Genomic DNA, 144,179 nt, shown 5'->3' with positions numbered 1-144,179 from the left:
TCTTTTTTTCAGGCAAGGCTTAATTGGGACTCATGGAGGGAGGGAAAACAAGTAACAGGTGCCCTTGCTTGCTCCCGGGTTGGGGGGTGGTAAGTTGGTTCCTTATATGGGGTGAGTGAGGTTTGGGGGGAGGGTAGAGGAGGATGAAAAGATGAAGCACAGGAAATCGTGGGGGTGATGAAGCTACTCTGTATGATACCATAATGGTGGCCGCATGTCTTTTATTTGTCATTATTGTTTCGTGACTGCTCCTCCTTTGTTTCTGCGTTCCCTCCCTTCCCTGATTAGCAACTGTTTGCACCTGCCCTTTGAAGCGCAGGGAAGGTCTAGGGGGCTGAAGCCCTTTTCCTGCAAATAAGAAATGGGGAACACAGAAAAGCTTTTTGTACCCAGGAGGGTCCCACAGGATCCTTCTCAGTTTCAACAGCAGGAAACATCTCCCATCAGCCACCTCGAGTCTCATCTCCACAACTTCTCACCTCAGTCTCTCTACCCCTCCCTTCCTTCAGTTCTGGTCACTCCAGCCACTGAGGCTTTTTGTGTGCTGTGGCTTTTGCCCTGGATTCTTCTTCTCTTGTTCCCCCACTGGCTCTTCCCAGACCTCTAATCTCAGCTCAGGCATCACTTAGGAAAGCCTTCTGTGGCTCCCTAGTGCAGGCTTTTCTTTTCCTTTATTGTGCTTTTCTCATGTCATTTTGTGATTGAATATACTGACGTTTGTGTGATTTTTCAGATCAATGTCTGTATTCCCAAGTCCACTGTAAACTACAGAAAGTAAAGAGTGCTGAGCTTTGCTCACCCTTGGAGCTCTGTCTAGCATAGTGCCTGGCACGTAACTGACAGTACATATTTGTTGATTGAATGTGTGAGTTTGATATGCAGTTATAATTGCGTTTGGCATATAAAATATACTCAGTAGATATGTGCTGAATGAATAAGCCTGGGATAGGGAGGGGATAGCAAATGGGAAAACCATATCTTACATGGCACTGTGTTCCTTGCACATAATAAGCTAAGTAACTATTTTTGGAATGAATGAATAATTAGAGCACTTTGAAGAGATAAAAATATTGACCAAAAGAACAAGAATTTGTTTCTTTTATACTTGAAGTAATTGATTAAGTGGTCTCCTTAATGTAGAGAACTAACTTGTAAACCAAAAAATAAATTTAAATGGGTACTTCTCTGGTTGTAGATCTAGAAACAGCGTGAGGTTCTAGGGGATCATACATTGTGATCATGATTACTTTATAGAAATATTAAGTCTACAGGATGAATTCTCTTGGTTTGTAAAACACTGAACTCTTCCCAGTGGAAAAATTAGCATACATTGAAGTCAATTTAAACATAAATAGAAATCAAAACAGAACATACATACTTTCCTGTCCCCTGATTACCCTTCTCATGAGCCTTGTTTAAAGCCTCATCATCTCTCACATTAAAAAAAAAAAAAATCACTAGGGCCATAGAAAATGCATCCACAAGTTTTGAAGGAACTCACAGATGAAATAATGAACCCCTCTGCAGTAGATGGCTGCAGCGACGGTCCCCAGTTTGTATCCACACCTTTAACTGGTCCCTACGTGCACGGGCTCAGGGTTTGGCCATGTGCTTTGCTTTGCCCACAGAATCATGAGCAATGAAGTGATTGTTTCTTTAAGCCTCTGTGCGGTTCATGGTTTTACACAGCAAAAACTAATTGTCCCAATCCTGCTGCTCTAACGGTTTTCTAAACATGAACCTGAGATGTCATGCCACTGCTTAAGAGCCTTCGGGATTCAGTAGTGGTCCTCAGGAAGGAACCGTCAATTCTGGGGGGTCAGGGGCTGGATGAGGAGGCCTCTTAGAAGTCAGGGTTCATTCAGGAGTTGGGTCAGATCTGTGTGAGTGTGTGTGTATGTGTGTGTTTGAGTGGGTCAGGAAAAGGCTCAGCGTCCATGAAATTACCTATGTTTCTGAAGAATCTAATCTAGGGGCAACTTTTCACCTTATTTTGAAAATTCGAAAAGACTCTAAAACACAGAAACATGGATTGGGGATTTTTTGCCACCCATGACACTGACAGAGTTCTAAGTCTTGGAGAAGGAGAGATGCTGACAGTCATTTCTCTCCTTGTTGAATTTCTTTTCCATGCATCCTCAGCATCTAATGCAGTCCTCTGGTTAAGACGCAACCCCCTTCAAGTTGTTAAACAGTGATAAATAGGTCCAGGTGCTTTACTTTAAAAGGACATTTTGGTTAATGTTCCTTGAGAAGCAGTAGTAACCGATAACTGCCCATTTGTCTGGTCATTCTGGGCTCCAGATGGCCTCATCACTGCTTGAGGAAATAGGAATGTTTTATTGAGCTGGAAGATTAATATGTGCTGAGCCACTTCTACCACTTTGGGAGGGGTTTCAAATTTACGCCTCCAGCATTTCTGGTAAAACATACACCAAGTGTGACAAAGTAATCAAAACTGCTCTCTTTTGCAGCAGGATGTGTGAGCTGTTGTCTTCACAAACAGCAGTTTCTAGAACTGTCCCTCTTTGCCTACTAGCAGAAAAGCACTTGGGAGTATTACTGACTAAATTTACAAAGGAAGTAGTTTCAGCACACAAAATGTGTATCTATATATACAATGTGAGTTTCCAAGATCATTAAATATCCTACGTAAAGTCCAAAATGGGATTACCCTGTTAAAATGCTGGTAGGAGATTGGTTTGAAGCCACTGTTGGTTTATCAATTTCAAATGTGTTTCTTGTAAAGTTTGCCTGATTAGTTATGTGATCGTTGTGCCGAGACATGATTATAAAAACATTCCACATTAACACTTTAAAAATTAAAAATAGGGACTTCCCTGGCGGTCTAGTGGTTAGGACTCTGTGCTCTCACTGCCGAGGGCCCGGGTCAGGGAACTAAGATCCCATGAGCCGTGTGGCGTGGCCAAAAAAATTAATTAATTAAAATTAAAAACAGTTTTTATCAGTAGTTGATCACAAACTATAGGGAACCAGTTTAAACTAGCTGTGGTGGATTGCAAACATGGCCATAATTATTTTCCTCCCTTCACAAGGGGTAGTCTTATCTGCCCCTTGAATCTGGGTTGACCATGTGACTTGCTTTGGCCAAGGGGACCTGAAAACATCTGAGGCAATCAAAGGTTTGAAGAGTGCTTGCACATTGGGGCTTGCCCCCTCTGGTACCTCATAGAACCCTATGATTGCCCTGTGGAGAAGCCTGAGCTGGCCTGCTGAGGACAATAAATCACATTGTAATTTACTGTTAAATAAATAAATTGATTGTTAAATCAATAAGTCACATTAGAGCCCAGTCACTTCCATAGCACCCCAGCCAACCCCCATCCACCTGCCAGATGTAAAAGTGAGGTCATCTTCTAGATCATCCATCTGCCAGCATGAGTGGTGCATGGGTGAACTCAGGCAAGGTGGACCAAGGCAGCCCAGCCCAGAATCATTCAGCCGACTCACCCTATCCTGAGCTAAATAAATGTGGGCTCTAAGCCAGAGTTTTGCAATAGTATGTTACATAGTAAAAGCTAACTACTATATAGCTTCAGCCAAAAGAGTCATTGGAAGACCCCTGTGTGTTCTGAGGCTGAACCAAGTGGAGTAAAAGATGGGATAAACTTGAGCCTCAGAACAACCAGTACCAGGTACTTGAACATCAGCGCAAAGTAAGACTCACCATTTTCTGGGGTGACGGTATTTTTAAAGGCACATATAGCTGGTGAACAATAAAAACTCCAACATTGACCCCAGTAGAACTCCATACCCACTTTGAAAATATTCCCTGCATGACTAGAGCAGAAGAAACAATCTGCTTTGATGATGGGCCCTTCAAATTTTCCCTGCCCGTATTCACCGATGCAAGTACTGCCTGAGAATACTAAGCAAGCAATTCCAACCTTCGTCAGGGGTCCTGACGCTGGTTTGGTTTTTCATGAAAGGCAAATACATACTAGCTGCAGAAGCTATCGCCCATCAGAATGTTTCCTTTGGATCTTCTCCATTAGTAACACAAGTCACTGCATGGGCCACATAGACTTTTTTTTTTTTAATATTTATTTATCTATTTGGCTGCACCGGGTCTTAGTTGCAGCACGTGGGATTTTCGTTTCCGCGTGTATAATCTTGCTTGCGGCATGCATGTGGGATCTAGTTCCCTGACCAGGGATCAAACCTGGGCCCCCTGCATTGGGAGCTCGGAGTCTTAACCACTGGACCACCAGGGAAGTCCCTGGGCCACATAGACTTTTAAAAAAATGTATTATGCTTTCAAGGACTGCCTCAGGATGCAAAAATAAAATTTGCATTAGTAATGTATACTAATGAATAAACACGAATATTTCAAAGAGTAGGCTTCTATAATTTCTTAATTTTAAAAAGTTTATTATTGAGATATAATTGATATAACATTATATAAATTTAAGATGTATGTGTTGATTTAATACATTTACATATAGTATTATGATTAACACCATAGTGTTAGCGAACACCTCTATTACATCACATGATAATTCTTTTTTGTGGTGGGAACAGTTAACAACTTACCTCTTAGCAACTTTGAAGTTTATAATACAATACTGTTGACTGTAATCACTATGCTGTGCATTAGATCTCCAAGACTTATTTATCTACTCTTCGGAAGTTTGTACCGTTAACATCTCCCTAATTCTCCTGCTCCCCAGCCCTTGGTAACCACCGTTTTACTCTCTGATTTTACAAGTTTGGCTTTTTTAGATTTTCAACATAAATGATATACAGTATTTTTATTTGATTTTTCTGCACATGGTTATCCAGTTTTCCCAAACCCATTGTTAAATAAACTATCCTTTCCCCATTGAGTGTTTTTGGCTCCTTTGTCAAATATTAGTTGACTGTAAATGCGGGACTTTATTTCTGGGCTTTATTTTGTTACATTGCTCAAAGTGTGTATTTTTATGCCAGGACCATTTGTTTAAATTACTGTAGCTTTATAGTATAGTTTGAAACCAGGATGTGTGGGGCTTCCACTATTGACCTCCTGGCTATTCGGGGTCTTTGGTAGTTCATGCAAATTTTAGAATTTTTTTCTATTTCTTTGAAAAATGCCATTGGAATTTTGATGGGGAATGTATTGAATCTATAGATGACTTTGAGTAGTATAGACATTTTAACAATATTAATTCTTCTGATCTATGAACACAGGATGTTTTCCTTTTGTCTTTTTCAATATCTTCAAAGTCTCATAGTTTTCAATGTACAGATCTTTTATTTCCTTGATTAAATCTTTTCCTAAGTACTGTTTTTGATGCTATTATGAGTGGGATACTTTTGTTTCTCTTTCAGATGTTACACTGTTAGTGTATAAAAACTGATTTCTATGTGTTGATTTTATATCCTGCAACTTTATTGAATTTATTGGTTAATTCCAACCATTATTTTGGTTGAGTGTGTAGGCCTTTCTGTCATATCATCTGTAAATAACAGCAATTGACTTCTTCCTTTCTGATTTAGATGCCTCTTATTTCTTTGTCTTGCCTAGTTGCTCTAGCTAGGACTTCCAGTACTATGTTCAATAAGAGTGGTGAGAATGGGCTCCCTTGTTTTTTTCCTGATCTTAAAGGAAAAGTTTTTAGCTTTGCACCCTTGAGTTATGATGTCAGCTACAGTCTTGTCTCATATGATTTTTATTATGTTGAGATATGTTCTTTTTTTTGAAGTAAAAAGAAATCATTTTAATATTCACATTTTCACTTCAGTTAATTCAACATCATTTCTACTAGGCATGCATACCCATTTAGTTTGATTTGCTTCATATTTATTTATTTTTCAACATGCAGCAACCCTATGATATAGTTGAGTTGAACTGTTTATTCTTGTCCTCAAAGAGTTTTATGAACTTTAACATTTTCAAAGAGCCCTATGAGGCTGCTCAGTATAGTGGTTTTTCACTGAAACTTCTTATTTGGAAGATGGCAAAACAGACTAGGATCTTCCCAAGTCTACTGGTTGCTTGTATTCATATCACAGCTCAGTTGGGTAAGAGGTAGAGACTGAATAATAAGTAGATCACCTCCAAACCCAGCTGGGTGAGAAAACTGCATTTTTAGAAAGGAAACCAAGTCATGAAAACCTTTGTAATGGTGTGATTTGTTTCAGGGTTCTTTTTGATACTTAAGAAGGGAATTAATCCTGGTGCACAGTACTCTTCTTTATAGCCTTCTAGAGTTTTCTTCCCCAGCCATTGTTCTTTAGCCAGGTGATTTATTGTACTTGCTGCAATAAGTGATAGCCTTTTCATTTCCTGCCAAATGGATCCGATCACACTTTTAACCCTGGTGGCTGCATGTCTTGGACAATACCAGCTCGATTTATGGCTTGTTCCTTCTTAGCTGTGTGTCCTTGGGCATGTTGAACAACCTTGCTGAGCCTCAGTTTCCCCATGGTATTCCTCCAGCCGCATTAGGGGCTGGAAGTAGATGGGGTAGAAGGCGGCACCGATCAGGGAGATGAAGCCGCTGAAAACGAGCGCGGTGCGCAGGTTCGGGGTCATGGCTCCAGCTGGTGGCCTCCCTGACCTGTGGAGCAGCCCTCTGAGATATGTTCTTTATATACCCAATTTCTTGAGTTTTTTTTTTTAATCATGAAAGGATGTTACATTTTGTCAAATACTTTTTCTGCATCTAACAAAATGATCATACGATTTTTACCTTTCATTCTATTAAAGTGGTATATGACATTTATTGATTTACATATGTTGAACTAGCCTTGCATCCCAGGGGTAAATTCCACTTGGTTGTGGTATATAATCCTATTTAGGTGTTACAGAGTTGGTTTGCTATTATTTTGTCACGAATTTTTGCATCTATATTTATTGGGATATGGATCTATAGTTTTATTGTAGTGTCTTTACTTGACTTTGATATCAGGATAATGCTGGTCTGACAAAATAATTTTGGAAGTATTCCCTCTTTATTTGTTAATTTTGGGGGGATTTTTGTTTTTGTTTTTGGAAGAGTTTGAGAAAGATTGGTATTAATTCTACTTTAAAATTTTGATAGAATTCGCCAGTAAAGCCATTTGATCCTGAGGTTTTCTGTATTGGGAAAATATTTTTTTATGTAAATTTATTTTATTTATTATTTTTGGCTGCATTGGGTCTTTGTTGTTGTGTGTGGGCTTTCTCTAGTAGCAGTGAGCAGGGGCTACTCTTTGTTGTGGTGCATGGGCTTCTCATTGCAGTGGCTTCTCCTGTTGTGGAGGACGGGCTCTAGGTGCGTGGACTTCAGTAGTTGCAGCACACGGGCTCAGTAGTTGCAGCACACGGGCTCAGTAGTTGTGGCTCACGGGCTTTAGAGTGCAGGCTCAGTAGTTGTGGTGCACGGGCTTAGTTGCTCTGCAGCATGTGGAATCTTCCCGGATCAGGGCTCGAACCCGTGTCCCCTGCATTGGCAGGCAGGTTCTTAACCACTGCGCCACCAGGGAAGTCCCTGTGTTGGGAAATTTTTCATTAGTTATTCAATCTCCTTACTTGGTCTGTTCAAATTACCTATTTCTTCATGATTCAGTCTTGGTGCAAGGTTGTATATTTGTAGGAATTCATCCATTTCTTCTTCTAGGTTAGCTAATTATCCAGCATATAATTATTCGTAGTAGTCTCTTATAATTCTTTGTATTTCTGTAGTATCGGTTGGGATGTCTTCTCTTTGATTTCTGATGTTGAGTCTTCTTTTCTTGGTCTACTTAAAGGTTTGTCAGTTTTGTTTATCTTTTCAAACAATCAGTTCTTAGTTTCATTTTTTTTCTTTTGTTTTTCTGGTCTCTATTTCCACTCTGATGTTTGTAATTTCCTTCCTTCTGCTAATTTTGGGCTTAGTTTGTTCTTTTTCTAGTTCCTTGAAGTGTAAAGTTGTTTATTTGAGATCTGTTTTCTTAATATATGCATTTATCACTTTAAACTTTGCTCTCAGGACTGCTTTTTTAGCATCCCATAGGTTTTGGTATGTTGTATTTCTATTTCCATTTATTTTGAGAGATTTTTTTAAATTGCTTTTTTGACCCAAGGCTGTTCAGGAGTCGTCGTTTAATTTCCACATATTCGTAGATTTTCCAGCTTTCTTCTTGTGACGTCTAGTTTCATACCAGTGTGGTTGGAAAACATACCTGGTATGATTTCGATCTTCTTAAATTTGCTAGACTTGTTTTGAGTACTATCAGTTGATCTCTTCTGGAAAATGTTACATGTGCACTTGAAAAAAAATGTGTGTTTTGCTGCTGTTGGATGGAATATTTTACAAATGCCTGTTAAGTCCATTTGGTCTAATGTGTGTTTCAAGTCCAATGTGTCCTTCTTGGTTTCCTTTCTGGATGACCTATCCATTGCTGAAAGTGGGATATTGAAGTCCCTTACTATTATTGTATTGTTGTCTATTTCTCCATTCAGATCTGTTAGTATTTGCTTAATACATTTATGTGCTGTGATGTTGTGTACATAGATATTTATGACTTACATTTTCTTGATGATTGACCCCTTTATCATTATATAATGACTTTCTTTGTCTCTTGTTACCACTTTGGGCTTCAAGTGTACATTGTTTGATAGGAGTGTAACTACCTCTGCTTTCTTTTGTTTTCCACTTATGAAATATATTTTTCTATCCCTTCACTTTGAGTCTATGTGTGTCCTTAAAGTTGAAGTGAGTTTCTTGTAGGCAGCATTTGGTTGGGTCTTGATTTAAAAAAAAAAAATTCCATCCAGTCACTCTGTGCCTTTTGATTGGTGAATTCAATCCACATATTTAGAGTCGTTGTTTGTAGGTAAGAATTTATTAATGCCATCTTACTGTTTTCTGGTTGTTTTGTATTTCCATTGATTCTTTTTCCTATCTTTGTAAATAGGTTATTTTTCTGTAGTGGTAAGCTCCATTTCTTTTTTTCTTTTTCTTTTTTTTTTTTTTTTTGCGGTACGCGGGCCTCTCACTGTTGTGCCGTCTCCCGTTGCGGAGCACAGGCTCCTGACGCGCAGGCTCAGCAGCCATGGCTCACGGGCCCAGCCGCTCCGCGGCATGTGGGATCTTTCTGGACCGGGGCACGAACCCGCGTCCCCCGCATCGGCAGGCGGACTCTCAACCACTGCGCCACCAGGGAAGCCCGGTAAGCTCTATTTCTGATTATCTTTTGTGCATCTGTTCTACGTTTTTTCTTTGTGGTTACCATGAGGCTTATGTAAGACATCTCAAAAATAAAACAGTCCATTTTAAGCTGATAGCAACTTCAATTGTCTACAAAAACTTCATCCTTTTACTTCCCCCTTTTCTATTTTTGATGGCTTTACTGCTTTTTTTATTGTATATTCATTAACAAATGATAGCTATAATTATTTTTAAGCTTTCCTTTGATCTTTATACTGTAGTTAAGTGGTTAACACACCACTGCATTACATAATTAGAGTTTTTAAATCTGACTGCTTATTTTTCTTCACCAGTGTGCTGTATACTTTCATATGTTTTCATGTCACTGATTAGTGTCTTTTTGTTTCCACTTAAAGAACTACTTTCAGTTTTTCTTACAAGATAGAGCTAGTGGTGATGAACTCCCTCCGCATTTGTCTGTCTTGGAAAGTCTTTTATTTCTCCTTCTTATGTGCAGGATGGAGTATTCTTGGCGGGTGATTTTTTTCTTTCAACTCTTTGGATGTGTCATTTCACTCAGTCCTGGCCTGTGGAGTATCTGCTGAGAAACCCATTGATAACCTACAAAAGGAATCCCTATTAGGCTATCATTTCTTTTCTATGGCTGCTTTTAGGATTCTCTTCATTTTTGAGTTTTGACAGTTCTATTATAATGTCTTGGAGAAGATCTTTTTGCATTGAGATAAGTTGATCTATTAGCTTCATGAATTTGGATGTCTAGTTCTCTTCCCAGGTTTGAGAAGTTCTCAGCTATTATTTTTTTAAATAAGCTTATCTGACCCCTTCTCCCTCTCTTCTCTTTCTAGAACCCTGAATATTCTAATATTTACTCCTTTAACGGAATCCTACAAGTCACATAGGCTTTCTTATCTCTTTTTCATTCTTTGTTCTTTTTTAACTGGATTATTTCAAAATTCCTATCCTCTCACTCATTTATTCTGTCTTGCATTTGTTCTACTTTATTGCAGATGCTCTCTATTGCATTTTCACTTCATTCATTGAGTTCTTTACCTGCAGAATTTTTGCTTGGTTCTTTTAAATGATTTTTCTCTTTGGCAAATACCTCATTTTGAACATTTATTTTTTTAATTTATTTTTTGGCTGCGTTGGGTCTTCGTTGCTGTGCGCAGGCTTTCTCTAGTTGCAGTGAGTGGTGGCTACTCTTCATTGTAGTGCAGGGGCTTCTCATTGTGGTGGCTTCTCTTGTTGCAGAGCACAGGCTCTAGGCATGCAGGCTTCAGTAGTTGTAGCTCGCGGGCTCTAGAGCGCAGGCTCAGTGGTTGTGGCTCACGGGCTTAGTTGCTCTGCAGCATGTGGAATCTTCCCAGACCAGAGATCGAACCCGTGTCCCCCGCATTGGGAGGCAGATTCTCACCCACTGTGCCACCAGGGAAGTCCTGAACGTTTATTTTTTAATTGACCTAAAGTTAGTACATAACATTAATTTCAGGTCTATAACATAATTCAATATTTGTATACACTGCAAAGGGATCACCACCAAAAGTCTGGTTACCATCCATCACCATACAGTTGACCCCCTTCACCCATTTTGCCCACCCCCAACCCTCTTCTCCTCTGGTAACCACCAATCTGTTCTCAGTACCTGTGAGTTTTTTCTTCTGATTTTCAGATTCCACATAAAATGAAATCATACAGTATTTGTTTTTCTCTGTCTGACTTATTTCACTTAGTATAATACCATCAAGGTCCATCTGTACTGTCACAACAGGCACAATTTCATCTTTTTATGAATGAGTAGTATTCCACTGTACACACACACACGCACACCACATCTTCTTTATCTGTTCATCCAATGATGAACACTTAGGTTTTTCCATATCCTGGCTATTGTAAATAATACTGCAATGAATATAGGGGTACATATATCTTTTTGAGTAAGTGTTTTCATATTCTTCAGATAAATAGCCAGAAATGGAATAGCTGGGTTTTATGGTAGTTCTATTTTTAATTTGTTGAGGAACCTCCATACTGTTCTCTGTAGTGGCTGTACCAATTTACATTCCCACCATTCCCTTTTCTCCACATCCTTGCCAACACTTATTTCTTGTCTTTTATATAATAGCTATTCAAACAAGTTGTGAGGTGATACCTCATTGTGGTTTTGATTTGCATTTACCTGATAGTGATGTTGAACATCTTTCTGTAGATATATGTATGTCGTCTTTGGAAAAATACCTACAGTTGACTCTTGAACAAAGCAGGGGTTTGGGGCGCCAACCCTCTAACACAGTCAAATTTGCAAATAGCCGTATAGTCGGCTCTCTGTATCCCTGGTTCTGCATCTGTGGATTCAACCAATCGTGGATCGTGTAATGATACTATAGTACATATTTACTGAAAGCAACTCACATACTGGTGGACCTGCACAGTTCAAACTTGTGTTATTCAAGGGTCAACTGCAGTTAGGTCCTCTGCCCATGTTTTAAATCCGATTGTTTGCATTTTTGCTCTTGAGTTCTTTATATATTTTGGTTATTGACCCCTTTTTGGATATATTATTTGTAAATGTTTTCTCCCATTCAATAGATTGCCTTTTCGTTTTGTTGATGGTTTCCTTTGCTATGATAATCACGATTTTTTTTGTGTTTGTGTGATTTCATTGAATTGTCTTTCTGGTTTTTTGGTACCTTGTTGAGTTTCTTCAAAACAGCTCTTTTGAATTCTTTACCACTAGATCACAAAACTTTGTGCCTTACATCTTGGTTATTGAAGAAGTATCTTTTTTTTTGGTGGTATGTGGGCCTCTCACTGTTGTGGCCTCTCCCGTTGCGGAGCACAGGCTCCGGACGCGCAGGCTCAGCAGCCATGGCTCACGGGCCCAGCTACTCCGCTGCATGTGGGATCTTCCCGGACCAGAGCACGAACCCGCGTCCCCTGCATTGGCAGGCGGACTCTCAACCACTGCGCCACCAGGGAAGCCCTGAAGAAGTATCTTTTGTTGATGACATGATTCCTTGATTTTTCTTTTTTTCATATTGCTTGTAGTTTTGCGTTACTATTTCAAATGTGAAAGCAAGCAGATACTTCTTTAAATCTTTGCTAGTTGCCGTCAGGTAGATAGAGTATTCCGTTTGTTAGTGCTGTTACTATGTAGGGTTTTCTCCACTTCCGTATGGGTGCACCTGCTCCGCTCTTCCTGCTTCCTCTTGTGGCACAAGTCTTGAGCTTTTATGTCTTCTCTTCTTACAAGTCGTCAGGGTAGCTATTGGAAACCTTTCTTGCTTTCCAGAAGGTGGCACTATAGCTCACGTTATGGTTTTTCCCTTTCCCGTAAACCCTGGCCTGTTTTCTGAGCTCACTCACTATCTACATACAGAGCTAGCTCTCGCCGCTGTACTTGGGAGTGTGCACAAGCAACCAGCTGCAGCATGGCGGGAGGTGTGTATTTAGCATTCAGGGAATTGAAGGTGCCCACGGACCTGGTAGGTAGGTCCCCAGGTGTCCTACTCCCAGAGGCTTGACTTCCTGCTGAGTGTATTCAGCAGGAACCATGTCCCTTTAATGCCCTTTGATATGATATTCTTTTCTGCCTTTTTCTTGTTCTCTTCCCTCCTCCCAGTCATGGAGGTCCTGTCCCTGTACCCTGGGTGCTGGTAGAGAAAAATGGGTTTCTTCACCTGCATGCTATGCAACTAGAGTGGTCAGCATTCATTTCCTGCTCTTCTTCACTACTAGAGAGGTTGGGAGAGGTTGACAACCCCTGATAGTTCAGCCCCGTGCAGCTTAGGCTGAAAAATGATTGGTGTCCTCTATACGAAAGCTTGCTTTCTTAGTGATCTCAATGTTATGAATAGCAAACCACAAGTAGCGTTAGCTAGAAACTGCTAACTGATCTCTCCTAGGAAATTAGCTTGCTTGTTAGTTACAGAATATTCCTTTTAGGGCATATTCTTACCCACTAGTATAAAACACAGTATTTTGAAAGCTGTACACACACACACAAATCACTGTCAAAAGTTTGATTCAGGGCTTCCCTGGTGGCACAGTGGTTGGGAGTCTGCCTGCCGATGCAGGGGACACGGGTTCGTGCCCCGGTCTGGGAGGATCCCACATGCCGTGGAGCGGCTGGGCCCATGAGCCATGGCCGCTGAGCCTGCGCGTCCGGAGCCTGTGCTCCACAACGGGAGAGGCCACAACAGTGAGAGGCCCGCGTAACACACACACACACACACACACACACACAAAAAGTTTGATTCATTTCACACAACCAAGATTTGAATGATATATTTCGGGTATTGCTTTAAATAGATCATAAATAGCAAATTATAGATATGTATCAGCTGTTTCTGTTTACCTAACATTACTCGTACAGAAAAAACTGAATGGATGGAAGTGACCACATTTTGAAGCACTCCAGGTCATGCATTTGACTAAGTTCAGAGCAATACTGCAGTATAGCTGTAGTCTAGCAACTTGCTTCTCTTTATCTCATTTCTCTTTCTTTGAGATAAAATAGAAGGCCAAAAATAAAGGGCACGGAAAATGTGATTATAAGCAAGAATCATTAAGTTATCAAAACTGAGTTCATAAATATTTGGTCATGCATCATGACCACAGACAAGAACGAGAGAATAGAATGATGTCTTTTTTATCACATATTTACCTAGAATTCTTCTTTGTTTATTTCCTTTAGTAAATTATTCTTGAATTAAATTTTGTATACTAAAAAGATAAATATAATTACTAAAAAGCATAACATACTACAGAGTTTAATGTGCTGAATAGGTGTTACATAAAGTAGTATTTGATTATTCATCATTGATCACGTGAAAAGTATCTATCTGCTACTATTGAATATAGTTTAAAATTAATGATTCTGATTTCACTCAGTAGATTTGGCCTTTTTGAAACAGGCAACTTGGCTTCAAAGAGCATTTTCATGATTATTGTTTGCATATGCTAAAAATAATTCATGCTACCAGTAAATTAAACTTTGGCCTTTTTTTTGATTAGTGTTTACTTATGCAAAAACCTGTTTCATATCATCTAGACTTTATTGCTTCCAGACTGCGGTTTTCTATTATTTGTGTGGCTTTTGTGTTTACAAATGACATCATTGCTTTACCACCTACATAAAGTCGTAATTATTATTTTTAAAATTAGCTTATGTCTTCTCGATTAAATCAGTGTTTTTCTTCAAGTCATTGCCTGGTATATCCCAAAAGTACAAATCATGTGTACTCACACATTCAGGTATATTAAATATTTTAAAGATTTTTATCACTGCATTCCTGTAAGCATGAACACTTTCATTATTAAACAGAAAAGCACTCCTTTCTTTCCAGTAAAGTTTTAGAACAAAATTATAATGGTGAGGATGGCTGTTGGTTGGTACACTGTCTTCTTTGGCCAGAATTCCATAACACCCTTTAAAGTACTTCATGATGTGTTAACTTATTGCAACAGACAGATCACACGACCTTATGGGAAAAGGGTGGAGCAGAAATTTATCATCTCATGTAACCCACCAGCAGTGGAGCTAGATAGGCATCAGTGATATCTGCTCCCACTCCCACCCTTGCCAACACACACAGGCACACACACACACGCACACACGCACGCACACACACTACATTATATCTGCTGCTGTCTCCCTACTGGTCTCATTCTCTTCCACAGCAGAGGAAATTCTCCACAGAGAGAGTACCTCACATGGGAACCCTGGGCACCCATCTCGACAGTTTTCTGACCAATGAGGAAGGAAAACTTCTTCTCTAGCTACAATCCAGAAAAGTCTGGGGAAGAACTTTGGCCCAGCTGGGGCCATTGGACTTCTTCTCAGACTACTTGCTGTGGACAAGGGGATAGAGACTATGGTTGGCAATTCCAGAAACGCCTGGATGAAGTGAGAGAGGAGCATCTCCTTAAAGATTATTGTTCTGACGAGATAGATGATAGAAGTTCTCCAAGACAAGTCTATAATCCAGTTGTGAGCCAAGAGATCTAAAGAGAAAACAGAATACCATGTAAAAAGCCTTTCCAAAGATTTTTCTTAATGATTATTATGATAAAAGTTTCAGTATGCCAAGAAGTCAGAACAACTAAAAATTTTATATGTTTAGTACAAGACTGCAAATATATAGAGTCAAAATTGATAGAAATGCAAGGATAAATAGACAAATCCACAATCATAGTGGGAAATATTAACTCTTCTGGTTTAATATATCAAAAAGATAAAAATCATTAAGGCTATGGACAATTTGAACTACACAATCACATTTGACCTGAAAGAAATACTGCACCCAACAGAGGCAAAATTACATACTCTTTTCAAACACACAGTTTATAAAAATTGGTCCATAAAAAAAAATTGGTCCATAAAACAAGTATCAACATAGCTCAAAGAATCAGTACCATAAAGGTCATGTTCTCTGAGCTAAATGTGATTCAGCAGGAATGCCACTTCCTGTGTGGCCAAGTAGGCTCCTAATAAAGTGACTCTGCAACAGAGAACTAAAAGCTCTGAACAAAATAGAAAAAACTGTCTAAAGGCTCCAGAGAGTGAACCAAAGCAGGCACATTTTGGATGGGAGTAAAATTTGGAGAAAAGGATTAGCCTAGAGTGATTTCACCATTTTTATGAAACTACTTTTTAAAAAGTACACGATGCACAACGACTTTCGGCCGTGCCTCCCACTTATTCACAGATTCCTTGACGGGGGAGACTGATGAACTTGACGTAGAGATTTGGTAACTACTAAGCAGATGTCTTTTGATTGTGAAAGTATATCCCTAACCTCATCCCAGCCAAATAATCTAATGGTTGGCCAAAAAAATTTTTTTCCATTTCCCCCTAAAATCAATTCTTTGACTTTACCCCTTAGGCTATCTGGACTCCCTCAGCCCATTCCATCATGACTGTGATTCTGAAACTGAGTAGTCCTAGCTCGCTTGGTTACCTTTGAAAATTCATTCCCAAAGGATGCATATTTACACAGACATAGAAAGATGACTTAATCCTTCATGATAGGGAAATTAGAAGTCACTCACTAGTCCTTCTTCCTCTTCTCCTCCCTTCCTCCCTTCTTTCCTTCTAGTAAGTTAGAAATAAATGTAATACCTCTGAAATCATCTTTGTTAGATTAGAAGCATGTCACTAAGTCAATGATGGGTTTGTGGGACTTCCCTGGTGGCGCAGGGGTTAAGAATCCGCCTGCCAATGCAGGGGACACAGGTTCGATCCCTGGTCCGGGAAGATCCCACATGCCACGGAGCAACTAAGCCCGTGCTCCACAGCTACTGAGCCGGTGTGCCACAACTACTGAAGCCCGTGCACCTAGAGCCCGTGCACCTAGAGCCCGTGCCCCACAGCAAGAGAAGCCACTGCAATGAGAAGCCCATGCACCACAACGAAGAGCAGCCCTCGCTCACCGCAACTAGAGAAAGCCCCTGTGCGGCAACGAAGACCCAATGTAGCCAAAAATAAATAGATTAATTAAAAAAAAAAAAGATGGGTGGTTGAGAGTCAGCCTGCCGATGCAGGGGACACGGGTTCGTGCCCCGGTCCAGGAAGGTCCTGCATGCCGCTGAGCGGCTGGTCCCGTGAGCCATGGCCGCTGAGCCTGTGCTCCACAACGGGAGAGGCCACAGCAGTGAGAGGCCTGCGTACCGCAAAAAAAAAAAAAAAGGGTTTGTAATTAAAGTTCTTTCTCTTTGCCCATATTACTTTTTTAACCATGTGTAAAGTCTCACTAATGAAGGAGAAATCTGGTAAATTGAGACAATTTAAACTACATTCATGTGGCTCATGTGTATTTGCAACAATTTTGAATGGTAAAGACCCCAAGGATACACCAGTACACTTGCTAAAAGTTCAATGAGAAAGTCAACTGGAAATTGATCAGGGCAACCAAGAGCTGAATAAGGAGCACATGAAAAAGCAGAAACTGCTGAAAGATTAGAATACAGTCTACATAAAAGACAAAAACACAGGAAAAAAACCTTTAAAAAGGTGGAGCTGCTTTTTCCACTCTTGCATGGAGGAGATACTCCTAGCACAAGGCACCTGTAATGAGTCAAGTAAAGGAAATGTTTTTGATTATATGAGGAATTTTTTAAGAAAGAAAATAGGGTATATTTATGACTTGTCAGTTATTTTGAGTTTTATGGCTGTGACTTCTTGTTAGCTGCCAAACAAGCAAATTGAATGTTTTTCTGTCTCCTGGCAATCTCTCAGTCACCATTCCTGATGCCCTATTAACAAAAATTATATGGTATGTCAGTACGTTTGGTTTTATTTCAACACGCAAATGTTTTCAGTAAGTTTTCAAAGTGGGAATCATCCATTTTCTCTTTTCAGAAGCTGTTTTAATTTTACTTGTAAGCTATTAACAAGAGTGAAATCTCTAGGAAAAAAAATCCATAGAGAACAAGGTTGAAGAGGAATCTGCTGGGATGTTAAGAGTGGTTCTCTCTTAAGAATGGGATTTTAGTTAATTTTACTTTCCTTTGTACTTTCCTATCTCTTTCTACCCTGAAGATATATTTCTAAATCAAGAGAAAAAAGTCATTAAAATGGAAAACATCTCTGACAAAGGCCATATTACAACCGGTCCATTTCTCAGGGCAGTCATTTTATTTCTATAAACAGATATTTACTGACACGGTTGTTTGTTGTTTATCTTTATGGTCCTTCTTAGTTCCTAGCCAAGTAATATAACAATAGGTTTATGTGTAAGGCGCAATACTGAGCATTGCAAGAGATATACAGAATTGACATGTAAAGAATTAAAAATTATTCATCTTTATAGGGACCATACAATTTAAATGGTATCTGCATTTTACAGATTAAAGAAACAGTGTCAGTGAGGTAAGTGACTTGCCCATTGTCACATAAGCAGGAAGTGGCTGCGCTAGACTGTGGCAGTAATGACCCCCAAAGAAGGACATCTCCTTATATACATACCCTTTTATCCACACTGACTCTAGGCCATGTGACTTGTTATGTCCTAGCGGACACTAACAAAGAAGACACAAGTAGATACAATGTTATGTGTTAATTATACCTCAGTAAGAAAAAGACACAAACAGAGCCTTGAAAAGTACTTGCTCACTGGGGCTTGTCGTCTCCTACTGCTCTTTGGGACCCTGAGTCTGCCATACGAAGAAGCTTGGGCTAGCTTATTGGAAGATGAGACACCATGTGGAGCAGAGATGGGCTTGGAGAGGAATGCAGAGCCTTGCAGATCATGACTGAATAATAGCCTTGATCAACAAGTGTAACAAACTAAGAATGGAATTTTATTTTAAGTGTAGATTGCTAAGCAAAATTGTAGTAAGATAGCTCAAAAAAACATGCAGTCAGAGCAAGGAAGAAGAGATGGGCGATAATCGCAGCCATTTAGGGAAGAAGCAAGGTGATGGCCACATTTTTGGAAACGATGCACCAGATTCAAAGCCTGCTACAGAAGCTGAGTTCTCGCGACTTAATGCCTAACATTTTGAGAAGTGTGTGGAAGGAGAAGTATTTTTTATATCTGCTCTGTGCCAAGCACTTTACACTCAATGTCTCCTTTAATTTTTATACCAATCCTAAATAAGGTGAATGTTATTCTTCCTGTTGTACGAAAGAGAAAACTGAAGCTTTAGACAGTTGTAAAAATGTGCCCAAGTTCAAGGGTGGCGAAGTCAGAATTTGAAACCAAGCCTGTGTAACATATCATAAACAAACATGGGACAAGGTGGAGGGAAGAGTTGAGTTGAACTTGAAACCTGCATCTGAGACACTGACGCGCATTTAGGTGTGGATATTCAGCCACCAGAGGAAGGGAAACTTCCAAGGGTCTTGGGAGACGCCGGGAAGCAAATGGGGTCAGCTGAATTTGACTTCCCTCACACAATATACTTATATATACGCTGACAAATTCAAGTTATCCAAAAATGTCATCTAAGCCAACCAAGTCAAATCTTTGTCATCTTGAACAGAGTGAATAAATGCTCTCTGAAACAAAAATAACTCATCTGGTAATTGAAGCATTCTTTTAATGTTTTCAAGTCAACAGTGGCACAAGTAATCTAGGTCTTATATTGCTGATGTTGATGTACTGTCTGAATTTGCAGGAAGCCAAAAACCAGATAGTCAGTAAAGCATTTGGAGGACATGATGAGATAAATAACAACCATCTATATTTTATATAAACATTCTTCCTTTACCCCTTAAATACGAGGTTGGCAAACTTTTTCTGTAAAGGGCCAGATAGTAAATATTTTAGACCTTGCAAGCTACAGATTCCATCACAACTATTCAATTCTGTTGCAACTACTCAGCTCTGCCATTGTAGTAGGAAAGCAGTCATAGAATATATGTATACAAATGGGTATGGCTGTGTTCCAATAAAACTTTATTTGTATCCAAACAGTGGGCTAGATTTGATTCCAGTAAAACTATATCCAAACACTGGGTAGATTTGGTCCACAGGGTACAGTTTGCTAACCTTTGCCTTAGATAATTATGTAAGCTAGTAGTGTTATTTTCTGATTTACATGTACCTTCTAAACCTTTTCTTGGAGTGGATACTTGATTCATTTTATTGTTTTAAAAATTACAATTATGTTATCTATGAAACTAGAATACTAAGATCATTCAGATTTTGAGGGAAGAAATTATTTCTTTTGATCTCCTGCACTTCACTCAGGGTATGGAATATATTAAGTGGTCAGTTAATGCCCATTTATACATTGCTGAATTAATTGCATCTAGTCAACCCCCTTGTCTCAGAGGTGAGGATATGGTACATTTGAAGAAGCACTGTGGCTACTAGGGGATGCTCAGAACTGCACAATGAGAAGGTGTAAGTTCTAGTTCTGATTCTGGCCATAACAGTAAATTGCTACAAGTCACCTCTTTTCTCTGGACTAAGAAACCAGGGAGCTGGCTTGTGGCAGACTCTGTTGACTGCCTAGTTGACCGCCATTCCCAGTCTTCTTCCTTGCCTGTCTCTGTACAGAGGCTGAAAATGCCAAATCTTCACTATCCAGCCAATTTTGCAGTCAGAATTGGCCATATGTCACAGTTGTGGCCAGTGAGATAGAAGGGAAATTATAGGAGACTTCTGGGAAAGATTCCCTCCCACCCACCCCCACCATGAAAGGTGCAGGGCATGTAAGGAGAACTTTTCCTTTCCCACTTGTACACCCTGTCATGCATGAGCTGTGGCATCCATATGACAACCGTAAGGCCATAAGCCTTGATGAAGCCATAGACACCTCTAGCTTGGTGCTCTTATTTTGCAGCCAGATTCATTTCAACCAATATGATGAACTTTACGGTATGTTTTCGATCTGTGACTAAAGTCACATAGGCAGTTAATCAAGGAACAAAGCCTTGAACTCAGTCACCTAATTCATGTGCTTTCACTCGTATATGAATCTGCTTTATTTAATGTTCCATTTTATATTTCATCCATTCATTTATTTAACTAAATTTGTTGGGACTACTTCTACAATGTAGTCATTCCCTTAAGTAGACATTGATACCCATAGTTCATAGATGGTATTTTGCATGAATAAACTCAAAAACGACGTGCAATCAACTGAGATATGCTTTGATTAAAGCTGAGGGTTTGGTTTTTTTCCCCCAGATATGTGATCCAATACAAAATCGTAAATGATTTTTAAAAACAAAGCCAGAAAATACTGAGCAGTGTCGTTTGATTTTTGATGAAAACCAAGCAGTTCAGTTCTAATTAGGCCAAGCAGAACAATTCTAGTTGGGCTGGGGGAAAAAAACAAGTTGCTGTGACAACTTCAAAACAAAAAAATACTCTCAGATTACATTAGAAACATTTAGAAGCTATATGTTAATGAGTTTATTCAATTGCCCCCGATTCAGAATAACTGTTGTGCATTGGGTGTTTTATTTGTTTTCTTTTCATGTTGAAGTCAAGACTACTCTTGTAATAGTGAAGTATTTGAGACCAAATATTTAGGGAAGATTCATTTTATGCAGCCAATGGACCAGAGAGGATTTTAGAAAACTAGAGATAAACATAAGAGCAGGGGGTGGTGGTGGTGGAAATTAATCAAAATCTGATAATCTAGGTCGTTAATGGGGTAGATGGGGAATGGCAGGAAATCAGAATATAAAAATAGTACTACGCTGCTTCTTACTATTGAATTAATGACAATATGGCATCTTGGAATAATTTTTATAATATTTAATTATAAAAAGTTTACAAAATAGAGACCCAAAAAAATGAGGAAAAAGGAAAGTAACAAATTCATGATATAAGTAGGAGTAACAAGTTAAATAATGTATGTTCTTTGTAAAGAATAAATATTTAGACTTTTTCAGTAGAGAATGTTTTTTTTGGTAGAGAAAATATCCTACCCAGTCTCTTTCATGGGTGACTCAATTTTATGATTACAGTAATAAATTGTTACCTGTTTTTAATGTCTTAATTTTATATTATATACCAAAATATTAGTTTGGACATTCATCTCCCATGTCATTTGTATTATAGAATGTCTCACTTTCAAACCATGTAACTAACCAAAAGTTACATGATGGACTAACATTTTCATTGACTCTGATATTCAGTCTTATACTTGTTGGTCCCTGGATTTACATAGGAGGTTTCTATTTCAAAATGACTTCTATAATTTAAAAATTTTCACTTCACATTGTTTACCACAATGTAAGGGTAACTTTTCATTCTTGGCTTATAAACTTTAACAGTACTAAGCAAATACTGTTTAGTCTAGCTAAGTTTTAGTCCAGATAATTTTATATTACACAAGTAAAGTTCGATATTTCTGCAAATTTGCTTTTATTCTATTGTGCATATGTGGTAGATTACAAATATGGCTACAATCTTTTGCAGTTCTTCCCACCAAGAAGTGAAATCTGTTTTCTCCTCCCTTGAATCTGGGCTGGCCAAGTGGCCTGCTTTGATGAATAGAATGCAGTGTAAGAAATGTCCAAAATTCTGAGCCTAGGACTAAAGAGTCCTTCCAGATTTTGCTTTCTTGTGGCTCTTGGGACCTTTTCACCACCATGTGAGCTAGCCAGAGCTAGCTTGCTAAAGAATAAGAGACAAAATGGAGTAGAGATAAGTTATCCTAGCTGAGGCCCCCCAAAACCAAGTAGCCCCCAGCCAACCACAGAAACAAGAGTGAACCCAGCCAAGACCAGCAGGAGAAATTCCCTGTTGAGCCCAGCCTAAATGGCTGATCCATAGACTACTGAGCTAAATGAATGATTGTTCTTTAAAGGTAATCAATTTTGGGGTAGTTTGTTACACAGAAATAGCTAACTGGTATAACCTGCCTGTAAGGGACATTAGTGCATTTTTCCACTTTCATATTTCCATTTCCACAAGTTTATCCTTTTGTAATTTGGTGAGGCTTAAAGATCATGTAACTGATTTTTTAAGTCATTTAAATTATAGTCTTGGGTATGACAAAAATAGATGTATGCTGGACTTTGTGGGGGATCAATAATAAACACCTTCCCTTCAAACTCCCCCTCAAGTTTAGAACCAATTAAGTGACAGGCCCAGGAGTAAGGCAGAAGGAGAATAAACTGTCTCTGAAATCACTGGTTAGTCCTGGCCTGGAGGAGGTGGCCTAGATTATGAGCTTGATGCTACTGAGTTTACAGACTGAGAATTACAAACCCACTCATGGCCCCTGCTTGAATTGAATGACTTTCAGCCACTCTCTGGTGGGGAGCCAGCCCTTGTGAAACTTAAAGCAGGGGGGAACAAATTAGATTATATGCCCTCTGTAGGCAGGAAGTGCCTGAGGACATTGAGGAAAAATTGTGTCAAGATCGGCAAGATTATTTTCCCAGATTCACCAAGAGATGAGTCACCATCCTCAGCAAAGGAGCACAGAAAGGCCAGGGATACCACTTTAATGAATTGTTTCTCCCAACGTACAGCTATATCAGGAGTAAAAAATAGGTGCTGGGGCTTCCCTGGTGGCGCAGTGGTTGAGAGTCCGCCTGCCGATGCAGGGGACGTGGGTTCGTGCCCCGGTCCGGGAAGATCCCACATACCGCGGAGCGACTGGGCCCGTGAGCCATGGCCACTGAGCCTGCGTGTCCGCAGCCTGTGCTCCGCAACGGGAGAGGCCACAACAGTGAGAGGCCCACGTACGGCAAAAAAAAAAAAAAAAAAAAAGGTGCTAACACTGTCACAAACTGAAAATGATATGGGTAACCTGAACATTACTTACAAAATTTAAAATAAGAAGTAGGGACTTCCCTGGTGGTGCAGTGGTGAAGAATACGCCTGCCAGTGCAGGGGACACGGGTTCGAGCCCTGGTCCGGGAAGATCCCACATGCTGCGGAGCAGCTAGGCCTGTGCACCACAACTACTGACCCTGCCCTCTAGAGCCCACGAGCCACAAGTACTGAGCCTGCGAGCCACAAGTACTGAAGCCTGCGTGCCTGGAGCCTGTGCTCCGCAACAAGAGAAGCCACCGCAATGAGAAGCCCGTGCACCGCAACAAAGAGTAGCCCCCGCTCACAACTAGAGAAAGGTCTGCATGCAGCAATGAAGACCCAATGCAGCCGAAAATAAATAAATAAATAAATAAATTTAAAAAATAAGTATATTGAGAAAAGGCAAAAAACCATTTTGTCATAGATGATGATGATAATAGTAATGATAACAGCAAATGGTTTTTGGGCATTTGCTATAGCAAGCAGTGTTCTTATGAAAGTATTTCATTCTCATAACTCTATGATATAGGTATTCTTGTTATCCCCTTTTTACAGATGGGTATAATGAGGCACAGATAACCTAAAAATGGCCCCACAATAGACAAGATGGAATAGGATTGGAATCTCTTTTGGACTGTTTACATCCAAGAGTAAGAAGTATATATGTGTGTGTATATATATATATATTTTTTTATTATTATTTTTTTTGCGGTATGCGGGCCTCTCACTGTTGTGGCCTCTCCCGTTGCGGAGCACAGGCTCTGGACACGCAGGCTCAGCGGCCATGGCTCACGGGCCCAGCCGCTCCGGGGCATGTGGGATCTTCCCAGACTGGGGCACGAACCCGCGGCCTCTGCATCGGCAGGAGGACTCTCAAGCACTGTGCTACCAGGGAAGCCCTAAGAAGTATATTTTGAAAGACAGATAACAAGTGTTGGCAAGGAAGAGGAGAAATTGGAAACCTCATATGTTTCTGATGGGAATATAAAATGTGATTTTATTTATTTCGGATGTATACTTGGAAGTGGGATTGCTGGATCACATGGCAGTACTATTTTTAATTTTTTTGAGAAACCTCCATACGATTTTCCATAGTGGTTATACCCACTTACATTCCTGTCAACAGTGTACAAGGGTTCCCTTTTCTCTACATCCTTACCAGTATTTGTTATATCTTGTTTTTTTGATAACAGACATCCTAACAGGTATGAGGTGACATGCCATTGTGGTTTTGTTTTTGTTTTAATATTTATTTATTCTGGCTGTGCTGGGTCTTAGTTGCAGCATGTGGACTCTTAGTTGCGGCATGCAGACTTCTTAGTTGTGGCATGCACGCAGGATCTAGTCCCCGACTAGGGATTGAACCTGGGCCCGCTGCATTGGGAGCACAGTCTTACCCACTGGACCACCAGGGAAGTCCCTCATTGTGGTTTTGATTTGCATTTCCCTGATAACTAATGAGACCCTTTTCATGTACTTGTTGGCCATTTGTATGTCTTTGATTTTTGTAGTTTGATGTAGTCCTGCTTATTAATGTTTCTTTTGTTGCCTTTGCTTTTGGTGTCAAATCCAAAAAATCAGCACCAAGACCAATGTCAAGGAGTTTACTCCTGTGTTTTCTTTTATGAGTTTTATGGTTAAAGATCTTATGTGCAAGTCTTTAATCCATTTTGAGTTGATACTGTATATGGTGTAAGACAGGGATGCAGTTTTATTCTTTTGCATGTGGATATCCAGTTTTGCTAACACCATTTATTGAAGAGACTATCCTTTCCCCATTGTATATTCTTGGCTCCTTTGTCCTAAATTAACTGACCATCTATGCATGGATTTATTTCTGGGCTTTCTCTTATGTTCCATTGATCTATGTGTCTGTTTTTTCTGCTAATACAATACTGTCTTGATTACTATAGCTTTATAAAATAGTCTAAAATCAAAAGTGTCATGCCTCCTGCTTTGTTCTCAAGATTGCTTCAAATTTTCTGTATCTTTTGTGGTTCCATACAGACTTTAGGATTGTTTTTTCTATTTCTGTGAAAAATGCCATTGGAATTATAATAGGGATTGTATTGAATCTGTAGATTGCTTTGTATATTGTGGACTTTTTTCAAAATTAATTAATTAATTTATTTTTGGCTGTGTTGGGTCTTCGTTTCTGTCTTTTTTTTTTTTTTTTTTTTTTTTTTGTGGTACGCGGGCCTCTCACTGTTGTGGCCTCTCCCGTTGCGGAGCACAGGCTCCGGACGCGCAGCCTCAGTGGCCATGGCTCACGTGCCCAGCCGCTCCGCGGCATGTGGAATCTTCCCAGACCGGGGCACGAACCCGTGTCCCCTGCATCGGCAGGCGGACTCTCAACCACTGCGCCACCAGGGAAGCCCTAGGGTCTTCATTTCTGTGTGAGGGCTTTCTCTAGTTGTGGCGAGTGGTGGCCACTCTTCATCGTGGTGCGCGGGCCTCTCACCGTCGCGGCCTCTCTTGTTGCGGAGCGCAGGCTCTGTAGTTGTGGTTCACAGGCCCAGTTGCTCCGCGGCATGTGGGATCCTCCCAGACCAGGGCTCAAACCTGTGTCCCCTGTGTGGGCAGGCAGACTCTCAACCACTGTGCCACCAGGGAAGCCCCTAGTGTGGACGTTTTAACCATATTCTTCCAAAGAATGAACACAGACATCCTTCCATTTATTTGTGTTTGTTTTAATTACATTAATGTTTTATGGTTTTCTGTGTATAGATCTTTTAGCACCTTGGTTAAATTTATTCGTAAATATTTTCTGTGTGATGCTATGTAAATGGGATTGTTTTCAAATTTTCTCTTTCCAGTAGTTCATTGTTAATGTATAGAAACACAACTGATTTTTGTATATTGATTTTAGTGTCTTGCAACTTACTGAATTCATTGATAGTTCAGTTTTTGGTGGAGCCTTTAGGGTTTTCCATATATAAGATCATGTCATCTGCAAGTAGAGAATTTTACTGCTTTCTTTCTGACTTGGATGTCTTTTATTTCCCTTTCTTGCCTAATTGCTCTAAGATTTTCAGGACTATGTTGAATAAAGTGGTGAAAGTGGGTATCATTGTCTTATTCCTGATCTTAGAGGAAAAGTTTTCAGCTTTTCATCCTTGAGTATGGTGTTAGCTGTGGACTTGTCATATATGGCCTTTATTATGTTGAGATACATTCCCTCTATACTGAATTTGTTGTGAGTTTTTATCATGAAAGGACGTTGAATTTTGCCAAATGCTTTTTCTAAATCTCTTGAGATGATCATATGATTTTATCCTTCATTTTGTTAGTGTGGTGTATCACATGTATTGTTTTGCATATGTTGAACCATCCTTGCGTCACAAGGATAAATTCCTCTTGATCATGGTGTATGATCCTTTTAATGTACTGTTCAATTCAGTTTGCTGTTACTCTGTTGAGAATTTTTGCATCTATGTTCATCAGGGAAATTGGCCTATAATTTTATTTTCTTGTGTCCTTGTCTGGCTTTAGTATCAGGGTAATGCTGGCTTCATAAAACGAATATGAAAGTGTTCTTTCCTTTTCTATTTTTGGAAGTTTGAAAAGGATTGGTATTCTTGAATGTTTGGTAGAATTCACCAGTGAAGCTGTCTAGTCCTGGACCATTGTTTGTTAGGAGGTTTTTGATTATTGATTCAATCTCCTTACTAGTAATTGGTCTGTTCAGATTGTCTACTTCTTCATTATTTAATCTTGCTAGGTTGTATGTTTTTAGGAATTTATCCATTTCTTCTAGGTTATGTAATTTGTTGGCATATAATTGTTCATAGTAGTTTCTTTATTTTAAACACTTTTTAAAAAAATTTATTTATTTATTTTTGGCTGCGTTGCTGCGCACGGGCTTTCTCTAGTTGTGGCGAGCTGGGAGCTACTCTTTGTTGAGGCGTGCAGGCTTCAGTAGCTGTGGCTCGCCAGTTCTAGAGTGCAGGCTCAGTAGTTGTGGCGCACGGGCTTAGCTGCTCCGTGGCATGTGGGATCTTCCCGGACCAGGGCTCGGACCCGTGTCCCCTGCACTGGCAGGCAGATTCTTAACTACTGTGCCACCGCGTGTGCTCCTTTGGTAAAAGAAGCATAAGGGATCCTTTTCTTCCCCCTCCCTTAATATTAGTATATTGGCTGGTAAGTCTAATTCTGCCTAACAAAGTCAAGTAAATAGCAAACATTCATGATCTTCTGCAGCACAGGCTATTGGGACTTACTGCTTTATTTTTTTAATAAACTTTTAATTTTGGAATAATTTAGATTTATAGAAAAGTTGTAAAGATAGTACAGAGTTCTCATATACCCTTCACCTGGTTTCTCTTAATGTTAACATCTTACATAACCATGATACCTTTGTCAAACCTAAGAGGTGAATACTGGTACATTACTACTTACTAAAACTGTAGAATTTACTTGGATTCCACCAGTTTTTTCACTAATGTCCTTTTTCTGTTCCAGAATCCAATCCATGATACCACAGTGTATTTAATTATGACATTATTTAAATTACAGGAATTCATCATGTTAGACAATTAAAAAATTGTAGAACAATTCTCTTTTTGATGTTAAAATACTTACATGTTAAGATGATATCCAAATCCATACATTTAATAAATAATACTGGTTTAACATTTTTCTAGGAAGATCTGCCTTAGTACCCAGAGAAAAAATTTCAGCGAGTAAACTGATGGGCTCTTAGATATTTCAAAGTACTTAAGGAATTGTGTTCGTATTTGTAATGAGGTGGATGGACCTAGAGTCTGTCATACAGAGTGAAGTAAGTCAGAAAGAGAAAGACAAATACCGTATGCTAACACACATATACGGAATTTAAGAAAAAAAATGTCATGAAGAACCTGGGGGTAAGACAGGAATAAAGACACAGACCTACTAGAGAATGGACTTGAGGATATGGGGAGGGGGAAGGGTAAGCTGTGACAAAGCGAGAGAGTGGCATGGACATATATACACTAACAAACATAAGGTAGATAGCTAGTGGGAAGCAGCCGCATAGCACAGGGAGATCAGCTCGGTGCTTTGTGACCACCTGGAGGGGTGGGATAGGGAGGGTGGGAGGGAGGGAGGCGCAAGAGGGAAGAGATATGGGAACATATGTATATGTATAACTGATTCACTTTGTTATAAAGCAGAAAGTAGCACACCATTGTAAAGCAATTATACTCCAATAAAGATGTAAAAAATAATATTTCGTAGTTATCTGCTTGAGAGAGAATTAGAACGAATATTTTTAAACAGAAAGTTTGAAGGTTCACAGAAACAAGTACCATTTCTGTAGGCTTATTCCCACTTTCTGGGTGATGGGTATATAATATAATTATTTTAGAAGTCTTCCTTCAACCTTATTCATGATTCATTTAGTTCAACACTCTTTCAATCAGATATTTGTTGAATGCCCATGTCAACTTAGAAAATATTCACAACCTAAAAGTTGAAAGCTATGTTTTATTCGGTGGGAATTTTTAGGACTTCAGGCCCCGGAGGCAGCATCTCAAGTAACCCTGGGAGAACTGCTCCGAGGTGGGGGCGGGCAGGTTATACAGACGTTTTGCAACAAGGGGCAGGTAGTTGGGAACATTAAAATATTGTTAATTAAAGAAAAGCAGATATCCCAAGTTAAGGAATTTAGTGCTTTTCTATGTATGGGAAGATGCAAGAGTCTGGGCTCACCGAAATCATTCCTTTGATCTGCACCTCAGCTATCTGCGGCCAGTATCCTGTGTTTTCACAGCCTGAGTTTCCTCAGGGCTCACCGGCTCACATTGGAGGGCTGCAATCGCTGATGAGTGTGAAGTCCTTTGTTTACTGATAATGGCAGGAAATATTCCATTTTTCACCTGCAATATGCCCAGTACCATTTTAAACCCTTGGGACTCATCGGTACAGAGTGGACATCCTGATTATAAAGGGTTCTCGGTCTCCACTCACACATCATAGCAACTCTCTTAATCTTTCTAGCTTTTATTGATCCCACTTGCCTCTGCAGATAGATCTATGTTGGACTGAAATATTAAATAGTCACTCTCCTCCAATGGGACTATACTCATGACTGAATCCCTCTTGTCATAGAAACAGTGTTTCCCTTTGCAACTGCTGTGAGAAGGGTTTTATAGCTCACCCTGGCTTTTTTGGTAGGTGGAGAACACTCCCAGAGTTAGACTTGGAAAGGGACTCCTTATACTGTACATTTATTTGTTTTTGTGTTCGTTTTCGCTTCTGAATCCCACCATTAAATGTCATCTGGGCTATAGCAACCTTTGTTAAAAACTGTCGTCTCCGCAAAAAACAAACAACCATTCCACAAATTGTATGATTCCTTTATATAAAGTTTAAAATTGGCAAAACTAGTCTGTGATGATAAATTAAAATAATGGTTACCCTTTGGGGACAACCAACATGCAGAGGACACAAAGAAGTCTTCTAATATTCCATACCATGATGTGGTTGATGGTTACATGAGAGTCTTCATATATAAAGTTTTTCAGGCTGTACACTTAAAATTTATGTACTTTTATGTACCATTAATAAGTTAAGGAAACAGTCCCTTATTATCCTCTCTCATTAAAATAGTTCTTTTCTTTTTTTAAAAAATGTATATGTATTATTTATTTTGGCTGTGCCAGGTCTTAGTTGTAGCATGCGGGCTCTTTTAGTTGCGACATGAGGACTCTTAGTTGTGGCATGCATGCGGGATTTAGTTCCCAGACCAGGGATGGAACCCAGGCCCCCTGCATTGGGAGCGTGACATCTTACCCACTGGACCCACCAGGGAAGTCCCAATAATTCTTTTCTTGCTATCTGTGATATTGTGATTTACAATGAGAAATATATATTTAGTGTTTGTCCCTTTGCTGGCAAAGAGCTCCTAAAACCTTTGGAACTTCCTAATGAGAGTGATAAAGGTGTCTTTGTTATGTTAATGGTAACTTGTTTTGTTTTGTTTTTTGCGGTACTCGGGCCTCTCACTGTTGCGACCTCTCCCGTTGCGGAGCACAGGCTCCCGACGTGCAGGCTCAGCGGCCATGGCTCACGGGCCCAGCCGCTCCGCGGCATGTGGGATCCTCCCAGACCAGGGCACGAACCCGTGTCCGCTGCATTGGCAGGCGGACTCTCAACCACTGCGCCACCAGGGAAGCCCAATGGTAACTTTTGGAAAGCCCCTTTTTCTCCCAAAATGGGAGCTGGTTGCCAGGGGAACCAACCCAGTGCTGAGAGGGTTGGAACTTTCAGTCCCACCCCCAGATCCCCTGGAGGGGAGAGGGGCTGGAGATTGCGTTCAATCACCAATGGCCAGTGATTTAATCAGTCTTGCCTATGTAATGAAGTCTCCATAAGCACTCAAAAGGACAGAGTTCATAGAGCTTCGCTGTTGGTGAACATGTGGAGATGTGGTGAGAGTGCTGTGCCTGGAGTGGGCATGGAAGCTCTGCACCCTTTCCCCAAGCCTTGCCCTATGCACCTCATCCATCTGGCTGTTGCCGATTATATCCTTCTATCATATACCCGTGATCTAGTAAGTAAAATGTTTCTCTGAGTTCTCTGGGCTGCTCTAGCAAATGAATCGAACCTGAGGAGAGGGGGTTGTGGGAACCTCTGATCTGTGACTGGTGGGTCAGAAGAACAAGTAACAACCCGGACTGGTGATTGGCATCTAAAATGTGTGTGTGTGTGTGTGTGTGTGTGTGTGTGTGTTGAGGGTGGGGACAGTCTTGTGGGACTGAGCCCTTACCCTGTGGCATCTGATGCTATCTTCAGGTAGATAGTGTCAAAATTGAGTTGAATTGTAGGACACTGAAAATTGGAATGGTGGTATGAAAAAAAGGACAGACAGACATTGGTGTCTCTCTTTTCCACTTAACCTCCTCATGTTTATTTACACATGTATGTGTATTTTCAAATCTCCTGTATATTCAACTCTTTCTTTAGCTTTGCATCATAGAACATGAGTAAAATCCCTCGTATGGTAGTGTGGTAGGGATTCTGGAGTAGACTGGAATAATGTGGAGAATTAAAATTTTTCATTGAATAACAGAAACCCTCATATATACCACAAACAGAAGCCATATACTTACATGTCATAAACTAGAACTCAGGGTGTTCTAGAACTAAGAGGAAGATGTGGAAAGTGAATCCTGTAGGACAGTTAGGAGGCTGTAGAGACCAAGTGTTTCTGGGGATCCCAAACCCTTTACGTGTGTCCACAGTTCTGGTGGAGAAGGCCGTTTTGGCTAGAGCAGCTGGGGCTTCAGTGCTGAACCTCCACGCCACTGGAGCTGAAGTTCTGAGCTGTGCCTTCTTGTTCATTCCTGATAATGTAAAAACTTTTCCACCAGTTATGCTCCTAGAAAGAAAAGGCACAGGACCCTCGTTCCCTCTGTGTTTTTCTCAGTAAGAGAATGATCCCAGGGAAGGGTGCCGGGGCCTGGGAACATTGCGGTTAGTTCAGCTCGTGCCTGCATAGCGCACCTCCTTGGAGGTCAAAATTATCACTTCCTTTCAACCCTCAGCTGAGAAGCTGTGCCAAGCTTCTCTTTCCCTTATGACAAAATCTCTCTCCAGTGGTCCCATTGTTCATTCATAAAATATGACTCTTGTCAGTTGCTCATCCCCACTCCTGGCAGTGCCCCCTGCTCATTGACCCAAGTATCCCAAACGTTCCTTCAACTAAGTCTTTATTAAGTGTTTATTACTTACCAGGCAGTGTCCACACTTCATATGTATATGTAAAACATCACTAGGGACATGGGTTGACTTGCTTTTGTCCTAAGTTGCTCCTCAGCAGTGCATAAATCGGGATAGAATTAGGTGGTAGGAAGGTGTTGCTTAAATCTACCTGCCAGAGAAGAAGATTCAAGGCCCAGCCCCAAGTCAGCCAAAATGCTCAGTTACATTTTCGTATAAGTGAGAGAGTGAATTAAGAATATTACACGTGGAAAGCCTGTCCATTACTCAAAGTTAATGTGTTTATAGTAGTCCCAATAACTGGATAGCAGAAAACAAGCCAGAATTCTGAATCTGATATTGCAAAGTAAGCCTATGTGTGTGTGTGTGTGTGTGTGAGTGTGTGTGTGAGTGTGTGAGAGAGAATGTGTGAATGAGAGCGTTGTTTCGATTTGACTTTTTTTCATGCCAAAAACAGCAGCATAAAATTTGTCAGGGTTGAAAAAGAGTTAATGATGTAAGGGTACTTCAGGCCAAATATATTTTGATGAGCATCTGATTCAACCAAATCTATGAGTCACTTCCAATGAGGATACACTTGGAAGTCTCACAGGGAAAGAACCCCACTCCCTCAGGATTGGCAAAGTCAAATTGTTGAGACACTTGCTTCAAGCACATAGGATCTCAGGTATTTCACTTAAGTAGGTGGTATGTCAGGAGGACAAATCCTAGTGCTTGGACATTTTAAAGTAAAGAGGCTAGTCTAGTTCACTGGTTCTAATCCTTGGCTAGAGATTAGAATTACCTAGGGAACTTTGTTAAAATATTGATCCCTGGGTCCCACAATCCATACGTTCTGATTCAGGTGGACCGGGATGAGGTCTGAGTGAGATCTAATCCTGTGGAGAAACACTGTGCCTTAGCAGGTTGGGAAATAAGTTTCTGTTATCCACATTGGTTTAAAAAGATAGTAAAGAGAATAAAACAGCAATCCATCCATCAACTGAAATTCCATAACTCCAGCAATCTTAAGGGAACCAGTCATCAGGTGTCATGCTCCAGGCAGATGTCCTTAAAGACGAAAACGAGGACAAAGGTCATCTGCTCAAAGCTGGGGTATAAAACTTAATCTCATCAAGTTTCTAAAATAGAGATGGGCTAGTTCCATCCTGTTGTTGGAAATGAGACATGGGGCTCCCTCGGAGGAGACCTAGAGATCAGAAATGAGATCAGCAGGTGCTTTTGTCAAAATACTCATTTGTGAGTTACATCAAACTCAGGAACATAAAAAAAGCAGTCCATTGGAGAGTCCTAACTTCAAAAGTTGTGAACTCATCTGCTGCCAAAGTTTACCTAATCCCCCTTCTGTGAAAAATTGTTATCATTTTTAGCTTGGTTTTAAAACTGTGTACTTCAGTTACAGTTTTGTAAAGCTATTTTTTTGGTGTGTGAAATAATTCAAAAGCCTTAAAAATTAGACACTTTTTAAGTGATGATAGCACTTGGAGACACACACACTTTTACACCTACAATACACATTGCTTCATTTATTTCATTTCAGCTCCCTGGGGGGGAGAGTATGTGGAATTAATTTCCAGTTGGGGAAGTAAGTCATGATCTGTAAGAAATTCTTTTTAGGACACACACAGTGATCCTGGGGAAAAGTAGAAATCTAATCAGACAGGGTCCGTCTTCTTGGTGTCCTGTATTTCTCTATGAATGGACAAAGTTGCACATTCCCAGCAGCACAAGTTCACGTAATTTTTTAAATTGAGGTAAAATTGGCATACATTATATTAGTTTCAGAGGTACAACACATAATGATTCGATATATTGCAAAATGATCACTATAAGACTAGTTAACATCCGTCACCATACATAGTTACAGAATTTCTTTTCTTGTGATTAGCAGTTTTTAGATCTACCTGCTTAGCAACTTCCAAATTTGCACTACAGTATTATTAACTATAGTCACCATGCATTACATCCCCATGACTTATTTCATAACGGGAAGTTTGTACCTTTTGACTTCCTTCACCCATTTCGCCCGCCCCTATTGCCTCCACCCCCGTCTGTGGCAACCACCAATATGTTCTCTGTAACTTTGAGCTTGGTTTGCTTGTTTTTTTAAATTCTGCATAAATGTGAGATCATACAATATTTGTCTTTCTCTGACTTATTTCATTTAGCATAATACCCTCAAGGTCCAACCATGTTGTTGCCAATGGCAAAATTTCCTTCTTTTTTATGGCTGAGTCGTATTGTTATGTGTGTGTGTGTGTGTGTGTGTGTGTGTGTGTATATGTATGCATGCCACATCTTCTTAATTCATTCATCTATCAAAGGACACATAGGTGTTTTCATATCTTGCTATTGTAAATATTACTACAATGAATATAGGGGTGCATATATCTTTTCAAATTAGCATTTTCATATACTTCACATAAATACCCAGAAGTGGAATATCTGTGTCAGAAGGTAGTTCCATTTGTAGTTTTTTAAGGAACCTCCATACTGTTCTCCATAGTGGCTGTACCAATTCACATTCCCACACCAGCAGTGCAAGAGTGTTCCCTTTTCTCCACACCCTCTCCAGCATTTATTGTTTCTAGATTTTTTGATGATGGCCATTCTAACAGGTATGAGATGATAGCTCATTGTTTTGATTTGCATTTCCCTGATGATTAATGATATTGAGCATCTTTTCACGTACCTGTTGGCCATCTGTAGGTTGTCAGTGGAAAAATGTCTACTGAGATCTTCCGCCAATTTTTTTTTTTTTTTTTGCGGTACGCGGGCCTCTCACTGCTGTGGCCTCTCCCATTGCGGAGCACAGGCTCCGGACGCGCAGGCTCAGCGGCCATGGCTCACGGGCCCAGCCGCTCCGCGGCATGTGGGATTTTCCCGGACCGGGGCACGAACCCGTGTCCCCTGCATTGGCAGGCGGACTCTCAACCACTGCGCCACACAGGACGCCCTCTTCCGCGAATTTTTAAATTGGATTGTGTGGGTTTTTTGCTAGTTATATGTATGAGTTCTTTATGTATTTTGGATATTACCCCCTTATCAGATATATGAGTTGCAAATATTTTCTCCCATTCAGTAGATTGCCTTTTCACTTTGTTGTTGGTTTCCTCTACTGTGCAGAAGCTTTTGAGTTTGATGTAGTCCTATTTATTTATTTTTGCTTTTGGTGTCAAATCCCCCAAAATTATCACCAAGACCAATGTCAAGAAGCTTACAAGCTTTGCCTTCTTTTAGGAGTTTTATGGTTTCAGGTCTTAACATTCAAATGTTTAATCCATTTTGAGTGAATTTCTGTGTATGGGGTAAGATAGTGCTCCAGTTTCATTCTTTCGCTTATGGCTGTCCAGTTTTCTCAACACCATTTATTGAAGAGATTGTCCTTTTCCCATTGTATATTCTTGGGTCCTTCGTCATAAGTTAGTTGATCATGTATGCATGGGTTAACTTCTGAGCTTTGTCTTCTGTTCCACTGATCTATGTGTTTTGTTTTTCTTCCAGTACCATACTGTTTTGATTGCTATAGATTTGTAATATAGTTTGAAATCAGGATGTGACAAAGAGTTACATCCCCAACAGCAAAAGTACATGCAAATTTTAATGCCATAGTTTTTTTTAATGAGTGAAACAGTGTTTTCCTTACTTTTTCAAAATATTTTTCTTTTACTTATTTTTATTGAAATATATTCGATATGTGATGTGTAAATTTAAGGGGTAAAACATGTAAATTTGATACATTTATATATAGTAATATGATAGCCATTATAGCAGTAATTATCATGTCTATCATGTTACATAATTATTCGTTCCTTTTGTGGTTGGAGTAATGCTACAGTTTTTCTGTTTTTGCTTTTTTAAAATTTTCAGGTCAACTTTAAAAAAATTTTCTGGTCAATTTTTAAAAAAAATTTTGTTAATATTCAAGTATAGTTGATTTACAATATCATGTTTCAGTTGTACAGCACAGTGATTCAGTCATACATACACACATTCTTTTTCAGATTTTTTTCTCTTATAGGTTATTACAGAATATTAAGTATAGTTTCCTGTGCTATGCAGTAGGTCCTTGTTCATTATCGGTTTTATATATAGTAGTGTGTATCTGTTAATCCCAAACTCCTAATTTATCCCTCCCCAACCCCTCTTTCCACTTTGGTAACCGTAAGCTTGTTTTCTATGTCTGTGAGTCTCTTTCTATTTCATAAATAAGTTCCTTTGGGGCTTCCCTGGTGGCACAGTGGTTGAGAGTCCGCCTGCCGATGCAGGGGATGCGGGTTCGTGCCCCAGTCCGGGAAGATCCCACATGCCGCGGAGCGGCTGGGCCCGTGAGCCATGGCCGCTGAGCCTGCGCATCCGGAGCCTGTGCTCCGCAATGGGAGAGGCCACAACAGTGAGAGGCCCGCGTACCGCTAAAAAAAATAATAAAATAAAAAAAGTTCCTTTGTATCATTTTTTAACTTCCACATATAAGTGATATCATATGATATCTGTCTTACTCTGTTTGGCTTACTTTGCTTAGTATAATAATCTCTAGGTCCATTCATGTTCCTGCAAATGGCATTATTCCATTCTTTTTATGGCTGAGTAATATTCCATTGTATATATACCACACATTCTTTATCCATTCATCTGTCGATGGACATTTAGGTTGCTTCCATGTCTTGGCTATTAAAATAATGCTGCAGGGACTTCCCTGGTGGTGCAGTGGTTAAGAATCCGCCTGCCAATGCAAGAGACACAAGTTTGAGCCATGGTCTGGGAAGATCCAATGTGCCACAGAGCAACTAAGCCTGTGCGCCACAACTGCTGAGCCTGTACTCTAGAGCCGGTGAGCCACAACTACTGAGCCTGTGTACCACAACTACTGAAGCCCGCATGCCTAGAGCCTGTGCTCCAGAACAAGAGAAGGCACTGCAATGAGAAGCCTGCACACTGCAACGAAGAGTAGCCCCCGCTCATTGCAACTAGAGAAAGCCTGTGTGCAGCAATGAAGACCCAATGCAGCCAAAAATAAATATAAAAAAATAAAGTTATTTTTTATAATGCTGCAATGAACATTGATTGGGGTGCATACATTTTATTGAATTATGATTATCTCTGGATATATGCCCTGTAGTGGGATTGCAGGATCATATGGTACCTCTACTTTTAGTTTTTTAAGGAACCTCCATACTGTTCTCCATAGTGGCTGTACGAATTTACATTCTCACCAATAGTGTAGGAGGGTTCCTTTTTCTCCCCACATTTTTCCAGCATATATTATTTGTAGACTTTTTGGTGATGGCCATTCTGAGGGATGTGAATTGATACATCACTGTAGTTTTGATTTGCATTTCTCTAATAATTAGCGATGTTGAGCATCTTTTCATGTGCTATTGGCCACCTGTATGTCTTCATTGTGTTTTTGTTTGAGTCTTTTTCCTCTTTTGTCACAGTTCTTCTTTTTAAAAAAATTTTTATTTTATATTGGAGTATCGTTGATTTACCATGTTGTGTTAGTTTCAGGTGTATGGCAAAGTGATTCAGTTATATGTGTGTGTGTGTGTGTGTGTGTGTGTGTATGTGTATATATATACTTCAGATTATTTTCCCACTTAACATTATTACAGAATACTGAGTACTGTTCCTGTGTGATAAAGTAGGTCCTTGTTGATTAAAAATTTTACATATAGTAGTTTGTATTTGTTAATCCCAAATGCCTAATTTATCACTCCCCGTTGGTATCATAAGTTTGTTTTCAAAATCTGTGAGTCTCTTTCTATTGTGTAAATAAGTTCATTTGTATCACTTTTTAGATTCCACATATAAGTGATATCATATGGTGTTTGTCTTTGTTTGACTTACTTCACATAGGATGATAATCTCTCTGTCCATCCATGTTGCTTCAAATGGCATTATTTCATGCTTTTTATGGCTGTGTAATATTCCAGTGTGTGTGTGTGTGTGTGTATACACACACATCTTTTTTATGTATTGCTCTGTTGGTGGACACTTAAGTTGCTTCCATGTCTTGGCTGTTGTACATAGAGCTGCTATGAACATTGGGGTGCATGTATCTTTTTGAATTAGAGTTCTTGTCTTTTCTGGATCTCTGCCTAGGAGTAGGATTGTGGATTGTATGGTAACTCTATTTGTAGTTTTTTTTTCTTTGTATTTTTATTTTATTTTATTCTATTTTTTTTAGCATCTTTATTGGGGTATAATTGCTTTACAGTGGTGTGTTAACTTTCTGCTTTATAACAAAGTGAATCAGTTATACATATACATATGTTCCCATATCTCTTCCCTCTTGCGTCTCCCTCCCTCCCACCCTCCCTATCCCACCCCTCCAGGTGGTCACAAAGCACCGAGCTGATCTCCCTGTGCTATGTGGCTGCTTCCCACTAGCTATCTATTTTACGTTTGGTAGCGTATATATGTCAATGCCACTCTCTCACTTTGTCACAGCTTACACTTCCCCTCCCCATATCCTCAAGTCCATTCTCTAGTAGGTCTGTGTCTTTATTCCTGTCTTACCCCTAGGTTCTTCATGACATTTTTTTTCCTTAAATTCCTTATATATGTGTTAACATATGGTATTTGTCTTTCTCTTTCTGACTTACTTCACTTTGTATGACAGACTCTATGTCTATCCACCTCATTACAAATAGCTCAATTTCGTTTCTTTTTATGGCTGAGTAATACTCCATTGTATATATGTGCCACATCTTCTTTATCCATTCATCCGATGGTGGACACTTAGGTTGTTTCCATCTCCGGGCTATTGTAAATAGAGCTGCAATGAACATTTTGGTACATGACTCTTTTTGAATTATGGTTTTCTCAGGGTATATGCCCAGTAGTGGGATTGCTGGGTCATATGGTAGTTCTATTTTTAGTTTTTTAAGGAACCTCCATACTGTTCTCCATAGTGGCTGTACCAATTCACATTCCCACCAGCAGTGCAAGAGGGTTCCCTTTTATCCACACCCTCTCCAGCATTTACTGTTTCTAGATTTTTTTGATGATGGCCATTCTGACTGGTGTGAGATGATATCTCATTGTAGTTTTGAGTTGCATTTCTCTAATGATTAATGATGTTGAGCATTCTTTCATGTGTTTGTTGGCAGTCTGTATATCTTCTTTGGAGAAACGTCTATTTAGGTCCTCTGCCCATTTTGGGATTGGGTTGTTTGTTTTTTTGTTATTGAGCTGCATGAGCTGCTTGTAAATTTTGGAAATTAATCCTTTGTCAGTTGCTTCATTTGCAAATATTTTCTCCCATTCTGAGGGTTGTCTTTTGGTCGTGTTTATGGTTTCCTTTGCTGTGCAAAAGCTTTGAAGTTTCATTAGGTCCCATTTGTTTATTTTTGTTTTTATTTCCATTTCTCTAGGAGGTGGGTCAAAAAGGATCTTGCTGTGATTTATGTCATTGAGTGTTCTGCCTGTGTTTCCCTCTAAGAGTTTGATCGTTTCTGGCCTTACATTTAGGTATTTAATCCATTTTGAGCTTATTTTTGTGTATGGTGTTAGGGAGTGATCTAATCTCATACTTTTACATGCACCTGTCCAGTTTTCCCAGCACCACTTATTAAAGAGGCTGTCCTTTCTCCACTGTATATTCCTGCCTCCTTTACCAAAGATAAGGTGGCCATATGTGTGTGGGTTTATCTCTGGGCTTTCTGTCCTGTTCCATTGATCTATATTTCTGTTTTTGTGCCAGTACCATACTGTCTTGATTACTGTAGCTTTGTAGTATAGTCTGAAGTCAGGGAGCCTGATTCCTCCAGCTCTGTTTTTCGTTCTCAAGATTGCTTTGGCTATTCGGGGTCTTTTGTGTTTCCATACAGATTGTGAAATTTTTTGTTGTACTTCTGAAAAATGCCAGTGGTAGTTTGATAGGGATTGCATTGAATCGGTACATTGCTTTGGGTAGTAGAGTCATTTTCACAATGTTGATTCTTCCAATCCAAGAACATGGAATATCTCTCCATCTATTTGTATCATCTTTAATTTCTTTCATCAGTGTCTTATAATTTTCTGCATACAGGTCTTTTGTCTTCGTAGGTAGGTTTATTCCTAGATATTTTATTCTTTTTGTTGCAGTGGTAAATGGGAGTGTTTTCTTGATTTCACTTTCAGATTTTTCATCATTAGTGTATAGGAATTCCAGAGATTTCTGTGCATTAATTTTGTATCTTGCTCCTTTACCAAATTCATTGATTAGCTCTAGTAGTTTTCTGGTAGCATCTTTAGGATTCTCTATGTATAGTATCATGTCATCTGCAAACAGTGACAGCTTTACTTCTTCGTTTCCAATTTGGATTCCTTTTATTTCCTTTTCTTCTCTGATTGCTGTGGCTAAAACTTCCAAAACTATGTTGAATAAGAGTGCTAAGAGTGGGCAACCTTGTCTTGTTCCTGATCTTAATGGAAATGCTTTTAGTTTTTCACCATTGAGGATGATGTTGGCTGTGGGCTTGTCATATATGGCCTTTATTATGTTGAAGAAAGTTCCTTCTATGCCTACTTTCTGCAGGGTTTTTATCATAAATGGGTGTTGAATTTTGTCGAAAGCTTTCTCTGCGTCTATTGAGATGATCATATGGTTTTTCTCCTTCAATTTGTTAATATGGTGTATCACGTTGATTGATTTGCGTATATTGAAGAATCCCTGCATTCCTGGAATAAACCCCACTTGATCATGGTGTATGATCCTTTTAATGTGCTGTTGGATTCTGTTTGCTAGTATTTTGTTGAGGATTTTTGCATCGATGTTCATCAGTGATATTGGTCTGTAGTTTTCTTTCTTTGTGACATCCTTGTCTGGTTTTGGTATCAGGGTGATGGTGGCCTTGTAGAATGAGTTTGGGAGTGTTCCTCCCTCTGCTATATTTTGGAAGAGTTTGAGAAGGACAGGTGTTAGCTTTTCTCTAAAAGTTTGATAGAAGTTGCCTGTGAATCCCTCTGGTCCTGGGCTTTTGTTTGTTGGAAGATTTTTAATCACAGTTTCAATTTCAGTGCTTGTGATTGGTCTGTTCATATTTTCTATTTCTTCCTGATTCAGTCTTGGCAGGTTGTGCATTTCTTAGAATTTGTCCATTTCTTCCAGGTTGTCTATTTTATTGGCATAGAGTTGCTTATAGTAATCTCTCATGATCCTTTGTATTTCTGCAGTGTCAGTTGTTACCTCTCCTTTTTCATTTCTAATTCTATTGATTTGAGTCTTCTCCCTCTTTTTCTTGATGAGTCTGGCTAATGGTTTATCAATTTTGTTTATCTTCTCAAAGAACCAGCTTTTAGTTTTATTGATCTTTGGTATCGTTTCCTTCATTTCTTTTTCATTTATTTCTGATCTGATTTTTATGATTTCTTTCCTTCTGGTAACTTTGGGGTTTTTTTGTTCTTCTTTCTCTAATTGCTTTAGGTGCAAGGTTAGATTGTTTGTTCGAGATCTTTCCTGTTTCTTAAGGTAGGATTGTATTGCTATAAACTTCCCTCTTAGAACTGCTTTTGCTGCATCCCATAGGTTTTGGATCGTCATGTCTCCATTGTAATTTGTTTCTTTTCTAGGTATTTTTTGATTTCCTCTTTGGTTTTTTCCATGATCACTTCATTATTAAGTAGTGTATTGTTTCGCCTCCATGTGTTTGTATTTTTTACAGACCTCTTCCTGTAATTGATATCTAGTCTCATAGCATTGTGGTCGGAAAAGATACTTGATACAATTTCAGTTCTCTTAAATTTACCAAGGCTTGATTTGTGACCCAAGATATGATCTATTCTGGAGAATGTTCCGTGAGCACTTGAGAAAAATGTGTATTCTGTTGTTTTTGGATGGAATGTCCTATAAATATCAGTTAAGTTCATCTTGTTTAATGTATCATTTAAAGCTTGTGATTCCTTATTTATTTTCATTTTGGATGATCTGTCCATTGGTGAAAGTGGGGTGTTAAAGTCCCCTACCATGAATATGTTACTGTCGATTTCCCCTTTTATGGCTGTTAGTATTTGCCTTATGTATTGAGGTGCTCCTATGTTGCGTGCATAAATATTTACAATGGTTGTATCTTCTTCTTGAATTGATCCCTTTATCATTATGTAGTTTCCTTCTTTGTCTCTTCTAATAGTCTTTATTTTAATGTCTATTTTGTCTGATATGAGAATTGCTACTCCAGCTTTCTTTTGGTTACCATTTGCATGGAATAACTTTTTCCGTCCCCTCATTTTCAGTCTGTACGTGTCTCTAGGTTTGAAGTGGGTCTCTTGTAGACAGCATACACATGGGTCTTGTTTTTGTATCCATTCAGCTAGTCTGTGTCTTTTGGTGGGAGCATTTAATCCATTTAAATTTAATGTAATTATTGATATGTATGTTCCCATTCCCATTTTCTTAATTGTTTTGGGTTTGTTATTGTAGGTATTTTCCTTCTTTTGTGTTTCTTGCCTAGAGAAGATCCTTTAGCGTTTGCTGTAAAGCTGGTTTGGTGGTGCTGAAATCTCTCAGCTTTTGCTTGTCTGTAAAGGTTTTAATTTTTCCATCAAATCTGAATGAGATCCTTGCTGGGTAGAGTAATTTTGGCTGTAGGTTTTTCTCCTTCATCACTTTTGTTTGTTGGTTTGTTTGTTTGTTTGCGGGCCTCTCACTGTTGTGTCCTCTCCCGTTGCGGAGCACAGGCTCCGGACGTGCAGGCTCAGCGGCCATGGCTCACGGGCCCAGTCGCTCCACGACATGTGGGATCTTCCTGGACTGGGGCACGAACCTGTGTCCCCTGCATCAGCAGGTGGACTCTCAACCACTGTGCCACCAGGGAAGCCCTCCTTCATCACTTTAAATATGTCCTGCCAGTCCCTTCTGGCTTGCAGAGTTTTTGCTGAAAGATCAGGTGTTAACCTTATGGGGATTTGTTGTTGTTCCTTTGCTGCTTTTAATATGTTTTCTTTGTATTTAATTTTTGACAGTTTGATTAATATGTGTCTTGGCATGTTTCTCCTTGGATTTATCCTGTATGGGACTCTCTGTGCTTTCTGGACTTGATTAACCATTTCCTTTCCCATATTAGGGAAATTTTCAACTATAATCTTTTCAAATATTTTCTCAGTCCCTTTCTTTTTCTCTTCTTCTTCTGGAACCCCTATAATTCGAACGTTGGTGTGTTTAATGTTGTCCCAGAGGTCTCTGAGACTGTCTTCAGTTCTTTTCATTCTTTTTTCTTTCTTCTGCTTTGCAGTAGTTATTTCCACTATTTTATCTTCCAGGTCACTTATCTGTCCTTCTGCCTCAGTTATTCTGCTATTGATCCCATCTAGAGTATTTTTAATTTCATTTATTGTGTTGTTCATCATTGCTTGTTTCATCTTTAGTTCTTCTAGGTCCTTGTTAAATGTTTCTTGCTTTTTTTCTATTCTCTTTCCAAGATTTTGAATCATCTTTACTATCATTATTCTGAATTCTTTTTCAGGTAGACTGCCTATTTCCTCTTCATTTGTTAGGTCTGGTGGGTTTTTATCTTGCTCCTTCATCTGCTGTGTGTTTTTCTGTCTTCTCATTTTGCTTATCTTACTGTGTTTGGGGTCTCCTTTTTGCAGGCTGCAGGTTCGTAGTTCCCGTTGTTTTTGGTGTCTGTCCGCAGTGGCTAAAGTTGGTTCAGTGGGTTGTGTAAGCTTCCTGGTGAAGAGGACTAGTACTTGTGTTCTGGTGGATGAGGCTGGATCTTGTCTTTCTGGTGGGCAGGTCCACGTCTGGTGGTGTGTTTTGGGGTGCCTGTGGCCTTATTATGATTTCAGGCAGCCTGTCTGCTTATGGATGGGTTTATGTTCCTGTCTTGCTAGTTGTTTGGCATAGGGTGTCCAGCACTGTAGCTTCTGGTCGTTGAGTGAAGCTGGGTGTTGGTGTTGAGATGGAGATCTCTGAGAGATTTTCACCGTTTGATATTACATGGAGCTGGGAGGTCTCTTGTGGACCAGTGTCCTGAAGTTGGCTCTCCCACCTCAGAGGCACAGCACTGACTCCTGGTTGCAGCAACAAGAGCGTTTCATCCGCACGGCCAGCCCACTGTCCCCACGACTGTCGTGGCTTCGGCCGCCGGGGCCACTCCAGAGCCGGCATCCTCAGTGAGGCTGCCCTTCCCTCGGGCTCCAGGGCAGTTCCGTGATGGTGGAGGGAAGAGACCCCGAGCCGGTATTTGTAGACTTTTTGAGGATGGCCATTCTGACCGGTGCGAGTTGATACCTCAATGCATGTTTTTTGTTTGTTTTGTTTTTTTATTTTGGCTGAGTTGGGTCTTTGTTACTGCGTGCAGGCTTTCTGTAGTTGCGGCACGTGGGGACTACTCTTTGTTGCTGTGTGCGGGCTTATCATTGCAGTGGCTTCTCCTGTTGCGGAGCACAGGCTCTAGGCATGCAGGCTTTCGTGGTTCCAGCGCGCAGGCTCGGTAGTTGCGGCACGTGGGCCCTAGAGTGCACGGGCTTCTGTAGTTGTGGCATACAGGCTCTGTAGTTGTGTGCACAGCCTTAGTTGCTCCGTGGCATGTGGGATCTTCCCAGACCAGGAATCAAACCCATGTCCCCTGCATTCGCGGGTGGATTCTTAAGCAGTGTGCTACCACGGAAGTCCCTCAATGTAGTTTTGGTTTGCATTTTTCTAATAATTAGTGATGTTGGACATCTTTGCATGTGCCTTTTGCCTATGTGTATGTCTTTTTTTCCCCCGGTACGTGGGCCTCTCATTGTTGTGGCCTCTCCTGTTGCGGAGCACAGGCTCCGGACATGCAGGCTCAGTGGCCATGGCTCACGGGTCCAGCCGCTCTGCGGCTTGTGGGATCTTCCCGGACCGGGGTATGAACCCATGTCCCCTGCATCGGCAAGCGCACTGTCAACCACTGCACCACCAGGGAAGCCCTGTCTTTTTTTTTTTTTTTTTGAGGTTTTTTTGTCTTTCCTCACAGTCTTTATTTATTACAAAATATTTATTTTGTATTGGAGTATAATTGATTTACAGTGTTGTGCTAATTTCAGGTGTACAGCAACACGATTCTGTTATATATATACATATACCTATTCTTTTTCAATATCTTTTCCCATATAGGTTATTACAAAATATTAAGTAGAATTTCCTCTGCTCTATAGTAGGTCCTTGTTGATTAACTGTTGTACATATAGTAGTGTGTATAAGTTTTCCCAAGCTCCTAATTTATCCCTCCCCTTACCTTTCCCCTTTGGTATCTTAAGTTTATTTTCTAAATCTGTGAGTCTGTTTCTATTTTGTGAATCAGTTCATTTGTATCATTTTTAAGATTCCAGATATACATGATATATATAGTATTACTCTTTCTCTGTCTGACTTACTTCACTTAGGGTGATCATCTCTAGGTCCATCCATGTTACTGTAAATGGCATTGTTTTGTTCTTTTTATGGCTGAGTAGTATTCCACTGTATATATATAGCACACTGTCTTTATACATTCATCTGTTGATGGACATTTAGGTTGCTTCCATAGCTTGGCTATTGTAAATAGTGCTGCAGTGAACATTGGGGTGCATGTATCTTTTCGAATTATGGTTTTCTCTGGATATATGCTCTGTAGTGGAATTGCTGGATCATATGGTACTTCTGTTTTTAGTTTTTTAAGGAACCTTCATACTATTCTCCATGGTGGCTGTGCAGATTTACATTCCCTCCAGTAGTGTAGGAGGGTTCCTTTTTCTCCATACCTGCTCTAGCATTTATTATTTGTAGACTTTTTGATGATGGCCATCCTGACTGTGAGGTGATAGTTCATTGTAGCGGTGATTTGCATTTCTGTAATTTGCATATCTCTAATAATTAGCGATGTTGAGCATCTTTCATGTGCATTTTGGCCACCTGTATGTCTTCATTGTGTTGTTGTTTTTTTTTTTTTTTGCGGTATGCGAGCCTCTCACTGTTGTGGCCTCTCCCGTTGTGGAGCACAGGCTCCGGACGCGCAGGCTCAGCGGCCATGGCTCACGGGCTTAGCCGCTCTGTGGCATGTGGCATCTCCGGACCGGGATACAAACCCATGTCTCCTGCATTGGCAGGCAGACTCTCAACCACTGTGCCACCAGGGAAGCCCCATTGTGTTTTTTTTAATTTGAGCTTTTTTTCTCCTTTGTCACAGTTTTTTTTTCCTTGTAAAAAAATTTTATTTTATATTGGAGTACAATTGATTTATTACCATGTTGTGTTAGTTTCAGGTGTACAGCAAAGTGATTCAGTTATACATATACATATATCTGTTCTTTCTCAGATTATTTTCCCATTTAGGTCATTACAGAATATTCAGTAAAGTTCCCTGTGCTATACAGTATGTCCTTCTTGTTTACCTGTTTTATACATAGCAGTGTGTATATGTTAATTCCAAATTCCCAATGTGTCCCTCCCTCATCTATCCCCTTTGGTATCATAAATTTTGTTCTACATCTGTGATTCTGTTTCTGTTGTGTAAGTCACTTCATTTGTATCATTTTTTAGATTCCACATATAAGTGATATCATATTTGTTTTTCTCTGTCTTACTTCATTTAGGATTATAATCTCTAGGTCTTTACATGTTGCTGCAAATGACATTATTTCACTCTTTTATGGCTGAGTAATATTCCATTTGTGTGTGTGTGTGCGCGCACGTGTATACACACACACACACACCACATCTTTATTCATTCATCCGTTGATGGACAGTTAGGTTTCTTCCATCTCTTGGGTATTGTAAATAGAGCTGCAGTGAACATTATGGTGCATGTATGTATCTTTTTAAATTAGAGTTTTTGCCTTTTGTAGATATCCGCCCAGGAGTGGGATTGCTGGGTCGTGTGGTAGCTCTATTTTTAGTTTCTTAAGGGACCTCCATACTGTTCTCCATAGTGGTGGTACAAATTTACATTCCCACCAATAGTGTAGGAGGGTTCCTTTTTCTCCATACCCACTAGCATTTGTTATTTGTAGACTTTTTGATGGTGGCCATTCTGACTGGTGTGAGGTGATACCTCATTGTACTTTTGATTTGCATTTCCCTAATAATTAGTCATGTTGAGCCTCTTTTCATGTGCCTTTTGGCCATCCTTATGTCTTTTTTTTTTTTGAGGTTTTTGTGTCTTTTGTCACCGTTTTTTGTTTCCTTTATTTAAAATTTTTACTTTGTACTGGAGTATAGTTGATTTACAATGTTGTGTTGGTTTCAGGTGTACAGCAGAGTGATTGTTATACATGTATCTATTCTTTTTCAGATTATTTTCCCGTTTAGGTTATTACAGATTATTGGGTAGAGTTCCCTGTGCTGTACACTGGGTCCTTGTTGATTATCTGGTTTATATATAATAATGTGTATGTGTTAATCCCAACCTCCTAATTTATTTCTCCCCCCACCTTTCCCCTTTGGTAACCATAAGGTTTTTGTTTTTGTTTTTGATCCCAGCAGGGTACTCCTCTCTGTTCACTAGAGCTATATGCTGTAGGGGTGCCCCCTGTGGGGGTTGCACAGCTCCTTCTGTTTTGTCAGGTAACTGTTATGGGTAGTCTTGTAGGCGTGGCTGGTCACTGGTCTGGTTGTTTGCTGGCCCTGCCTTGTATAGAGGCTGCTGGCCACTGATTGCCTGGGCTGGGTCACGAGGTGGCCGGCTGCACTACCCGGCGTGGGGGGGGCGGTGCACTGAGCCTAGTGCTGGCCTACTGGCAGGCACAGTCAGGTCCTAGGGTCTGGCTGCAGCGTTCAGGGGTTCCAGATCTGGTGTCAAACCACTCGTGATTGGGGCCAGTTCCTGACCCAGATGGCTGTGGGGTCCAGGGTGTCTCAAAGTTTGTGTTCACCTGCTGGTGGGCTGGGCTGGGGTCCAGCTGGTCCCAGGGCTAGTGCTGGCCTGCTGGTGGTGGGCCTGGTGTGCAGTTTTATTGGGGCTGGTGTCTGCCCGCTTTTGGGTGAGGCTGGTCCGTAGGCTAGAGCAGGCTCCCTGGTGTGCAGTACTGGCAATTATAAGGTTGATGCCTGCCCACTGGTGGGTGGGGCTGGGTCCCAGGGTCTCTGGGGGTCCTGGATCTAGTCCCTGTGCACTGGTGTATGGTGCAGGGTCCTTGGCCCTCTGGTGGAAAGGGCTGTGTCCAGGGGTGGCTGTGGGCTCAAGGGGTCTTAGGGCAGCCTCTCTGCCAGTGGGTGGGGTTGTGTGGCCACCTGGCTAGTTGACTGCCCTGAGGTTTCCCAGTGCTCTTGCCTACAGGCTGATAGGCGAGGTCAGGGCTGGGTCCTGAGGCTCATAAGCTAGATGGAGGATTCCAAAATAGCACTTGCCAGCACCAGTGTCCACATGGTAGAACAAGCTCCCAGAATGCCTGCCTCCAGTATCTATGTCCCCAGGAATGTTGCCTCCTGCCTCTCTGGGAGACTCACCAAGATCAGCGGGTGGGTCTGACCCAGGCTCCTTTCAAATGACTGTTTCTGCCCTAGGTCCCAGAGTGTATGTGTTTCTGGTCCTTTAAGAGTGGGGTCTCCATTTCCTACAGCCCTCTGGGACTCTTGAAAGGAAGCCCTGCTGGCGCTCAAAGCCAAGTGTTTCCGGGTTTCAGCTTCCTGGTGCAGCACCCTCGGGCTGGGGAGCCTGATGTGCAGCTTGGACCCCTTGCTCCTCGGGGAAGACGTCTGCAATTGTAATTTTCCTCGCATTTGTGGGTCAGCCACCTGGGGGTTTGGGTCTTGACTGTACTGTGACTCCACCTGTCCTACCCATCTTGTGGTTTCTTCTTTCTGTCTTTAGTTGTAGAAGATCTCTTCTGGTAGGTTCCGGTCTTTTTCACTGATAGGTGTTCTCTAAATAGTTGTCATTCTGGTGAGAAGAAATGAGCTCACGGTCTTCCTACTCCAACATCTTGGCCAATTTACTTTCCTTAGACTTTTTGATACTTGTGATTATAAAATTATTACATGGTCATCATAAAATAAGAATAATTCTAAAAATTCAGTCACGGTTTAGAAAATAAAGATTATCTGTAATTCCATCCATTGGATATTATGTAAACTATGACTTTTGACAAAAATTAATAATATCACGTAGTTCTTACACAATTTACTTAACCAACCCCATTAGTGGTAAGTTGTTTCTAATTCTTCACTGTGGCAAACAGTACCTTGACTGGATGATACATGCTTCTTTGCACACCTAATGATGTCTTTGTGAAAATTTCCCAGGACTGGACCACATTTAGACTTTGATTAAATGTTGCCAAATTGATCTCTAGCAGTGTGAGAAGGTCCCCGAGCACTGGGTATTATCATTTTTCACATTTTTACTGTAGTATCTGTTCGAACAGATTCCTGTTGAATTCAAGCTAGATTAGATTAGTTTAGCATTTTATAAATTCATGAATTTTATTTAAAGCCAGCATATTAAGTTAATAAACACGTATGGTTAGATTTCTTAAATAAATACTAAGTTTAATGTGTATTATACAAAGGCAATATTTCAAATTCCTTCTTCAGTGAAGTCAATCCTGCTGGTGGTACTTTCTTGTGAAAATGCTGAACATGCTGAGAAATAGTGAAGATCTCTACAAGAATTGAGTAGCTATAGTAATTACTATATTTTCTTTAATTGATTCTTATGACCTGGACCTCTAAACAGAGAAAATTACAATGAAAGAAATCACTACCAATGGAAAATACATTAACTATATTACACGTCTAGTTTAAAAGTAGGAAATAAATAAACCACAGGTAATGCAGGGCAGAAATAAGAAATAATGTCACCAGGCAGTTCTGTCAGCAGTATAGGAACTGAGTTTGTGGAACTGATTACTTAATGACCAAAGATGAGACAGTGAAATAAATCAATGCAAGAGCAAAGAATAAAGGGGAAGGGTAGCAGTTAACATCAGGTAACCCTAAATTTTTTTATATCCATTAAGCAAGGAAAAGGACCCTGTGAAACTATAATAACCAAATGCTATGTTTTAAGACACGAAAAAAATTAAAATATACAGCTTATAGACACTCAAATATTAAAATAAATTTGCCTTCTAGTAGCTCAAAATATCATAATTGAAGTTAATTTCTCATTCCTTATGTAAGATAATACACCAAATTCAGAAAACAAGGGATTTGCAGTTATGCATTGTTTATATTCAGTAAAAATCTTTTAGATTTTAATATTCATTTAAAAAAAGTGCATAGCAGGTACACCAGAGGATTCTCAAAAAATTTCAAAACTCAGTATATTTTCCTTATCTTCAGCAAATTAATCTATTAAAAATGAATCAGGGACTTCCCTGGTGGTGCAGTGGTTGTGAATCTGCCTGCCAATGCAGGGTACACGGGTTCGAGCCCTGGTCCGGGAAGATCCCACATGCCACGGAGCAACTAAGCCCGTGCGCCACAACTACTGAGCCTGCGCTCTAGAGCCCGCGAGCCACAACTACTGAGCCCATGTGCCATAGCTACTGAAGCTCGTGCCCTAGAGCCCAAGCTCTGCAACGAGAAGCCACTGCCATGAAGAAGCCTGCGCACCACAACAAAGACCCAACGCAGCCATAAATAAATAAATAAATGTAAAAATGAAACAAGTTTTTTTTTTTTTTGCGGTACGCGGGCCTCTCACTGTTGGGGCGTCTCCCGTTGCGGAGCCCAGGCTCCGGCTGCACAGGCTCAGCGGCCATGGCTCACGGGCCCAGCCGCTCCGGGGCATGTGGGATCTTCCCGGACCGGGGCACAAAGCCGTGTCCCCTGCATTGGCAGGCGGACTCCCAACCACTGTGCCACCAGGGAAGCCCTGAATTGAATTTTCAAATTCTCTTTTGGCAGGATAAAAACACCAAATACCTATTTAACATTAATTTTGAAAATGTAGTCTCAAAGCAAAACACTGCCCTTGAGTTTCCTCCATAATACTGAGTTCTCTACAAACATATCCATTATACTTCAGTAAATTAGTTTTAAAAATTATATACACTTCAGTTTTTATGAGAACCTTCTATACTTTATTAGAAAAGATATCTCCAGTCGAATATGTTAAGATAGCTCAAATATTCTAGAAATGTAAAATTTCAATTTTTCCCCCATTGCTTACATATTGGTCTATTGGGCTTACAAACAGCAACACTCTTGGGCTGATACTGTTAAGAACTTTGCTTAAATTTTGAGGACAGAAAAATAAAAATTTCACAAGTCAAAAATGAATCATGAATAGATTATATGCTGATGCACACTATAAGATAGATTCTACTTAAATAAATTAAAGCAATAGTTAATGCAAAATAAAAATGGAATGCAGGCAACTTGAAAATAAGTTTAACGTATATTAAAAATTAAAATAGCACTCTATTTAAAAGTACTGTCATATGCATTCCTTAAAAAGCTGTGTGTATATCTAGACTTCAAAAGCGAAAAGTCAGAACGAGCACTGCACAGTGAAGATGCAGAAAGTTTTACCAGAGATCTTTTTGTTTACTAACAGAGACATATAAGCAACTTTCTATTCCTCAGTTAACTGTTCTCCCCAGCCCCCAGTACCCAGCAAATCAACTCTAGTCCCAGCTAAGCACAGCAAGTATCTGATGGAGAACACTGATATCATCTGGTAAAGTCATTTCAGAAAGCCTCAAATCCATAGCTTCCAGTACAGGACGTTTCCATATGGAATCTTAGCACTGGACTCTAGAGTTTTGCCTAGTCTGAACTTGCATTTTATGATTCTTTACATTTTTAATAGCTTTGTAAGTACTTCTACATAATAAATTACCTTTCTTATTGATGAGATCAGAAGTTTTTGAGCTGAAGTTTTCCCACAGACAACCACCTTTGTATGGTTTCCCCCTGCGTGTTTGGAGTGTGTGAGATAAGAGAACCAGAGACAGCACATGCCTCCTTGTGGGTATGACACCTGTAAGGGTTTCCTTCAGTAAACCTGCGACTGTGAGAGGTCAGCGTGCTGGGACGGGCAAATCTTTGTCCACTCCTATCTTAGACATAGGACTTCTCTCCGCTATCTGTCCATGTTGTTAATCTTGAAATTGTGGAAGTTGTAAGTGGTCAGTGACATACATCACACTTAAAGGGTTTTTTCTCACCACAGTGAATGCAACTGCGGATGAGTACCTGGCACTTTTGAGCAAAAGCCTCTATCACATAATTCATTTATATGGCTTTCTTACATTGAGTTTTCAGCTGGTTATACTGGGTGAACACATTTCCACACGTGTGGCAGAGGTAGAGTTTGACTCCCTTGTATGTATACTCACGTGCCTTCTCAAGCTGCTGGCTTGTAAAACCACTTTTCCATACACGTTACACATCAGCTTGCCCTTGGAAGACCTCTGATCCAGCTCTTTCCTGGAGCTTTCCAGCTCGTAAGGATTCTTGACACTGGCTGTATTAAATACAGTGTGTTTTCTCTCAGAGTATAGTTGAACTGTGATTTTCCACATTTTCGTTTCACTGTTAAGAGTTTGCACAGAGACATCTAGTAATGGAAATGTATTTCATCAACTCAAGTTCTGAATTATTTCTTTGTGCAACTTGTTCTGTTACAAGTGTGGACAATTTACTTGCATCTAGAACTGTTTCAACAGATGCATTCTCTGACCGTCACTGAGGTATCATACTCTTTTATTCTGCCTTGTTTTCTGGGAGTGGAAAGCTTTCTTTTGAGTTTGAGATAACATCTTTGCTAAAGCCTCTTGTTGAGGATTTGCCTGAACTAAATCTGGCTGTTTTTTTTTTTTTTTCCCGGTACGCGGGCCTCTCAGAGTTGTGGCCTCTCCCGTTGCGGAGCCTGTGCTCCGGACGCGCAGGCTCAGTGGCCATGGCTCACGGGCCCAGCCGCTCCGCGGCATGTGGGATCTTCCCAGACCGGGGCATGCAGGCGGACTCTCAACCACTGCGCCACCAGGGAAGCCCCTGACTTTGTTTTTATTTCCAGTTTTTAATCAAGAGCTTTAGAAGTTTTTTTTTCTTCTTCCCCTTTTAGGTGGCTTGATTTGATTCAGTAATTTTTAAAGATTTAATGTCTTGCAATTAGAAAAATGTGGCCTGTATAATTGTTTTAAAAATTCAGGTTTTCTGGGTATATTTTTTTTTGGTTAATGTTTGGTGGACATTTGAAAAAATATTTAGTTCACGTGAGATACAAAATTTTATTATATGGAGATTTAACTGCCGATTATAATATTTCCTATTTTGTCTGTTTTGCATGTCAAAATTAGACAGGTGTGTTCAAGTTTTACACACAAAATTTAGGAGAATTCTGATGTCACCTTTGTTTATTGTTTATCTTGATAATCTTTTTAAACCCTCTCATCCCCATGTTTCTTTTTTCTATATTTCTTGCTTCTTCCCTGTCTGCTGTGTTCGTTCCTTGTGGTATGCCTTATTGCATCTCCTGGATCTAGAATTCACATTTCTTATGTGTTAGCTCTTCATCTCTATCCCTTTCCTCTGAATTCTAGAATAGTTTCTCTATTGACTTAGTTTTGTGAAATCTCACTACCTATATTTTTAGTTTACAATTCCATAAAAGTTACTTTTCATTTGAAAGCAACCATCCCTGATCTGATTAATCCTTTTTGAGAGATATGACATAGCTGTAAATTTCTGTTTGGAATTAAAATTAGAAATCAAAGTTTGCTCTTCTTCTCTGATTCTGTAGAATGAAGTCCTTTTTTCAGGAGGCTAAACGTTTCTATATGTTCGCTGATTTTTAAGGAAAATTTTAAAAGGTTATGTGGGTCACACTGCTTTAATCTTTTAATCCTTAACGAAAAAGCAAGCGTAAAGCTTTCTACTCTTTTCTGTAGCTTCTTCTTAGTTAGAAAATTACTTGATTACAGAGTATAGGAAAAACAGGGAGGTTGAATGTTTTGCTAAGCATTTGTTTCTAGCCAGTCAATAAGCAAACACCAGTGGCTGCTGCTTTTAGGTATTTACAGCAGGGTTGAAAATTGCTCCCTGGAATCTTGAGCTAGGCTAAGGAAGTTTTTCCTCCATGCTCGTATGGCAGCTTTAAGTTACTGGGTGCATCATGCTCCTTATCAGTGTGGCCAAACCAGTTGTATTAAGTACCTCTCTTATTTAGTCAACTGTGGTGCAAGTGAGACAGAAGGCAGTTGCCGCAGGCTCCCTGCTTTCTGACCATCACAGATCCTTCTATTTGCCTGCTGCTCAGAATTTGGGGGTCTTCATGGCCTCCGTTGGGGAGCCCAATAGACTTGAGTTATAGGTTAACTTTCACTGGCAGCTAAAACTGTGGGTTCTTGATATTGGTTACTACCGCCCTCAGTACACACCACCCCCCATCTGCATCCTGTCATTTCCTTCTCCCTGAGAGCACCCTTCCCTGTTCTCCAGCCCTTAAAAATGTTTTCATTAGTTATTTCAGTAGAATTTGGGAAGAGAAACTCAAATTCTAATCTTGAAATAGCAGTACCCCTGCCAGCTGTGACCATTTCATTCGTTGTGAAAGTGTCGGAAAGTGTAGAGGGAATGCAAGCTATTTCAATACACTAATCCAATTTTCTCCTCCCCCAACCCCAAATGCCTTTCAAATAAAGACCCTTTTTTTGAATCATGTACACCCAAAGCAGACTATTTTTAGTGACTTAAAAGAAGTCATAATTGGGGGATGGGATTTAGAAATGGCTATGTTAGTGGTTCTTGATCAAGGGAATAGAACTACCTCAAAACAGATTCAGTCCCCAAGAGAATAAATGCATAAACAAGTCAAAAGGAAGCACAGTAATATAATATATAGTAAGTAGCATTTTGCTCCCGAATCGCAATGCAAAACCGAAGGAAGCTAGGCTGCATCACCTGATTTTCCTGCATTCTCTTTTTCTTACCGCTAGAACGTCATGAGAGGCTGGTGAAAAGCACACCCACCCGGCTTCCCTGGTGGCACAGTGGTTGTTAGTCCGCCTGCCGATGCGGGGGACGCAGGTTCATGCCCCGGTCCGGGAGGATCCCACATGCCGCGGAGCGGCTGGGCCCGTGAGCCATGGCCACTGAGCCTGTGCGTCCGGAGCCTGTGCTCCGCAACGCGAGAGGCCACGGCAGTGAGAGGCCTGCGTACCGCAAAAAAAAAAAAAAAAAGCACACCCACCACTTTTCCAAAGGGCAGGACAAGTGAGATGATTTCACAGCTCTAAGAGTATGGAACTGGCGAACCAAAAATCTCACCCACATATTATATACCCTATTAAAACCTCTGAAACCTCCGTCACGAAACACCACCTGGATAGTGTCCTAGAAAAAGGCCTGTAGGCCAAAGTCAAGTCAGGAAGTCTCTGGAGGAATTGGGGTAGGAGACAAACCACACCCAGCACACTTCCGTGTGGGAAACTGAGCGGTCAGTACCTGAAGAGAAATCATTATATGGGTAGTGGGATTACAGACAGATGATGCAGTTCTCTCAGATGCCTAATTAACAAAATGAGCAGCACAAGGAATCACTATTGTGGTAACCAGATTTGAAGTAATCTTCTATTTCAAAAACAGATTGTTTAAAAGGGACAACACAGGATGTGAGAAGTGATGAGAAAGGAAAGAAGACAGTAAAAAAATACTTCACATACTATTTTTAGTTATCTTTGATGTTCTTTCTATGTGTTACTTTACACTAAGATGTGGTGGAGGGTAACCAAGTACCTGATGAAGTAAAGTTTCCTTGTAACTTCTGAGAGGGAAGGAGGGAAAGTATATATGCAGATTAAAGATGTAAGAAACATAACAATCAATGTCAAGTATTCTATTTAGACCCTAATTTAGACATGCTTATAAAAAAACCGTGTGAGACCAGTTGGGAAACTTAACACTGGATATTTGATATTATCTTATAAGGTGTGATAGATGGTGCTTTTTAATAAACTTAAAAGTTTATTTACAGATGAGTTGCTAGGATGTCTGGGGATTTGTTTCAAAATAATGGTGGGGGTGGTGGATGAGAATATAGATGAAATAAGTCTGCTTATATCTGGATAATTTTGGAAGCCGGGTAATGAGTGGGGGATTACAGGATTCTTCTGTACTTCTGTATGTTTGCAAATTTTCTTATATTTAAATAATGTAGTGGGAGTGATTTTGACTTTAAATATGCCTAATCACTGAAAATACTATCTACCATACTTCATCTGCAGTATTTTCTGTGCACAAATTGGGAAGGGTGACTACAGACCCTAGCAAGAGGAAGGTGATTATATCCCTTTGAAAACCTAACTACAGATGACATAAAGATATAAGAAAATCACTCATTCTTTGGTAAGTGATATATATTAAAGTGGAATGAAAAATGTAAATTTTTAACATATCCCACTTTTTTTAACATCTTTATTGGAGTATAATTGCTTTACAATATTGTGTTAGTTTCTGCTGTATAACAAAGTGAATCAGCTCTATGTATACATATATCCCCATATCTCCTCCCTGTTGCGTCTCCCTCCCACCCTCCCTATCCCACCCCTCTAGGTGGTCACAAAGCACCGAGCTGATCTCCCTGTGCTATGCGGCTGCTTCCCACTAGCTATTTTACATTTGGTAGTGTATATATCCCACTTTTATATAAAATTTGCTTATTTATACTTTCACCCAATTTTTAAGTTAGAGTAATGTACTAATACTTAATAACCCACATCTAACATTACTACATGTTCTAATAGAAGAATAGAAAAGATTAGATTTCTAAGACAGCATATTTCAGTCCAGAAATATATGAGTATTGGAACTAGGACTGGTTTGATATTGTAAATCATTTCTAATTACACAGAAAGGATGCAGAATGTAGTGTTTGCTTTTAGTTTATTAATTTATTTCTCAGGGATCTGACTTTCCGAATATGTTCTGTTTGGAGATACGATGCATGCATAGCCTTTAAAAATGCCTTTGTACAATTTCGCCTCAAAATAATTAAATTCACAACATACACAGAAATCTAAGACATGGTATTTACAAGATTTAATAAATTCTTGCTGTTTTAGGGAAGAAATTGAGCAAATCTTTTACAGTGGGGAAACATGGACAACTGGGTGTCATTATAAACAAGAGATCTGAATTGTTCAGTGTCAAAGCCACGTTTCATGGCTTTAGAAATTAAAATTGAGTCGTCATTCTATTAATCTCTGAATGCTCAAGCCATGCAGAATCTACTTGTATTAAATATTTGGGGATGCAAATAACAGGAAAAAATATGCACGTCTGGTGAATGAAATCATCATCAGAATTACCTTTTACAATAAGAAAATACTGTTAATAATTCTTTCAAAAAGATACAGTAGTGGTGCAACAGACAGTGCCAAATTTATTTTGATTTTAAAGTAACATTACATTTGTCATTTTTCTCTACGGATATACAGACACACACTGTAACGACTCGTTCAAAGTCTGAACAGTGATTACAATATTAAAATATAAATCAATTTAAACTATAAGGGGACATCTTCACATTCCAGGGTACATCACTGATATTTTCAAAGGACAGTTTTTCTATGCCTTATATTCTTGCTTTTTGTTTATACTGTCAAAAACATTACAATTACCTTTTAAAATACTATATAAAATCGAGTTGCCACAGAAAGTTGGAATATGAACCCCCTAGATAACTGGGACAAAGCAATGTCAAAACTGAAGGAAACATTGATCTCTTTTATAATAAGTACTAAAATTGAGACCAGCTCCTTAAAAATTATTAAACTGCTCATCACACTCCCATTTTTTCAGGGAAATAAACAAATTAGCAACACTTTCCCCACCATCATTAATCTGCTCTAAAACTACCTTTTCTACCACGCACTTCTTATTTTAAATTGCGCGCCTCTGTACTCCCTCAAACAAGGTCAGTATTGGAAACATTTTACAATGCTTAGAAAGTTTCTGACTCATCTTTTACCACTTTAAACTTTTAAGAACTACCTCAAAATGTAAGGGGCAATGTACTTTAACAAAATGACAAAGGTGCTTTCTACAAACCCAGTTTACAAAACAGTGAAATAATGTAAAATGTACAGTCAGCTCTCTGTGTTCCCAGATACATCAAACTGGTTGTATTTTAAGAAAAAAACCTTTTTTTTTTTTTTTTACTAGAAACAAGAAGTGCACCAACTGATCCTAAAAGCATAGGCACCTCAGCAGCCAGATCCTTTTGAAAAGGCATCTTGAAAGTTGACTGAATTCTTGTTCAAACTTGTCATAGGCAAGAAGTAGTCTATATATGGGACACAGTTAAATATACCAAATTTATCAGTGTCAAATAATTTTGCTTATTTTAAAAACTGAATACAGCCTATGTTGGCGTATGAAACTTGTGCACAACCAGAAATGAACATATACAAAACTTCCTTAAAAATCAATCGCTGATGTCTCAAACCCCACCCTCTACACCTATCAAATAGACTGATTGCTCATATTTCCTGGCAGGTGAAAACAATGATTTACTAGATCTATCACCAAAGGACTGGAACCATGCATCTACTGTATGATGATAACAGTTCAGTAATCTGGATGTATGTTCATGCAATAGTTTTAAAGTCATCTACATGGTTTTAATAAAGCATCAAACGGTTTTCATACATGCTACTTTCATTCTCAACTGACAACTGCCAAGTTAATTGCTGCCACTTCAGCATTATCACTAAGAATACTGGGTAAACCTTTAGCTAGAACATCAAGCAATATATGTATTTTTCCCCTAAATTGTTACTTAATACCAAGTGGGGTTGACCATCACTAAAGAGATGTGAAACCGTACAAAGGCAAAAGCATGGGCATATTACAGGACAGTAGGACTGATAGACTTATTGGAGACTGACAGACAGACACCAGTGTTACTACAAAAGCCTTTAAAGAGTGAATGCTGTTTTCAGGTCAATGCTTTTAAGCCCATCTGCTTTCTCACCTTTATTTTCACAGTTTTACCACAGTTGTTATATGAGAGATGTTTTATCAGTGTAAGTACATAGCCACGCTGACTTTGTGAGACAAGTAGATATTCTTCAGGACATTTTCCACATATGAAAAAATGTTTTCAAAGCTGCAGGTACAGTGTGAAATTGTGATTTTGATGATAAGCTATGATAAGTTATTATGCCTTTGGTTTCATTATGCTATTAAGTGCAGCTTGTTTTTCCAGGTTTGCCAGAGATTACTGCTAAATTAGCACAGTGACAGCGTGAAGCTTGTGTGTGTGTGTGTGTGTGTGTGTGTGTGTGTGTGTGTGTGTGTGTGTGATAGAGAGAGGGAGAGAGAGGAGAGAAGGGGGACGGCTGGTATGGGAGAGTATATATACTCCTCAGGTTATATATAACCTGAGGTAAAATCCTTTAGGATTAGGAAACCTACCAGTTTCATTGCTGTTTATATTTACCCAAATAGGGGGAGGATTCCAAAATCCAATTCTGAGCTTGGAAGAAAAGTCAACAATGGTAAAGACCTTAATTCAGTGTCCTGTTAATAATTTTCTAGTGGTGCACTTTAGTAAGTCAAATGATTTTATGTCTTCAGTTATTTATACCCTAAAGTTCTAGTTTCATAAATAAAGAGTGCTTTAGTATCACCTGAACTGTCTGAACAAACTCAGTATCATCTCTGAATACAGTATTGTTACATTTTAAAAGTTCTTAGTTTCAAAGTCTGTTGTATTCACCTTTCTCTCAGTCGTTATTTCTTGACTAGCCTTCTCTTCCTCCCCAAATAACGCAGCGTGCAACTTTGATATTGGCCAACTATAATGTTCCTCACACTATTTTGTTAACATATGTGCAAATATATCTTTATTGAACAACTAATATTAATTTTTTTCAGCTAAATTAGGATTATGGCACAAAGTATTATCTGTGCTGTAAACATCATGGACTCATCACAAATTGGAAGGAGGGGGAAAAAGGCTCTAGGGACTGCAAACATTTCTTATAGAACCACAGCTGAGCTCAAGATTCCAAGTGGATTTTGGAATGGATTTACATTCAGCATACGTTCACTGTGCTATTGGTGAAGCGCAGTTTTACGAGAAGGTCATTCATAAAATCATAATTTGTAAGGACTTGGTTATTTTAAAAACCAGTGGCCTAATAAAAGCATGCAGTAACTTAAAAAATATATCTATTATGCGGCATAATTAGGTCTTAGTTACCAGTGTTGGTATAGCTTGATGAATCACTGTACAAGCAAAAGGGATCTTATTGCCTCTGATTGTACTTTCGAACAAAGGGCACGATATGCCTAATTCCTGACTGCTACAAATCACATTTTAAAACATTTTGTTTGTGTGTTTGAAATTACCCCTGAAAAAAGCAGCAATTACAAATACCCTTGTTATTTTGCCCCCCCAGGAAAACATCCTCTGGTTGCTTCTCCCTGTCCTTCTCTTCAGTAGGAAGCAACAGGAAGAAGCCTGGGGAGCCTGGGTTTTCCAGAGAGCTTGTGACCAGGTAAGTCTGCTCTGGCAATTCACAGTTTGTCTGCATAAACTGTAACATGTCACATCATGAATCAAAGTTCTAGTTTATAAAATAAGGGTAACTTATTTTATAAGTAACTTTAACAGCAGTAACTTTAACAATTGGGGTTGCACAGAAGAGCTCTTGACTTCTCTGTGTACATTCTTTCAGGAGTGAATCCTTTCCCCATTTCAAGTATCCCTTTCTATCTGTAACTCTGCAATGAGTTAAGAAAGGGGGAAAAAAACCCTCCCCATTTTTTCTTTATTGAGCACAAGCGGCTGCATTGTCACCCCCCCCCCCACCATGTTATATGAAATGAAAAGGCTGGGCAGATGAACAGATTCCCCAGGTTTCCTTTTTTTCTAATGGGCGCTCAAAGCTTCACTCTCAACCTAGTGCAGACTCTTGGGAATTCAAGTGTACCGTGGCATCTCACACTGCTCACAGCGATTTAGTGCGGGGTGGTTCAGAAAGGTGCAGCTATCACAATTCCATGGAGCCCCTTCATAGTCTTCATCTCGGGGTTGTGTCCGAGGACTCTGTTTGGAGCTACTTGGATGCTCTGAGAGAAGTTAGGAATAAAAGAGAGAAAACAGAAAACAGAGTGAATTTTTTTCTAAGTATCATCGAAACGGAAATTCAAAATTACCCCCCAAAAGCAAGGAAAGTGGTATTGTGAAATGACAAAGCCAGTAGTATACATAGCTACTAGAAATGCAGAACTAAATAGTAAGTTTATGATATATTTTCTACTTTGTTCTCAACAATTTACTTTTTTCCTACAAGTAGATAGAAGTCCAGTACAGACTACCTTCCAAGTTAATCATCTCTCGATAGTGGACAGTTATGCTATATTCCAGCCAAGTGAAAACAATGAGAAATGTTATATAGCATGTTAAATTAGTTCTGAAGTTTTCCCTCACAACTTCGGCCCGCCCATGACTCCACCCCCCCGTAGTACTAGTCATACTATATCAAACATTGATTAAATGTGTGCCTTCTTCCATGAGACTTTCAGCTCCACAATATGCATGTTTTTAATCATAATGACTTATAAGTGGTGTGACAGTTCATAAAAAACATTCTATCATAGGGTGGATGGGTATGTCGATCCTTTGATAAATTCAAAATAGCTGTCCCTGTTTTACAAATTCAGGTTTTTCCAGGACCAGAGGTGTAGCTCCAGGAACAATCCAATCCAAAGCCCACAATCCTTCACCATTCCCCAATCCCAAAAACCTCCCCTATTTATCTTAAGAGGCTTGTAGTAGTGGGGGGTGGGGTGGATCTGGCCTTAAGGAACAAAGTCCACCTAGGAGAAGCTTGCATTTCTCCTCCTATGCCTTTGAGAGGCCAAAGGTCTAGCCGGTCTACTCCAGGAATGCTTATCTAGGCCATTTTCAAAATGCAAATTTCAAAGGTAACTAACTCTCATCAACAAGAAAAAAATAAAGGGGGGCTAGGTAACAACATGGAACTTGGCTTGTCATACAGACCATAGAGTCAATTTGACTAGAAGTCAAATAAGATGTTACTATTCCTGTTACAAAATTTGTCAGCAAGAAAATAAGTTGATATGATGAAACTTTAAAGGTAAATGAGATGAGAGTTTTTAGGTGAACTCTTGAGGAATAATGTTTTAGGACTGCCTACACAGAACAGTTTCTCCAGATTTTTGGTAACTTTTGAAACTGCTAAATTAAGCAATGGGAATTCACTGAATATTCGGATCATTTCCAAATAAGATACGAGAACATTAACTGCTAAACAAGTCTGTTTGCGTTCACTGGACATGTCTTGGGACCCACTAAAGAAAGAAATTAATTAGGTTATTAAAGAAAGAAAGTAGGTTATAGGATATGTTCATAGTTTGTCATACCAGCATTTCCTGACTGGCAAACAGTTCATAATTACTTCTTAGATTTTGCTAGAAACCAAGGCTTTAAGGTTACGAATTCTAATTAAAATATGTAAGTAAAAGTACTAAAAACTCATAAGGAAAAACATCTTTGTATGCAAGGAAAAAGAAGGGGCATAAGGAATGAAAATGTGTTTTGTTAAGAGAACAGAAAGTAATTTGTCATAAAGCTGGTTATTTCTAAACGGGAAAGAAAATAAGGGAGAAATTAATACGAATATAGAAAGTTGTAGAAGGTTTGTGAGAAAGGAATTCTATGGGTGGTCAGGACTAAGATTAAATTTGAGCGTGTAGCTGATTCGCTTTGTTATGAAGCAGAAACTAACACACCATTGTAAAGCAGTTATGCTCCAATAAAGATGTTAAACAAAATAAAAGTACACTAAGGAAATCTTAACAGAAAAAATGTAATACTTTAATGTTAAGGTGCAAAACCTGAACTTGCTATCTCTCTGTTAAGAGTACAAAGTTTTCTTATAATATTAATCTGCTTTTGATAAGATATTGTAAAGTCCAAAACTTTCAAGTTGAAGTTGTTTTTTATTTATTTACTTGGCCTTGTTTCCTAGATACTATTATTTTTAGAGGACTCTGTCCCATATGGTGGCCACTAGAAATGCAGCCACTCTGAACTGAGGTGTGCTCTAAGTGTAAGAGGAAGATTTAGTATGAAAGAATGTAAAATAAAATACCTCACTAATTTTATATTGATTTCATAGTGAAATGTTATTTCACTTTTCTCTTTTACTTTGGCTAATAGAAAATTTTAAATTATGTACGTGGCTTCAACTGTTATTTCTATTGGACAGCACAGCCTTAGAAACTCAGTAGAGAGTAATTTCTTAAGGGCAAAAAAAAGGTTGGCCTTTACTTATGAGAACTCTACATGGGTTAACACGTGTGTTTGGACATTTTGCACAAACTCCAGACACACAAGTACAAACCATCTGCAGCTGCTGCCTGGGTGTCATGGATGTCCTCCTGTACTCTGGAGGTCACGCTAATTCTTCGGGCTTTCCTCTCAACTGTGCAGGTGTCTGATGAGTCTGCATGAGAAGAAGCAAAGCCAGGAAGAAGGGATCAAGCTGTGCATTAGAAGAGCGGACAGGCTCACAAGGACCTTTCGCAGAACACACACAGTTGAGTATTTACTCTTTTACCTCATGCTACCTTTAGTTCTCCCATGAAGGTAAGTCCCATATTTAATACTGCTCTTACAACCTATCCAGAGCAGTGGATAAGGTGGTATCCACTTTTTCCATCCTCTCTAATTACTTGGAATAAATGACTTATTTCACCAGTTTCCCACTTTCTAGTGAGTTAGGGGTGCAAACTCAGTATAATTAAATGTCAATATGAACACAAAATTCGGGAGATGATACTTTAGCAATTCCCTGATTAAGCAGTAGTTACTAGAAAATTATGGGTTTAAAGTACACCACCCATATAAGGCTAACCCAAGAACACATTGCATTAATGGTAACAGTAAACCATAATAGCAGTACTTGAAAAATCAGAACCAACTCAAAGTAATACTATATACTGATAATACATACTCCCCAATCTTTCCTAAATTCCAGTTACCTGTGTGTGCGGAAGCCTAGCAGACACTTCACAGCATGGACTGCAGGCACACCAATTACCAATTTCTTGCGAGAATACTGTTTCTATTAATGTATAGGCAGTTAGTAAGTAGCGTTTTGTATTAAGTAAAAACAAAAAATGGCAGACTTCATATGATTTACCCTTAAGAACCGAAGAAAGATCTTACATTTTGTAATCAGTTTGGAGCCCATAAGCAGCCCTCTAGTACAACCTACCTTTGGAAATCAGTGCTCCACAATCTTAAACACTGTTATCAGAGTAAAACAAAAGCAGAGTGAACATCTTAGGCTCCAGAGAATAGACTAAGGTAAAGTTCTACTTCTTAGAACTGTTAACCACTTTTATAGCATCACATACCTACCTCCTTCTCGCTGACTCTTACAACAACCCTGTACAGAAGCACCGCTCTGGATCTGAACAAGGTCAGGTGGCCAAGACAACCAGGACCAGCGCTCAAGTTAAGTTGTACCACACCAAGGTCAGTGCTCTCGCCACTATGAGTTACCAATGTCAAGGTTGGGGGTGGGGGGACAACTTTCTGAATCAGCTGAGGCAGCTTATCACACACACACTTGCGTTGCTTAACTACAAAGTCTGGTCCAAAAAGATTTCTCAGTCTCCCTTTCTGTCTTTCCTTCTTTCTCTAATTATCACACTTATTATTCAGATAAACATCTATATTCCACTTGGCTATTCTAGGTCTTCTGCATTTCCATATGAATTTTAATTTCTACCAAAAAAAGAAAAAAACAGTAAATCTGGTATTGCACCAATCTGAAAAGAATAGCTACCTTAATAAAACTGATTTAATAACAGACATGGTTTATTTAGGTCTTCTTTAATTTCCTTTGGCAGTGTTTTATAATATTCAGTGTACATATCTGGTGAAACTTATTAGTGTCATTTAAGTGTCATTTTTTGGATGGTATTGTAATTATCCTTTTATTTCCACTTTCCAACTGTTGGCTAATATATATAAATATGGTTTTTGGATCCTGACCTTATATCCCAAAACCTTGTTAAATTCGCTTATTAGTTCTAATTTTTGGTATCCTTAGATTTTCTTTGCAAATAATCATGTCATCTGCTGAATTTTATCAGATGGTTTTCAGTATCTAATGAAATGATCATATGCTTTTTCTCCTTTACTTTCTTAATATTGCATTCCTGAGGCTAAACCCAATTTGGTCTATTGATCTGTAACTTTGTTTTCTTTTGGGGAGGTAGGTAATGGCTATCAGGTTTTAGAATCACGGTCCTGCTGGCTACATAAAGAAAATCGGAAGCATTCCTTCCTCTTATTTTCTCAGAGTTTGTATGATTGGCATTATCTCTTCCTTAAATATTTGACAGAATTCACCCACTGGTGCAACCATCTGGGTCTAAAGTTTTCCTTCTGGGAAAACTTTTGATAATGGATTCAATTTCTTTAATTACATATATAACTAGTTATGTTTTCCTTTTCATCTTGTTCTCAGTATTTTTCAAGATGTGTCCATTTCATCTACAGTGTCGAGTTTACTGGCATAAAGATGTTCACTGCATTCCCTTATTTTAACAGGTAGCCTCATCTTTCATTGCTGATTTTGGTAATCTGTTCTTCGAGATCAGTCAACCTGAGAGTTTACTGACTTTGTTTATCCTTCAAAGTTTTGGCTTTTTTTGGCTTTGATGCCTTTCTCTGTTGTTTGTATTTTCTGTCTCATTGATGTTTCTTGTATTTTCTTTCTTTTCACTTCCTTTGTTCTATATTCTTAGGGTAGAATTTTATGTCATTGACATTAGATCTCCTTGTCTTATGTGAGCACTGAAGGCTATAAATTTCCTTCTAAGCACTACTTTAACTGTTGTAAAGAATTTGGCCTTGCTCAAAGAAAGCTCTAGCTTTGGCCCCAGCTCCTGGCAGATAACCTCTAAAATCCTGAAATTTCTCAAGAGACAGGAGTGTCCTTGTTAATTATGGTGGGCCCTTCAGACCAGAGAGTTTATGCTAATAAGGTGGCTCACAGTGGACATATCCCTTAAACAGGGTGATTCCTCCCACAGCCCTTGAATCAATTAACCGGATTACCACTAGGCAATGCTTCCTTAGTAGATACAAATCTGGTACTTGGTAGTCATCCACTAAGGTTCTTTGTACCATTTTTAGACAGCAGTAGGCTATTTTAAATGCAGAGCAGTCAAAACATCCACAGTATTGGCTTGGCCAAACAATTCATTCAGGTTTTTCTGTAACATCTTACAGAAAAGCCTGAACGAACTGGCCAACCCAATAGTATTAAACAATAAAAAGAACATGTACTGCATTGCCACCTATAAATGAAATCCTTAAAACACTCTGTACCGAGTGTTGAACACAAAGCTGTTTAGGTTAGGTAACATTATTTTGTGTAGAATTAAAATTCTCTGATTAATCAGTTTGATGTGATTTTAAAACGTTACCCCTGTAGGTAACTTTTGTAAGTAAGGCCTTCTCCAATATTGTATGTCCTCATGACCAACCTACCTTGAGTTCTTTAAACCAAAGAGGATTAAGATATGAAATGCATACTTGACCGCAGGCTTGAGAAGTATAAGAATGATTTTTTAAGATACTGCAATGCTAGTTATACATTTGGTACATAAAACTCAAAAGATTTAATACCACACAGAAATGATTTAATAACTATGCAAAAGTGATTCCTCAAATCTTGGTCATGTAGGATTTCCTTTGTCCTAGTCCCAATCTAAGTGTTATGCCCGCCTGTTGAGTACACAAGGATTCTTTTCTGTTGAGTACACAAGGATTCTTTTGTGGCCTGTCAATTAAATAATCGTAGATCTACTGCAGATCAAACTTCCCATTCTAAAATAAAACCTTTAAAATTCCCATTACACTGTAAGAATTATCTTTTAGGACTATAGTTTTTATAATGCTGAGTAAATTTAAACTATATTATATACAGTTTCCATTTATTTGGGGGGAAGGGAGACAACAGAGCAGAGTAGAAGTTGTTGAGCTCACCTGCTCTCACCAAGCCACCAAAATCACAACAAAATGCTGAACAACAATCAACAAAAAACACTGGAACCTACCGAAAAAGATATTCTACGTCCAAAGGCAAAGAAGAAGCCACAAAGAGATCGTAGGAGGGGCACTTTCCCCATATAATCAAATCCCATACCCACCAGGTGGGAGACCCACAAACTGAAAATTAATTATATGGCAGAGGTTCTCCCAAAGGATGAGGGAATGTAAATTGGTATTGCCACTGTGGAAAACAGTAAGGAGATTTCTCAAAAAACTAAAAATAGAGCTACCATACAATCCAGCAGTCCCACTCCTGGGCATAATCTATCTGGAGAAAACCATACTTCAAAAAGATACATGTACCCCAATGTTCACTGCAGCACTATTTGCAATAGCCAGGACATGGAAGCAACCTAAATGTCCATCGACAGACGAATGGATAAAGAAGATGTGGCACCTATATACAATGGAATATTAATTACTCAGCCATTGAAAAGAAACAATGCCATTTGCAGCAACATGGATGGACCTAGAGATGATCATACTAAGCAAAGTAAGTCTGAGAAAGACAAATATCATATGATATCACTTATATGTGGATTCTCAAAAAAGGGTACAAGTTCACTTATCTACAAAATAGAGAGTTATAGATAGACGTAGAAAACAAACTTGGGGGTAAGGAGGGGAGGGATAAATTGGGAGACTGACATAGACAGACACACTACTGTATATAAAATAGATAACTAATAAGGACCTGCAGAGGGAACTCTACTCAATATTCTGTAATGGCCTATATGGGACAGAATCTAAAAACGAGTGGATATATGTATGTATAACTGATTCACTTTGCTATACATCTGAAACTAACACAACATTGTAAATCAACCATACTCCAATAAAAGTTAACAAAAACAAAACTCATGGGGATCAGAAACCAAAAATCTACAACAGATACACAAAAGAGAAAAAGCAATCCAAACACAACACTAAAGATAGTCATCAAATCACAAGAGAACAAAAGAGGAAAAGACGTGCAAAAACAAATCCAAAACAATTAGGAAAATGGCAACAAGCACATACATATCAATAATTACCTTAAACGTAAAAGGACTGAATGCTCCAACAAGGAGACACAGACTGGCTGAATGGAAACAAAAACAAGACCCCTGTATATGCTGTCTCCAAGAGACCCAATTCAGTTCTAGGAACACAGACTGAAAGTGACAGGATGGGAAAAGGTATTCCATGCAAATGGAAGTCAAAAGAGACCCAGAGTAGCAATTCTCATATCAGACACAAGAGACAAAGAAGGACACTACATAATGATCAAAGGACCAATCCAAGAAGAAGATATCACAATTGTAAATATCTATGCACCCAACATAGGAGCACCTTAATAAGGCAAATGCTAACACAGCCTTCAAAGGAGAAATTAACAGTAACACATTCATAGTGGCAGACTTCAACACCCCACGTACATCAATGGACAGATCATCCACACAGAAAATCAATGAGAAAACACAGGCCTTAAGATGACACATTAGACCAGATGCACTTAATTGGTATTTATAGAGCATTCCATCCAAAAGCAGCAGAATACACATTCTTCTCAAGTGCACATGGAACATTCTCCAGGCATGCTGAGCACAAACTGAGCCTCAGTAAATTTAAGAAAATTGAAATGATATCAGCATCTTTTCAAACCACAACACTATGAGATTAGAAATCAACTACAAGAAAAAAAGTGCAAAAAACAAACACATGGAGGCTAAACAACATGGTACTAACCAACCAATGGATCACCGAAGAAATCACAAAATGCTTACGGACAAATAAAAAAAAGCACAAAGATCTAAAACATATGGACACAGCAAAAGCAGTTCTAAGAGGGAAGTTTATAGCAATACCATCTTACCTCAGGAAACAAGAAAAATCTCAAACAAACAACCTAACCTCACACCTAAAGTAACTTGGAAGAGAACAAACAAAACCTAAAATTAGTAGAGAAAGAAATGAGACAAAGAAAAAATAGAGAAGATCAATGAAACTGAAAGCCGGTTCTTGGAAAAGGTAAGCAAAATTGATAAACCTTTAGCCAGACTCATCAAGATAAATAAAACTAGAAATGAAAAAGGAGAAGTTACAACAGACACCACAGAAATACAAAGCATCCTGAGACTACTACAAGCAACTCTATGCCCAAAAAATGGACATCCTAGAAGAAATGGACAAATTCTTAGAAACGTACAATCTCCTAAGACTGAAGAAATAGAAAATATGAAGAGACCGATCACAAGCACTGAAATTGAAAGTGTGATTAAAAATCTTCCAACAAACAAAAGCCCAGGACCAGAGGGCTTCACAGGCGAATTCTATCAAACATTTAGAGCAGAGCTAACACCCATCCTTCTCAAACTCTTGCAAAAGATAGCAGAGGGAGGAACACTCCCAAACTCAATCTACGAGGCCACCATCACCCTGGTACCAAAACCAGAGAAAGATGTCACAAAGAAAGAAAACTGCAGGCCAATATCACTGATGAACATCGATGCAAAAATCCTCAACAAAATACTAGCAAACAGAATCCAACAGCACATTAAAAGGATCATACACCATGATCAACTGGGATTTATCCTAGGGATGCAAGGATTCTTCAAGATCTACAAATCAATCGGTGTGATACATACATTAACATACTGAAGAATAAACCACATGATCATCGCAATAGATGCGAAAAAAGCTTTTGACAAAATTCAACACCCATGTATGATAAAAACTCTCCAGAAAGTGGGCATAGAGGAAACCTGCCTCAACATAACAAAGGCCATATATGACAAACCCACAGCAAACATCATTCTCAATGGTGAAAACCTGAAAGCATTTCCTCTAAGATCAGGCACAAGACAAGGATGTCCACTCTAGCCACTTTTTTGGAAGTCCTAGCCACAGCAATCAGAGAAGAAAAAGAAACAAAAGGAATCCAAATTGGAAAAGAACAAGTAAAACTGTCACTGTTTACATCATACTATACATGGAAAATCCTAAAGATGCCAGAAAACTATTAAGAGCTCATCAATGAATTTGGTGAAGTTGCAGGGTACAAAATTAATACACAGAAATCTGTTGCATTACTATACATGAATGAAAGATCAGAAAGAGAAATTAAGGAAACAATCTCATTTACCATTGCATCAAAAAGAAGAAAATACCTAGGAATAAACCTACCGAAGGAGGTCAAAGACCTATACTCTGAAAACCATAGGGCACTAATGAATGAAATCGGAGATGACACAGAAAGATGGAAAGACAGACTGTGTTCGGATTTGAAGATTCAATACTGTTATAAATGACCACACTACCCAAGGCAATCTACAGATTCCATGCAGTCCCTATCAAATTACCAATGACACTTTCCACAGAATTAGAACAACAAATTTTGAAATTTGTATGCAGACACAAAAGACCCTGAATAACCAAAGCAATCCTGAGAAAGAAAAACGGAGCTGGAGGAATCAAAGCTACAGTAATCAAGACAGTCTGGTACTGGCACAAAAACCGAAATATAGATCAGAATAGAAAGCCCAGAGATACTCACACACCTATGGTCACCTAATCTATGACAAAGGAGACAAGGATATACAGTGGAGGAAAGACAGTCTCTTCAGTAAGTGGTGCTGGGAAACCCGGACAGCTACATGTAAAAGAATGAAATTAGAACATTCTCTAACACCATACAGAAAAAGAAACTCAAAACAGATCAAAGACCTAAATCTAAGACCAGATACTATAAAACTCTTAGAAGAAAAACATAGGCAAAACCCTCTTTGACATAAATCACAGCGATATGTTTTTGGATCCACCTCCCAGAGTAATGAAAATAGAAACAAACAAAAAAACCCCCAGTGGAATCGAATTCAACTTAAAAGCATTTGCACAGCAAAGGAAACCATCAACAAAACAAAAGTCAACCCCCAGAATGGGAGAAAATATTTGCAAATGATGCGATCGACAAGGGATTAGTCTTCAAAATATACAAACAGCTCATGCAGCTCGATATCAAAATACAAACAACCCAATCATAAAATGGGCAGAAGACCTAAACAGACATTTCTCCAAAGAAGACATACAGATGGCCAAGAGGCACAGGAAAAGATGCTCGACATCACTGATTATTAGAGAAATGCAAGTCAAAACTACAATGAGATATCACCTCACACCAGTCAGAATGGCTACCATCAAAAAATCTAGAAACAATAAATGCTGGAGAGGATGCGGAGAAAAGGGAACCCTCCTACACTGTTGGTGGAAATGTCAAGTGGTACAACCACTGTGGAGAACAGTATGAGGTTCCTTTAAAAACTAAAAACAGAACTACCATATGTTCCAGCAATCCCACTCCTGGGCATACATCTGGAGAAAACCATACTTTGAAAACGTACCTGCACCCCAATGTTCATCGCAGCACTGTTTACAATAGGCAAGACATGGAAGCAACATAAATGCCCATCGACAGAGGAATGGATAAAGAAGGTATGGAAGATGTGGCGTGCGCGCGCGCGCACACACACACACACACACACACACACACACTGGAATATTACTCAGCCATAAAAGTCTTAAAAAATGATATAAATGAACTTCTTTACAAAATAGAAACAGACTCACAGACTTCAAAAACAAACTTAAAGTTACTAAAGGAGAAAGATGGTGGGGGAGGAATAAATTAGGAGCTTGGGATTAACATATACACAACTATATATAAAACAGATACTCAACAAGGACCTACTTATAGCACAGGGAACTCTACTCTGTAATAGAGTTCTGTAATAACCTACATGGGAAAAGAATCTGAAAAAAGAATGGGTATATGTATAACAGAACCAAATTCACTGTACACCTGAAACTAACGTAACAGTGTATATCAACTATACAAAATAACAATTTTTTTCAAGTTATTTTTTACAAAATAAATTGTATATCGTATTTTAGTTACCTTTGACCTCTAGGAGTTATTTAGTACTTTTTAGAAATTAAGGTTTTGGGGACATTTCATTATTGCCACAGTAACATCAATAGGGTAACTTTTAAAATGCTATCTCTAATGGAAATTTCTTCAGCTTTTTAGGTGAACTGCCAAGGAATTTTCATATTCATTTCTATGACGTCTGTGACATTTCCCTACTTACCTTTTTTAGGTGGCTTGGGTGGTACAACTGGACCAGGTTCTATGTTGTCATAAAAATTATTCATAGCTTTTGGATCAAAGTTACCTATAAAGAAAATAAAATCAGCAAGCATTTAGGACTTTTTCTCCTGTTAGTTGAAATTTTTGTTGAGGAAAATATGGAAATAAACATGTAAAAAGGGGAACTGTTTTTCCAGGGTTTCAAAAATCATTATACTATCCTACCCTTCTCCCACTGAAACTGTTTTACCGTTTTGAGAAAATACTCAAGCAAACTACCACTTCAGTGTCTTTCTACAATGTATGACCTAAAGGAACATTTTTCTAGCTATAAAGCTCATCTCTTTACACAGGATTAAATATGTGGCGCACATAGGGAGGTAAATGAAGAAGAGAAATGAAAGGATGACAACTGTTTTCTCTGTTTGTTTTGATTTTAATGAACAAAACCATGAGAAAGCTCACGTTTATGTCTTTCATATTAACCTTAAAATTTTATCCATTATAAATTCAAGTATGGAAGAAGCTACACATAAATTTACCAAGATTAATCAAGTTGTTATGATAGCAGCAGCTCAGGGATTCCTATCTTCAAGAAAAGGAGAATCTTAAATGTTCCCTACAGACTTACCAATAATAAAAGATGATATGCTGCCAATTTCAGAATAACAGATAGAACAATCTCACCTCTCTCAAAATGTTCACTCCCTGATACAGTGTCTGTTTCAGCCCCTTCTCCTGACATGACAACGGCAAGGTCAGTTTTGATCCAATGCCAACTTTGGGTCCTACCTTCACATCTGTGAACCCATCATCACAATCTGCCAGTTCTGCATAATTCCAGTTAAGCTTTGAAACTGTATACATGTTTATTTACAGAGGATGATATGTGGTACTGATAGTTCAAATATATTGGATCTCTTGATTTCTAGACCTAATTTTCTCCCCCAACAAAAGTTTTCCTCACCAAAACCAACAATGAAGCTGCTTTTCATCAACTCGCGCACTGATTTGTATCTAATCTAAATGCCCTGCCCCCCAAAATGTCTAGATTCCTTCTCTGGCTTAAAAATTTAGGCTGAAAACTCAGTATAAAATTTTTCCACAGGATGGAGGAGTACAATTTAGTATAAAATGGATATATTTGGACCCCTTATGAAGGGAGATTTAGAACTGCTTAAGCACCAAAAAAGAGCTCTTTGTTGCCCAACAGACACCAAAAACACAGCTCTGCGTTTATAAAACCTCAGTAACAGTTTTCCTTGCAGGTACTATACACAAATGCTTTTAATCCATTTAGATATGCTATTTTTAAATAAGTTTCTGAAAATAATTCCTGTGATGGCTCATGAAAGCCACAATGCTATTTCATTTATTAACTAGATCTTTTTATGCTTTAAGATGCTGCATAAGTATTTCTTCAATTACTTAAGTTACAGCTGATGATCTAATTTCTAGGTCCCATAAGGCTTACTAAAAATATCCCAACCAAATGTTTCAGTGTTTCTTGTTTAGCTTCAAAGAACACATTAAGCAAAAAAATTGATGCAACCTTCTAATATAGTAGCAATAGTTTGTCTAACCCCCACGCAGTAGTTCTTTCATTGCTTAAAGCTACTAGGCTGTAGAGTCCCCTAGGCTTCTGAAATTAACTTCAAGGGTACCCAACCAGATTGCTCAACTTTCACATGGAAATGTGCTTCTGTCTATTGTTCACAGAGTTCCGTATCTTTTTGGTTCCCCTGCTTCTACTGTATAATCTTGCCTTAAAATGGCAACGGGGTACTTTAAAATACAGTAGAAGCTCTCTTAGCTGCCATAATTAAGAATAGTTAAGTGGTGGTGGGGGAGGGGTGGCTGACTAAAACGGAATTCTTAAGAAAAATTACACGCCAACTTTATTATTTATTTTTGGCTGCACTGGGTCGGTTGCTGCGTGCAGGCTTTTTTCTAGTTGCGGTGAGCGGGGGCTACTCTTCTTTGCAGTGTGTGGGCTTCTCATTGTGGTGGCTTCTCTTGTTGCAGAGCATGGGCTTTAGGCGCGGGCCTCAGTAGTTGTGGCTCGCAGGCTCTAGAGCGCAGGCTCAGTAGTTGTGGTGCACGGGCTTAGTTGCTCCGTGGCATGTTGGATCTTCCCGGACCAGGGCTCGAACCCGTGTCCCCTGCATTGGCAGGCGGATTCTTATCCACTGTGCCACCAGGGAAGCCCAGGCCCACTTTAATGTAACAAAACATATAAACATAGCAATATTTTAATGTTGGACCAAGACCTTTTCTTTATGTATCTGTTGACCAGACTTCTTATATTGTCTTTCTTAAATTAACTACACCCATCATGATGATCTAAAGTGGGGGTGGGCAAACTTTTCCTGTAAAGGGCCAGATAATAGAAGTTTTAGGCTTTGTGGACCTGTAATACAGTTGTAAGCCCTCAACTGCTGTTGAAACACAAAAGAAGCCCCAGACAATATGCAGACAAATGGGTCTGGCTATGTTCCACTAAAACTATTTACAGAAACAGCAGGCTAGTTTGCTGCACCCTGATCTATAATTCCCTGTTTTGATTTTAGAATGGAGCAAAAAAGATACTTTAAGAACATTTGAGAATAGAATCCTCTGATTTTCCTCTGTAATCATTTTCAGTTGTTTACACCCATATCTAATTCACAGTCCCTATATATTTCTTTTTTAAGTGTTTGCCTTTGAGTCTTTAAAAAGCAGTTGCCTATGGCTTTCATAGAAGGAGCAGCTTCTCCTGCATTCACGTCAGTTTTGAAAACATTATGCCAGTTACAATACTTCTGTAATTTAAACGGGTTTAAAAACAGGCACAACTGACTCTTGGTAAGCAGACAGTTCAGCTGGTGCGAGCAATAGTACAGAGACGTGCCAGAATGCAGCCTCTCCTGGCTGTGCATTTTACAGAGGAAAATGAAGAATATCTCTAACCTGGCAAGTAGGGTAAATCAGAGTCAATTAAGCGAGCTTCTACTGTAGTATACTTCTATAAGACAGCCAAAAAAAAAACCCCAAAACAAAATATCTAAGATAGAGTTGAATGTTTTCATGTAACAGATAACATAAAAAACCGCATATGGAACTTATTTTTAAAGTGAGAAATCTGATGTTCTGATTTGGGATCCCTATTTTTACAGATAACTTAGATGACTTATCACATAATATAAATCTACTACGTTTTAGAATTAAACCCCAGCAATTTATAAAATATTCACAGTAAATGACTAAAAGAGGATAAATACAGAGTAACAACATAAAACAGTCTAAATGGTAAGAACTTAATGATGAAGTTGCCAAAGTAATACTATTTTTTGATCACCCAAATCTGATCTATGACCATGGAGTGAGGGATCTCTACCAGGACTGTGATCTTTTAAGAGAGTTTTTATCCATTATATCTGTAAAACCAAAATGATTGCTATTTAAGCAGCTTAAAACACCACACTATTACTTATGGTTTACCAAATAATCAAGTCTATACCTCTAGATTGAAGGAGGTCAACTTCTTTCAGTGTACAGTCAACATTTATCTGGAGTTGTCTGTTCATGCTTCTCAATCTTGTCATTTCCTCAGGCTAGTAAGAAAGGACCCAAAATAGCAATTGTGGGAAAGTCATTATCAAGCCCAACATTTAAGAACTGCTATTCACGTTAATCGTTCTGATTGGTTATTACCAAGAAAATGGCCCTAATCCGTTAGAGGACATGTTTAAGAAGTCCTGTATGTTTTTCAAGGAATAAAGTGGTGACATCAATATGGCCACATATAAACAAAATCTGCATATAATGTGGCGGGGCTGTAATACTACACTATGTTCTCTCATACAAATACTACCATATTTTAATCACAAAGCATTGAGAGTATTTTACGTCTACGTTTTCATGGTAAGGGAAACTAAGAATCAACCTTTTAAACAAGCAACGTCCACGATTTTAGTCTCGTCAAGGCTGGTAAAAATTACCACAGTACTAATTTTAATTAATGCTTATTAATTGTCAGGCACTATGTTCACCAGAATTCTCTCATTCTTTCCTCAAAACAATCTTCCCAGGTAAGTACTGATATCACCCCCAATTTATACGTGAGAAAGCTGAGGCACAAAGAAGTTATATCATTTTCCCAAGGTTATAAGAAACATAATTGATAAAGCCAGGATTTATATAGAGGTCTTCCGTATAAACTTATATAGAAATCTTTGTCTTTTTTTCTAGATCAAAGGAAGCTATTAATCTAGTACATGAAAATTTCAGAAACAAATGGATTCCATTCTTCCTCCAACTCTGTTTCCTTCTGCCTTGACCTTTCCAGCCCAGCCTACTCCCTAGGTCTTTCAGGGGCATACATGAGACTCTGAAATGTGAAGAGAGCCCTATTTTTCAGTTAAATAAAGCTTTTTGGAAGCTGCTACTTCCCTCGAGATTCTGAATTTCCTTACTATTTACATATATGTACAGTAAAAAATAAGAGTTTAGACTCCAGAGGCATGGGTACTGAATCCTTCAGCACAGCACAGCTATTAACCCAGTTACTCAGGTGATTTCAGCTACATGAAGTAAAAGATAAATATCTGCTATGATAGGAAGACAATACTGTTAAAAACATGTAGTTTTGCTAAAAACTAAATACAAAAGAAAAATAAGCAAAATGGGTTATCTTAATTACCAATAATGCAAAATATTATGCTGTTAGGACATATTATCAGAATAACTGGGAATGCCCATTACATTAGCAGGTGTCAAAAGTTTTAAATGATTTAACAGGCAGAATATAATAAGAGCTACAATCCCTTAGAATGCTAGGGGAACAAAAAAGTCATTGAGAAATATTTATTAGGGACTGCTTTCCTTTTCTCCTTCCTAGGTGCAAACCATGTGACGTTAACATGCAAAATGCTTACACCTTGTAATTAAATATTAAAAGTTTAAAACATATCTGAGCATTTATATTAAAGATAAAGCACTTGGTCAAGGGTTTCAAAGAGTGATGCTGTCTTCCTAGGAATATGTGAAAGAACCTATTCTTTTCTTTGTAGAATCACTGGGAAAGTACCTAAAGGAGCAAATCCTTCCTATGTATTTGCAGGGGGAAGGGAATGTTTCAGCCACAGCAGTCCTGAATAGTGAAGCTCTGTAACTAAGTATGGAAATATTATAATATACTTTATACTCAAGAGGCTACTATACATGGGCTTATAATAACAAAAAAGCTCTCGTCACCACGCTCATTTCCAAAGACAGTAGAACCACTGGAACTTGCTAAAACTAAGAGTTTATCTGTAAGATTCCTATGTCTATCTTCATAGCTTCTGATTGAGGGAAAAAAAGTTGTTTCTGAAACATTACTACCATTTGTCCAAAAGTATACGGTATTTTCATGGGGGAGGGGGTTTCAAGATTGGTTGTGTGTAATTCAGACTTGTTTGTAAAGTACCAGGATGTTTTATATCTGACCTTTCCAAGTAAAAAATTCTAAGCTTTTTTCCAAAAGGTGGCAGAAATACCCTGAGTCACCTGTTCCATCAGTTTAAGAAGTTGTCTCAGAGACCAAGGTCGAAGACCACTAATGTTCTTTCATGGTTTGGCCCCAGTTACGTGTCTGGGATTGTGGGTTGGTCCCAAAACCCAATTAATCAGGACAAGATGAATGAAGGGGAAAAAATTGTGGGAGGGAATAACTGGAAGCTCTCTGATTATTAAAATCTTATTTTTCCTTCAAGGTATAACTTAAATTTCCCCCTTCTCCATGAAAGTGTCCCATCTTTGAACCCTACTAGCAAAAACTAACATTTCTATCTCAGAACTCTGAAAGTACTTAATATCACTACTATTTAGTTGGCCAGCACTTCTGATTTACTGTCTTACGTTATCTTTTCCCGCTCTCTCTCTCTCTCTCTCTCACACACACACACACACACACACAAACACACACACACAAACACACACGTACAGGTTCACAGACAGATATATGTATGTCTTTTCACATACAGATGTTGTTAAGAGATGACATCTCCCACAGCATTTAATAAAATGCTTTGCAAACAGGAGACTGAGAAAACTGATGGCCGTTATGCATCCTTCACTTCTGCCCTCCTTGGAAAGGTTATTTCACTGCCCCTCTATAATCATCTGCAACTGCACATATAGCTGGTCACAAACCTGCATTTCAGTTTCATGAGGCACACAGGTTTCTAACCAATTTTTTTATACACTACTTGGTAAGAAATTAGTTTGAAACGTAAAGGAGGCAATATGTGCTTAGCAGCAAAAAAGTTAATTCTCTTGTATAATCCTACACAAGTGGGACAATGATAGTGATACCCATTTATTGAGCACCCACTTCACACCAGGCAGTTTACATATACTGCCTCTTTATCTTGACAATAATATTAAAATATACCTCTTATAATTCCCGTTTATAGATAGGGAAAATCAGATACAGAGAAGTTAGAACCAGTGAGTAAAGAGTTATTCTGGCTCCAGAGCCTATGTAGGCACCCTTTCAACTACATCATGGTGCCACGAATGAGCCTCTATGAACAAAAAGGGAATTATGACTAAATGCTTTATTTCTTAATTAATTTCCTACATAATATATACCCTTAATGTTATACATGTTCCTGAAGTTAAAAGGAAATCAAGTTTTTTCAAAGTATTTCAGATTTGTGTTATGTATATATATATATACCTAAAGCAGATTTCTCCAGTATCTTGTAAACAACATTTATTTTGTAAGAATACTATCTGTTGGGCATTGTATAAATTGTTTAATGTATATTATCTTACTTAATTCTAACAAAAATCCCATGAGATGGGTACTCCCCAGAAAACAAGCATAAAGGAAGTTGCTTATCCAAGGATATATGAGTGACACAGAAGGAGCAGAAAGAAGTAGGATTCAAATTCACACCTGCATTGAGAGCCCAGATCTTAACCACCATGTATAATTGTTCTTCAGCCACGCATTCCTATTAGTCTTCTATTTTACTCTAGGCCTGGCAGTGGAAACACATGGGAATCACACACTCAAATTTCTCACCTCTCAGATATTATCACCCACATGAGCCACTAATCTCTGAAGCTGGGTGATGGCTACACAGGAGTTCACTATACTATTCTGCTTATTTTATGTATGTTTGAAACTCTGTAACAAAAAGTTAAAAATAAATTATAGCATAGGGCAGCAGTTTGACTAACTTCCCTCTTTTTCTAAAGAAGTCTCATCAATAAAAGCTCTCGTGTAAAATCTGGTTTTTTTTTAAAGCACTGATCTATGCTACCTTAGACAATTCTCTACTTCCAACAACAAAGAAATCAATAGGGCTTTAGCAGGGATTATTATACAGCAAGAAGTTGCTAAAGAAAGTTTACATGGTTATTTTAGAGAAATGACTTCTATGCTAAGAAAATCTGTTTATACTCTACAAGTACCTAAAGGACTCCAAAGTGCCCACCCACCACTGGTGGATTCCCATTTGGGTTATGTTCTTCAATATCTCCCCCAATCAGAGGATATAATTAAGATTTTGATTGGGGAAAAAAATGAGGCATAGATGTGATTTACAGTATCATCTTTCAGTTAAAGAAAGCTTCGTAGGGCTTCCCTGGTGGCGCAGTGGTTGGGAGTCCGCCTGCCGATGCAGGGGACACGGGTTCGTGCCCCGGTCCGGGAAGATCCCACATGCCGCGGAGCGGCTGGGCCCGTGAGCCATGGCCGCTGGGCCTGCGCATCTGGAGCCTGTGCTTCCGCAACGGGAGAGACCACAACAGTGAGAGGCCCGCGTACCGTGGGGGGGGGGGGGGAAGATAGTTTTGTAATTTTCCATGTGTCTTAAGTAATTAAAACCCTTCCTTCTCACTTCTGATATTGACTATACTTAGATATTTAGTCAATATTAGAAAAAATTCCATTACATTATTAAATATGCCTTTTTCTCAATAGTTAACTTCTCAGAAACTTCCACTGGTTCCCCATTACCAGCAGAATACAGTTCAAACACCTCCACTATTCTACCTATGCATATTAACCTGTTAAGACATCAGAAATCTCAGCTTAAATGAGGGAACTGTAAAGACTCCTTAAAGTCTGTCTTGACTTCAAGCCTTCATTACCTCATGCTCTTTTTCCCTTCTAAAATGCCTTCCCCTTTCCTCTATGCCTACATAGCAATACTGTACTGTTTAGTATTTTTAGGTTATGCTGTAATACTGATTTTCATACAGTTATTAAATTAAAGGAAAAAGGTGAGTTCTAATAACCTTATGAAAATCAGATGAAAGCTAGAGACCTGCTTCCCATATAAACACACATATGAAACTCTGCATATAATTTCAGGGACTCACGGATCTCCTTTGAAGCCACAAACTTCAGTTAAAAACTTCTCTATGAGGGCATAGCTGCAGACATCCTGTCTGCAAGAGGCCTGACATATACACTAACTTCTCTAAACTTGTGCACTCTGAGAAAGAGATTACCCTTAGTTAAGAGACAGTAAGAACATGAGGAATGGCTCCATGAAAAAGTAGAGATTAAGTTCAGCCCTGAAGAACAGACAGCATTTATACGTATACACAGAGCTTCAGAAGACCACTGCAGCAGGAGCGTAATGTGAGCGAGCAAAAAGTGTATTGAGTATACACGGATAAACTAGCTGGTATGAGTTCTCTCATTACCCGTGAGCAGACACAGCACTTACCATACTGTATTACAGTTATCTACTGATGGGTCTATTTCTCCCACTAGCAGGTATACACTAAGCTCCTAGTATAGGACCACATTCATAAACTGTAAAAAAAATGCTTGTTGAACGAATCAATGTTGAAAGACGAAATGATAGGTTGGATCACAGAAAGCTTGTGATGTCACAGGATTTTAGGACACCTGTTTCCAATTTTTCGGAATTTTTAAAGAACTTTAGAGCTCACAAATATTCACCAACATGTTAAAAATATATTACCGAATCTTTTCATGAGAGCAGTTCCTGTTAGGACCGCTGTTAATACTATTATCTTAGTTTCTACAATTATTTACACTAACCAAATTGCTCTGCTTTAAAATATTCTATAGTCAACACTTTCCCAACATGCATATTCATCTTGATCTAACTCATGTGCATTAATGTACTTAGAAAAATAACTTTTAAATGTTTGAAAAATATATATACAATATGCTTAAAAGGATAAATGAATACATGAGAACAATGTATAAAATATTTGGTCAAGGTGTACTTTTCATTTCTATTCGGACAGAAAGCAATTTATAGTGAATGAGATGCTTTACCTTGATTATAACTGTATTTGAAAATAGTGATGAGTCTATGGAATTCACACGACAAAGAAAAATAAAGCATCAAATTATTTTGATGAGAAAAGAAGGCAGACGTCCTTCATCCATTGTTTAAAAAACAGAAACAAAACCAAAACTGTGCCAGGAACAGAACCTAAAAGAAAAACAAACACCCTGGACAGCCAACATGTCCACCTTCCTATCCATGCATCCTAATAGATCGTACTCACCGTTGGGATCGCAGTGGTGCAGCTGACCCTTCTGAGCCGTCTCTGCATCAGGTCATGCTCCATACTGTTAACTTCAGCCTTCAATTGCTCTAGCTCCTCTTTCTCAAGTTTCAATTGCTTTGCTAACCTCTCCATCCTTGCTCGCTGATGTAACAGCAAGGCTATAGCATTACAGATAAAGTCATTGCAGAAAGTAACATTGAACAAGTGACTGGGAAATTTCTATATGCATTGCTAATGTACGAAATACCTGTAAAGAACCCTGTCATTCAACTTCAGGTGACATTTACTCTCATGTCTTTCTAATGCTATTCTGCCTTCAAATCTGCTTTAATTTAGCTCTTGTAACTTCTGCCAAAATGACACCATCTGTACATTCCTCTTGTTCTACTGTACTTCATTTCCCCAAGATTCTCTTTAACTATACCTGTGTGCGTTTTAAACAGGCTCAAAACCAGGCATATTGAATTACAATCATAATTACTTTCCTTCTTATATACTGAAAGAATACTAAATTATCACATATCTTGAAACAAACTTTTAAAATACTCTATTCTCCTTATATTTAGTTAGGTCCACTGTGAACTAATCCAATAATGTTCTTCATTACCAATCCCACTTCTTATAAATATATTACTTATAAATATTACACCCTTCAGGCCATCCTCTTAGAAAATATTCAAATTTTTCACCTTGATAAACTTTAGTCCACCCTCTATGAATCTTTTTTTCCCACTCTGTAGTTTGTATTTTTGACAATATTGGTTTCACTTCTCTATATTTTTCTCCCAGTGAATGTTCTTCCTAAAAAAGAAGTCTTTTAGAGGTCACTATTATCATGCCTATATTTTTATATTTTAAAGCAAAGTCTGTAGATGATTCTGAAGCACTAACCCTATTCTTAATAGCAATGCTAGTGCCCAATATTTAATAAATACTAAACATTTAATTAAAATTAAACAGCTAATATAAATTATTTTATTTTGAATAGGAGACTGCCACCTCACCACAAAGATTAAATTTCAAAAAAAGGGTAAAATTACCTTGTGTATAGGCGTAGTCATCTGATCCAGAACTAGAACTTCTCTGATATTTATGGCTTCCCTTTTCTCCCCCAGAGCCTGGTATCACTGAAATGGGCTGAATAGGTTCTGGGGCTGCAGAACGTTCTTCTTGGTCCACTAAATTTAAAAGATTTTCAGTTGTTGCTCGGCCTACAGTAATTTTAAAAACTGTAGTTGGGTTTGGTATCATCCGAGGAGATGGTGATGGAGCGCAAGAAGGTCCAGTTGGCTGTGTATATGTAATATACACAGGATTGACACTAAATGGAGGTTTTGGTTGACTGGATATCCCTCTTGAAGGAGAACTTGAAGGTGGCGTGGTGGCTGTGTACAATGAGTGCTGATTCCGTGGAGATGGCTGATTACTGATAGGTGAAGGACTCCTATTAATTGCTGTCCCAGATCTCTGAGAGGGTTCGACTGTAATTTCTATCTTCTTCATGGATCCTTTGGGTAAGCTAGATGGTGTATATGGGAGATAGGCTACTGAATGACTTCCCTGTTTCTGATAGCTAGGAGGTCCTTGTTGATATGGATGGGGTGGAGTAGTTGAAGGACTAGGTGGCATAAAGACATGGGAACTAGGGTGGCCCAACTGGGATGGCTGTACTTGATGCTGTGGAGAGCTGAAGGGTGAAGGACATTGAGAAGGTGGTGGTGAATGGTAAGCAGGTTGAGGGATCTGCTGTTGTTTGGGAGAATACTGAGAAGGTTGATAGTTCTGTTGATGCGGATAAACAGGTAAAGGACGCTGGCTATAATGAGGCACTGGGCCCTGTGGTGAGGACTGCCATGGCGTACTCTGAGGAGTTTGTCTTCCTGATGAACTCTGAGATGTCTGTCTAATATAGATAGAACCAGGAGACCCATAAAGATTGCTTGGAATTTGTGGAAGAATTTGTAAAGCTCTTGGTACAGTCTGTCCAGAAGGGAGGTTCTGGGATACTGTAACAGTAATTGGATTTGTACTATACCGAGGTATGTGCATGTATGAAGGAGGTGGCGGTGGTGGTGGTGAAGGCCCTTGCATAGCAGATGGATTCATTCCTGTTTGAATGGAAGATGGCTGTTGAGGTGGCTGTGAAGGAGGAGTAGCTGCACTTCTGTTCTGTTCATTCATAAAAAATGGATTGTAGTTGGGAGTAGCAGCGACAACAGCTGGAGCTGAGTGTGGTTCCTGAACTAAACATATCAGCTGTTTGCCTGCTGCATGCTGTGGATCAATATGTCCATCGCTTGAGCTATGTACCAGTGTTCGACCACCGTTAAGTTGCACTCCATCTCCTGGGTGGTAGCTACTAGGAGAATGAATACCCAGGTTAATATGCAAAAGGCGATTTCTATTCATCCTGTTGTCATCTGGACTGTGGTATTCCATATATAAGTATTTGCTACTCTCCTGGGAAAGCGCGCGGCAACAGGCTTCAAGATTGTTGTTGTTCTAGGGGGAAGAAATGGTAAAAATAACATTGGCAAAATGGACAAATCGTAATAGTGGGAAGTCAAGCTTTGCCACAGAATTATGTAAATATAACTGTCACAGAATAAGTAGAGAACAGTATTTTAAACACAAAAAAGCTTTATGGTCATTGACCCTGAAAAGGAGATCCCAAACAATCCATATTATTTTACAGACATTTAGCTCACATAACTAGTACTACACTGCTACTGCTACTGCTACAGAAATGTAAAGTACCTACTAATGAACACTGTGACTCAACCCCAACTTTTCTGACTCCAAATCCAGGACTCATCTTACACTTGTTGCATCTCAACAAATTAAAATGCTGGGCTAATCTTGGATTCACCACACTTGCTGTAATATATAAGTATAAGTAATATCCATCATTAATATTTAAACTGATAAACATGAAAATAACCATGCATTAGTTTTCAAAAGGTAATGAAACCCCAAACAGAAAAAAGTTATAATAAAAATTCCTAAAGACTCAAAACAACAAAAATTCTAAAGCAGCCTTTACTTTTCGTTTAACCAAAGTTAACCCTATCTAACTTCAACTGTCTGTTTCATTATGGAAGATTAAGTTAAAAAAAGATATCAGTATAAAAACAAATCCACTTTTTTTTTTTTTTTTTTTTTTTTTTTTTTTTGCGGTACGTGGGTCTCTCACTGCTGTGGCCTCTCCCGTTGCGGAGCACAGGCTCCGGACGCGCAGGCTCAGCGGCCATGGCTCACGGGCCCAGCCGCTCTGCGGCATGTGGGATCTTCCCGGACTGGGGCACGAACCCGCGTCCCCTGCATCGGCAGGCGGACTCTCAACCACTGTGCCACCAGGGAACGGTTCCGTGACTTTGCCAAATTATGGTAATTTAACACAAAACCAGGTCTTCACTGCCTTAATGAAATTCATTCACACTCCCACAGTCTCAAAAGTTTTTACCCGCTCAAACGTAGCTTGGTAAACTTCCAAAATCTTTTAAAGATTTCAATTTTTTGAATTATATACACACACAAAGATGGTAAACAGCAAACTGACATTTTAGATGTTCCAAGTGACAGTAATCAAACTAATAAAAGGTTTCCTCTTTTGAAAATTTTAAGGTACTATAAGATAGTTTTCCATTAAAATTCAGAACTATTTTATTGGCCTAAAACACAATTATTCATTACCTTTGAGATAATCTATTGAAGTTTCCCAATTATCATGACCTTCTCCGTATTTCATAAATATATATACAGATATGCACATATACACATATTACTATATTCTAGGGAAAAGTACATTTTATATAAAAATGAAAGCAAACACTTCACTTCTGCTGAGAACCAAATAAAGCTAAATGTAAAACAGGACATAAAATGTTTTAATTTTAGAGCTGAGAGGACTCTTAGGGTTCCCATCTACTCCAACTCAACTCATTTACAGATGAGCAAAGAGATGCCTGGGAAGTTACATGACTTGATAACAAGCGCTTAACTAGTTAACTGGAGAGCCAGTTCTAGATTCTTGGTCTTCTGACTCCCAGTGCTCTTTCTACTATCACACAGTAATTTCAAGGGACAGGATGTTAGGCCAAAAGTACATTACTATACTGAAACTTTAGGAAGTAAAAGAAAATTCAGTCAAGCAAACCTTTGTAAAATGAATTCTCAGAAATTCAAAGAATTGCTTTATCAAAAACTCCATAATAACTTTTATCCTCCTTATATAAAACTTTTGATACTAAAATTCAAGTACTTTTTAAAATACTTTCTGAGCCAAGGAAAAAAGTAATTGTTGAAATGTAAGAAAACAATTAAATTTGGGCTTTTTCTTATCCTGCTTGAAACCATGCTGATCAAGGGAAGGAAGACAGATATTAAGAGAGAAGACAGATATTGCTAGACACTATGCAAATTTGGAGCCAAAGGATTCAAACTGATTGCCAACAAGACAATGTCACTGACAGATATCTGAAGGGGAAAAAAAAAGATTATTAGCTCCTTCAAGTTTTTTAATAAACCTATGGATTAAAAGGAGAACAAAAACTAGAGTTTTATTTGAAACCTAAGCAGTAACAGACACTTCACTATTTAACATTTTTATTCATTATCCTAAAATTTCATGTTTTCTACATTGAATTAGGTTGCCTAATTAGTACTGCCACAAAAAAGATACAAATTTAAATGATGCAAAGTTGGAGTTGTCAGCCTATTCAAATGTATGTCTACAGTGACAAGCTGAGTACATTTTCTTAGGAAGAAAAATTTAAAACCACAAATGCAAGATATTTAAGTATAAAAATACCACCACAATAGATTCACATGTCACATGTGACCTGCTAAATGTCTTAAAAAGAAAAAACAAAGGATAAAAAATTTATCAAACGATAAATATGAAGAATAAAGAAATAAAAATTGTTTAGCTGGATAAAGAGGTCAGAAGTTTTAAGAAGATATATGTGAACACTCATGAAAGGACTGAGCCAATAAAGCATCATACCCCTAAAAAGTGGTCATAAACTGGGGGATGATAACCTAAGAGAGGCTTTAATGCTTGTGTATTAAATGCAAACTACTGGACAGGGAGGGAGGGATAAATTAAGAGTTTGGGATAAAATAGATAAACAAGGACCTACTGTATAGCACAGGGAACTATACTGTATTCAAAATCCTGTAATAACCTATAATGGAAAAGAATCTGAAAAAGAATGGATATATGCCTATGTATAACTGAATCACTTTGCTGTACACCTGAAACTAACACAACATTGTAAATCAACTATACTTCAATTAAAAGGAAAAAAAGGCAAACTACTGAGTCTTATATACTTTAATGCAAACAGAGAAACTTTCCAGAGCCAGCAGGTGTTAAGTGTCCATACTGATAAACAATATTAATCCCAAAGGAACAAAAAAGTAAAAGACTTAGAACAATGTAAGTTATCAACAAATGTTCACTGAGTTGAATTTAAAGTTCCATTCTTTCAATTTAGTAAAACGAAAACAATAAGCCTTGAAAAAATAAAGGGCTAAATAAAATTAAATTAAGAAAACAAGGTGGGGGCCCTAGAATAAGTTAGGAAGGTAACTGCTAGGAAGGTGATTTAAACTAGAAGGGTTTCACTCCAGTGGGAAGTACCTTTGCTCTACCAGAGACCAAAATGGGGCTAAAGTAAAGAGTGGAAATTCAGACTGGAAATGTTATGGTAGAAAAAATAAAGACAAGCTATAACACAAAAACGAGACCTAGTAGAAGGGCTTGCAAACAAAGGAAGCACCTCTGTTACCACCACTGATCTGTAAGTCTCTATTTGCAATTAACCTCAACTATATATAGGTTTACATTATATCCTGAGCAGCTCACACTGTAAGGGAGAAGCTTGCATATTATGCAGTAACATAGAGTTTGGACTGATTGTGTAATTACGGAAGTCCAGTGAGCAGGACAGAAATACCGCTCCCAAAAGTCAACCAACTAGGGAAATGCTGTAACCCAAAACACACTGCGATTCTGTGAAGGATGATGCAAAACTCAACAGGGGGAGTGTTAGGCCTATTTCTGTGGCCCCTTGAGTGGGAAGAGACGTTCTATCAGAGACCCCCAAAATTTAAGAAGTGAAATGCATGAAGAATCTTTTTGCTACACGCCTTTATTCTTTTCTCTAAATCACTGGTTCTCAATGGGGGAGATTGTGCCTCCCATGGAACATGGAGATTTTGTGTCCCATGGAGACATTTTTGGTTGTCACAACTGCAGGGATACTAATGGCATTTAGTGGGTGGAAGCCAGGGATGCTACTAAACATCCTACAATGCACAAGGCAGACCCCCACAACAAACAATATATCCAGCCCAAAATGTCGACAGGGCCAAGGTTGAGAAATCCTGCTCTAAATGTTCCCCCAACATAAACAAGAAAACTTAACTGAGTTCTAGTCACTACAACACAAAGTCACCTCTAATAAGGTAAACTGTAACTTTAATATCACTATCATTGGTGGGTAATCTACCTGTAACATGCACTGAGACACCACACCCTCCGGAATCTCAGGGAAACGTTGTCGGAGGTCATGGAGAACCTGCATATCAAGCTGTGGACTGTTTTGCGCCATGCCAGAGCAAATGGTGGTCAAGCTTCTCTTATGAAATGGATGCTAATTGGTCTTCCAATAGTAATGATCTTCCAATACTGCAGTCATTTTCTATTAAAAGAAATTAAAGTATGGTTAAATTTAATTACATATTTCACTTTATTCAAATAGAAACCATCAATACATTAAAATGAGCAATCTAAAATAAGTATACCAAATTCTAAAGTTGGAAAATGGACAAATTCTACTTAGCCAAAGACTTTTCCGATGGAATATATAGCTAATCACTGGTTTAAAATCAAGAACGACAGAATTCCCAAACCTTCAGTTCCATTTTAATGCTTCAAAAATGAAAAAAGCAGCAGCTAGATTAAAAATACAGAGTATTATTATTTGGCAACCATATTTTTCTAAGTCTTGAGAAATCCTACTTATGTATAATCACTCATGTTTTCCTACGGGCTATCATATCAGTCCTCTAAAGCGGGATAATCATTTTGATGTCTGAAGTAATAAAATCAGGCAACAGGAATGGATAATAACACCACAAACCACACATGTCCTGTTTGCCTTACATTCTCCCTGTACTTTGAAGCCAAAAGGCTTGAATTTGAACTCTGAGTAAAGCAAACCCAATGTCTAAATGAAACTACTGGGCAAACAAAAATGGAAATGCAGAATCCTTCGCTTTCAAAGATGATGCTGGTGGTCCATCAGTAGCCAGACTTGCCTAGCTAAGGTTTCACCTAGTTCTGGTGCAACTGGCACAGGTGCAAAGATGCCAGGATTTGGGGGCACAGTTTGAGTAGAGGCAAGTCACCTCCAATCTCACTGGTATTAGTCAAGTTAAGCACCCATGTAAATAAAGGCAGCTAGTGAAGTAATAATGAAATCATAAATCAAGTGGCACCATCAAGGTCAATTAACTGACCCATTTTTCATCTATCTCTCCCATTTTTATGACGGGAAAAATGTACAGTGTATACCATACAATCTCATAATATTTCTGCTGTGATCACTCATGAGATGGTAAAATATTTTTAAGACTGAGAATTAAACACCTGCATCTTCGTAAGATGCACGGAAATCATGATTTTAAGATGCAAGTCTAAACTACACAATAAGGGAGGGTCATCCCACACCAAATCCATTTCTTGCAAACAGGCCCTGAAACTTTAAATAATACCATTACCTGGGGCAATGTACAGAACTACAGAGAATTCTTTTTTTTTTTTTTCGGTACGCGGGCCTCTCACTGTTGTGGCCTCTCCCGTTGCAGAGCACAGGCTCCGGACACACAGGCTCAGCGGCCATGGCTCACGGGCCTAGCCGCTCTGCGGCATGTGGGATCTTTCCGGACCGGGGCACGAACCCGCGTCCCCTGCATTGGCAGGCGAACTCTCAACCACTGCGCCACCAGGGAAGACCCAAGAATATTTTAAAACCTTAAAATGCTGCAGGAAAATACTGAATTACTTTTGCTGCTTTATAATTAAGTATATAATTAAAAAATAAATACCATGTAATCTCAAATTTGACTTTCATTATAAGCAGGGAATTTCATTTTGCATGCAATCTCTTGACTTTTACTGGGCATCGAGCTCTCTTTTCTTCCTTCTAAGCCAAGACTGTCAAGAGTAATTATACTCTTTGTGTCTACAAGGTGGCAACAAAGCCCCTATGGATAAGACTCTGCCTAACCTCAGGTATAAATAGCTATTAGGGACTGCTTTAATGACTTCCAACATCAACATGGAGGATATCTAGTGAATCTAAAGAAAAATCAAAATATGGGAAAAGAATAAAGATAACTTCCAATATGCACATATATATAGGCTTTCTGGCCTCCATATACAATTCTGTTCTCTGCAATGCATTCCTTAGTCTGCTCTAATCTGGCTCAAATCACTGTTCCACTGAAATACTCTCTTCATCATCTCTCTGCTGCTAAATTCAGAGGATTTATCTTCTGGTTCCTATGCCCCTTGACCTTTGCAGCATCTGACACTACTGATCATTCCTTCCTTTTTTCAGCCTCTATGACATCACACTAGCCTGGTTTCTTCCCACCTCTCTTGTCACATTAATGCTTGCCTGGTTTGGGCCCTAAGCCGCCTCGTCTTCTCATTCTACATCCTTGTGCCTAGTGATGACCTCCACTACTAAGGTTTCAAAAACATTTAAAGGCTGATGATTCCCAAATTGCTATTAAGCACCATGCATGCTCTCTCTTAAGACTCCAGACACATAGAGTCTACTGCCTACACACAGCACCATCTGGATAAACCCAAAGACATTAGTCAATATGTACAAAAAGGAACTCCTTACCACAATCCTTCCCCAAACACTGTGTTCTCTCTATGAATGTTACTACTATTCACTCAGTTAACAAAACTAGAAACCAGAGCGTGCTCCTTGACTTCCCATTCTTGCACAACCAACTAAACAAGAATATTAAATCAAATGGGTGATGGTGTGCACCCTGGTTCTGCCATTTAGTAGCATCTAGGAAAGATACTCAGCTTTTAAGCCTTTGAAGCTTCATATTTAAAAATGGAAATAATTGTAGGATTGTAGTAGAATTTAAAAGGCAAACAGTAGTAAGTCAGGAAGCATTAGTTACTATTATTCAGGGCATGTCTGAATATTGTTCTCATCAACATTATACTAGCAACTTCCTGCTGCTCTTCCCACCTCAGGTCTTGCCTTCCCCCACATCACAGCCAGAGTATCTGTTTTCTAATCTCAACCAAACAGCGCTATGTGTGATCCTGTGCATGGATGTCCCACACTGCCTCCTCTCAGGGCATTAGCCCATGATCATCCATCTGCCTGAGATACTTTTCTATCTTCCTCCCTCCCACTGCTTCTCCGAGCCATACTGATACCGTACATGTCAGTATTGGTGGCACCTCCTCTAAGAAAGCTTCCACTGACAGTCACCACCACCCCCCGCAACTTAGTCCGGCTGCCGTAACTCTCCTCCACCTACTCTGGGCTAAAGGACCCTCCACTATGCTTCCACAGCAGGCTGTGCTTATCCTCACAGGAGCACCAAACACACTATACTGGAGCCACCTGTGTATCTGAAGGTCTCACATGTGGAACTGTAGCTCCACCTAGAATGTGTTATGCCAGAAAGTGGGGACGTACTCAAAGAATGATGGGAGCTTGTTACAAGAACCTGAAAGTCAGCTTGAAGAGGCTCCCACTGACCAAATCTGTGACAATTTGAGCACCAAAACAATTAAGGACAGTAATGAATTACAGGCCTGTAGAAAAGCGGAACCCGTGAGTCCTTAGCCCAATAATAAATAGTTAAATAGGCACACACACAAATAAAGGCAAAGGGAGGGCTTTTGCTTAGTGGAATCCAACTGGTAAATGTGTGCAGGAAGTGCTGGAGCTGGAAAAATCATCATTTTGCAGCCATCACAGTACAGACTACTTCAATAAAGAATCATCAATGGATGCTAAATCTAGGGGGAAGTTTGGATGAAGTTAGGCTATATTAATGGTCTTAAAAGTGTCTCCCCAGAGAACTGCTTATTAGCTGCAAAGGAAAATTTAACTATATAGTAGATAAATCAAACAACATCTTGGATAATCAAAATTAACATCACCAATGAGGGACAGATGGACAGCACACGCCTCCAGATGTGATACTGTGAGAAGAATATATCACTTTATAATATTCCAGTTAGGAATATGTAATCTGAAACTATTCATTAAAAAATAGACAAAACCAAAATGAGAAATGTTCTGTTAAAAACAAAAAGCAGGGAGTGGGAAGGTGAAAATGTCATCTTAAAAAAATGCCAACGTCATAAAAGACAAATGCTAGAAAAATCAAAGATTAAAGGAGATACTAGAACCATGACAACTAAATCTAATGACTGATCTCAGACTGGATCCTATACTAAATGGAGGAAATGTTATAAAATAAATGAATGGATCAACTGACAAAATTCAATGTGGATGGTACATTAGGAAAAGTATTCTACCAATGTTAAACTTATTGAATTTAATCAATTTACTGACTTGGTAATTGTGCTGTGGTTATATACGAGAATATCCCTATTTTTAGGAATTAGGCAATGAAGCATTTAGGAGTAAAGGGCAACTTTACTTTCAAATGGTTCAGGAGAAACAATCAAATATATGTATATGTGTGCATATATACAAACATGCACACACACACATGTGCACAGAAAGAGGGAGCAAGTTACAAAAGCGCAAAGGAAAAGGACTTACAACAAGATGGCAGAGTAGGAAGGCCCTGAGCTCACCTCCTCTCATGGGCACACCAAAATTACAACTATTTACAGAGCAACTATTGATAAGAAAGTCAGGAATCTACCAGAAAAGATCTACAACTAAAGATATAAAGAAAAAACCACAACAAGATGAGTAGAAGAGGTAGAGTTGCAGTATACTCAAGACCCGAACCCCCAGGTGGGCAACCCACATACAGGAGGAGAATTACAACTGCAGAAGTCCTCCCCAAGGAAGGGGTCTGAACTCCACATGGGGCTCCCCAGCCCTGTCATCCTGCACTGGGAAGACGAGCCACCAGAACATTTGGCTTTGAAGGCCAGCAGGGCTTTCCTTCCAGAGAACCAAGGGCAGTGGGAAACAGAGACTCCACTCTTAAGGGCACACACAAAATCTCACATGCTCCAGAAACCAGGGCAGAAACAGTAATTTGAAAGGAGCCTGGGTCAGACCCACCTGCTGACCTTGAAGAGTCTCCCAGAGAGGCAGGAGGCAATTGGCACTCACCCTGGGGACACAGACACTGGTGGCAGTCATTTGGGGGAGCTTGTTCTACCATATAGACACTGCTGTTGGCAAGCATCACTTTGGAATCCTCCATCTAGCTTATGAGCCTCAGGATCCCACAGAGTCCCTGCCCACATGCCTGTAGGCACCAGTACTGGGATGCCTCAGGCCAAGCAACTAACCAGGTGGGGATGCAGCCCCACCTACCAACAGAGCAGCAGTAGCCACAGGACCCACCAGGCCCCTTCCCCACCCACCATCAGGTCAACAACAGCTCTTAGACAACTTGAGCCCCTCAGCCAGCCACGCTGGGATCCAGCCCCACTCGCCAGTGTGCCAGCACCAGCTTTGGACACCACGGAACCTGCAGCCAGCCGAGTCAAGAACCGGCCCTACTTACCAGCAGGTTGACACTAGATCTGGGAACCCCGGGCCCACAGCTACCCACCCCTGAACACGGGTCTGCCCACCAGTAAGCCAGCACTAGCTCTAGAACACCTGGGTTTCTGTAGCCAGTTGCCTCGTGACCTGGCCCACCCAACCAGCAGCTGGCAACCACTGCACAAAGCAGGACCTGGTGCCCAACCAGACCAGGAGCCAGCCACACCTAGCAAAGTGACATAGTCAGCCTGCCACAACAGAAGGACCCACACAGCCCACACCCCTAGAGAATAACAGCTCTGGTAACCAGAGGGGAGTGCACTGCTGGAACACTTAGGATGTCTCCTACAAAAGGCTACTTCTCCAAGGTTGGGAAATATAACCCATCTACCAGATACACAGAAATAAAAATGGCAGTCAACAGAGCAACATGTTCCAATCAAAGGAAAAAGATAAAACCCCAGAAGAAAAACTAAATGAAGTGGAAATAAACCATCTACCTGATAAAGAGTTCAAGGTACTGACCATAAAGTTAATCAAAGAATTGGGGGAAGAACGGATGAACACAGTGAGAAGTTTAACAAAGAGTTAGAATACATAAAGAACCACAAACAGAAATGAAGACTACAGTAACTGAAATGAAAAATACACTAGAAGGGCTTCCCTAGTGGCGCAGTGGTTGAGAGTCCGCCTGCCAATGCAGGGAACACGGGTTCGTTCCCCGGTCCAGGAAGATCCCACATGCCGCGGAGCGGCTGGGCCCGTGAGCCATGGCCGCTGAGCCTGTGCGTCCGGAGCCTGTGCTCCGCAACGGGAGAGGCCACAACAGTGAGAGGCCCATATACCGCAAAAAAAAAAAAAAAAAAAACACTAGAAGAAATCAGTAGTAGACTAAATGATACAGAGGAATGGATCAGCGAACCAGAAGACAGAGCAGTGGAAATCACTGAGCTGAACAGATTTAAAGAAAAAAAAAAGAATACAAAGAAATGACGACAGTTTAACGGACTCCTAAGATATCATGAAGCATACTAACATTCGTATTATAAAGGTCCCAGAAGGATAAGACAGAGGGAAAGGGGCAGAGAACATATTTGAAGATGTAACAGCTGGAAACTTCCCTAACCTGGGAAAGGAAATAGATATCCAGATCCAGGAAGCAAAGAGTCCCAAACTGGATGAACCCACAGAGGTCACACCATGACACAATGAAATTAAACTGGCAAAAATCACAGACAAGGATAGAATATTAAAAGCAGCATGGAAAAAGCAAGAAGTTACATACAAGGGAACTCCAGTAAAGCTATGAGCTGTTTTTTCAGCAGAAACTCTGCAGGCCAAAAGCAAGTGGCATGATGTATTTAAAGTGACGAGAGGAAAAAACCTACAACCAAGAATACTCTACTCGGCAAGCCTCTCATTCACGTTTAATGGAGAGATCAAAAGTTTTACAGACAAGCGAAAGCTAAAAAAGAGTTCAGTACTACCAAACCAGCTTTACAAGAAACATTAAAGGGCCTTCTCTAAGAGAAAAAGAAAAGGCCACATCTAGAAATGTGAAAATTATGAAAAGATGGGATCGGATCAAGATGGGCAGAGGAGTAGGACGTGGATCTCACCTTCTCCCAAAAATACATCAAAAATACATCTACATGCTGAACGATTATCACAGAACATCTACTGAACTCTGGCAGAAGACCTCAGACTTCCAAAAGGACAAGAAAATCTCCATGTAACTGAGTAGGACAAAACTAAAAAAGAAAAAAAAAACAAAAGAGAGAGAGAACGGAATCAGGAGGGATCCTGAGCCCCTGGGAGGGAGCTGTGAAAGAGGAATTGTTTCCAAACATTGGGAAGTCCCCTCACTGGCGGGAAGATCATCTGGGACAGAAGCAGAGCTTCGGAGCCTCAGAAGAGAGTGGAGAAACCAGTTTGCAGAAGGCAAAGTGGAGTGAGACCTGCAAAGACGGTCAGTGCCAACACCCAGCACTCCCCAGCCTGAGACGCTCGTACACTGGGGCAGGCAGGGGCTGGGTGCTGAGGCTCGCAATTCGGAGGTCAGACTTGGGGAGAGGACTCAGGTTGGCTGTGTGGAGACAGCCTGAGAGGGCTAGGGTGTGATGTGCCACAACCAAGGGAGTATGGGAAGAAGACTGGGCCTGCCACAGAGGCAAGGTGCTATTGTTGGGGGGCACGCAAGGAAAGGGGCAGGACCACCATAGGAGCTTCTTTCTCCGTGTGTACTATCAGGCAATAGGGCACTGCCTGCACAAGCTCTGGGGTGGGCACGAGCCACAGCTGCCACATCAGACTCGAGAGGTGGGTGCTGATTGCTGCCACTACCGAGAATTCTGTGAACAGACACCAACCACTGTCCCCGCATTCCTGGGAGCATGCGCAGGCCACTCACCTTCACACCCCCATCAAGGGAATAACAGCTAGCACATACTGAGGAAAGAGACAGCAAGCATCCAAAGCAAAAGCAGCCCTCACGCCAAAACAATATTAAACCCACACAAGCTTCACGGGGACACTCCCACATAGAAACAGACCTCCAAGATTACAGGAGATAATTGTTCTCCTAAACGCACAGAGTAAGAGAAATATAAGCAAAATGAAGAAGCAGAGGAACTACTCCCACTTAAAAGTCCAAGAGAATTCCCCTGAAAGAACAAACAATGAAACAGTCCTCTTCAGTCTAACAGACACTGAGTTCAAAAAAAGAGGTAAGAAAAATACCAAAGGAATGAAGAAAGGCTATCAACAGAAATGCAGATTACTGTAAAAAGGACCGAGAAACTATAAGAAGGAGCCAAGAAAAATTAGAAAATTCATCTGCCAAGACAAAAGCTGAACTAAAAGCAATGAATAGCAGAATGAATATTGCAGGAGAAAGAATAAGCAATCTAGAAGATAGAAAAATGGAAATTAATCAAAACGGCACACAAAAAGAAAACAATATAAGAGACCTATGGGATAACATAAACATGCCAATCTACGCATAATAGGGATTCCAAAAGGAGAAGAAAGAGAAACGGGGATTGAAAATGTATTTGAAGAAATTATGGCTGAAAACTTCCCAAACCTAAAGAAGGAACCAAATATCCAGCTATAGGAAGCACAGAGGGTCTCAAACAAGATGAACCCAAACAAACCTACACCAAGACATATTGTAATAAAGATGGCCAAAGTTCAAGAGAGGATTCTAAAGGCAGCAAGAGAAAAACAAAGAGTCAATTACAAGGGAACCCCCATAAGGCTATCAGCTGATTTCTCAACAGAAACACTGCAGGCCAGAAGGGAGTGGCAAAATATATTCAAAGTTTTGAAAGAGAAAAACCTGCAGCCTAGAATACTCTACCCACCACGATTATCACTGAGAATAAGAGGTGAGATAAAGAATTTCTCAGACAAGCAAAAACTAAAAGAATACAGCAATACTAAACCTACCTAAAAGAAATAATGAAAGGTCTTCTCTAAATAGAAAAGAAGTAAGAAGATATTAGGAAGGAGTAAATCACAATTGGAAACTAAATTACTTAAATAAGCCAGTATACAGATCAAAAAGGGGGAAAAAAACCTACTTGTGAAAGTGTTGATAAACAGAAGGAACGGCAAAAGGGTAAACATGAAGATGTAAAAAAGGACATCAGAATCATAAAATGTGGGGAAAGAGAGTTAAAAAATGTAGATTCTTTTTTTTTTCTTAGAATGTGTTTGAGCTTATATGACTATCAGTTGAAAAGAAGCAGATATAGGAAGGGATTAACATACCTGAAAAACAGGGCAACCACAAATCAAAAACATACAATAGGTTCACAAAAACCAAAAAGAAGAGAACACAAGCAAAAAATCAAACCACAAAAAGAAAAACAGAAAGAAAAAGATAGGAACAAAGAAGAAACATAGAATCCACTGGAAAACAAGGGTTAAAATGGCAATAAACACATATGTATCAATAATTACCTTAAATGTCAAAGGACTGAATGCTCCAATCAAAAGACATAGGGTGGCAGACTGGATAAAAAAACAGCAGCCTACAATATGCTGCCTGTAAGAGACCCACCTTAGGGCAAAGGACACAGAGATTGAAAGTGAGAGGATGGAGAAAAATATTTCATGCAAACGGAAATGACAAGAAAGCAGGAGTCGCAATACTCATATCAGACAAAATAAACTTTAAAACAAAGGCCATAAAGAAAGATAAAGAAGGATACTACATAATGATAAAAGAATCAACACAAGAAGAGGATCTTCCACTCGTGAACACATATGCACCTAATATAGGAGCACCCAAACACATAAAACAAATACTAACCAACATAAATGGAGAAATTGAAGGGAATACAATAACAGTAGGAGACTTTAACACCCCACACATTATCAATGGACACATCTTCTAGAGAGAAAAATCAATAAGGCGACAGAGATCCTAAATGATACAACAGTTAGACTTAATTGATATTTTCAGGACATTACATCCAAAAAAACAGAATACACATTCTTTTCAAGTACACATGGAACATTTTCTAGGACTGGGCACATACCAGGGCACAAAACTAACCTCAACAAAGTGAAGAGTACAGAAATTGTTTCTAGCATCTTCTCTGACCACAATGGCATGAAACTAGAAAAAAACCGCAAGAGAAGAAATGACCAAAAAAAGACTACATGGAAACTAAACAACATGCTACTAAAAAAACCAATGAGTCGGGACTTCCTTGATGGTGCAGTGGTTAAGAATCTGCCTGCCAATGCAGGGGACACGGATTTGATCCCTGGTCTGGGAAGATCCCACATGCCGTGGAGCAACTAAGCCCGTGCACCACAACTACTGAGCCTGCACTCTAAAGCCTGCGAGCCACAACTACTGAGCCCACACACCACAACTACTGAAGCCCATGCGCCTAGAGCCCGTGCTGTGCAACAAAGAGAAGCCACCGCAATGAGAAGCCTGCACAACGCAACAAAGAGTAGCCCCCACTTGCTGCAACTAGAGAAAGCCTGTGCACAGCAACGAAGACCCAAAACAGCCAAAAATAAATAAATTAATTAATTTAAAAATACCAAAAACAAAAACCAATGAGTCAATGACAAAATAAAAAACAAAATTAAAAAATACCTTGAGACAAATGACAATAAAAACACAATCATACAAAATCTTTGGGATACAGCAAAAGCAGTTCCTAAGGGAAGTTCATAGGGATACAGGCCTTCCTCAAAAAACAAGAAAAATCTCAAATAAACAACCTAACCTACCACCTAAAAGATTTAGAAAAAGAACAAACAAAACCTGGGGGGACTGGTTCAAGATGGCAGAGTAGAAGGACGTGCTCTCACTCCCTCTTGCGAGAGCACCGGAATCACAACTAACTGCTGCACAATCATCGATAGGAAGACACTGGAACTTACCAAAAAAGATACCCCACATCCAAAGACAAAGGAGAAGCAACAATGAGACGGTAGGAGGGGCGCAATCACAACCTGGGGGTCCGGCAACGAGAGGAGGAATTCCTAAAGAATCAGCCTTTGAAGGCTAGTGGGATTTAACTGCAGGACTTAAGACAGGAATGGGGGAAACAGAGACTCCACTCTTGGATGGCACACATAAAGCAGTGTGTGCATCGGGACCCAGGGGAAGGAGCAGTGACCCTGGGGGAGACTGAACCAGACCTACCTGCTAGTGTCAGAGGGTCTCCCACAGAGGTGGGGGGTGGCTGTGTCCCACTGTGAGGACAAGGACACTGGCAGCAGAAGTTCTGGGAAGTACTCCTTGGCATGAACCCTCCCAGAGTCCACCATTAGCCCCACCAAAGAGCTGGGTAGGCTCCAGTGTCGGGTTGCCTCAGGCCAAACAACCAACAGGGAGGGAACCCAGCCCCACCCATCAGCAGACAAGTGAATTAAAGTTTTGCTGAGCTCTACCTACCACCAGTCCCTCCCATCAGGAAACTTGCACAAGCCTCTTAGATAGCCTCATCCACCAGAGGGCAGACAGCAGAAGCAAGAAGAACTACAATCCTGTAGCCTGTGGAACAAAAACCACATTCACAGAAAGATAGACAAGATGAAAAGGCAGAGGGCTTTGTACCAGATGAAGGAACAAGATAAAACCCCAGAAAAACAACTAAATGGAGTGGAGATAGGCAACCTTCCAGAAAAGGAATTCAGAATAATGATAGTGAAGATGTTCCAGGACCTCGGAAAAAGAATGAAGGCAAAGATCGAGAAGATGCAAGAAATGTTTAACAAAGACCTAGAAGAATTAAAGAACAAACACCTAGAAGAATTAAAGAACAAAGAGAGATGAACAATACAATACCTGAAATAAAAAATACACTAGAAGGAATCAATAGCAGAATAATTGAGGCAGAAAAACGGATAAGTGACCTGGAAGACAGAATGGTGGAATTCACTGCCGAGGAACAGAATAAAGAAAAAAGAATGAAAAGAAATGAAGACAGCCTAAGAGACCTCCTGGGACGACATTTAACGCAACAACACTCACATTATAGGGGTCCCAGAAGGAGAAGTGAGAGAAAAAGGACCTGAGAAAATATCTGAAGAGATTATAGTCGAATACTTCCCTAAACATTGGAAAGGAATAGACATCCAAGTCCAGGAAGGGCAGAGAGTCCCATACAGGATAAACCCGAGGAGAAACACGCCGAGACACAGTAATCAAATGGGCAAAAATTAAAGACAAAGAAAAATTACTGAAAGCAACAGGGAAAGACGACAAATAAGATACAAGGGAATTCCCATAAGGCTAACAGCTGATTTCTCAGCAGAAACTCTATAAGCCAGAAGAGAGTGGCATGACATATTTAAAGTGATGAAAGGGAAGAACCTACAACCAAGATTACTATACCTGGCAAGGATCTCATACACATTCGATGGAGAAATCAAAAGTTTACAGACAAGCAAAAGCTAAGAGAATTCAGCACCACAGCAAATGCTAAAGGAACTTCTCTAAGTGGGAGACACAAGAGAAGAAAAGGACCTAAAGCACAAACCCATAACAATTAAGAAAATGGTAATAGGAACATACATATCGATAATTACCTTAAATGTGAATGCATTAACTGCTCCAACCAAAAGACACAGGCTCGCTGAATGGATACAAAAACAAGACCCATACATATGCTGTCTACAAGAGACCCACTTCAGACCTAGGGACACATACAGACTGAAAGTGAGGGTATGGAAAAAGATACACCATGCGAATGGAAATCAAAAGAGCGCTGGAGTAGCAATACTCATATCAGATAAAATAGACTTTAAAATAAAGAATGTTACAAGAGACAAGGACAGACACTACATAATGATCAAGGGATCAATCCAAGAAGATATAACAATTATAAATATATATTTATATTTGCAAATATAATAGATATGCACTCAACAAAGGAGCACGTCAATACATAAGGCAACTGCTAACAGCTATAAAAGAGGAAATCAACAGTAACACAATAATAGTGGGGGACTTTAACACCTCACTTACACCAATGCACAGATCATCCAAATAGAATATTAATAAGGAAACACAAGCTTTAAATGACACAACAGACCAGACAGATTTAACTGATATTTATAGGACATTCCACTCCAAAACAGCAGATTATGCTTTCTTCTCAAGTGTGCACGAAAATTCTCAAGTATGGATCACATCTTGGGTCACAAATCAAGCCTCAGTAAATTTAAGAAAACTGAAATCATATCAAAAATCTTTTCTGACCACAACGATATGAGATTAGAAATGAATTACAGGCAATAAAATGTAAAAAACACAAACACATGGAGGCTAAACAATATGTTACTAAAACACCAAGAGATCACTGAACAAATCAAAGAGGAAATCAAAAAATACCTGGAGACAAATGACAACGAAAACATGACGATCCAAAACCTATGGGAGGCAGCAAAAGCAGTTCTAAGAGGGAAGTTTACAGCAATACAATCCTACCTCAAGAAATAACGAACATCTCAAATAAACAATCTAACCTTAAACCTAAAGGAACTAGAGAAAGAAGAACAAAACCCAAAGTTAGTAGAAGGAAAGAAATCATAAAGATCAGAGCAGAAATAAATGAAAGAGAAACAAAGAAAATATCAAAGATCAATAAAACCAGAAGCTGGTTCTTTGAGAAGATAAACAAAATTGATAAACCATTAGCCAGACTCATCATGAAAAAGAGGGAGAGGACTCAAATCAATAAAATGAGAAATGAAAAAGGAGAAGTTACAACAGACACCCCAGAAATACAAAGCATCCTAAGAGACTACTACAAGCAACTGTATGCCAATAAAATGGACAACCTGGAAGAAATGGACAAATTCTTAGAAAGGTATAACCTTCGAAGACTGACCCAGGAAGAAATAGAAAATATGAAAAGACCAATCACAAAGTAATGAAATTAAAAGTGTGATTAAAAATCTTCCATCAAACAAAAGTCCAGGACCAGATGGCTTCACAGGTGAATTCTATCAAACATTTAGAGAAGAGCTAACACCCATTCTTCTCAAACTCTTCCAAAAAACTGCAGAGGAAGGAACACTCCCAAACTCATTCTGTGAGGCCAACATCACCCTGATACCAAAACCAGACAAAGATACTACAAAAAAAGAAAATTACAGAGCAATATCACCGATGAATATAGATGTAAAAATCCTCAAAAAAAAAATAAAATGCTCAACAAAATACTAGCAAACAGAATCCAACAACATATTAAAAGGATCACACACCATGATTAAGTGGGATCTATCCCAGGGATGCAAGGATTCTTCAATATACGCAAATCAATCAATGTGATATACCATATTAACAAATTGAAGAATAAAACCATATGATCATCTCAATAGATGCAGAAAAAGCTTTTGACAAAATTCAACACCCATCTATGATAAAAACTCTCCAGAAAGTGGGCACAGAGGGAACCTACCTCAACATAATAAAGGCCACATATGACAAACCCACAGCAAACATCATTCTCAATGGTGAAAAACTGAAAGCATTTCCTCTAAGATCAGGAACAAGACAAGGATGTCCACTCTCACCACTATTATTCAACACAGTTTGGAAGTCCTAGCCACAGCAATCAGAGAAGAAGAAGAAATACAAATTGGAAAAGAAGTAGAACTGTCACTGTCTGCAGATGACGTGATATTATACATAGAGAATCCTAAAGATGCTACCAGAAAACTCCTAGAGCTAATCAATGAATTTGGTAAAGTTGCAGGATACAAAATTAATGCACAGAAATCTCTTGTATTCCTATACACTAATGATGAAAAATCTGAAAGAGAAATCAAGGAAACACTCGCATTTACCACTGCAACAAAAAGAATAAAATACCTAGGAATAAACCTACCTAGGGAGACAAAAGACCTGTATGCAGAAAACTGTAAGACACTGATGAAAGAAATTAAAGATGATACAAACAGATGGAGAGATATGCCATGTTCCTGGATTGGAAGAATCGATATTGTGAAAATGACTACACTACCCAAAGCAATCTACAAATTCGATGCAATCCCTGTGAAATTACCAGTGGCATTTCTTACAGAACTTGAACAAAAAATCTTAAAATTTGTATGGAGACACAAAAGACCCCAAATAGCCAAAGCAGTCTTGAGGGAAAAAAACAGAGCTGGAGGAATCAGACTCCCTGACTTCAGACTATACTACAAAGCTACAGTAATTAAGAAAATATGGTACTGGCACAAAAAAAGAAATATAGATCAATGGAACAGGATAGAAAGCCCAGAGATAAACCCACACACCTATGGTCAACTAATCTATGACAAAGGAGGCAAGGATATACCATGGAGAAATGACTGTCTCTTCAATAAGTGGTGCTGGGAAAACTGGACAGCTACATGTAAAAGAATGAAATTAGAACACTCCCTAACACCACACACAAAAATAAACTCAAAAAGGATTAGAGACCTAAATGTAGGACCGGACACTATAAAACTCTTAGAGGAAAACATAGGAAGAACACTCTTTGACATAAATCACAGCAAGATCTTTTTTGATCCACCTCATAGAGCAATGGAAATAAAAACAAAAGTAAACAAATGGGACCTAATGAAACTTCAAAGCTTTTGCAAAGCAAAGGAAACCACAAACAAGACAAAAAGACAACCTTCAGAATGGGAGAAAATATTTGCAAATGAATCAACGGACAAAAGATTAATCTCCAAAATATATAACCAGCTCATGCAGCTCAATATTAAAAAAACATACAACCCAATCCAAAAATGGGAAGAAGACCTAAATGGACATTTCTCCAAAGAAGACGTACAGATGGCCAAGAAGCACATGAAAAGCTGCTCAATATCACTAATTATTAGAGAAATGCAAATCAAAACTACAATGAGGTATCACCTCACACCAGTTAGAATGGGCATCATCAGAAAATCTACAAACAAGAAATGCTAGAGAGGGTGTGGAGAAAAGGGAACCCTCTTGCACTGTTGGTGGGAATATAAATTGATATAGCCACTGTGGAGAACAGTATGGAGATTCCTTAAAAAACTAAAAATAGAATTACCATACGACCCAGCAATCTCACTAGTGGACATATACTCAGAGAAAACCATAATTCAAAAAGACATATACACCCCAATGTTCACTGCAGCACTATTTACAATAGCCAGGTCATGGAAGCAACGTAAATGCCCATCGACAGACGTATGGATAAGCAAGATGTGGTACATATATACAATGGAATATTACTTAGCCTCAAAAAGTAACGAAACTGGGTCATTTGTACAGACGTGGATGGATCTAGAGACTGTCATACAGAGTGAAGTAAGTCAGAAAGAGGAAAAGAAATATCGTATATTAACACATATATGTGAAACCTAGAAAAATGGTACAGATGAACCGGTTTACAGGGCAGAAATTGAGACACAGATGTAGAGAAGAAACGTACTGACACCAAGGGGGGAAAGTGGCCGGGGGTGGTGGTGGTGTGATGAATTGGGAGATTGGGATTGACATATGTACACTAATATGTATAAAATGGATAACTAAAAAGAACCTGCTATGTAGAAAAATAAATAAAATTCAGGAATTCAAGAAAAACCAAAAAACAAAACAGAACCTGAAGTCAGCAGAAGGAAGGAAATAATAAAGATCAGAGAGGAAATAAATAAAATAGAGATTAAAAAAAATAGAAAAAATGAAGAAAACCAAGAGCTGGTTCTTTGAAAGGGTAAACAAAATTGACAAACCTCTGGCCAGGCTCACCAAAAAGAAAAGAGAGAGAACGCAAATAAACAAAATAAGAAATGAAAAAGGAGGAATCTCAACCGATACCACAGAAATACAAAAAACCATAAGAGAATACCAAGAACAATTATATATCAACAAATGTGACAACCTAGAAGAAACGGACAACTTTCTTGAAACATATAGCACACCAAAATTGAATCAAGGAGAAACAGATGATTTGAACACACCAATCACTAGAAGTGAAATAGAATCTGTAATTTTAAAAAACTCCCTACAAACTAAAGTCCTGGACCAGTTGACTGGACTGGGGAATTCTTCCAAACATACCAGGAAGAACTTACACCAATCCTCAAACTCTTGCAAAAGACTGAAGAGGGAGGAACACTCCCAAAGACATTCTATGAAGCCACCATCACCCTGATAACAAAACCAGACAAAGATATCACCAAAAAAGAAATTACAGGCCAATAACTTTGATGAATATAGATGCAAAAAATCTCAATATATTAGCAAACCGAATCCAAAAATATATTAAAAAGGTCATACACCACCACCAAGTGGGATTCACCCCAAGTTCACAAGGATGGTTCAACATATGCAAATCAATCAACGTACTACATCACATTAACAAAAGAAAAGTCAACAACCACATGATCATCTCAATAGATGCAGAAAAAGTATTTGACAAAATTCAACATCCATTCATGATAAAAACTCTTAACAAAGTGGGTATAGAGGGAACATACCTCAACATAATAAAAACCATTTATGAAAACCCCACAGCCAATATAATACTCAACAGTGAAAAGTTGAAAGCCTTCCCGCTAAAATCTGGAACAAGATAAGGATGCCCACTCTCATCTCTTCTATTCAACATAGTACTGGAAGTCCTAGCCACAGCAATCAGACAAGAAAAAGAAATAAAAGGTATCCAGATTGGAAAGGAAGAGGTAAAACTGTCACTATATGCAGATGATATGATACTATATATAGAAAACCCTAAGGACACCACAGAAAAACTACTAGATCTGATAAGTGAACTCAGCAAAGTAGCAGGATACAAGATTAACATCCAGAAATCAGCTGCACTTCTTTACACTAACAATGAAATATCAGAAAAGGAATGTAAAAAACAGTATCTTTCAAAAATCACACTAAAAACAAAACCAAAAAGAAACCTAGGAATAAACCTGACCAAGGAGGTGAAAGACTTATACACTGAGAACTATAAAACATTAATAAAGGAAGTTAAAGAGGATTCAAAGAAATGGAAAGATATCCCATGCTCTTGGACTGGAAAAATTAATATTGTTAAAATGGCAATACTACCCAAAGCAATCTACAGACTAAACACAATCCCTATCAAATTACCCATGACATTTTTCACACAACTAGAACAAATAATCCAAAAATTCATATGGAAACATAAAGACCCAGAATTGAAAAAGCAAGCCTGAGGGAAAATACAAAGCAGGAGGCATAACCCTCCCAGACTTCAGACAATACTACAAACATACAGTAATCCAAACAGTATGGTATTGGTACAAAAAAACCCCACATACGGATCAATGGAACTGAACAGAGAGCCCAGAAATAAAGCCACACACCTAAGGTCAATTAATCTTTGACAAAGGAGGCAAGAATATACAGTGGAGAAAAGAGAGTCTGTTCAGCAAGTGGTGTTGAGAGAGTTGGACAGCTGCATGTAAATCAATCACGTTAGAACACACACACACACCATGCACAAAAATAAACTCAAAATCACTTGAAGACTTAAGACATAAGACATGACACCATAAAACTCCTAGAAGAGAGCACAGGCAAAACATTCTCTGACATAAATCGAATCAGTGTTCTCTTAGGTCAGTCTCCCAAGGCAATAGAAATAAAACCAAAAATAAACAAATGGGACCGAATCAAATTTACAAGCTTTTGCACAGCAAAGGAAACCATAAAAAAATGAAGAGACAACCTACGGAACAGGAGAAAATATTTGCAAATGATGCAACTGACAAGGGCTTAACTTCCAAAATATACAAACAGCTCACACAACTCAACAACAACAAAAACAAACAACCCAATTGAAAAATGGGCAGAAGACCTTAATAGACATTTCTCCAAAGAAGACATACAAGGACTTCCCTTGTGGTCCAGTGGCCAAGACTCCGCACTCCCAATGCAGGGGGCCCACGTTCGATCCCTGGTCAGGGAACTAGACGCACATGCTGCAACTCAGAGTTCGCATGCCGCCACTAAAAAGATCCCAAATGCTACAATGAAGGTCCCGCAGGCAACAAAGATCTCACATGCCGCAACTAAGACCTGATACAGCCAAATTAATTAATTAAATAAAATAAAATAAAAAAGAAGACATAGAGATGGCCAGTAGGCACATGAAAAAATGCTCAATGTCATTAACTATCAGAGAAATGAAAATCAAAATTACAATGTGGTACCAGCTCACACTGGTCAGAATGACCATCATTAAAAATTCTACAAATAACAAATGCTGGAAAGGGTGTGAAGAAAAAGGAACCCTCCTACAATGTTGGTAGGAATGTAAGTTGGTGTAGCCACTATGGAAAACAGTATGGAGGTTCCTCAGAAAACTAAAAATAGAATTACCATATGATCCAGCAATCCCACTCCTAGGCATATACCCAGACAAAACTATAATTCAAAAAGATACATGCACCCCTGTGTTCATAGCAGCACTGTTCACAATAGCCAAGACATGGCAACAACCTTAATGTCCACTGACAGATAAATGGGTAAAGAAGATGTGGTACATATATACAATGGAATACTACTCAGCCATAAAAAAGAATGAAACAATGCCATGTGCAGTGACATGGATGCAACTAGATATTATCATACTAAGTGAAATATGTCAGAAAGAGAAAGACAAATACCATATGATATCACGTATATGAGGAATCTAAAATATGACACAGATGAAACTATCTACAAAACAGACTCAGGGCTTCCCTGGTGGTGCAGTGGTTGAGAGTCCGCCTGCCGATGCAGGGGATACGGGTTCGTGCCCCGGTCTGGGAGGATCCCACATGCCGTGGAGCGGCTGGGTCCATGAGCCATGGCTGCTGAGCCTGCGCGTCCGGAGCCTGTGCTCCGCAACGGGAGAGGCCACAACAGTGAGAGGCCCGAGTACTGGGGAAAAAAACAAAAAAAACAAAAAACAGACTCAGACATAGGAAATAGACCTGTGGTTGCCAAGGGGGAATGGGAGAGGGACAGGGATGGACAGGGAGTTTGGGGTTAGGAGATGCAAACTATTAAATTTAGAATGGATAAACAACAAGGTCCTACTGTATAGCACAGGGAACTATATCCAATCTCCAGGGATAAAGCATAATGGAAAAGAATATAAAAAAGAATATATATGTTTATAACTGAGTCACTTTGCTGTACAGCAGATATTAGCACATTGTAAATTAAGTATACTTCAATAAAAAAAGGAAAATTATGAAAATAAAAAGCTCATTGGTAAAGGCAAATATACAGTAAAGGTAGTAAATCAACCAAGTACAAAGCTAGTAGAAGTTCAAAAGGCAAAAGTAGTAAAATCATCTATATCCTCAGTAAGGGATACAAAAACAAAAAGGTGTAAAATAATATGCCAAAAACAGTAATTATGGGGGGAGACGAGTAAAAATAAAGGGTTGTTAAAATGCATTTGAAATTAAGAGATCAGCAACTTGAAACAATCATGTATATATATAGATAGCTATATATAAACTTCATGGTAACCATAAACCAAAAAATCTATAACAGATAGAACACAAAAAGGAGAAAGGAATCCAAACATAACACTAAAGATAGACATCAAATCAAAGGGTAGGAAAAAAAAAAGGAACAAAAAATAACCAGAAAAATAACCACAAAACAACTTACAAAATGGCAGTAAGTATATACCTATCAATAATTACTTTATTTATTTCATTTTATTTATTTATTTATATTTTTGGCTGCATTGTGTCTTCCTTGCTGCGTGCCGGCTTTCTCTAGTTGTGGCAAGCGGGGGCTACTCTTAGTTGTGGTGCATAGGTTTCTCATTATGGTGGCTTCTCTTGTTGCGTGTGGATCACAGGCTCTAGGCATGCGGGATTCAGTAATTGTGGTGCATGGGCTCCAGAGCACAGGTTCAGTAGTTGTGGCGTACAGGCTTAGTTGCCCCACGGCATGAGGGATCTTCCCGGATCAGGGCTCGAACCCGTGTCCCCTGCATTGGCAGGCGGATTCTTAGCCACTGCGCCACCAGGGAAGCCCCTCAATAATTACTTTAAATGTAAATGGACTAAATTCTCCAATCAAAAGATACAGAATGGCCGAACAGATACAAAAACAAGAACCATATATATGCTGCCTATAAGAGACTCACTTCAGATTTCAAGACACACAGACTGAAAGAGAGAGAATGGAAAAAAGTATTCCATGCAAATGGAAATCAAAAGAAAGCCTGGGAAGCAACAGACACATAGATCAACAGAACTGAACAGAGAGCCCAGAAATAAACCCATGCACATATGGTCAATTAATCTATGACAAAGGAGAAAATACAGTTTCTTCAATAAATGGCACTGGGAAAACTGGACAGCTACATATAAAGGAATGAAATTAGAACATTTTCTCACACCCTATATAAAAACAAACTCAAAATGGATTAAAGACCTAAATATAAGACCGGAAACCATAAAACTCCTGGAGGAAAACATAAGCGGAACACTCCTTGACATAAATCATAGACAGATCCATTTTCTGGATCTGTCTCCTAAAGCAACAAAAAACAAAAACAAAAATACATAAATGGGACATAATTAAACTTAAAAGCTTTTACACAGCAAAGAATACCATCGACAAAAGAAAAAGACAACCTACTGAATGGGAGAAAATATTTGCAAATGATACGCCTGATAAGGAGTTAATATCCAACATATACAAAGAGCTCATACAACCCAACAACCAAAGAAACAAATAACCCAATTAAAAAATGGACAGAAGACCTGAACAGACAATTTTCCAAAGAAGACATGCAGATGGTCAACAGGCACATGAAAAGATGCTCAACACTGCTAATCGTCAAAGAAATGCAAATCAAAACCACAATGAGATATCACCTCACACCTGTCAGAATGTCCATCATCAAAAAGACAACAAATAACCAGTGCCGGCAAGGATGTAGAGAAAAGGGAACCCTTGTACACTGTTAGTGGGAATGTATATTGGCACAGCCACTGGAGAAAACAGTATGGAGGTTCCTCAGAAAGCTGAAAATAGAGTTACCATGTGATCCAGTAATTGCACTCCTGGATATATATCCAAAGAAAACAAAAACACTAATTTGAAAAGATACGTGCACCCCAACGTTCACAACAGCATTACGTACAATAGCCTAAGTGTCCATCAAAAGATGAATGGATAAAAATGATGTGAGATATATAGATAGATAGATAGATATAGATATAGATATAATGGAATACTACTCAACCATAAAAAAGAAAGAAAATTTGCAATTTGCAACAACATAGATGGACCTAGAGGGTATTATGCTTAGTGAAATGAGTCAGACAGAGAAAGAGAAATATGTATGTTATCACTTATATGTGGAATCTAAAAAACTAGTGAATATAACAAAACAGAAACAGACTCACATATATAGAGAATGAAGCAGTAGTTACCAGTGGGGAGAGGAAAGGGGAGAGGGGCAAAATAGGGGCAGGGGATAAGAAGTACAACAAACTACTATGTATAAAATAAATAAGCTACAAGAATATATTGTACAGCACAGGGAATATAGCCAATATTTTATAATAACTATAAACGGAGTATAATCTATAAAAATTTGAATCACTATGTCATACACCTGAAACTAATATAATATTGTAAATCAACTATAACTCAATTTTTTAAAAAAGAACACAGGAAAAAATGTTAACAGTACATGGATCTGGATAAAGGGTATATAGTGTTCTTTGTACTATATTTATTATTATAACTTCTTTAAGTTTAGAATTATTTTCCAAATACAAAGCCAAAACAAGACAAAAACCAAACAGAAAGCCTGTAGTTCTATTCAGGGATTATCCCTTGTTCACCACTGCATTTCCAGAACCTGACCTAGTACCTGCTCAAATGTTTGTTAAATAATGAAGAATCGATTTCATTATACTGAACCAGTCTAGCTAGCAAGAAAGAAAAATATATAGATGAAGCTTGCCCCCTACCTTCTGCACACCCCACCTCCCAATAAAATATTGGGGAATCAGAGATCAACTACATAATGACTTGTGAATGCTTAGAGAAATGAAAAATAGGTTTACGTTACTGAATCAGTGGGTATATTTTTCTAGTTTGCCCCTTTTATTTTTTATTATTATTTATTTTATTTATTTATTTTTGGCTCCATTGGGTCTGTGTTGCTGTGCGCGGGCTTTCTCTAACTGCAGTGAGCAGGAGCTACTCTTCGTTACGCTGTGCGGGCTTCTCATTGCGGTGGCTTCTCTTGTTGCAGAGCACGGGCTCCAGGCACCCAGGCTTTAGGAGTTGTGGCTCACGGACTCTGGAGCGCAGGCTCAGTAGTTGTAGCACACGGGCTTAGTTGCTCCGCAGCATGTGGAGTCTTCCTGGACCAGGGCTCGAACCTGTGTCCCCTGTATTGGCAGGCGGATTCTTAACCACTGCACCACTAGGGAAGCCCCTAGTTTGCCCCTTTTAAAGCACCCCAAATCTGAAACGCGAAGCAATTCTAACAGTTTAACAATCTAGGCTTTAATTTAAAATGTAAACTATTTAAAGTCCTTAGCATTTAACTTTTTTCTGAAACAAGGTTTGAATTTTCCACCTTTTTGATCAAAACAAACACTACCTGCCATTTTCACAGTAAGCTGATCTATAGTTTGCACTAGCCACAGGAGTCCTAACTGGACTAGTAACCTTGCCAAGTCACTGAAGCACTGCCTTACAGTGCAGTCCAATAAAAACATAATGTGATTCATTTTAAATGTTCCAGTAGCTACCCTAAGAAAGTAAAATGAAACAGGTGAAATTAATTCTAATATATTTTATTGAATCCAAGATAGCAAAAATACTTTTGTTTTTAACATGAATTCAATATAAACATCATTGATATTTTACATATTTTTTTTCAAACTAAGTCCTTGGAGTGCAGTGTGTGTTTTATATTTACAGCACATCTCCATTCAGACTGGTCAAGTTTCAACTGCTCAGCAGCCACCTGTAGTTAGTCATGACTACCTTACTGGTCAGGGCAGCTCTAAGGCTTAGGATTTTCATTTAAAATAGAGGCTAAGAGCTACAACTCTTAGATTCCCTAATTCAGTACCTCCTTTGAGGGTATATAATTGGGCATAGGGCCTAGCACAGACTAGGTGTTCAATGAGTATTTGCTAGGTGACATGAACAAAATGCAATTCATTGAATTTAGTGATAGGAATGAACTTAGGTGATCAAATTTGCTTTTATTTATTTACAGAAACAATAACACCTTTCCTACCAGGAAAGGATTCCTCAATATTTGATGGACTAACCATATTCAGAACACTTGATGGCTATTTAACCATTGTCAATAAAGAGTTTCTGAAGCATTCAAAGTCTTAACTCAAGCTTTCCTAGTGGCTTCAAAGAACCGTTTTTATTCATTTCTCAACCCTAATTTCAAGTCTTTAAAATATAAGGGCAATACAGTTTGCCTTCTTATGAGAAAGAAGAAAAAGCGACAAGGGTCAGTAAGAACAAAGATGTTTCAGATGTCAAGAGCCTAGGATCCATAGGTTACTGCAGAGCTTTTGGGAGTTCCTAGCTCTCGGCTAGCTTTATTAGCCTTCAGAACCTCAGGCGCTACTAAGACCAAAGTTACTATTAATTTTATCACTATTGTTATCAGCTACCATTTATGAACAACTATGCCCTGAAAGGTGGCTACAATTACCTCCATTTTACAAAGAAGAAATTAAACTCAGAGAATGGGCATATGGCAGAATCGTGACTCAAATCCAAGCCTGCCTTCTCCAAAGTCTTTTCTTTCCACTATGTCATTGGTAGGTATCAAGGACATTCCCAGCAGAGTGATGATGAGCACCCTTCTTTCACTAGCTGGGGGGAAAAAAGACAGGAAACCCTCATCAGTTTATCATCCAAACAGAGGGTTACAGGTGTGTGGGATTTGGAGGGCTGAGAGGGGAGGAAAGAATCCTTTTACAAATAAGCTGTTTTCGGACATACAAGAAACAGAGCTGAAGGGGAAAGGTTGCCATTTTCTTTTTTAGTGGTTACAAATACTTGCCTTTGGAAAAACATTAAAAAACATCTTTAAAATTGAAGCCAACAACTTACACACCCACAAAGACGGCTACCATCTGAAAAGATGATTAATAGTAGACCTACTTTTCACAACAAGTAGGAATCTAAACTGATAAAAACTTACTCTCCTCAAGGGATTACGACAGCGATCTTAAAAATGATTAGCACTCTGCTCTGTACAAACATTCACTCACGTAAGCACTAAATGATGTGGATAATCATTAAGTATTGTAAGTATTTCACAGTATATAACATTCTCAAATAAATTTAACTTTCTGAGGATTATAAAATACTAAAATACTTTTTAAAAAGTTATTTCCTTTCTGCTCACTGGGAGGTTAAGCCAGCAGGTAGTTTACAAACAGAAAATATTCCGACCAATAAGATCAGCCTGTTTCTTAAAAAAGCAAAGTTTTACAGTAAAATACTACACTGTATTTTTGTATTTAATCCCATAGAATACAACTAAAATGACACATTGCCATATATGATCTCATATTAGATTTGAAAGTGATGCATATTAAAACATACAATCTATTCTTGCCCATATATATTAATGTATTCAACAACTATGCAAAATACATACAGACATTGTTATTTAACAATATTATAATGGGCTGCTACTTTTTATATAATATTAAAGTGATGAGTGATGACTTGACACCTTAAAACCAGCCAGAGCAAGTAGCACCTGAACTGTACTGGCTAGGCTAGGATGTGACCAAACTCCTGGGACACCCATGAAACACCCCCACTAAACCACAGATGGCCACAGCTGTGGACTGTGGAGCTGAGTAGGCAGTAACCCTAGATCAAGAAGAAATATTGAAGGTATAAACCCTACGAATGTCACACTGTTCGAAAGCCACATAAACCAGGAGATTTTGTAGCGTTGAGCCTTCGTTGCCTGTTAGCTTTGCGGGGACTCCTAATTTCTCAAGGCAGTACTGAGACTGGGGGCTGGGATGGTAATGCTTAGCAGTGGAATCACTCTAAGGCTTCCTCCAGTGGTGCAGCTACCCTCCTAATTCAGGAGTGTCAGCATAAGGCACAGTGGGATCTCTTCCTCAAAATGCAGGTGCTGGGATTTCTCTCAACAGAATTCCTCCTTCCAACCAGAGGAAGCTCCCCTAGAGCTCTGCTCTGATGCCATGATTCTCTACGCTCTAGAAAATGACCTCAACACCTAGTGCTTTGTTTCCACAGCCTTCTCTGAGCTCAGCAAATATTCAGGGCTGTTATGGCCCTGACTGTTTACCCCTGCCAAAACTTTAGCTCACTTTCTACAATAATAATCACAGGTTATAAACCAGTGTGGTCTCTGGGCCAAAATCAGCCCACCAATCTGTTTGGTTTGGCCTTGGCATATTAAAAAAAAAAAAAAAGGTTGAGCCACACTTTAAAATAGGAAAATATGACATAAAAATTTGGATATCTAGCCTTTCTCTGAAAAATCAGATCTAGCAATAGTAGTCAACAACTAGCTGAAGCTGAAGCGCGGCTCACTTGTTTAGAAAGGACACATTCTCTCCAGCTTGCCTAGTCCCTACACTCCCTTGCGTGTCCCAGACACGGAGGCCTGGCCTTGCTCTATTCACTGACATATTTGCTGGGTCTGTGACACCTGAAATGTGTTCAAGAGAGGTTTAAAGATAGTACCGTACATATTAGTCTAGTCTAGTGTGTCTCAACAGTATGCTATTGCTGTGGTAATTTGAGGCACAATAATTCAACATGCAAGCCTGCTCCATGTGTCACAAGGTGTTCAGCACCCTGGTCCCTCCTGTAAAATCCCAAGAGCACCCCCAAACGGCCCCAGGAGAGGCAACAGTATCTTAGGCTGACAACCAGTGCTAGCATGTCAAATTTAGTGATGTGAGCATTTCCCAGATTTGAAGAAAAGTTAGCCTTATCTTGAGAGAAGTTTTAAGATAAAAAAACTAAAGGAATCATTCATTTTTCTGACTGGTCTGGTCCAAGTAGTAACTGTTGAACAGAAACATATACACTAGTATAAAACTTTGAACCTTCATCCATTTTCTTGTTGAGGGGAGGTTTTGATTTTAGAGCACACTTACTTTTTAATTTTTTTATTTTTTTGCAGTATGAGGGCCTCTCACTGCTGTGGCCTCTCCCATTGCGGAGCACAGGCTCCGGACGTGCAGGCTCAGCGGCCATGGCTCACGGGCCCAGCCGCTCCGCAGCACGTGGGATCCTCCCGGACCGGGGCACGAACCCGCATCCCCTGCATCGGCAGGCGGACCCTCAACCACTGCGCCACCAGGGAAACCCCTAGAGCATACTTATTGAGCCATATCTATGTACCAGGCACTGTGCTAAGTGCTTTATCTCATATAATCCCCATTATCATCCCATGGGAGAGGTAATATCATCATTCACATTTTACAAATGAGGAAATGCAAGGCTCAGAAAGGGTAAATAATTTGCCTGTGGTGACAAAGTTAACAAGCAGAAAGCTAAAACATAAACTTGAAGTCTATGCTTTAGCCATTATTCTCCTGTACTATAGGCTACATGGTAAGATTTTGATGATGTCATAACTCTTAAAGACACTGTAAAGTTTAAACCAAAACTTGCTTTTAAAAAAGAAGAGTTTCGGGCTTCCCTGGTGGCGCAGTGGTTGAGAGTCCGCCTGCCGATGCAGGGGACACGGGTTCGTGCCCTGGTCTGGGAAGATCCCACATGCTGCGGAGCGGCTAGGCCCGTGAGCCATGGCCGCTGGGCCTGCGCGTCCGGAGTCTGTGCTCCGCGACGGGAGAGGCCACAACAGTGAGAGGCCCGCGTACCACAAAAAAAAAATAAAAATGAAAAAGAAGAGTTTCTGCACCAGACTGTGAATTCTTCAAGGTAAATAGCAACAAGGAGTGACTGATATTGGAGCATAACAAATGATCTTTTACTGGAGGGGTAAAAATTCCAATTTCAGAATTTTTCACACATATATGTAAAGATTGTACCAAACAACAAGTGAGAAATAGGAATATGATAGTTATTATTTCCCTTAAGTTAGAGCCTTCCAAATAATTTCTAAAACTATCATCCTACAGGATTTTCATTACAGTAGAAACCATTTTGAAATAGTCACATATTCACTTCATCTATCTCATATTCTGTTATATTCTCAAAAGAGACTATGGACCAAAATAATATTCATATTAAAACACTCATCAAAGGAATTTTCAAGTTAAGTATAACCTCCCACCGGAAACAAACAGAAGCATATTCAGATAAAATTTAAGCGTAATGCCCCTCCCCACAAGTGAGCATCTATTTGCCAGCTGCTACCTATACAGGACGCACCACACCATACAGGGCCACTCCCTGCCTTCCCCCACCAACCTCCCCAACAAAAATAAAGGTACTTGGGGGCTTCCCTGGTGGCGCAGTGGTTGAGAGTCCGCCTGCCGATGCAGGGGACGCGGGTTCGTGCCCCAGTCCGGGAGGATCCCACATGCCGCGGAGCAACTAAGCCCGTGAGCCATGGCCGCTGAGCCTGCGCGTCCGGAGCCTGTGCTCCGCATCGGGAGAGGCCACAACAGTGAGAGGCCCACGTACCACAAAAAAAAAAAAAAAAAAGAAGAAGGTACTTGGGATCTCCTCCCAATTCCGAGGTTGGTAACAAAGAGGTAGGATATTAAAAGATAAACAAAGCTGAACGACCTTATATAGCGGTAACTGAGAAAAGAAATGGGAACGCCTTGATTCTTACTTATTAGAAATATTTTGTTCAATTAAGAATGAATTGGTGGTGGGAGAAAAAATGGTATCTAGGTTAGAGAAATCAAAGGTTTCCTTTAGAAAGTGACTTTAAAAATATCTCAAGAACATTCTAGAAAAGGCAAAATTATAGAGACAGTAAAAAGATCAACGGTTGCCAGAGGTTTGTGGGGAGGAAGGGAGGGTTCATAGGTGAAGCACAGGAGATTTTTAGGGCAGTGAAATTATTCTGTATGATACTGTAATGGTAGATACATGACATTATGCACTTGTCAAAACCCACAGAACTTTATAATACAAAGAATGAACCTTAAAGTATGCAAATTTTAAAAAATCCTTTAGAAAGTCAGGGGGTCCCAGGAAGGAATGGAGACCATATAACAGAATCTAACTGTATTACAAATGTATGAAACAGTATCACTGCAGGGGATGGGGGGAAAGGTGCTGACTGAAAGAACTTTGGAAATGAGTGGAGTCTGTAAGACTAAAGGTAAAAGGAACTGTACATAAGCATTGTATTCTAGCTGATAAAGCTGTTTCCCATGGGGGTACAGGTTAACAATTCTGATATTGTTACCCATCAGGGTATCAGGTTAACAAAACTGATATACAACTATACATGTACACTGGGACTGAACAATTAAGTAAATGGATGGTAAATGGTGGGAGCCAGATTTCTCACTGTTGGAGTGGGAGGTTACAGAAAAGCAAGGGGAGGAGGCTAGAATGACCTATGTAGTAATGGATTAGAGCTGGAGACATCAATATGAACTCATGTTTACCTTAATACTGATATATATACAGAAATGAATGCATAGAAATACTTATAAATATGCATAAATATACAGGTAATATATACACAGGATTTCAGCTAAGAAGGCCTAGAAACAGCAAAACTCTAGTAGCAACAAGCACACCTAGCACCCAGATCTTGATTTCCAATAGCATTCTCTAATAAAAGAAATCTGGACTTTGTGGAGAAACTGCTGATTCTAGAACTGGGATAGGGGATATACAGGATGAGCCTGGAGAATCTTGTAGTACCAGAAAATAAGGAAGTGTCCGAAAAAAAAAAACCAAAAAACACCCCATGACGATGGGGGCATGTCAGAGTGACACAGAAGCCAACCAAAAGAGCTCCCAATGGCCAAAACAGCAAAAATTTGAGCAACAAAATAAATAAGGTAGTACTGGATTATGACCCAAAATATAAAACAAATATCTGTAAGCCCATACTGACATAAAGAAATGACTGAATAAATAAATAAATAAATAAATGGGGGAGAAGAGACAATCTCCCATGGAGAATTCCCAGTAACTTACGTAGAAGAGCCTCAAGGAGATGGAGCAAAACTTCCCACTCCTTAAGTGTGGACTACACTTAGTGACTTATTTCCAAACAACACAGCATGGAACAAAGTTTTTACAAAAAATAAAAAAGTAACTTCACAGTGGAGAAACTTGACAAACATTTTCAGCCAGGTGACCAGAGTCAACATTAATAGTGATAAATCATTGTACCCTTGATATAATGGAATGAGAATGGCACTTTACCTCTGTGGTCTTCCTCCTAAAAACCCATAACCCCAGTCTAACCATGAGAAAAACATCAGATAAATCCAATTGAGGGACATTCTACAAAATACCTGATCAAATTCTCCTCAAAACTGCCAAGGTCATCAAAACAAGGGAAGTCTGAGAAACTGTCACAGTCAAGAGGAGCCTAAGGAGACGTGACGATTAACTGTAATACAGGGCCCTGGTGGGATCCTGAAAGAGAAAAAATACATTAGGTAAAAACTAAGGAAATCTGCATAAAGTATAGACTTTAGTTAATAACACTTTTAATATTGGCTAGTTGTAACAAATATACCATGCTAATGTAAGCTGTTAATAATAAAGGAAACTGGGTGCAGGGTATAAAGGAACTGTCTGTATTATCTTCTCAATTTTTCTGAAAAACTAAAACTGTTCCAAAAAAATAAAGTCTATTTTTTTAAAAATTAAAAAATTACCCTGGCACTGGACTCTTACTCACATCTCCAGCTCTCAAAGCACCTTCTTTTCAGTAGACTTGAAATCTGACAAAATGAGGAGCTAAGTTATCCTTTTATTAACTTCTTAACTCAATACAGAAAAATGACAAAAACTCATAGACTTCTGGTGACTTAAAGTAACAACAGACAGGATGCTAGGCCACACTTTTAGGGCAAGCAGTTCCTTCCCAAGTATCATCACAAACGGAACCTTCTTTTCCTTTAGGTCACAAATATCTTCTACAGTAATTAAATTCTACATTTGTCTTTCTGAGAGCACTTCAGAAGACAAAAAGATAGTCCACTGCCTGTTTTCTTAAGGCTTTTGTAGCACACCTGGCTGTGACTTACCATCATGAGCCCCCCATTCTATCTAGAGAAGAAAGGATGAAGCCCAGAACTATCAAGCATCTATAAAATTTTCAATTGCATAGCCAAAATAGTATACAACTTTTAAAAAACTGCTACTTTAAGGGAAAAAAAAAGCCCTTACTGGCTTATTTTGACAGATGAGCATTCTCTCTCTCCATCATTTAGAAACTATCTTCGTTCTCGGTAAACCTAATAATTCAATGTTAACCTTATCATTTTAGGGCAAATACTGGCTTGTATCAGAGCCATGATGCATATAAGTTTCTAATTAATCTACTGACTCAACCTCATTTTATAACCACAGTAGAGCTAAAATAACATAGCCTGTTTATAATGTATTTTTTTAGCACTTTACTATACTTTTTCTTACTTTTTAACTTCTTAGTTACTTTATCTTAAACAGTACCTGAAAAATGAACTTCAAGTATGAGCAAGAAGTACTTGCACCTATACGAAGGCTGTTTTCTACCATGTGAAACAGCCTTTTCTGATCTCTGATGTGACAACGCAAAATCCACCCCACATTCACCCCACATTCTCCCCATCAACTTGAATCAGTTTTCTCTCCTTCCTAAATGCCTACAAAAGTTATTGTCTGTTTGTTACCACCAGCACTTGAAATAATGTTTACCAACTTTTTATTTTCCTCTAGGTTTTATAACTGTAAACCTTGAGAATGAAAACCAAACATGTTCTTTTTTTATTTATTATTATTATTTTTAACATCTATATTGGAGTACAATGGTGTGTTAGTTTCTGCTTTACAACAAAGTGAATCATTTATACATATACATATGTTCCCATATCTCTTCCCTCTTGCGTCTCCATCCATCCCACCCTCCCTATCCCACCCCTCTAGGCGGTCACAAAGCACAGAGCTGATCTCCCTGTGCTATGCGGCTGCTTCCCACTAGCTAGCTATTTTACATTTGGTAGTGTATATATGTCCATGCCACTCTCTCGCTTTGTCACAGCTTACCCTTCCCCCTTCCCATATCCTCAAGTCCATTCTCTAGTAGGTCTGTGTCTTTATTCCTGTCTTACCCCTAGGTTCTTCGTGACATTTTTTTTCTTAAATTCCACATATATGTGTTAGCATACGGTATTTGTCTGTCTCTTTCTGACTTACTTCACTCTGTATGACAGACTCTAGGTCCATCCACTTCATTACAAATAGCTCAATTTCGTTTCTTTTTATGGCTGAGTAATATTCCATTGTATATATGTGCCACATCTTCTTTATCCATTCATCCGATGATGGAAACTTAGGTTGTTTCCATCTCCGGGCTATTGTAAATAGAGCTGCAATGAACATTTTGGTACATGACTCTTTTTGAATTATGGTTTTCTCAGGGTATATGCCCAGTAGTGGGATTGCTGGGTCATATGGTAGTTCTATTTGTAGTTTTTTAAGGAACCTCCAAACTGTTCTCCATAGTGGCTGTACCAATTCACATTCCCACCAGCAGTGCAAGAGTGTTCCCTTTTCTCCACACCCTCTCCAGCATTTATTGTTTGTAGATTTTTTGATGATGGCCATTTTGACTAGTGTGAGGTGACACCTCATAAGACCTAAATGTAAGGACAGAAACTATCAAACTCTTAGAGGAAAACATAGGCAGAACACTCTATGACATACATCACAGCAATATCCTTTTTGACCCACCTCCTAGAGAAATGGAAATAAAAACAAAAATAAACAAATGGGACCTAATGAAACTTCAAAGCTTTTGCACAGCAAAGGAAACCATAAACAAGACCAAAAGACAACCCTCAGAATGGGAGAAAATATTTGCAAATGAAGCAACTGACAAAGGATTAATCTCCAAAATTTACAAGCAGCTCATGCAGCTCAATAACAAAAAAACAAAGAACCCAATCCAACAATGGGCAGAAGACCTAAATAGACATTTTTCCAAAGAAGATATACAGACTGCCAACAAACACATGAAAGAATGCTCAACATCATTAATCATTAGAGAAATGCAAATCAAAACTACAATGAGATATCATCTCTTGCACTGCTGGTGGGAATGTGAATTGGTACAGCCACTATGGAGAACAGTATGGAGGTTCCTTAAAAAACTGCAAATAGAACTACCATACGACCCAGCAATCCCACTACTGGGCATATACCCTGAGAAAACCATAATTCAAAAAGAGTCATGTACCAAAATGTTCATTGCAGCTCTATTTACAATAGCCAGGAGGTGGAAACAACCTAAGTTTCCATCATCGGATGAATGGATAAAGAAGATGTGGCACATATATACAATGGAATATTACTCAGCCATAAAAAGAAACGAAATTGAGCTATTTGTAAAGAAGTGGATGGACCTAGAGTCTGTCATACAGAGTGAAGTAAGTCAGAAAGAGAAAGACAAATACCATATGCTAACACATATATATGGAATTTTAGAAAAAAATGTCATGTAGAACCTAGGGGTAGGATGGGAATAGACACAGACCTACTAGAGAATGGACTTGAGGATATGGGAAGGGGGAAGGGTAAGGTGTGACAAAGTGAGAGTGGCATGGATATATATACACTACCAAACGTAAAATAGCTAGCTAGTGGGAAGCAGGCGCATAGCACAGGGAGATCAGCTCTGTGCTTTGTGACCACCTAGAGGGGTGGGATAGGGAGGGTGGGATGGATGGAGACGCAAGAGGGAAGAGATATGGGAACATATGTATATGTATAACTGATTCACTTTGTTATAAAGCAGAAACTAACACACCATTGTAAAGGAATTATACTCCAATAAAGATGTAAAAAAAAAATCGAATGGTTTTGATTACAAAACTGTGCTAAGACCCTTTAAGGGCCATACGTCCTTAAATTTAAATGACTCTATACTGCGTCTATACAGAATCTTTATTGAGTCTAATTTATTCTCTGGGAAAGTAAAAGAACGTTTGAAATTTCCACACCCCAAGTGAGCACCACACCTTCGGTACAAATCCCAACAGTGAAGGGGGTATATTTTTTTTCCTTTGTATTCCTTTCCTTTCCCCACCATCCACCGCCCCCTCGCCCCCCACCGCTGTACCTTCTCAGGAGAACTTGAACTGCTCACTCAGGACTGGGAGGCCCTCCCCATAACCCAATCCACAAAATCACTAATCTACCACTCAAGAATAACTTTAACTTCCTCAAGAAGGAAAAAAAAATACTTTACTATAGGCCTTAGTGAAATAATCTAAAGAGTCTTACTAGCTAAAAAAGAAAGCAGAGTCTTCTTTCCCCAGTAGAGGGTATTAACTACTCAAGAACTAACTAGATATTTTAGGTTAACCAACTAGCCTTAGTGAATGAGGAAGAAGTTCTTCCAGAGAGAAAAGTTTCAGCTAATTTGGCAATTTTTAATTTAATAACTAATCCATGCAATTGTAATCAATGAATAATAAAAGCATTAGGGTGAAAAGTGGGGCTTTATGAAGGGATCAGGCTGTCAACACCTGACCTCTCGCACAAATCAAACAAACCAACTACAAAAGAAATTTTTTTAGACAACTGGGAGAATTTGACCATGGACTAGTAAGTATTGTATACACAATTAAGGAATCATTACCAGGTGTGCTGTACATGACAATGCATTGTGGTTATGTAAGAAAATGTGTTGTTTTAGATACATGTTATTTAGGGATGAAATAATGTCTTGGATATGCCATAAATTCTCAGCAAAAAAAAAAGCTATAGGGGGAAGATGAAAGAAGTATGGAGAAATGTTGATGTCTGCAGCATAGAGGATCACTGAACTTTTTATTTGTGTACATTTGGAAATGTTCACAAATAAAAATTTAAAAATAAAAACAATCAACGAGGAGTCACGACAGAGTCCTTTAAGGAGAAAAAACCCAATGTATTCAAAATAATATTTAAAAGCTGATGATTTTCATTCTTTTGTACAGAGATCACAGAAAAAGAAGCTAAAGATATAAAACTACTGAGAAGGTTCTTAAGGCAGTCCAGAGGTAAAATCCTTAAAGAGCCAAAACCATTATATTTAAACGTCAATTAACATTAACTAATATTATGATTAATAATATTAATTAGTAATTATAATTATCAGCATAACTTATAATTAACTATAATATTAAATATAAACTTAAATATTTACTGAATCTTATTATATGCAAGGCCCTGCAATAAGTGATAAAGCAGGGATTCCCTGGTGGTGCAGCGGTCAAGAATCCACCTGCCAATGCAGGGGATATGGGTTCGAACCCAGGTCAGGGAAGATCCCACATGCTACAGAGCAACTAAGTCCGTGCGCCGCAACTACTGAGCCTGTGCTCTAGAGCCCATGAGCTTCAACTACTGAGGCCCACACACCTAGAGGCCGTGCTCCGCAACGAGAAGCCACTGCAATGAGAAGCCCGCACGCTGCAATGAAGAGTAGCCCCTGCTCGCCACAACTAGAGAAAGCCCGCACACAGCAACAAAGACCCAACTCAGCCAAAAATAAATAATAATTTAAAAATTTATTTTAAAAAATAAGTGATAAAGCAAAAGGGTGAAGCCCATGCCCTGTCTTTTTTTTTTTTTTTAATTGCCCATGCCCTGTCTTAAAGCTTACTCTTGAGCTGGTGAAAAAGAACATATGTACTCTGTACCCTGATAACAAAAAGAGTTCAGAGAAGGGAAAGATGAGTTCATGTAAATCAAGTTTACTGAAGAAAAATAATCGAAGTGGACAACAGAAATGATGCAGGATTAAAAGAGAAGGAAAAGGGAAAAGTGCAAAGGTTTGAAACAGGACATTCAAAAGGTACTGGTACCACTCACAATTCTACCAACATTATTATTTATTTATTTTTGCGGTACCCGGGCCTCTCACTACTGTGGCCTCTCCCGTTGCGGAGCACAGGCTCTGGATGTGTATGCTCAGCAGCCATGGCTCACGGGGCCAGCCGCTCCGCAGCATGTGGGATCCTCCCGGACCGGGGCACGAACCCGTGTCCCCTGCATCGGCAGGTGGACTCTCAACCACTGCGCCACCAGGGAAGCCCTTCTACCAACATTTTAAAGCATGACAGTTTTGTGAGTGAGATTGAGAGAAAACTGATGAATCAACTTCCAAGAAAAGAATCCTTGGACAGGGACAAAATAAAAAAAACAAACCACACACAGACACAATAGTTCTCAAGAGAAAATGGAATATTACTAAATTTGAGGAGGTGGCATCCTCATACCCTTAAATAAGTAGTAACTGAACACTATGTAATTGAACATGCTCCAAGCAAACAAGGGCATTTGACATCCACATTCCTAACGTAAGAAAACTGTTCAATGTTTTCATTACAAGGATTTTGAAAATGAGATGTGAGTACCATTCAGAAGCAGAAGCACCACCAGACATATAGAAGCACTGACTCTACTGCTAGGAAAAGGGTCTGAGGCAGAAAAGCTTTTTGCTCTCCTTAAGATTCAAAGGATCAGAGCAAACGAGATTTTGGCTAGGATCTTATAAAGAGCGATTAGGAAAGAAAGGAAGGCTTACAGAAGATACCCAGTAAGGAAGTTAGACAGTTTGAGTCTAACCATAAGAGTGACAAGAAAGATGGCAAGTGCACTGGAAAAAAAAGAGGCATCTTTCTTAGAATCAGAAAAATTGAGGCATGTGTAAAGAGAAGGAAAGGGACTGACTATACATGTGGGGTGAGAAAAGACTAGTGACAAAGCAAGCTTTCCAACAGGGCAGAGGAGTTGGCAAATTCCAGGGCTGGTGTGACCATATTCTAGAAATGGGGTGGGCTGAGAGGCAGTGAGGATGGGATATGAAGGAGTAATATCCCAATTGTCTCAATCTTCAGGACATGAGTCATGAGGTCATTATATTACATGGTGTACAGAAAGAAGAAAGCATAACATGACAAAACTGGGAAGTCAGTGAGCATCTACAGGCAAGCATTAACAGGCCACAACAGCTGAAATAAAACACTATAATAATCATAGACGACATAAGCCACTCACCAGATGTGGAGCCACAGACAAGTTACTTAACCTCTCTTAGGCCCTGTTTCCAAATCCTTTGCTTAATACCACACCTCACAAGATGTAGGAATTAATTTATGCAGAAGGAAAATGTTTGTAACTTGTAAAGCACCATATTCATTCAAGAGGATGCTCGAGAGCTTTCATAATACAGCAAACAAGAAGCTCAGCAGAACTGCCTCCTTTTTTTCTATTTCACAAAGACATATATTATGTCTACAAATATGTACACTAAAACAGAAGTCATGACACTTATAGTATAACTAGGAAAACATTCTTTTCTATGAAAGGAAAAAAACTTAGTTGATATTGTACATCCCAATTTCAATAGTAATTAAGAGGGATTTCATGTTCTTAAAGTCATTCCAGAGACTTATTTTTAACTGAAACTTAAATACAATAAACCTGTCCACTGTCAAGGACTAGAAACTGCCCTAGGTGGAAGAGACTAAAATCCTGAATCCTGAATAATCACGTAACAACTTATTTATACTTTCACACACACACACAATGTAACCTTTTAATGAAAATGTGCAAAGTTATCCAAGTGAGTACAGCTACATCAAACAAAATTTAAAGAGAACTAGGGGCTGAGTCTGACCTAGAAAACAAGACAAAATCATGTTCTGCCATAAAGAGCTAATGGGAAGACTCCTTCTCTTGGTTATGGCATATTAGGTAATTTGAACCAATCTTTCCTTTTTTTTTTTTTTGCAGTACGTGAGCCTCTCACTGTTGTGGCCTCTCCCGATGCGGAGCACAGGCTCCAGGCGTGCACAGGCTCCAGGCGTGCAGGCCCAGTGTCCATAGCTCGCGGGCCCAGCTGCTCCACGGCATGTGGGATCTTCCCGGACCAGGGCACAAACCAGTGTCCCCTGCATCGGCAGGCGGACTCTCAACCACTGCGCCACCAGGGAAGCCCAAACCAATCTTTCCACTGAAGACAAATAATAAAGTTGGACAAAATGTAAGAAATGACTTTCTTAAAGGATCAAAGAACCAACAGGATAGTGCTTTCAGATACATTAAAGGACTGGAATTCAGAGAGGTCAGCACAACAATCCAGAAGAAACCAGAAGTTAAACTGTATCTGACAGATGGGTAGGCCCAGAGAGACAAAAGGAAAATCCTCTTCGCTACCCTCATGTTAGGAACCTAAAGGGCTGCACCTTAGAAATATGGGTGAACCGGAAATTGAACAGTCCATAAATTGAAAGCAATTTAGCCTTGAGTCATCCAGTTGGCCCAGAGAAATCTCAAAAGCTGAGATTTGACTAAGTAATCCTAGATTCCCTCAAGCAGATGCCACCCCCCGCCCCCCCAAAAAATCCTTCCTGTAAGATATCATCCTGGTCTCAAATGATTTCTCAAGTAATTTTTCAAATCCAATGCCCAGCAAACAATTAAAGACAACTGGGTACATGGGAAAACAACAGACATAAGATCAAAAGCCACAGAAATATAAAACAATAAACACTCACAGAGACTCCAAATATTGGAATTACGAAACACACACTTTGGTTCAAGGAAATGGAAGCCAAACTGAAAAGTCTCACCAATGAACTAGAAACTATAAAAAGTGATATACCAGATTTTTATAAGAAGCAAACAAATTTTGTTACTGAAAAATACAAAAACTGAAGTTAATCATCCAATGAACAGGTTTAACAGCCAATGGACACAGTTGAGACACTGAATCAGAGACAAGTCAGTGGAAAAAAAGCTCAGAATAAATACATGATAAGCAATATGGGGATATGGTGTGAAGGTATAACATCCGACACAATTAATTGGAATTCCAGAAGGAAAGGAAAGACAGTATAGAGTAGAAGCAAAACTTGAATGGCTGAAAATTTCCAAAAATGATTTTAAAATGTCAAACCACAAATTTAAGGATGTCAGTGAATTCCTAGCTGAAAATCAGCAGACAAAGAAAAAGTTAAAAGCATCCCGAGGGGGAAAAAGATTACTTTCAAAGAAGCAACAGTTACATGGATAGCTTAATTCTCAACAACAAAAATGGAAGCTAAAAGACATATGTAATGGAATCCCTAAGTAGCAGAAAGAAAAACAACTGCCAACCAAGTATTCCACTGCAGAGAAAACACCCATCAAGAATGAAAATTAAGAAGGCGGAGACACAATGGTGCAGTAGAATAAAGTGAGCTGACCTTTTCTTACGAAAACACCAAAATCACAATTAACTGCTGAATGACCATTGACAAAAAAAATGCTGGAACCTCCCAAAAAAAGATATACTACATCCAAAGACAAAGAAGAAGTCACAGTGAGATGGTAGGAGGGGCACAATCACAATAAAATCAAATCCCATACCCGCTGGGTGGGTGACCCACAAATTGGAGAATAATTATACCACAGAACCTCTCCTGCAGGAGTGAAAGTTTTGAGCCCCACGTCAGGCTCCCCAGGCTGAGAGTCTGGCAACGGGAGGAGGAGGCCCGAGAGAATCTAGCAGTGAAGGCCAATGGGGTTTGATTGCAGGAATTCCACAGGACTGGGGGAAACAGAAACTCCACTCTCAGAGGGGGAACACAAGGTCTCATGTGCACAAGGAACCAGGGGAAAAAAACAGTGACCTCATAAGAGCCTGGGCCAGACCTTCCTGCTGGTATTACAGGGCCTCCTGCAGAGGTGTGGGGCTGCTGTGGCTCAATGCAGGGACAAAGACACTGGCGGCAGTAGTTCTGGGGAGTACTCATTGGCATGTGCCCTCCTGGAGGCTGCCATCTTCTCACCAAGACCTGGCCCCACGCAACAGCCTATAGGCTCCAGTGCTTGGATGCCTCAGACCAAGCAACCAAGAGGGCAGGAACACAGTCCCACCCATCAGCAGACAGGCTGCTTAAAGTCTTCCTGAGCCCACAGCTGCCCCATAAGCACAACCCCTGACATGGCCCTGCCCACTAGACGGACAAGACCCGGCTGCACCCACCAATGGGCAAGAACCAGTTGCTCCCACCAGGAAGCCTGCACAAGCCTCTGAGACAGGCTCATCCACCAGGGGGCAAACAGCAGAAGCAAGAACTACAACTCTGCAGCCTGCGGAATGCAAACGGTAATCACAGAAAGTAAGACAAAATGAGACAGTAGATGAATCTGTCCCAGGTGTTAGAACAAGATAAAACTCCAGAAGAACAACTAAGTGAAGTGGAGACAGGCAATCGACCCAAAAAAGAATTCAGAGTAATGATAGTAAAGATGATCCAAGATCTCAGGAAAAGAATGGAGGAACAGACCGAGAAGATACAAGAAATGTTTGACAAAGACCTAGAAGAACTAAAGAACAAACAAACAGATTAATAATACAACAACTGAAATAAAAAATACACTAGAGGAATCCAATATCACAGTAAGTTAGGCAGAAAAAAGGATAAGTGAGCTGGAAGACAGAATGGTGGAAATCACTACTACAGAATACGATAAAGAAAAAAGAATGAAAAGAAATGAAGACAGTCTAAGAGACCTCTGTGGAAACATTAAATGCAACAACAATCACATTAGAGGAGTCCCAGAAGGAGAAAAAAGAGATAAAGGATCTGAGAAAATATCTGAAGAGATGATAGCTGAAAACTTCCCTATCTTGGGAAAGGAAACAGTCACCCAAGTCCAGGAAGCACAGAAAGTCCCAGGCAGGATAAACCCAAGGAGGAACATGCAGAGACACATAATAATCAAATTGAGAAAAATTAAAAACAAAGAAAAAATATTAAAAGCAAAAGGGAAAAGCAACAAATAATATACAAGGGAACTCCCTTAAGATTTTCAGCTGATTTCTCAGCAGAAACTCTGCAGGCCAGAAGGGAGTGACACAGTATATTTAAAGTGATGAAAAGGAAAAACCTACAACCAAGAATACCCAACAATGCTCTCATTGAGATTCAACAAAAAAATCAAAAGCTTTACAGACAAGGAAAAGCTAAGAGAATTCAACACCACCAGACCAACTTTGCAACAAATACTAAAGTAACTTCTCTAGGCAGAAAAGAAAAGGCCACAACTACAAACAAGTATATACAAATGAGAAAGCTCACTGGTAAAGGCAAACATACAGTAAAGGTAGGAAAGCATCTACACACAAATATGTTATCAAAACCGGCAATGGTGAGGAGAGCACAAATGCAGGAAACGGGAAATAACGTTTCAAATTAAGAGACCAGCAGCTTAAAACAATCTTGTTTATATATACAGACTGCTATAGCAAAACTTCATGGGAACCGCAAACCAAAAATCTATAAGAAATATACACACAAAAGAGAAAAAGCAAGGAATTCCCTGGCGGTCCAGTGGTTAAGGTTCTGTATTCCCACTGCAGGGAGCACAAGTTCAATCCCACATACTGTGTGGCGTGACCAAAAAAAAGGAGACAGAGACAGAGAGCTATCCAAACACAACACTAAACAACGATCAGAGCAGAAATAAATTAAACAGAGATGAAGAAAAAAACAGAAAAGATCAATGAAACTAAAAGTTGGTTCTTGGAAAAGATAAACAAAATTGATAGACCTTTAGCCAGACTCATCAAGAAAAACAGGGAAAGGGCTCAAATCAATAAAATTAGAAATGAAAAAGGAGAAGGTACAACAGACACCACAGAAATACAAAGGATCATAAGAGACTACTACAAACAACTATATGCTAATAAAATAGACAACCTAGAATAGACAAATTTTTAGAAAAGTACAATCACCCAAGACTGAACCAGAAAGAAATAGTAAATATGGACAGTCCAATCACAAGTACTGAAATTGAAACTGTGATTTAAAAACTCCCAACAAACAAAAGCCCAGGACCACATGGCTTCACAGGCAAAATCTATCAAACATTTAGAGAAAAGTTAATGCCTATCCTTCTGAAACTTCTACAAAAATTGCAGAGGGAAGAACACTCCCAAACTCATTCTATGAGGCCATCATCACCCTGATACCAAAACTAGACATAAATAATACAAAAAAAGAAAATTACAGGCCAATATCACTAACAAACACATACATAAAAATCCTTAACAGGGCTTCCCTGGTGGTGCAGTGGTTGAGAGTTCGCCTGCCAATGCAGAGGACACGGGTTCGTGCCCCGGTCCGAGAAGATCCCACATGCCGCGGAGCAGCTGGGCCCGTGAGCCATGGCCGCTGAGCCTGCATGTCAGGAGCCTGTGCTCTGCAATGGGAGATGCCCGCGTACCGCAAAAAAAAAAAAAAAAAAAAAACCTTAACAAATTACCAGCAAGGCGAATACAACAACACAATTAAAGGATCCTACACCGCAATCAAGTGGGATTTATCACAGGGATGCAATGATTTTTAAATATCCGTAAGTCAATCAGTGTGATACACCACATCAACAAACTGAAGAACAAAAATCACATGATCATCTCAATAGATGCTGGAAAAGCTTTTGAAACAATTCAACACTCATTTATGATAAAAACTCTCCAGAAAGTGGGCACAGAGGGAACTTACATCAACCTAATAGAGGCCATATACAACAAACATATATACAGCTAACAACATACTCAACAGTGAAAAGCTGAAAGCATTTCCTCCAAGATCATGAACAAGACAAAGATGTCCACTCTCACCACTTTTATTCAACGTAGTTTTGGAAGTCCTAGCCACGTCAATCAGAGAAGAGAAAAAATAAAAAGAATACAAATCGGAAAAGAAGTAAAACTGTCACTGTTTGCAGATGACATGACACTATACATAGAAATCCTAAAGATGCTACCAGAAAACTAGTAGAGCTCACCAGTGAATTCGGTAAAGTAGCAGGATACAAAATTAACGCACAGAAATCTCTTGCATTCCTATACACTAATGATGAAAAATCTGAAAAAGAAATTAAGGAAACACTCCCATTTACGAGTACAACAAAAAAAAGAAAATACCTAGGAATAAACCTCCCTAAGGAGACAAAAGACCTGTATGCAGAAAACTGTAAGACACTGATGAAAGAAATTAAAGATGATACAGAGAGATATACCATGTCCTTGGATTGGAAGAATCAATATTGTGAAAATGACTATGCTACCCAAAGCAATCTACAGATTCAATGCAATCCTTATCAAACTACCAATAGCATTTTTCACAGAACTAGAACAAAAAATTTCACAATTTGTATGGAAACACAAAAGACTCCGAATAGCCAAAGCAATCTTGAGAAAGAAAAACGGAGCTGGAGGAATCAGGCTCCCCAACTTCAAACTATACTACAAAGCTACAGTAATCAAGACAGTATGGTACTGGCACAAGAACAGAGATATAGATCAATGGAACAAGGTAGAAAACCCAGAAATAAACCCAAGCACCTATGGTCAATTAACCTAAAACAAAGGAGGCAAGACTATACAATGGAGAAAAGACGGTCTCTTCAATAAGTGGTGCTGGGAAAACTGGACAGCTACATGTAAAAGAATGAAATTAGAATATTCTTTGATACCATACACAAAAATAAACTCAAAATGAATTAAAGACCTAAATGTTAAGACCTGATACTATAAAACTCTTAGAGGAAAACATAGGAAGAACATTCTCTGATATAAATCGCAGCAATATCTTCTTCGATCCACCTACTAGAGTAATGGAAATAAAAACAAAAATATACAAATGGGACCTAATGAAACTCAAAAGCTTTGGCAAAGCAAAGGAAACCATAAACAAAACATAAAGGCAACGAACAGAACGGCAGACAATATTTGCAAACGATGCAACCGACAAGGGATTGATCTCCAAAATCTACAAACAGCTCATGCAGCTCAATATCAAAACAAACCCAAACAACCCAATCAAAAAATGGGCAGAAGATCTAAATAGACATTTCTCCAAAGAAGACATACATACAGCCCAGAGACACATGAAAAGATGCTCAACACTGCTAATTATTAGAAGAATGTGAATCAAAACTACAATGATATATCACCTCATACCATTCAGAACGGCCATCATCAAAAAGTCTACAAACAATAAATGGTGGAAAGGGTGTGGAGAAAAGGGAGCTCTTCTACACTATTGGTGGGAATGTCAATTGGTACAGCCACTATGGAGAACAGTATGGAGGTTCCCTAAAAAACTAAAAACAGAGCTACCATATGATCCAGCATTCCCACTCCTAGACATACATCCGGAGAAAATTATGGTTTGAAAGGATACAGGCACCCCAATGTTCACTGCAGTGCTGTTTACAACAGCCAAGTCATGGAAGCAACCTAAATGTCCATCGACATATGAATGGATAAAGAAGATGTGGTACATATATACAATGGAATATTAATCAGCTATTAAAAAGAATGAAATAATACCATTTGCAGCAAAACGGATGGACCTGGAGATTATGATACTGAGTGAAGTAAGACAGAGAAAGACAAATATCATATGATATTGTTTACATGCAGACTCTAAAACAAATGATACAAATGAAATTATTTACAAAACAGACTCACAGACTTAGAGAACAAACTTACGGTTACCAGGAGGGTAAGGGTAAGGGTAAGGGTAAGGGTGAGGGGAAGGAATAGTTAGAGAGTTTGGGATTGACATGTACACACTGCTATATTTAAAATGGATAAACAGTACTTCCCTGGTGGCCCAGTGGTTACGACTCTGTGCTTCCACTGCAAGGGGTGAAGGTTCAATCCCTGGTCAGGGAACTAAGATCCCACATGCCGCCCAGTGCAGCCAAAAAAAAGGGTAACCAAAAAGGACCTACCATATAGCACAGCAAACTCTGCTCAATATTATGTAACAACCCAAATGGGAAAAGAACTTGAAAAAGAATAGACATGTGTATATGTATAACTGAACCACTGTGCTGTACAAGTGAAACTATCACAACACAGTTAGTCAACTGTACTCCAATATAAAATAAAAAGTTTAAAAAAATTCAGAGTTTGAGACTGATAAATACACACTACTGTATTTAAAATAGATAACCAACAAGGACACATTGTATAGCACACGGAACTCTGCTCAATGTTCTGTAATAACCTAAATGGGAAAAGAACTTGAAAAACAATACATACATTTTTAAAAAAAGAGTGAAAATGAAATATATTTTCTGACAAATAAAAACAGAATTCACAATTCACTAAAAAGTCATAAAGCAAAAAAACTGACCCAAAATGGAAGGTCACAGATGCAGAAATGAATGAAGAACCATGAAAGTTTAAGTAAGAATGTGAAAAATCTAATGGGGCATTGATTGTATAAAATAATAATGTCCTGTGGGGGTTAAAATACGTACAGCAACTTATCTTCCAACCCACTAAATTATATACATGGAATATGTACAGCTTTTTGTAGAAAAATATACATACAGAATATTAAGTTACAGGACAAGAGCATGTATGTCAGGAGATCAGTAAGCGGAACAGAGGTATTTTAACGTTCTTGCTTCAACCAGGAGGAAGATAAAACTATCAGTTAACACTAGACTTTGATAAGTGACCTATGCATGCTGGAAGTGCGAGTGCAACCATGAAAATAATTAAAATGAACATGTGATATCTGAACCAATAAAGGAAAATTGATATAAAAACAATCAAATAAAAGGAAGAGAAAAATAAAGAACAGGTGGGACAAAAATGTGCTGCTGTATTTAATCTCAAAATGTCAGTACTTACATAAATACAAATGGACTGAATGTTCCGAAAAAAGAGAAAGATTATCAGACTTAAAAAAACAATCTACAAACATATGGTCTCTTTCAAGAGACACATTTAAACATAAGCATACAGAAAGGCTGAAAGAAAAAAAAATATATCATGCAAACACTAGCCAAAATAAAGATGGTATAGCTAAATTAGTTTCAGAAAAAACAGACATCAAAGAAAAAGTATCACTACAGTTAAAAGAGTCACTTCAACGATGATAAAATGTTTAACTCACCAGAACATAGTTAACTAAATTTATATGCACTTGGGACTTCCCTGGTGGACCAGTGGTTAAGAATCTGCCTTCCAATGCAGGGGACGTGGGTTCCATCCCTGGTCAGGGAACGAAGATCCCACATGCCACGGGGCAACTAAGCCCACGCACTGTAACTACTGAGCCTGTGCGCTCTGGAGCCCACACGCCAGAACTAGAGAGTCCACGCACCACAACTAGATAGAAGCCCATGTGCCGCAAAGAAGAGCCTGCACGCCACAACGAAAGATCCCACGTACCCCAACTAAGAACCAACACAGCCAAATAAATAAATAGTTTCTAAAAATTTACATGCACTTGATATAATGACCTCAAATTATATATACAGGAAAAGCTCACAGAACTAATAGGAGAAATACACATACATTAGTATCATAGTGGTGGATTTTAAGGTATCTCTCAGTAGTTGAAATAAGCAGACAAAAAAAATCAGTAAAGGGCTTCCCTGGTGGCGCAGTGGTTGAGAGTCCACCTGCCGATGCAGGGGACACGGGTTCGTGCCCTGGTCTGGGAAGATCCCACATGCTGCGGAGTGGCTGGGCCCGTGAGCCATGGCCGATGAGCCTGTGCGTCCGGAGCCTGTGCTCCGCAATGGGAGAGGCCACAACAGTGAGAGGCCCACGTACCGCCAAAAAAACAAAAACAAAAACAAATCAGTAAGGATAACACAACACAATTAACAAATCTGATTGATGGGCATATATAGAACTCTGCATACAACAGCTGCAGAATATATTCTTTTCAAGGTCTTACATATTTACAAAAACTGATCACATGTTGAGCCATAAAGTAAATCTCGAGAAATTTAAAAAGACTGAAATCACTCAGAGAAAGTACTCTAAACCAGAAAACAATTATAAAATATGCAGTTAGAGAATTCTTATATTAGTGGAAATTAAAAAATACACTTTAAAATAACCCATTGATCAAAGAAGAAATTACAATGGAAATTAAAATATGTTGTGAAACTATAATGGAAATACTACATATCAAAAATAATGGGATGCAAGTAAAGACATACTTGAAATGTGTAGTTTTAACTGCATATGTTAGGAAGGAAGTAACGGTGCAAATTAATACCTAACCACCCTTGTTAAGAAGTTAGAAAAATAAAAGCAAAAGGAATCCTAAAAAAATAATAAATATAAAAGCAGATATTAACAAAATAAAGAAACACCAACACAGCTGGTTCTTTTGGAAGAATTACTGTAAGTGCTAATCCTCTAGTAAAATTCTTTTTAAAAAAAGAAGGAGGAAAGATACATATACCCAGTATCAAGAATGAAAAAGGCCCGAGAGAAATAAAAACATATGTCTGCACAAAAACTTGTACATGAATGTTCATGGTAGCATTACTCATAATAGCCAAAAACTGAAAACAACTCAAACATCCATCAACTGATGAATGAATAAATTAAATATGGTATATCCATACAGTAGCATGTTATCTGGCAGTAAAAAGAAATGAAGTACAGTTGACCCTTGAACAACACAGGGATTAAGGTTGCTAACCCTCCACACAGTTGAAAATCTGAGTATAACTTATAGTTGGCCCTCCACATACATAATTCCTCTGTGTACACAGTTCCTCTGTATTCACGGTTCCACATCTGCAGATTAAACCAAATGCAGACTGTGTCGTACTATAGTGTTTACTACTGAAAAAAGTCCCCATATAAGTGGATCCACACAACTCAAACCCCTGTTGTTCAAAAGTCAACTGTACTGATAATATGCTACAACATAAGTGAACTTTGAAAACATTATACTAAGTGAAAGAAGCCAGTGACAAAAGACCACAAATTGCATGATTCCATTTATGTGAAAATTTCAGGAAGAAAATCTACAGAGGCAAAAAGATTTGTGATTGCCTAGGGCTGATGGGGCAAGAAGGAGCTCGGGGAAAATGGGGAGTGATTGCTAATGGGTGCAGCATTCCTTTTTGTTCTGAAATTGATTATGCTGATGGTTGTACAACTCTGTGAATGTTATAAAAACCGCAAAATTGTACACTTCGAGTGGGTGAAATGTGCGGTTATACCTCAAAGCTATTAAGAAAAGGAGGAACATTCAGTAAGGAATCTGTAGACAATAAATGATAAAAGGGCATAACTGTAATGCCCATAATTTGAAAATTCGGATAAAATGGACAAATATTTTAAATATATAACTTACCAAGTTGTAAGAAGAAATAAATTCATACCAAGCATCTTTTCCCACAATGGTATAAAAGTAGAAATCAATTACAAAAAGAAAACTGGAAAATGCACAAATAGTGGAGATTAAACAACATGCTACTGAAAGACTAAAAGATCAACAGAGAAATGGAAAAATACCTTGAGACAAATGAAAATACAACACACCAAAAATTATGAGATGCAGCAAATCAGTTCTAAGAGGGAAGTTCATAATAACTGAGGCCTACCTCAAGAAACAATAAATATCCCAAATAAATAACAAAATATTACACTTCAAGGAACTAGAAAAAGAACAAAGTTCAAAGTTAGTAGAATGAAGGAAATAACAAAGATCAGAGTAGAAACAAATAAAATAGAGGCCAAAAGACAAAAGAAGAGATCAAGGAAACAAACAGCTGGTTCTTTAAAAAGGAGACAAAATTAACAAACATTTACAACAGATACCACAGAACTATGAAGGATCATAAAAGACTACAATGAACAATTATACACCAACAAATTGGACAACCTAGAAAAAATAGATAAATTCCTACAAACACACAACCTTCCAAGAATGAATCATGAAGAAATAGAAAATGTGAATAGACCAAATACTATTACAGAGACTGAATCAGTAACCAAAAATCTCCCAACAAACAAAGAGTCCAGGACCTGAGAACTTCACTGGTTAATTCTATATTCAAAGAAGAATGAATACAAATCCTTCCCAAACTCCTCTAAAAATAGAAGAGGAGAGGACACTTCCAAACTCATTTTACAAGGCCAGCATTAGGCTGATACCAAAACTAGACAAGGATAGCACAAGAAAATTACAGGCCAATATCCTTAATGAACACAGATGCAAAAATCATCAACAAAATATTAGCAAACCAAAGTCAACAATACATTAAAAGGATCATACACCATAATCAAAGGGGTTTATCCCAGGGAGGCAAGGATGGTGCAACACCTGCAAATCGGTCAGTGTGATACACTACATTAACAAAATGAAAGATAAAAATCATATGATCATCTTAACAGATGCAGAAAAAACATTTGACAAAATTGAACATTCATTCATGATAAAAATTCTCAGCGAAGCGGGTACAGAGGGAATGAACCTAAACATAATAAAAGGATGTATGTAACAAGCACACAGCTAACACTATATTCAACAGTAAAAAGCTAAAAGTTTTCCTCTAAGGTCAGGAACAAGACAATGTCCACTCTCATCACTTTAATTCAACATAGCATTGGAAGAACTAGCCACAGAAATTAGGCAAGAAAAAGAAATAAAAAGCATCCAAGCTGGAAAGAAAAAAGTAAAACTATCAATTTTTGCAGACGACATGAGATTATATATAGCAAACCCATAGGATTCCATCAAAAAACTGTTACAACTAATAAACAAATTCAGTAAACTTGCAGGATACAAAATCAATACACAAAAACCCTGTTTCTTTACACTAATAATTAACTATCAGAAAGAGATGTTACGAAAATAATCCCATTTACAACTGCATCAAAAAGAATAAACTATCTAGGATAAATCTAACCAAGGAGGTTAAAGACCTATATACTGAAAACTACAAGACACTGACAAAAGAAACTGATGACAGAAATAAACAGAAAGATAGTCTATGCTCATGGATTGGGAGAATTAATACTGTTAAAATGTCTATACTACCTAAAGCAATCCACAGATTCAATGAAATCCCTGTCAACATTCCAATGGTATTTTTCACAAAAAGATAAACAATCCTGAAATTTGTATGGAATCACAAAAAACCTCCAATAGTCAATCTTGAGAAATAAGAACAAAGCTGGAGGCATCATGTTTTCTGGTTTCAAACTATATTAAAAAGTTATACTAATCAAAACAGTATGGAGGGAGACCTTCAAGATGGCGGAAGAGTAAGACGTGGAAATCACCTTCCTCCCCACAAATATATCAGAAATACATCTACATGTGGAACAACTCCTACAGAACACCTACTGAATGCTGGCAGAAAACCTCAGACTTCCCCAAAGGCAAGAAACTCCCCATGTAAGTCAGTAGGGCAAAAGAAAAAAGAGACAAAAAAAGAATAGGGACAGGACTTGCACCCCTGGGAGGGAGCTGTGAAGGAGGAAAAGTTTCCACACATTAGGAAGCCCCTACACTGGCGGAGACAGGGGTGGGGGTGGCAGGGGTGGGGGAGCTTCAGAGCCACGGAGGAGAGTGCAGCAACAGGGGTGGAGAGGGCAAAGCGGAGCGATTTCCACACAGAGGATCGGTGCCAACCAGCACTCTCCAGCCCGAGAGGCTTGTCTGTTCACCCACCGGGGAGGGTGGGGGCTGGGAGCTGACGGTCGGGCTTCGGAGGTCAGATCCCAGGGAGAAGACTGGGGTTGGCTGTGTGAATATACCCTGAAGGGGGCTAGTGAGCCACAGCAAGCCGGGTAAAAGTCTGCAACTGCCTAAAAGGCAAGAAACCACTGTTTTGGGGTGTGCGGGGAGAGGGGATTCAGAGCACCACCTAAACAAGCTCCAGAGACGTGTACGAGCCGCAACTATCAGAGCGGACACCAGAGATGGGCATGAAATGCTAAGGCTGCTGCTGCAGCCACCCAGAAGCCTGTGTGCGAGCACAGGTCACTATCCACACCTCCCCTCCCGGGAGCCTGTGCAGCCCGCCACTGCCAGGGTCCCGAGATCCAGGGACAACTTCCCTGGGAGAACACATGGCACGCCTCAGGATGTTGCTACGTCATGCTGGCCTCTGCCGCCGCAGGCTTGCCCCGCACTCCGTACTCCTCCCTACCACTGGCCTGAGTGACCCAGAGCCCCCTAATCGGCTGCTCCTTTAACCCGGGCCTGTCTGGGCGAGAACAGACGCCCTCAGGAGACCTACCCACACAGCCGGGGCCAAATCCAAAGCTGAATCCCAGGAGCTGTGAGAACAAAGAAGAGAAACGGCAACTTCTCCCAGCAGCCTCAGGAGCAGCGGATTAAATCTCCATAATCAACTTGATATATCTTGCATCTGTGGAATACCTGAATAGACGAGTCATTCCAAAATTGAGGTGGTGGACTTTGGGAGCAACCGTAGACCTGGGGTTTGCTTTCTGCATCTGATTTGTTTCTAGATTTATGCTTATCTTAAGTCAGTATGTACAAGTTATTATCACTGGTAGATTTGTTTATTGATTTGGTCGCTCTCTTCCTTTTTTTTATACATAGAATTATGTTTTTCCTTTTTCTCTTTTTGTGAGTGTGTATGTGTACGCTTCTTTGTGTGATTTTGTCTGTATAGCTTTGCTTTTACCATTTGTCCTAGAGTTCTGTCTGTCCGGTTTGGTGTGTGTGTGTTTTGTTTTCTTTTCTTAGTATACTTTTTAGCACTTATCATTGGTGGATTTGTTTCTTGGTTTGGTTTCTCTCTCTTTTTTCTCTTTTTTTTTAATTACTTTTCAAGTTTCTGTTATTTTTAATAATTATTTTTCAATTTTTACTTTAACAACAATTTTATTTTATTCTTTCCTTTTTTTTTTCCTCCCTTTTCTTCTGAGCCATGTGGATGACAGGGTCTTGGTGTTCCGAGCGGGTGTCAGGCCTGTGCCTCTGAGGTGGGAAGGCCGAGTTCAGGACACTGGTCCACCAGAGACCTCCCGGCTCCACGTAACATCAAATGGCAAAAGCTCAGCCACAGATCTCCATCTCAACACTAAGACCCAGCTCCACTCAATGACCAGCAAGTTACAGTGCGGGACACCCTATGCCAAACAACTAGCAAGACAGGAAAACAATCCCATCCATTAGCAGAGAGGTTCCTAAAATCATAATAAAGACAGAGACACCCCAAAACACACCACCGGACACAGTCCTGCCCACCAGAAAGACAAGATCCAGCATCATCCACCAAAACACAGGCACCAGTCCCCCCAACCAGGAAGCCTACACAACCCACTGAACCAACCTTACCTTCTGGGGGCAGACACCAAAAACAACGGAAACTACAAACCTGCAGCCTGCAAAAAGGAGACCCCAACACAGTAAGTTAAGCAAAATGAGAAGACAGAGAAACACACAGCAGATGAAGGAGCAAGGTAAAAACCCACCAGACCAAACAAATGACGAGGAAACAGGCAGTCTACCTGAAAAAGAATTCAGAGTAATGACAGTAAAGATCCAAACTCTTGGAAATCGAATGGAGAAAATACAAGAAACGTTTAACAAGGACCTAGAAGAACTAAAGAGCAAACAAACAATGATGAACAAGACAATAAATGAAATTTAAAGTTCTCTAGAAGGAATCAATAGCAGAATAACTGAGGCAGAAGAACGGATAAGTGACCTGGAAGATAAAATAGTGGAAATAACTACCACAGAGCAGAAGAAAAAAGAATGAAAAGAATTGAGGACATTCTTACAGACCTCTGGGAGAACATTAAACGCACCAACATTCGAATTATAGGGGTCCCAGAAGAAGAGAAAAAAAACGGACTGAGAAAATATTTGAAAAGATTACTGTTGAAAATTTCCCTAATATGGGAAAGGAAATAGTTAATCAAGTCCAGGAAGCACAGAGAGTCCCATACAGGATAAATCCAAGGAGAAATACGCCAAGACACATATTAAGCAAACTATCAAAAATTAAATACAAAGAAAACATATTAAAAGCAACAAGGGAAAAACAATAAATAACACACAAGGGAATCCCCATAAGGTTAACAGCTGATCTTTTAGCAGAAACTCTGCAAGCCAGAAGGGGGTGGCAGGACATATTTAAAGGGATGAAAGGGAAAAGCCTACAACCAAGATCACTCTTCCCAGCAAGGATCTCATTCAGATTCGACAGAGGAATTAAAACCTTTCCAGACAAGCAAAAGCTAGGAGAATTCAGCACCACCAAACCAGCTTTACAACAAATGCTAAAGGAACTTCTCTAGGCAAGAAACATAAGAGAAGAAAAAGACCTACAATAACAAACTTAAACAACTAAGAAAATGGTAATAAGAACATACATACCGATAATTACCTTAAATGTAAATGGATTAAATGGTCCCACCAAAAGACATAAGACTGGCTGAATGGATACAAAAACAAGACCCATATATATGCTGTCTATAAGAGACCCACTTTAGATCTAGGGACACATACAGACTGCAAGTGAGAAGATGGAAAAAGATATTCCATGCAAATGGAAATCAAAAGAAAGCTAGAGCAGCAATTCTCATATCAAACAAAATAGACTTTAAAATAAAGACTATCACAAGAGACAAAGAAGGACACTACATAATGATCAAGGGATCAATCCAGGAAGAAAATATAAAAGTTGTATATATTTATACACCCAACACAGGAGCACCTCAATACATAATGCAAATGGCTAACAGCCATAAAAGGGGAAATCGAGAGTAACACAATCATAGTAGGGGACTTTAACGCCCCACTTTCACCAATGGACAGATCGTCCAAAATGAAAATAAATAAGGAAACACAAGCTTTAAATCATACATTAAAAAGAAATAACTTAGTTGATATTTATAGGACATTCTGCCCAAAATCAACAGAATACAGTTTCTTCTCAAGTACTCATGGAACATTCTCCAGGATAGATCATATCTTGGGTCACAAATCAAGCCTTGGTAAATTTAAGAAAACTGAAATCGTATCAAGTATCTTTTCCAACCACAACACTATGAGACTAGCTATCAATTACAGGAAAAAAATCTGTAAAAAATACAAACACATGGAGGCTAAACAATACACTACTTAATAATCAAGAGATCACTGAAGAAATCAAAGAAGAAATCAATAAATACCTAGAAACAGATGACAATGAAAACATGGCGACCCAAAACCTATGGGATGCAGCAAAAGCAGTTCTAAGAGAGAAGTTTATAGCAATACAATCCTACCTCAAGAAACAAGAAATATCTCAAATAAACAACCTAACCTTACATCTAAAGCAATTAGAGAAAGAAGAACAAAAACCTCCCAACTTAGCAGAAGGAAAGAAAGCATAAAGATCTGATCAGAAATGAAGAAATGAAGGAAAGGAGAGCAAAGATCAATAAAACTAAAAGCTGATTCTTTGAGAAGATAAACAAAATGAATAAACCATTAGCCAGACTCATCAAGAAAAAAAGGGAAAAGACTCAAATCAATAGAATTAGAAATGAAAAAGAAGTTACAACTGACATTGCAGAAATACAAAGAATCATGAAAGATTACTACAGGCAACTATATGCCAATAAAATAGACAAGTTGGAAGAAATGGACAAATGCTTAGAAATGCACAATCTTCCGAGACTGAACCAGGAAGAAATAAAAAATATAACCAGACCAATCACAAACACGGAAATGGAGACTGTGATTAAAGATCTTCCAACAAACAAAAGCCCAGGACCTGATGGCTTCACAGGCGAATTCTATCAAACATTTAGAGAAAAGCTAACACCCATCCTTCTCAAACACTTCCAAAATATAGCAGAGGGAGGAACACTCCCAAACTAATCCTACAAGGCCACCATCACCCTGATACCAAAACCAGACAAAGATGTCACAAGGAAAGAAAACTACAGGCCAATATCACTGATGAACATAGATGCAAAAATCCTCAACAAAATACTAGCAGACAGAATCCAACAGCACATTAAAAGGATCATATACCATGATCAAGTGGGGTTTATTCCAGGAATGCAAGGATTCTGCAATATACGCAAATCAATCAATGTGATAAACCATATTAACAAATTGAAGGAGAAAAACCATATGATCATCTCAATAGATGCAGAGAAAGCTTTCAACAAAATTCAACACCCATTTATGATAAAAACCCTGCAGAAAGTAGGCATAGAGAGAACTTTCCTCAACATAATAAAGGCCATATATGACAAACCCACAGCCAACTTCGTTTTCAATGGTGAAAAACTGAAACCATTCCCTTTAAGATCAAAACAAGACAAGGTTGTCCACTCTCACCACTAGTATTCAACATAGTTTTGGAAGTTTTAGCCACAGGAATCAGAGAAGTAATAAAAGGAATCCAAATCAGAAAAGAAGAAGTAAAGCTGTCACTGTTTGCAGATAACATGATACTATACATAGAGAATCCTAAATATGCCACCAGAAAACTACTAGAGCTAATCAATGAATGTGGTAAAGTAGCAGGATACAAAATTAATGCACAGAAATCTCTGGCATTCCTATACACTGATGAAAAATCTGAAAGAGAAATTAAGGAAACACTCCCCTTTACGACTGCAACAAAAAGAAGAAAATACCGAGGAATAAACCCATCTAAGGAGACAAAAGAACTGTAGGCAGAAAAAGATAAGAAACTGATGAAAGAAATTAAAGATGATACAAACAGATGGAAAGATATACCATGTTCTTGGATTGGAAGAATCAACACTGTGAAAATGACTGTACTACCCAAAGCAATCTACAGATGCAATGCAATCCCTATCAAACTGCCAATGGCATTTTTCACAGAACTAGAACAAAAAATTTCACAATTTGTATGGAAACACAAAAGACCCCGAACAGCCAAAGCAATATTCAGAAAGAAAAATGGAGCTGGAGGAATCAGGCTCCCTGACTTCAGGCTATACTACAAAGCTACAGTAATCAAGACACTATGGTACTGGCACAAAAGCAGAAATACAGATCAATGGAACAGGACAGAAAGCCCAGAGATAAACCCACACACATATGATCACCTTATTTTTGATAAAGGAGGCACAAATATACAAAGGATAAAAGACAGCCTCTTCAGTAAGTGGTGCTGGGAAAACTGGACAGCGACATGTAAAAGAATGAAGTTAGAACACTCCCTAACACTATACACAAAAGTAAACTCAAAATGGATCAAA

At 39.1% G+C, this 144,179-nt stretch overlaps 2 protein-coding genes across 4 annotated transcripts; both read right to left on the bottom strand.

Annotated features, from left to right (window-relative positions):
• Nucleotides 1–6,306: 6,306 nt before the first annotated feature.
• On the bottom strand, nt 6,307–6,538 carry LOC132513919 (small integral membrane protein 20-like). Of its 2 annotated transcripts, none has more exons than XM_060138563.1 (2): nt 6,430–6,538; nt 6,307–6,320 (listed from the first exon to the last, which is right to left on the bottom strand). In XM_060138563.1, exons 1-2 carry the CDS (start codon nt 6,536–6,538, stop codon nt 6,307–6,309), a joined length of 123 nt encoding a protein of 40 aa, XP_059994546.1. The 2 variants fall into 2 exon arrangements, with proteins under 2 accessions (XP_059994546.1, XP_059994545.1); XM_060138562.1 differs by having other exon boundaries at nt 6,307–6,379; nt 6,435–6,538.
• A 54,288-nt stretch (nt 6,539–60,826) lies between these two features.
• Nucleotides 60,827–118,565, bottom strand: TAB3 (TGF-beta activated kinase 1 (MAP3K7) binding protein 3). Of its 2 annotated transcripts, XM_060138350.1 has the most exons (8): nt 118,441–118,565; nt 88,234–88,425; nt 82,759–84,220; nt 81,716–81,876; nt 75,684–75,777; nt 72,186–72,269; nt 63,329–63,430; nt 60,827–61,028 (listed from the first exon to the last, which is right to left on the bottom strand). In XM_060138350.1, the coding sequence occupies exons 2-8, from the start codon at nt 88,333–88,335 to the stop codon at nt 60,880–60,882; spliced, it is 2,154 nt and encodes a 717-aa protein (XP_059994333.1). In that variant the 5' UTR covers nt 88,336–88,425; nt 118,441–118,565; the 3' UTR covers nt 60,827–60,879. The 2 variants fall into 2 exon arrangements, 1 of the variants encoding a protein (XP_059994333.1); XR_009538534.1 differs by lacking the exons at nt 60,827–61,028; nt 75,684–75,777 and having other exon boundaries at nt 63,396–63,430.
• Nucleotides 118,566–144,179: the final 25,614 nt, after the last annotated feature.

The sequence above is a fragment of the Lagenorhynchus albirostris genome, chromosome X (assembly GCF_949774975.1).
Source record: "Lagenorhynchus albirostris chromosome X, mLagAlb1.1, whole genome shotgun sequence".
NCBI lineage: Eukaryota > Metazoa > Chordata > Mammalia > Artiodactyla > Delphinidae > Lagenorhynchus > Lagenorhynchus albirostris.
The sequence above is the reverse complement of the archived record's forward strand: the minus strand, read 5'-3'. Positions and strand labels throughout refer to the sequence as shown.

What these genes read in the sequence shown, in the direction of transcription:
- TAB3 (XM_060138350.1), bottom strand. Translation starts at nt 88,335, where the DNA reads ATGGCGCAAAACAGTCCACAGCTTGATATGCAGGTTCTCCATGACCTC. An exon ending in TGACTACGCCTATACACAAG is followed by an intron (nt 81,877 to 82,758) that starts GTAATTTTACCC and finishes GTAATGCTATAG; the next exon opens with CCTTGCTGTTACATCAGCGA. An exon ending in TGACCTCCTTCAATCTAGAG is followed by an intron (nt 72,270 to 75,683) that starts GTATAGACTTGA and finishes TTTTCTTTATAG; the next exon opens with GTAACTTTGATCCAAAAGCT.
- LOC132513919 (XM_060138562.1), bottom strand. Translation starts at nt 6,538, where the DNA reads ATGACCCCGAACCTGCGCACCGCGCTCGTTTTCAGCGGCTTCATCTCC. An exon ending in CCCCTAATGCGGCTGGAGGA is followed by an intron (nt 6,380 to 6,434) that starts ATACCATGGGGA and finishes CCAAGGACACAC; the next exon opens with AGCTAAGAAGGAACAAGCCA.